Source organism: Phaenicophaeus curvirostris, chromosome 11, assembly GCF_032191515.1.
Source record: "Phaenicophaeus curvirostris isolate KB17595 chromosome 11, BPBGC_Pcur_1.0, whole genome shotgun sequence".
NCBI classification, from domain to species: domain Eukaryota; kingdom Metazoa; phylum Chordata; class Aves; order Cuculiformes; family Cuculidae; genus Phaenicophaeus; species Phaenicophaeus curvirostris.
Window position 1 is genome coordinate 4,598,028 of NC_091402.1, and position 144,179 is coordinate 4,742,206.

A 144,179-nucleotide genomic window follows, 5' to 3' on the forward strand; every position below is an offset into this window, starting at 1 on the left:
TTGGGGTTCATAAAGTCATAGCAGGATGTCAGCTTTTTCAAAAGTCTAAAGGGCAAAAGAAATGACCAGGGCCGGAACGAGGAACCTGGCTTGGGTTTATCTATAGAAACCTGATTTTTTTCTTGCTTGCTGCTCACCTCCTTGCTGACCCCTGCCCCAGTGACATGTCCTGGCCTCTGAGAGCTCCTTCTAGTTTTATCTTCCTATTTCATCGTAATTGATCATAATATTAACAAATCTGTTGCTTCGTGCAACCTAACTAGTACTCACCTTGCAGTTTTTTTCCTTAGTTTGGCCTTCCACTGCTCACAGTCTCCTATAAAGGCTGTGAACTTTTTCATACAAAAATTTCCCATCAAATTTTGTGCCTTTCACCAAGCCCACTCTGTGTTCAGGTGATGCTTAGCCTTATTTTCACCTTCTCTGCTGCTACTGCCCAATGTCACGCTCTGTCCTACCTCTCCATGCACAAGACTCCACTATGGGAATACAATTGCGTGCACCATTTCAAGTCTTTTCATGGAATGAACTGAGCTACATTCATGAGGCCAATCAGCTGAAAAAACATGGAAACACAAATGCAATTTATTCTGGCATTGTCTGCCTTGGATTTTATACAAGAGCACCAGAGGCTGGGAAGCTGCAATGGCTTTTCCCCAGAGTGTTTCTCACCACTGTGCAACATTCATCATAGGGCCTGCTTGGGTCACAAGCAAGGCTAGGCCTGAGATGCAAATAATAAACACTACAGCAGAAGCAAACCAATGCTCAGTGGTATGAAATGGATAAAGGAAAAAACTTTGTCCTTGGAAGTTTCCCTTGTGTCTGTCCCATCACCGTCAGTGCTGCTGAAGGGTGTGATCGCATTTTGAGCTGATGCACCAACACCATGACAGGTAATCATAGTCCTCTCCACTTGTAGGACTTTTAAGCCTCTCATCCCCATCCCTCAGGAGGCCACTGTGTCCTGGTCTCCTTTGCAAGGTCTTGTCCTGTTGCAGAGGCTGAGTCAGGACAGCACAAAGTCTTTGGTGCTGTGTTGCTTTGTGTCTAGTGTGGAAAAGCATCTTTTGTCATCACCCTCATTTATCTGTTCCTCTGTGCGTTTGTAGAATTGTGCTGGGCTTCGGAAACTAGAGTGCCTGCAGTCCTTGATGACTTGCTTCAAGGGTTTTAATTGCATTTAATCTCAATGGTCTAATTAAAATTTGGAGGCTTTATTTGAGGACAATTAATAGATAAATTAGTTAAATTAACTGCAGTTTGTTGTGTACAGATAAACCCTCGGCACGGCAGAACGGCAGCCAGCACATTCTCTGACGACAAGTATTTCCAACCTGATCTGTGTTCTGGAGTGCCCGAAGCCCTCGGGCTTGGTGGCCAATGTTGCAAGATGTGGACCTGCAAGTGTCCTGCTGGCCTTCTACCATCATCATCAGTCGCATAACCTCATTTATTGCAAAATGAAATAACTCTTCAAAAGCTGAATGGGAATCTGGTGTGAAACACATAACTGACCTGCACAGGGGCAACTGCCAGGTGCTCAAATGGTCTGTTCAAGGTAAGTTTGACAATTTTAAGCTTCTTCTAAGTACAGGATAAACCTCAGGAAGATTCAGAAAGCAGGATGACACTGCCTTGAAGGACACCAAATAACATCTCTATTTTTCCCTGTAAATAAACTGCCTTGGGAGCCCACATTACCATTTCACTAGTGACCTGCTTTGGATTTATCACCACAAAAAATCAACATGCACTGAATCGTCTATAATCCTTCCTCAGACGGAGGGCATTGAATGAGCTGGGTTGGTTTTTTTTTTCTTTGTTGAGATGAAATGTAATTACTTTATGGAGTTTGCATGGTGTGTTAAATTCTGTCCGTATTAAAGTGTGACAAGAGCTACAGAACTGTGCCAGTTGCTGGAGATTTATGGAATAAAAGGTATACTTTCACACTTCACTGCATTTTATTTTGAAGGGGGATGTTGACGTGCTTTTCAGATGCTTTAGATCTATTTATTTAGCCTTTATTCTTGGTTAAGACAAGGGATTTGATGAGAAAGAAGCTGGAGTTGTCTTCCTGACTTTCCAAAAGAGGTGCCCAAGAGAGTGTGAAGCCCCACGCTGGAGCCCTGGCCCCAGCATCCCTTACAGTGAAAAAGGACTGACAGTTCAAGAGTTAAGTCTCAGAGCGTGGAAAGTCTTTCTTCTGCCTGCAATATCACAGTAGTTTATGTTTTCCCAATAGGTTTTGCTGTACACAAGAGTATCATAGAATAGTTTGGGCTGGGAGGGACCTTAAAGATCATCCAGTTCCACCCCCTGCCATGGGCAGGGACACCTCCCACTGGCTCAGGCTGCCCAAGGCCCATCCAACCTGGCCTTGGGTACCTCCAGGGTTGTCCCCGAGTGCTGGATGCCACCATCTGTCTCCCCAGGCCCTGACCTTCCTGCTCATGGCAATGAGGTGTTCCCACTCTCTCGCACCACACAAGACTGAAACTTTCCCAATGAGCTTGTGGGGTGCTGGTAGGACTAAGGGGTTTCTGTCTGCTTGACTGCGGGCTATTATGTTCATCAACCCCTCACAGAGAGGGTAAGCTCCCTGGCTGTTTTTCCCATGGAAGCGGTGATGGTCTGCAACACCCAAACTGCTCTTTCAAAAGGAACTTAGAGAATTTCCATGGAGATGCAGTAGCAGGCGGTACGCTGCCCATGGGAGGGAATTGGCATCAGGTGCTTATCCAGAGCCACTGTGGTCAATAAACCACGAATTAAGCAGGATTTACATGATAGTCTGTGAGAGCTGCTTGAGAGCTGTTAGAGTAGGCTCAGTAATTCAGTTACAAAATATGCCAATACATGTGCTTGACAAAAGACTGTAACTGCTTTAAAATATGGCTGTGGGCTATTGCACAAAGGAGTAACAGTAACTTAACTATTCCTGGGCTTTGGATGTGCTGGACTTTATCATGTGTTACAGTGACTTATCCAAGGCATAAAACACAATTGTCAAAAAAACCACTGAAGGACAATTCAGAAGGTAAAAGCAGAGCCATTTGTTCTGAACAGTAACATCCATCAGTGCAGCAGAAGAGAAATATCAGGGCTGCACATGGAGAGGGATTGTTTGGCAAACTAAACTCTTCATTGGATAAAAAACCCCACAGAATAATAATTATCCATTAGCTTTGAAATAACCTCCAAATTAATAGCTGTTTTCCTAGCATCACGATGTGGCACATTTTTCCAAGGAAAACAAATCTGTCGCTAAGTGCCTTTGTGCATCTCGTACTTTTTTTATGTTCATGATTCGGTCAATAAAACCTTGTTGCAGACAGATAGAAAAAGAGATGCTTTAGAAGAATAACAGGTTTTAATTCAGTCAGGGCTTCCTGTTGATACTACACTGCAATGGAAAGAGAGCCCTGAGACTGAATTAGTGCCTGAAGATTTTGTGCATGACCCTTTGTTGTTAAGGGGCTTTGCCAGTTCATATTTTTGTGCTTTATAAGGTGTCACATAGTTGTACATTTTAATCTCGTGGCACTGAGTGTGCAGCTGAGAGGCTGCAGAGCTGGAGGGATCAGAGGACTGGCAAGGGAAAGCACTGTTCAGGATTGAGCACAGTTATCCTTGTTTCACTTGGCCGCTCCGGATGCACCAGAGCTGTTTGTGCAGGAGCCTGCGGGTGCCTGGGTTGCACACAGCTGGGGCCTGGGCCAGCAGAGCCCGAGAGGCGGGACGGTGTGTCCCAGCGAGCGAGGCTGGGGCAGCAGCTAACTGGGGCCCCCAGCCCTGCCAGGGTTAAGTGCAGCTTTCCTGCCATGAGCAATGGCAACATCGCCACAGCTCAGCACCGCCAGGACTCTGCCTGGAGTTCAGTGCTACAACTCCAGCTATAAATTTGGCTATGAATGTCTTTTTCCCATTTAAACAATGTGTCATTAACTTCTAACAGTGGTAAAGTGCTCCCATGATTACGTTCAAGGCGATCAGCACATAAAGCAATATCAATCCTCGCGTCTTACTGGTAGGAGATATAAATACCTCCTGTCTGTGTGAGGGTGGCTTGCAGGTGGCTCTGGAGGAGAAGCTGTAGCAGGAGACGGAGTGTTGGACTGATGTGAGCTGACAGGCTCCTCTCAGGTGTCTTAGTACTTGGCTTGTGTCATCTTTGCTCATGAGCTGGAAGTTCTACTGGAAGCAGAAGACATCAGTAAAAGATGAGTTCTTTGAGTACCTTACAGACCGATCAGACATTTCCTTCTATTGGCATGTAAAGATTTACAGATCAAATTAAATAAGGTATAATGCACTGCAAGAGATTAGGGCACTGTAATACATCACCAGGCCAGGTTGTAATGTATTCAAGGCTTGGCTGGAGGGGCCTCGGACAGCCTGATCTAGTGGGAGGTGTCCCTGCCCCGTGCAGGGATGTGTGTGCACAGACGACATGTCTGTATTTTATCACACTTAACACTTCATTACTTTTTCTGAGCAGGAACCTACCCTCTTGGTTCACCCTTCATCATTCACGACCAAGTGGAGCAAATTAATGCACAAGTGTGAGTGCAGCAGCAGTCTGGCCCTGCTGGCATCAAGCACTGTAGGACTCTAATGGTGTAGGGAGGAAGACCAAGCCAGGCACAGGGCAGCTTTCCCTGCTCCCAGGGATTTAGAGTTGCAAATCAGAGAATGAGGCTGAAAACTGAGCTGGCATGGAGCAAAGGGCTGAATGGTACCTGGAAAAGTAGCACTGAGCAGGCGAGTGGTTCCAAATCTCTTTTTCTTCCTGCTATGCCGTGATCTGCACACCTCTGAACACAAGGCACTTGCTTCAGCACCAAGGGTGATTTTTGTCGCAGTCAGTCTGAGCCTGGCTGGACCCCAGAAGATCTGGGGTTGTATTTGGGTAAAGATGCTTGGGCCACAAAGGCCACAGCAGTGCCCAGGCTGTGGGCTGCACCAGGATTAGGGATGTATGAGCATGCATGGAGGCTCTCCAGTTACTAGAAAGGAAAAAAGAGGAAATACAAAATCTGGATCATCTTCTGGTACTGTCATGAATGTCACGTGGCTCACCCAGGCATTAGGGCTAATTTGGAACTGGCAGTTTCTGAAAGCCTTTTTGTCTTTCTTGGGAAAACAGCAGCTAGTTTAATTTGGGCCTAACGTGGATTTGTGGGAAATGCCATACAGGTATCTGCCAGGCTCTCAAGCCAGAATCCACCTTACCAAGGTTGGAAAGACAGAATGTAGTGCCACCCAGCACAACGAACCTACTGGCACCATGGGATCCTTCCCCAGAAACCCCTCCCAAGCCCTGGTTAGAAAACAGAACTCTAATGAAAACTAAACTCTTGCACAGGACACTTCCTGAGCTTTAGAAATTATCTAGAAAGTTACTCAGCACAATAATAAAATATCCAGAGCTTCGATATTTTGCACATCAGGTGGTAAAGCAGTAGCTGTGAATAGATTGCTTGTATGAAGATTTTTGCCTTGAGTGCAGCAGTAGGAGATGGCCTAATAAATATGCAGTCTTCTAAAATGACACTTGTAATTTCCATGACCTAAGGTTTTTTGGTCTCCCACACAGATAAAATGCACAATCATCCAATAATAAACTTTTTAACAGACAACCCCCTAAGCAGCTTAACGTGAACACTGTTTGAAGTACGCTAGCAATACCAATGTAGTAGGAGCCTGCCTGGGTTTATGAGAGGTTATGAGAGGTATTGCACTGTGGCTGTAGCTGGTCAGCACCGAGGATCTGTCACTGATGTAGCCCTGTCTTTTCTCTGGCAGCAGCCAGGGGAGGATATCTGTGAGGAACAGGATGAGAACACACTGTCAGTCCCCAGGAGCACTCCAGCCACACTGCAAAAGCAAAACTGCTTTTCATTTAATGTCTTTTGATAGCATTTTTTCTCTGTTGTTTTGCAACCACGTACCTTTCAAACCTGTCTGCTCTTCGAAACTCTTGCTAAAACAACATGATAACAAAGGAAAAAGCCTGAGATCTGGTGAAGAGGCTGTGCCTGCAGGGGTAGATTACCGACCACTCTGGCTTCAGCTCCTCTGAAGACACACCAGAGCATTGTGCCCAATGGCCGGGAGCTAACACCAGGTGTTCAGGCATCGCCATCTCCTTTTCTCTTCCAGCCATGAGGGCACTTTAGGGCTGGAAGGTGTAAAGACATCAGCACAGGGGCTGCACAAGCAGAGGAATGTAGCTGGGCCACATCTGGACATAACAAGAAAAAACACCTTTATCACCAGCAAAAAAGAGGTGGAACTGCTGAGTGGCTGTACTCACCTGGGACACCTGGTGTCCGCATTGGCCTTGAGCTCTAATAACATCCCTCAGCTCTCCAGCACCCCCAGACCAGGTTCACTCTCTTCTCCCAGGCAGACTGAACGGCACATACTTGGAAAGGGACTAAAACCAACACAAGGTTGTTGATTCACTGATGATTTACCACAGGAACCTTCATCATAATTCCTACTGTGTAGCTGAACATCCACAGATTATTTTTCCTCTTGAAAACTGCGAAGCTTGGTAACAGAATTTCTTTTACAGTGCTTTTAGAGAGGAGCAAAAATCCTGCTCAGGTCTTTGGATTGCGGGCTGCCGCACATGACCCTGCGGGAGCTCACAACCCTTTCTGTGGTTTCACCCAGGGCTTTTGCATTTACACTCGTTGTAATGCCTGCAGCAGAATCCCAAAACATCACAGTCAGAATTGCCTGTGCAGCTGCTAACAAGTCAAACACCGAATAAGAAAAAATGACACTATGCAGTCCCATGCCAAGCTTTCAGTTTATCAGGGAACTGAATTTCACATAGGTTTTTTTTAAGGTGCCAGATAAGGATGCCAAGTTACTATAGCAACCATGAGAAAAGTGGTGATTATCAGCAATACCACATAGAAAAGACAGATTGTCTTTTCATTTTATATCTAGCCCATCGCTTAAAAAAAATAAGTCCTTTTCTAAAATAAAGAAATAGCATGGAAAAATAACATGAATATGAAACACGTTTTGCAAAACTATTTTCAAGGGTTTTTCAGCCTCGGCAACCTTGCCATGTGACCCAAAGTTTAGAGGATGTGCCCCTACACAGAATGTTTTATTGCTGGAGGGCAGGTGGATATTAATGTCTGATTCTTCATGTTGTCTTACCTAGTAACCACAGCAGCAGAGGGCAAAGGTCAATATTGATGTCCTATTGTAAGCTCCTCAGGACAGAGGGTGTTCTTTGTCTGGCATAACGAGGCTCAGCACTTGGTACAAGTGCTAGGACTGCAAGATTACAGATTGCAAAGCCCACACAGCTGCCGGGCAGGGTCCATGGTGGCATTCACGTGTGCCAGGTTGTTGGTGAGCAGCTCAGCGCTGCAGCAGTCTGTGGGCATCTGAAGGCTGAAACCTGGTTATTTGGTTGGGCTTTGGAGAAAACCTTGGCAGACGGACCTAAGGCAAAAAGAATGAGAGAAATGGGGAGAATCATTCCAGTGACAAAGAAACACGCTGATGTGGGTGGTGTACAGCAGAGCAACCTACTCCTCTGGGCTGTGGCTAGAAAGTGGTTTAAAGGTTTTTTCTTCCTCCTAAACTATATGAAAGCTGTTTGACTGCAAGGCTTGTTTTTAGCAGCTGGGAACAGTACCTGAAAGGGGCTACAAGAAAGCTGGAGAGGGACTGTTCATACAGGCTTGTAGTGGTAGAACTAGGTGGTATAAACTGGAGAGGGGCAGATTTAGACTAGGCATAAGGAGGGATTTCTTCACCATGAGAGTGGTGAGGGATTGGCCCAGGTTGCCCAGGGAAGCTGTGGCTGCCCCATCCCTGGAGCTGTTCAAGGCCGGGTTGGATGGGCCTTGAAGCAGCCTGATCCAGTGCGAGGTGTCCCTGCCCACGGCAGGGGGGTGGAACTGGATGATAAGGTCCCTTCCAACCCAAACCATTCTATGTTTCTATGATTCCATGACACATCGCACATGTGTAAGGAACACAGAAAGGTCTGAGAGACCAACAGATGGATTTATGATCTGCTGACTGCAGCAGCTCTACCAAGCAAACTTCAATTCCTCTATGTTCAATGCACGTCTAGGAAGCATTAATGAAGCCCTACTGAAATTTACAGCATTTCAGAACTTCTGTTCTCAAAAATCCTAACTGCCACCAGGTCTGTAGAAATAAATCCCTGCAGACGGTTTCATTAACCTGGAACTTTATGCCCAGGCACAGGTCTTTTCACCTGCTGGACAGCATGCTCCAGTGAGAACTGCGATTCTCACAGACTAAAACATTGCACATGACTGTTAGGAACAAACCTCTGTGTTCTTCATCACTTGCCGCAAATGCTGGCTTTGACAAATTGGCTGAAGAAAAAGCATGCTTTAGTTCTAGGTTCATGGGATGATGATGAAGAAAAAAGCATCATGATCAGAACTTACAGTCCTTGTAGCCAAGTCTTTTGCACTGCTCAGCTCACAGGTGTTGTTCACAGCATTACGGCAATCAGTCCCCATAGATGTTGAAAACACAAAGCTGCTAAACAGAGAACAAAGGGCAAGGATCCAAACTGCTGATTTTGAAAAGCAGGACTTACCTATACAAAACTACTGTGCTAATGGCAGAAGAGAGTGTGTCTGGACTTGCCTACAGACCTGTCTGGAACAAAACTCACCCCAAACCTAGTGCCACTACCCACCTGCCTCCTTATTTCATTAAAGGTGGGGATCAGGGCGTGGAGTCTCCAAGGACTCCTTGTTGCGCAACCTTCAGAGTTTACTCCTCTGAGACAAGTGGCTATGAAAGGAAAATTAACAACACATTTTAGATAGCCCTTGCCACAGACAAGAGGAGAATGGTCCTGAGCACTAAATGATGGTTCGAAGAAAGTGGTTAGATATGCACAAGCTAGTATCTGATTTTTGAAGGTCAAAATTATGATTTCATTGACTTTTTAAAACTCATTATGGCATTAGCAAGAGCAGGTACAAATCTTTCTGGGAGAAACAGGAGTACGTAAATCATCTCAACACACTATCTGTCTTCCTGTGGGTTTCAGTGCTGCTCTTACTTGACTCAAATTGTGGTATGTTTGTACCTGCCATAGAAGCCAAATATACAATCTGATCTAATGCCAAATGACTATTAACAACTGCATTTTCAATTGCTTGTAGGATATTCATTAACTGGGATCCATAATTACGTATAACATACAGACATATTTTAAATCAATTGCCAGTGAGCTTACTAAGCTCACTTTATGACATTCAACTACATTATTCTTAAAAATTCACTGAGTAATCAGCTTGCAAATAATTACAGCGGAATAGCACTGGATATAATCAAGTACAAACTTAGAACAAGAATCTCCACAAATGCCTATAGATCACTTGCCACGTGGTTTTGACATTCCCTTCAACTGTCTCCAGAAAATCGTTATATTAATTGAACTGGTGGACTCTAAAGCTGTTCCACTAACACAAGTCCATTACAACATAACTATGAGGACTTCTTGTTTCACAGGCAACCCCCACCCCATGACTTTTCTTCGCTATCAGGCAGAGGATTTTTTAATGATTTATTTACCCTTTGAGCAAGCGTCCTGTTGACTGGAGGGGTTCCGAGCGGCGAGCTGCGCCGCGTGGTATCACAGAATCTCCTTCATTCTGGAGCTGGAAATGTTGGGCACTGCTTGGAGCCAATTAGCAGCCATGGCAATGCAGAAACATCAGGATCAGGTTAACTCATTTTCAGAGCAGACAAAGCTTGAAATGTCTCCATGCACAGTATCTCATTCATCTCATATAATGATCTCATTTTCAAAGGCTATGTACAGTCTGGTTTATATCTATAGACTTTCTCCATGGTCCATAGGGATATCTTACATACCACAGGAAAAAAAAAATGCACAGTGATGCAGGCAATTTAAATCTTTAAGCTGGAACTTTAGGACCCATGCAAAAAGGCTGTGATTTTTGAGTGCTGAAGCTATCACTTACATTACACAGGACTGAAAAGCAGTAAAGTAAGCGATAGCTCATACTCTCAGAGCCTGCCGTACCTCCCCTGTTGTGGTCCAGATTCACAACCTGCCCATGCACACACTTTGCAGTGCGCTGCACCATACACACCGCACCACCTTACAGCTTTAACACCATCCTGTTACTACAATATGCAACAGCAGAGAACTTCTTGAAGATAAGGAAAAGACTGCTTTCTCTGATGACTAAAGGGAATGAATGAGCTTATGAAATGGAGGCCTTCAAACAACACTGTATATTTGGCGTTCGAAGAATAAGATAGCTCAGAACCAACTAAAAATACACAGTAAACAATGAATTCGGTTTTATTTGACTAAAACCATAATTTACAGCTAAACACCACAAACCTTCTTGATGCAACTTCACTTGTTTTCATGTAGAACCTTTGAATATTGGAAAAATATTAGACGAACAAAGAAATGTCTTAGTCACAAAGAACTTTCATGTTGTGTGATTTTTCCACTGCATTCCAACTTAATATAAAACTATAAAAATAAGACACTATTTACAAAATACATTCATTTGTTTGAAAGTCAAAAGTTTAACTGAACTTTTAAGTTACCTGGTAAACTATAATTATACAGCTCAGTCACACATTACAAACAGTTAAAAAATAAACCTACTCTGAACAGAAAACGATATCCTCTCATGATGTGACTATGCCAATTCATAGTACTTTCCAGAATTTGGATCAAAGTAACAGTTCAGACATGGATCATACAAAAGAGTTAAAACTTCCTCATCTGCTTCAGCACTGAGGTCATCTTCACCTGTGTCAAGAGGGAAAAGTAAGAATAAATCACTCTTATTCACTTAGACAATAACATGGAAATACCTTTCTGTCAGAGGTGACAGAATGTGTCTCTTTAAAGTCTATAACCCTTTGACTTCTGACTTGTTATCTTCAAATAACAGCAATTCACATTTTTATTCTATTTCTGATGAACTGAGTTTAGTTGAGCTGAAATGATGTCAGTTAGAGTTTGCTTAATGACTGGACTTTATAAAGTCCAGTGGAGCAGTTCACCAGAAGTACCCTCACTGACAGTGGAGCAAAGTATCCCTAAGTGGTATTTTCTCAATGATCTTCTTAAACAGTAATGTTTTAGTACAAAGAAAGACAGTCAGTGTGTACTTAAGGCCTGTAAGAATTAAAAAAATTTGAATGTCTGGTATCCAGTGTTACCTAAATGTTCAGTACAGCTTAATCTTACAAAAGGGCATTCAATATCAGAGAGGAAATAAGATTCTTCAAACAATAAAAATTTTAAATTTAGGTTGTCTAAAGTAATTTACAATGCAAGAATGTTTCATGTAATAGAAATGAATCCTCAGTTTAAAATACACACATAAAACCTTACAGACTTTTACAGATGCTTTATATACTGTAGCTCCTTTTTTAAACCTTTCATAGAAGCTAAATCTAAGTTACATGACCTATAGCTTTTTGATAGGAAATAATCCACAAACGCAATCTGTATCTTGAATTTCATCATAAATGTTCATCTCATTCTCAGACTGCTAAAACAAAGCCAATGTTTTGTATGCCCCTAACACTTCATAATAAGTAATGGCCTGTTTTGCTAACAACAGCAGTTTCACAATTCTCAGAATCTATTTACAGCCAGGATCACAGAACAATATATAGGTTACATTATCTAGAGACCAGAAAGTAGGCTGGTGCATTTAATGCATACAGAAGTGTGCGCTTTATCGTCTGGGAAGAGATTTCATTTCTGTTTCCTCAGCAACACTAACAAATGCCATCAGAAAGAAACCGCCTCTTATTGTCACCAAAGGTAAAAAGGTAAAGCTAAGTTGTTGCTCTCTTTGCTGTGGGTACTTCATCAGGCCTGGTAAACTAAGCGCGGTTAACTGAGATATTTTACTTGGATAGGTCTTGAGAAAAATTATACCGTGCAGAAAGGAGGCACAGAATTGAACGTCTTTTTCTACACTTGAGATTGCAGTAAACAAGCAAATGGTCTTCATGCCTCATTCCCTCACACAGTTTTACATTCTTACTTGAAACTGTGTTGTTATTCCTACTGAATTCTTCCCTTCATTATTTTGCTTTTACCTGCCTCTTTTAAAAAATGTTTCTCATTTCTAAGTTTAAATCTCCTTCCCTCTCTGCCTTGGAATTGGCCTCTAAATACACTCCCTGGTTTGATTTACGAACAGGAAATTCTTCATACTCTTCAGGGTGTACCTCTTTCCCTGTATGCCTTGAAGACAAGGCATGTCAGATTGCATCCAGGACTAGCTGGATTTGTACCTCTACAGCAATTAATTCCCTGCATGTATTTTCATGGGAACAAGAAGAGAACTTAGTTTTCTAAATGTAACTTGTTTTTAAAGTTAGACTTGTTTCTTTTAGCATCTCACAACATGCCCAAATGCATTTTAGGGCATTCGTAGGTCTTGTGACAGACTTCTGGTGACAGCATGGTGTATTCAGGTTTGAACAGATTAAAACAAAACATCTAAAACCTCACTTCTGTTCTGCTTCCTACAAAGAAGTGCTAATTAAACTAAGTGACATTCTTCCACAAGACTCAAGCAACGGGTATCAGTTGTGTCAGAAGGCATCTTTCTACTTTCAAATATAGTGTGTGCAGCCTGACCGCATGTAGGAATCCAGCATCCATGACCACATCAACTGATAAACAAGTCCCTTCCAAAGAAAATTTTCATGGCTGTTTGTGTTCCCACCATCCATGCTTTTGGGGTTGAAGTTGCTCAGGATTGCATGAAAAAAATCTCTTGGCAGCTTAATTTGAATATCACGGTGAAAGCAAAAATCAAAGTGTTTGTTCTTAGATTGCTATAAAATTAAACAGCTGTCAGTAGAAGGGATGCTGAAGAGAACACTTAATATTTCCTACGATATGACTCTTGAATACTGAACTACAGTGCTCACACCTCTGTCATTAGGTCCTGCAGGGCTACCTCATGACTATCAACAACTGTAACCGATGGCAGAAGAGTGTTGAGTGCTGTGCTTCCTAGGCCACTATATTAAGACAAGTAACAAGATACAATGAAGGAAAAGTTCCAGAGACTTTATGACTCTGCCTTTGTCACTTACTGTGGAAAATTTCTTGTATGATTTGTTGTGTCAGAATAAATAAAATTGTCTTTAAATCAGAAATATCAATATCTAATAAAAAATCTATAGCAATTTGTAAAATTTATGAGACTAAATTTTCCTCCTGATTGTCTTGGGAAACCTACTGAATAGAAGACTACTTTTCACTACATCTCCCTGTTTAATTACGTACCATGGGTGGTGCAAACTTTAAGAAATGAACTACAGAGTAAAATGCTTTCTTAGAAATGAATTACCTTTTTCCCCAAAAAGTTTTGTCCCAACCTAAAGAGTTTTACTAATTATCAGAACTAAAAAATAAATACAGTAATTCTATTTTTTCTTAAGGATACTTTCAGATAAAATTAATATCTTGGATACATTACAACTCACTGCAGATTTTCAGTACTGATAATATCCTTTTGTTATCATCTGGTATCTGGAATACTGGAAAACTGTACACATACACAAAATAATCCTGTGACACTTCAGTTGCTTCCCGATATGAAAAATAAAAAATATCCTACTAGGAAATGAGTTAAGAAAATTGAGTAGGGCAGCGGAATTTTCTGGAATTGAGTATTCAGTCTGTTGATCAGAACTGGCATTTAATTGCCCCATAATAACCCTGTTCTTTCATCACACAAGTAACTAACCTCAACTTAAGTGGTTAAGAAAAACAAAATTTTTTCTCAAGTGCAAGAGATGCATCGCCTATCTAGCACCTCTTTCAAAAATGATACTTCAAGCCATCTAGTTGTCATGGTCCATGAAGATGGTTTTAAACCAAGATATCTAGGAAAACACCCAGATTCCAGCGTTTGATGGGTACAATCTGATCTGACAGACATGCAGCACACGGCACTGCATTTTCAAACACCACCGTATTATGTCCCAAGAGCTCTTTTTAATGAAGACAGGCTGAGAGAGTTGGGGTTGTTCAGCCTGGAGAAGAGAAGGCTCCCAGGAGACCTTAGAGCAACCTTCCAGTACCTGAAGGGGCTACAAGAAAGCTGGGGAGGGACTGGTTACAAAGGCTAGGAGTGATAGGACGAGCAGCAATGGGGATAAACTGGAGAGGGGCAGACTTAGACTAGACATAAGGAGGAATTTCTTTGCCATGAGAGGGGTGAGGCCCTGGCCCAGGTTGTCCAGGGAAGCTGTGGCTGCCCCATCCCTGGAGGTGTTCAAGGCCAGGTTGGATGAGCCTTGGGCAGCCTGATCCCGTGGGAGGTGTCCCTGCCCATGGCAGGGGTGGGACTGGATGATCTTTAAGGCCCCTTCTGACCCAAACTATTCTATGATTGTATGATTTTACATGAGCAAAACCATGACAGTTTTCTCTCAATATAGTGCAAGGACATTCTTTTCCAAGGACTGTAAACAATCAGAAAGAGAGGGTTGGTGTTGCCTGAAGATGCTGTGCATTGTACAGGTACCCCCCTCCTCAGATTGCCAGCCAGGCCTCCCATCCCACACCTGCTAAGATTGCTCTGCTGCTCTAATAGGGATGGGTTTCTAGTAGTTCAGAAAAACTCCAAACAGTCCTGTTTGTGGAAGGAAGGATATGGAATGGATTTGTTATTCCCTCTTACTTTCTTCAGCTTGGGGAAATGAGGCTGGATTAATTCAACACCACAGCAAGTTTTCTGCAGTATTTGGAGACAGAAAAGTTTCTGTATGACATTATCAAATTACAAACATCGTAGATATATACAAGTCAGAATTTAATTTGATTGAAAAAGGCAAAAAAATAAAAAGCTAAAACCAGAAAGAGCTATGGTGTATAGAGGTTTTCTGTTCTCCACATGTGCAGTCATGGATTCATGAGGTGCAACATTTCAGCATAAAGGAAAATGACTTTAGGAACAAGTCACAAAACATTTTGGACATTCTAGTGTGAATAACAGAAGTAACCAAACAAATTACCATGAATATTTCTTTTTAAAAGCTTTTTAAAGATAATAATCCGTTATTTTTAAAATTTACAGAAATTTACTGCAGCAAGCCCTAGATTTCATAATACAAACATAAACCAATTCTCAGACACCTATCACAAATTTATACCCAACATGCCTTTTAACTCAAGGATTACTGTTGAATTCTCTCTTCTGCTTACTTAGAACCCTTAACAAAACATATCATTTGATTCTTCCAAGCAAGGCCCCTTCCTGACAGGAAAATTCTGTTTTGCTGTCATAAACCATTACAAATATACATCTATGAAAACATTCCCAATTTGAGAGGCATAATCTATTTTTGACAGTAAATCACTGAGACACTTTGATCCCTCGGGCAGCCACAATACGCAGGTCAGATTTATGAGATTTCACATTGAATTCCCCAGACCTGAAGAAAAATGTAGATATCTACTGTGTTTCCTACGGAAACCAATAAGGAAAAGGGGCATTTTGAAGAAAATGAGCTATTTGTTTTATTCTTTTGTGGCTGACTTTCCAGTTTCAGCTAAGTTCTTTGCCATTCTCTAAGCAAATACCATTAATAAGCAAAACTCTGTAACACTTCAGGTGGTGACAACAGGCTTTACTCAGGAAATCATGCTGAGATTTCACTTAAGGCTAAATCTGAAATTTTTCTTCATAAGAGAAGCATCATTTACATATGCATAATTGTATTTCTGAATAACAACGTTTAGTCTTCGCGTTCTTTCTCTCATAGATTTGCCATCCCCACTAGCATAATTCCTTATTTTAAACAAATAAGATTCATTTTTAATGAGTTAATCCATATCCAGCTAGAACACGAAGAAATTGCAACTACATAAGTTATTCTTCTATCAGTGTCAATTAATATTGCATGGAAAACCATGCTAGCTCGAGCTGAGAATGATAAATACAAGAACTAGGAACCAAAATGTAGTAGTATAGAAAACTACGATAAGGCAGCACCAGCATTACAGAAACAGCATTTAGAAATGTCTTTCTACCCAGGTCCTTTTCATTGTCTTTATAAATTCCTACCTGGAATACTCTGATTTGTTGAAGATTCAGCGCAGTCTTCCAGTTGTCGGCTTCCAGGAATAATGGGGGGACTGAACATGTTCAACAAGTCCCTGAAAAACACAAATCAAAATATCATTCACAACAGCAAAATTTGTGCTCCTATTTGTTCTAATTCTTTCAATTATTAAAAAAGAAATTAAAGGAAATTGGATGTTGTTGAGTGTTATGAAATAAAATGGCCAGCGTGTCCAGGGAGGTGATTCTACACCTGTACTTGGCGCTGCTGAGACTGCACCTCAAATCCTGGGTTCAGTTCTGGGCCCCTCACCACAAGAAGGATGTTGAGGCTCTGGAGTGAGTTCAGAGAAGAGCAACGAAGCTGGTGAGGGGGCTGGACAACAGGCCTTATGAGGAGCGGCTGAGGGAGCTGGGGGTGTTTAGCCTGGAGAAGAGGAGGCTGAGGGGAGACCTCATTGATCTCTACAACTACCTGAAAGGAGGTTGTGGAGAGGAGGGTGCTGGCCTCTTCTTGCAAGTGACAGGATGGGAGAAGAGGGAATGGCCTCAAGCTGCACCAGGGGAGGCTCAGATTGGACATTAGGAAAAAGACTTTTCACAGAAAGGGTCATTGGGCACTGGAACAGGCTGCCCAGGGAGGTGGTGGAGTCCCCATCCTTAGAGGTATTTAAAAGACAGTTAGACCAGGCCCTTAAGGATATGGTTTAGAGGCAGATAGGTATGGTTGGAGTCAATGATCTCGAAGGTCTTTTCCAACCTAGTGATTCTATGAAAATTAAGCTCGGTTTTATTATGACAAAAATAAACTTAACAGGTAATACTGTTATAAAAAGCTGCTGTTGGTCTCTTAGCAGAAGATGTACATGAGGTGTGATCCACAATCCACAGAGCTATACCTTGAAAGCCCACAGGACTCATGAGTCTTTTTCTGAGAAATAAAAGACTGGGGGATGAACAACCCGTGTTTGATCAGAGACTGTGGGGGTCAGTTTGACTAAAAGTCCTTGCCCTCTCTAAGGAAAATGGCTTATGGACAACCACAAGAGCTGTGCTTGACTTTGCACTGTGGGGAGCCTGCTGCAAGATAGGAATGGTTGGACTCGATGATCCAGTGGGTCTTTTCCAACCTGGTGATTCTATGATTCTATGATAAGTGGTGTACTGTTCACACCGGAGGGCTGGGGAGCGAAAGCTGAGCGTAGAGATGAGATGGATGCCACTAACAGTGTAATACCAACTCTGCAGTCATGAGCTGTGGGACAGCTGATTTGTGTTAAGTAGCTTAATCTTTCCCACTTCATTTTCCTTTAACATTTTCAGTAAAAGGACAGAATTACTGATCGGAGCGAAAAACAACCATACTAACATTTTTCTAGTGTTTTTAAGAAGACAACATTGGATTGAGTCAGGATCTTACTGTTGACAGAACTGTTGATATTGAAAAAATAGCTTTGTTATGTAAATATTATATAAACAATTGCAATATTTTTTTATTCCTATAAAATATTGTATGTTAGAAATAAAAATTTTGTTATTAAGCACAGCATGATCTTAGCTACTGGCAAGTCTAAACAGAGGACTCTTACCACAGCTGCCACCTATCTTGCTTCTTCACCTATTGAATTCAACAGGCAAGTTTTGCCTCTCCCGACCAATCCTCTGTGACAGCTTTTAAAAATTATTTTCAACTTATCAGACATACACGTGAAATTCAGTGTGCATTTCACATACACCACTTTATGATACACTGTCTCCGATTGCTACACAGAAGGGGAAACAGAGCAGTTGTTTTTATTGTTACTGCTATTGCTTTTTATTGTACACTGAGCTGCAGATTTTCTCACTGAAAAAGTCACTCATTATACTATTAATCAGAGAGACAGCCCTGGAAGGACACAGCTAAGTCACAAAGTTAAGACATTGCTGGTGCAGGTAGCCACATCTTGTAATTCGTTTCATATATGAAACCAACTTCTGCACACTGTGCATGGGTGACGTGTCCTTAAGCTCACATCTCTCCTCTTCAGCAGTAAAGGGCTGTAAAACCATTAACTAGACTAAATAATTTCAAATTAACACTTGAACATAGAATTCAGGGGACCTCAGTAAGCCATATCATTTTGAAAGAACCAGATCCATCCTTTTGACCAACTTATTTCACTGCAAGGCAAGGGGAATGGAAGGGAAAGAGCATCTTTGAATTCCCTTATGTTTGCTTCATCCTGATGAGAACAGCGCAGCTCAACAGAGTAAATTAAACTTGATTTGGGGTTGATTCTAGCTATGTTTGACCATAGCCGTTCCACAGCTGGCAAAAACCATTACGCATGCAAACTTGTGCTAGAGGCCAGGGAGATTCATTAGAGCTGTAGAGCTAACGTCAACATCCATGGCTTTCTCTAGAAGGGATGGATTTTCCCAAGGCCTGACAGATTTCTTTCCATTGCCAGACTGTAATTGTCTCAACTCAATTGTCCAACACTAAGTAAACAAGTAATGTACTTCTATTTTCTGAAAAGCCTTGATGATCTCATGTAAGATTTGCTTCTGACAGAGAAATCTGGCAAGGCTCACTCATGTGCTATAATTGCTAAAACATGCCAATTACTTTTTTTTTTTCTTAGCTTTCCTGCATCTTCTGGACTTGTTATTTGATTCCACATCATCTTCTGTTGGCATGGACGCACAATCTGGGGTGAATCAGGGGACAATCACATATCCGTTTGCAGTCAAAATGGAAAAAACCCTAATTTTCTGCCTCAGGAAACAGAACTGCTGGTGTAGAAATCCAGCAAGTAGTATAGCAGATTTAAAGGGAGAGATATTGAATTTTCCATCATTTCAATATGTAAAAAACATACTCAAACATTTTTTTTCACAACATCATATTATTTTCACATATTAGGCCAACTTCACAACCAATCCTTCTCCTCTTCTGCTGTTCGGCTAATACCACTGAGGACTGGTAGAACTAATCCACACAGCAATATGCTTGCCTAGACATCTCATTATTAGCTCTGTGTATTTGAATTCCCTGAATACAGTCAAAGCCTCTTTGTTTACCCTAAAGCTTTAGAAGTTTTTAGAAGTTTTAAATGAATGCTATGATATCCAGTGTCATGGTAGAACACATTTTCCACTTCTGCCACTTGCATGTGTGGCTTGTGCTCCCTTGGACTCAGATAACATAAGCCTAACACTAGAATCTGACCATGCTCATAGGATATGGTCAGACAGCAGGAGGCATTATCGCTGACCTGATTCTCTACAACTGCACTGAAATGCAACATCAGCAAAGGCAACCTCTTGGAGATTTTAGAGAAGGCAAGGAAGAACTATTAGTGCTATTCAACATCTCTGCTTCCCAAGCTTCCCTTTCTTCCAGATTCACTAGGGCTTTTTTAAAAGATAGTGATGTTTGAGATCCAGAGAAAAACTAGAGAATTATCTCAGTCATACAAACAAATGTAGTTAGAAAAGTCAAGAAGCTTTAGACTAGAATCATAGAATAATTTGCGTCAGAAGGGACCTTAAAGATCATCCAGTCCCACCCCTGCCATGGGCAGGGACACCTCCCACGGGATCAGGCTGCCCAAGGCCCATCCAACCTGGCCTTGAACACCTCCAGGGATGGGGCAGCCACAGCTTCCCTGGGCAACCTGGGCCAGGGCATCACCACCCTCATGGTGAAGAAGTTCCTCCTTATTTGATAGGAATGGTTGGACTTGATGATTCGGTGGGTCTCTTCCAACGTGGTTATTCTATGATTCTATGATTATGTCTAGTCTAAATCTGCCCCTCTCCAGTTTATACCCATTGCCCCTAATCCTGTCACTGCAGGGCTTTTTAAACAGCCCCTCTCCAGCTTTCCTGCAACTCCCTTCATACGTGCGGTCCTACAGGTCTGAACAAAAACCAGAAAAGTTTAGATACATGTTTTTCATATAAAATATGTATCAGAGAATGTCAACAGGAAATAGGTGGGACCCGTTGATCAGAGAGGATGTTAGTAAGAAGGAAATCAAGCTAATAAGGCAATTACCTCCAATGGAAAAGAAAGAGATAATTCATTTAGAGGACATCAAGTGAGCAAGGCAATTGAGTGTCATTAAAACAGTATGTCTGTTAAATTAATAGCTCTTATTACTCAGGGTATTTATGAATTTTAGTTTTAAGTCTGATCTCTGGAAGGCCTTCCTGAAAGATAAAGTATGAGAAATCAGAAATGAGATGACTTGTGAGCAGCAGGATGATTTTGTCCTTCATTTACTTGAGTCAATTCTCATGTAAAGGAATTGTTCAGATTCATCTTTATATTTATTTTGATGCATCTGGTTCAGTATATGAATTACTGTTTTCTCTAAGAGGCTCAAGTCTAAGATTTAGGAATTTCGATGATTCTAAAGGGAGGTAGAGTTTTTACTTAAGACATAGGGGACAGAGATGTGTTGGCAAACTTAATATTTCCAATTAAGACAGTCTAGATTCAGTGCATGTTTTCTCCTCTCTGTGTCCAAGAAAAACAGCTTTGCTATTCAAACCGCTCCCACCAAGACAAGTAAACAAAATGGTACAATACTAGGCATTCATTGTTGACTTAATATTACTCTTAAGGCGGGAACAATTTACACATTCTATGTTAAAAAGTCATTTACCACCTCCACAAATTAACAATGTCTAAATCAGCTTTCCCTAAAATCTCAAATAAAAATTTTTTAAAAAATTGGCCAAATTGCAGTAGAGTAAATGCTCGCAGTTGATTGATAACTTTCTGAAAAGTGGGTTTACAGTGGTAATTCCAATAGATGCTGGAGGCCAACAGTCAAGACAGACTTTTCTACAATGAGACCTGCAGTTGCTTTTAGGAAGGAAGGAAAACGTGTCTGTCTGTAAGAGCGAGAAGTATGAGTTAAGTTAAAAAAAGAGAAATCCTGAAAATTTGTAGATCTTGGCTTGCACCCTTAGCAAGTTTGCGGATGACACTAAGCTGGGTGGAAGTGTTGATCTGCTGGAGGGTCGGGAGGCTCTGCAAAGGGATCTGAACAGGCTGGACCGCTGGGCTGAGACCAATGGGATGAGGTTTAACAAGGCCAAATGCCGGGTCCTGCACTTAGGGCTCAACAACCCTATGCAGTGCTACAGACTAGGAGAAGTCTGTCTAGAAAGCTGCCTGGAGGAGAAGGACCTGGGGGTGTTGGTTGACAGCCGACTGAACATGAGCCAGCAGTGTGCCCAGGTGGCCAAGAAGGCCAATGGCATCTTGGCTTGTATCAGAAACGGCGTGACCAGCAGGTCCAGGGAGGTTATTCTCCCTCTGGACTCAGCACTGGTGAGACCGCTCCTCGAATCCTGTGTTCAGTTCTGGGCCCTTCACCACAGGAAGGATGTTGAGTCTCTGGAACGAGTCCAGAGAAGAGCAATGAAGCTGGTGAAGGGGCTGGAGAACAGGTCTTACGAGGAGCGGCTGAGAGAGCTGGGGGTGTTTAGCCTGGAGAAGAGGAGGCTGAGGGGAGACCTCATTGCTCTCTATAACTACCTGAAAGGAGGTTGTAGAGAGGAGGGTGATGGCCTCTTCTCCCAAGTGACAGGGGACAGGATGAGAGGGAATGGCCTCAAGCTACACCAGGGGAGATTTACACTGGACATTAGGAAAAAATTCTTCACAGAAAGGGTCATTGGGCACTGGAACAGGCTGCCCAGGGAGGTGGTTGATTCACCTTTCCTGGAGGTGTTTAAGGCACGGGTGGACGAGGTGCTAAGGGACATGGTTTAGTGTTTGATAGGAATGGTTGGACTCAATGATCCGGTGGGTCTCTTCCAACCTGGTTATTCTATGATTCTAAAACTACAGCCCAGCATGGAGACAACTGGCAACACTCCGAGAAACACAGTGTGGCCTCTCTTCCCATTTATTGTGGTTTTATTCTGACTAACTGAAGAATACTTTTCTGGGGAAGTTTAAGAAGCCGGTTTATCTCCTAAAACCAGAAAGCTAATCACAGGTTTTGATTAAAGACACTTTTATGCTATCAATGCCTCCAGCTGTAATCAATACAACCAACATGCAATGATCTAGAGCTTACCTGACAGCGATACAGAATGCTAAGTAATGTCTTCTGACATTGAGAGTTGTATTGTATGAAGGCTCAGAATAGCTTCCATGCACATTTAAAGTATTATGCACCTTTAATGCTTGCACTAAAATTCTTCATTACTCTGAAAGCTATTCTCCATACTCAAAATATTATATAATCTTGAAATATTATAGTTTTTTTCTTAAAAAATACTTGCAGAAAATAGTTGTCGTCTACTGAAATACCACATGCCAGCTGAACTGTGAAGGAAAGCAAAAGCATCTTTTGGACTTAGAAACATTGTTTTCAGATCTGCGACAGTATGTTAAATTTTGCAGAAACCTATTTTTTACCTATCAGTAAAATCGACTGAGAAAATGAGCAATGCTTTACTAAGCGCCACTTATCAATGATAATGTATCAAAATTATTGCAATCAACAGAAATCTGAAGAATTAGAGGGTTCCGATTTAAATCTTAATGCCTTTGATGCTTTAACTTTTTATAGATATTTTTGCATTGTAGTCTACCCTAATGGCTAGAAGGGAAAATGGCAAATCACTTAGCATAAAGATTCCTAACGTTGCTGTGAATTGTGATAGCATACTCTATCACATTTCTCTTGGACCGGATTTAATTTGTATTACTTCAATCAATGGGATCATTTAATCTGCATTACTAACAAAATTTAAATGCTTTAAAGTTTTAATACGGTTTTGTTCGAAAATCTATACAGGAATTAACAGGAATATTCAAATTATTTAGTCAGCCTGGCATTAACTGAAAAATGCAAGGCAAGGGCTACATTATATCAAATTAGGGAATGAAAAAACATCAGTTTTGTGTCATTCAGAACACCTCAAACTGACAGCCTATTAAGCATCTGAAGAGTACAATCAATGAAGAATACACAAGATGACATTTAACTGAACAAACTACTTAGTAAATCTTTATGAATACAAAAGGAGAACTGTCCTCTTGTCTGAGTGATAATAAGAGGAGCACATTTGCTGAACTATTTTTTACAACAGATAATTTGGTCAACGCATGCCAATGTATGAATTAAGAGTATAAAAACATTTTAAGGAAGAAAAGGACCAATTCTTGGTATCTCATGCAAATATCAACTAAAACCTCAGCATGTACTCCTGTTGTATTAGTAATATTTAACACCACATGAAGCGAATTCTGCTCCAAATGCTCAGAGTAAATAATTAATACCTTACCATGATTGACTGAATGCGAAGTGCCAGCTCCTATCAAAAGGATGGTTCACTATAGCCTCAATATCCAATTCAGCTCAGATGAAGACCTGTTTTTTTCACTTGTTTGGATTTTTAATTATACCTATTTAAGTAAGGTTGTTAGAGACTCAGTTCTTAGATAAATCAATAAAAAGTCGCCTAGCTCTGTAACACCCCTCACCTATTCCCTGCCACATCTTTTTTGGAGCATGCATTACTTGTTAGGCTCCTCTAAACTAGCAGATCTGAATTTTTAATTATTTACTTAATTGTGTAACTTCATTACCTTAAATCAAATTAGTCCTACACACTCATTTGTTTTCTGATCTGTAATAAACTAACGATGTATGCACAATAGGAGGGTTTTTTTTTAATATAACTATTTCCATAGAAAGAAACCCTTCAAGAATAGTTTCAGTAGTGAAGCAGGGACTTATGAAGGCTATTAACAATAAGATGTGTTTGTGTTGTGTACAAAAGGCAATCATACTTGAAAACATGCTGAAATCAAATTTCAGGCCCTGCCACTGTATACATCTGTAATAATTAAGTCATCTTAGCATTAAATCGTCCATTATTGTATCTAAAATGCTTCAAACAATTTCAATTTTTGCACATTCTTCAAGTTCTTAGGTAAACATGCCATAAACCAAGAAAGATTCAATATTAATTTATACATCAATAACTGTTCGGTGCTACTCAGCTCCAGGTGGGAAAACCAGTGTCTTTATAATGGAAAATTGAGTACGCATGCTGATACACTACCAAAAGAATTTAGAGTGTACTTATACAAACAAATCAAAGACCTTTGAATGCACATTTTAATAAAAATCTTGAAAAGATTAAAAAAAAAGATATATATACATGCACACATGACTCTGCATGAATTGAAAGCTCTGTTCTAAAAAAGAAATACCCTAAGTATTTACGGGCAATCTGGCAATACACCAATGATGAAAAAAAATGCAAGCCATGAGCTACGTTGTATTATTCTCCTGGAGTGTTACTGTAGTTTCAAAATATCATTAAATCAGCACAAACCAACACTTATCATTTCCTGCACATTTTTCACAGTGAGCTGCATTCTGACTATGAGTAATCTGTTAATCTGTTCTTTGCCTCACAATCCGTCAAAGTGACAGTTTCATTCCGTCCCTAATACATAATATCTTCATTGACTGGAACTTTCTTTTTATGCCAGCACTAAGATCCAGAAAATCCCAAACATATTTACAGAATGCCTTTCTCCTTCCTCCAAACCACTTCAGCAAGTCCAGCCCTGTCAAATACATCACACGGAGGCAGAGGAACTTCTTTAGAAATGGAATTATTTAACTTTCAATCAATTAGTAACTAAAAAAAAGAGGTCATAAAAAGTACAAGTGCAACTGCGGATGGAAGACTTGAATCCGCTCCTCTTAAAGCCTTAAATCTGTAAATAAAGTGGGTCATGGGTGTTAAAGAATAACAAAGGAAACAAGACACACAGATAGCGTGAGGTGCTATTACAAATGTGTATAGTATAAACAAACTGATTGGTATCAGCTGACAGTTTGACCTGTTAATGCTACCCTGTTTTTCTTTCATTATCAAAGTTGAAATGATAAATTTGTGCAGGTTATTAAAAACATATGGAATCACTTCCATCAGTCTAAAAATACAAATGACCTGAGTTTCATAGAATCATAGAACCACCAGGTTGGAAGAGACCCATCGGATCATCGAGTCCAACCATTCCTGTCAATTACTCAACCATGTTCCTCAGAACCTCGTCCACCCCTCCCCCTTAAACACCTCCAGGGAAGGCGACTCAACCCCCTCCCTGGGCAGTCTGTTCCAGTGCCCAATGACCCTTTCTGTGAAATATTTTTTCCTTATGTCCAGCCTAAACCTCCCCCGGCGGAGCTTGAGGCCATTCCCTCTCATCCTGTCCCCTGTCACTTGGGAGAAGAGCCCAGCTCCCTCCTCTCCACAACCTCCTTTTAGGCAGTTGTAGAGAGCAGTGAGGTCTCCCCTCAGCCTCCTCTTCTCCAGGCTAATTTGGAGGTTTAAAAGCTTAGTAATTTATATATTGTGCTATTTGCTCAATGTTTTGCAGTTAACTACAAGGAACTTCTATCACTGCTTCTGTTAAATAACAGTAACATTGGAATTTACTTCAAGAATAAACCTCGTTACCACATTGGTTTGGCGGCTAGATTGGAGTCTTGATATTCACAAGCAATAAAAACAACACTGGTAGAGAAACCCAGTGTTTTACCTAATTTAAGTAAAATACTAGCTCTTTCTTCTTTCCTGGGTTCGATTCATTTATCAGAAGATCAGCTGTATACACTGGAAGTAATCAATTTGCAAAGGTAAGTTAAAATTCCTTCATATTACTCTAACCTTAAGCAAGTAAATTCTAATAATTACTGAAAGATACTCATTGATCAGTAACTGACCAGAGAAATGGATTTCCACATTTAACGAAGTATCCATTAAATAGGAAATACTTCCTTTTGTACATATTTTTAACAATTAAATAAACTGTTCCTTTTAAAGATTATATTTTAACATTCCACCAGTTCAGGAAACACCCGAATCCAGTATCTAACAAGTCTTGTTGCAGTTAAAGAAGTTTCTTTTCTCCATAGCCAGCCACCAACAGCATTTTACTGTTCTGTGCATCCTGGACGTAGGCTGCATCCCATTTAACTTTTAATGGATGACAGGGCGCCAGAGGGCTTTCCAAAATCAATGCAGAGACATGATTCTACAGAACACTAAAATTATCAAACCTGCTAGAGGTGATGCTGTTAAATGTTCCTAGTCTGTGAAAATCACCTTTCTTTTTCAGAAAAAAATATAACATACATGTATGCAAGGCGACTCCTACTGTTCAGTATATTAATGCATGAAAATGCATGCTGGAAACCTAACCCTTAGCACAAAGTGAGAAGCATGCTACCTCCGTTTAGTTCTTAAAAACCATCTAATTTGTCAACAACAAACGTAGAATAACAGAAAGGAATCAAACCCAACGTTCTTGCACAAATGATACAGGAAAATCAGGGAAGGGAGGTGCAGGCATTTGTGCCCTTGGGAAAAGAGAGATTTTCTCTATAGGAGAAAGTTGTATATATATGGGATGCCAGTCAAGGAGCCTGATTTGCTCACATTTAAATAAGCTTCGAGTTCGGAGGGAGGATGGAGAAATAATGTATTTCCACAGATGAGGGAAACATTTTTATCCATTTCTTGATTAAGTATCTGAACTACTATGGATGCATATCACTACAAAAATAAAAAAATGCCATTGTTTGGTAAGTTCTCCTTTTTTATCTAAAGCTAAAACCTACAACTTCTGTCTGAACAGCTTGTAGTTATTGTCCTCAAACACATTAATTTGCAAGTTAATGGAACATTTCTTTCGTGATGATAAATCTCAAATCTATAACATTTATCACAATTGGAGAACTATTTTACCAAAAAAAAGGAAGAAAATGTTATCAGTTTTGGGAGGTATGGGTTTTTTTGGATTGTAAAGCAGAGAAGAACGATGATACCCTGACCAGTCTGCTGTAGCTCATGCAGTGACGGTGAGAAGGCAGCTTGCTGTAGTCAGCCCACATGAAACGAGGTCAGTGACAAACAACCATTTGTCAAAGACCTCTAGCCCTTATCAGTCAGTGACAGATGCAAGGAACTTTATGTCACATCCACAAGTGGCAAAGCTAAAGAGGATGTAAACCACAGTACACTTTTTATAGGTGATACTTTTGATTAAACATAAATCTGGAAGGGCTAGATAGGAACCTGATAAAACGACATCTCACTGCTTCTTCAGATTACTTCTGGAATTTCAGGGCTGACAACCTAGATCATCAGCTACAGATGGACTCTCAGTATCAGTAAGGAGGCTTAGGACTCCTGTCCTGTTCTCCCACTGGGTCATGATCATCTGTCAGGGGTTGTGGAGCGAACTCTGACACGCGGGGCTGCGTGGGCAGGTACCGTATCTACTGATACGGAACACACCAGCACATTGCAGCCTGGTGAGCGTGCACTGCCAGTGGTGCAGAGGTGACAGAGAGAGAGCAAACAAGTGAGCATGGCTCTCTTTCTTCATGGCAATTCTGTGCAGGTAACCCTGACCAAGCTCACAGCAAAGGCACAGACAATACTTCAAATGCTCATTTTCTTTGGCTAATTAACTAGTGAACTTCTGCAGGTTTCAACCATGCTTGGAAAAGCTGTCAGCCCCACATATATAGGGTAGTTTGGGAAGGCTGTTGATTTTTGAGTTGTTAACATATGAAACCCACCAGTCACTAATAGGGACAATAAATTAAACTTCAGTTTAAGTTATTGCCATTTGTGAATGAAAACCAGCTCTATCACCCATTCTTTAGATCAAGACCACTGATCAATAGCCTTTGTCCTAAAATGATGCCCACAGTTTACATGCAGTTCTTATATTCTTGGCTATAGTCCAAGTCAGGCAAACATTTACCATCATTAAATCTGTGCCCACAATTACTTTTAACATGTTGAGTTAAATATTTAGGTAAAACCTAAAAAAAAACTTGGTTGTGAACATTTTGTATAGAATTACTTCAGTAAAATATACTTCTTGTGACAGTATAAACAATGAAATGCTGCAATATTTGTGTCCTACTTTAGGACAGTTCCTGGGTAACAGCTTTTGAACTTCAGAGGATCAAACTTTAGTTGGTAGCTTGGGAAAAGTTGAGCAGGATGCCAATAGAGGATTTGGTGAGGTGATGCTTATAAAGACAGGATTCAACTAATAAAAAAAACCTCTCTCAAAGACAGAAAAATGAGCTTTTATCAGACACAGATTTTCTGAAGAGCATCAGTAGAAATTCAAAATATCTATTTCTAAAACTAGGCTCAAGTGCTCTTTTTCAGAGAGCAGCTCTACGTTTTGCAGTTCAGTATGGCTGAGGTTCCTCTAGAATGTTTACTTTTGTACAGCGTTTCCTTTAATGAAACTTCCAAACCTCCTATGAAACACAAATATTTTGGAGGACAAACGCTTACTAAGTAGTTGCAGGGCAGACAGCAATTTCAAGTCCCTGCACGACAGGAAGAAGTAACACAGTTCCAGCTTCCTATTTGGAGGGAAGAGGGCAATTCTGGAGTCAGCTAGGACTGCACAGCACATCAGTCAGTGGGAACTGCTTAGCTAAGGCTTGAAACACTGCACAACATCTTGGTTATGTGGCTCTGTAGCCTCTGCAGTCAGCCTGTCTCCTTTCATTACCCAGTTCTACGCCTTGCAAAGCAGCCTGATGTGGAGGTGATTTGTATTGCAGTAGCAACATTCTTGGCAGACTTATGACCTTTACCCAGTGGAACCAATGGAAAATGAGTCTACCTGTGTCTTTTTATTGACTGCATTCCATTATCTTCACAGGTGCTTTCTCTCCTGGTTCATTCTTTTATCTTTCTATGGGCAAAAGGCACATTTACTGGACAATAGCTTCCACCTTGCTCTCTTAATTTCCCAGATAATACCACTACTACACTTAAAGTTACTTGAGACCTGTCAGATTCTTTATTGTTCTTTACAACAAACTATTTGTTGTTTCAGTAAGTGCATCACGTAACCGTCTTCATGCCATGGCATTTATACCCACTCATCTTCACAGGATATATGAATTTTTCAAACAGCCAGTGTGTTTCCCTACATCATTATAGTAGCCTTCAAAAGATTTAGACATTTTCCAGTTGCTCATTCATTACTTTTTTAAAATTGGCTTTAAATACAGTTTAGGAACTCAGTTATAGAATTATCATTAATTTTATCTCACTCACATTTAGGTATACGCCCTCTGTGAAAAACATTACAGAGTTTTCCATTATAAATGAAAGGTAATGATGTGAATAACGGTATTCAAGTCACATCATCTCCAGTTTTCACACCACGACGCAAACTGACCTCGTAATTTTGTCACTTTCTGTATTTACAGCCCAATAATGCTTTTCTGGCAGTTCACAAGGGCTACTGAAGTCATGAGGCACTTGCAAATCAGGTATTTTACGAATACTCTGTCTGCATTTCTCAAAAATTACTTCTAGAAAAAGTGTGCGTACTGTGTGAACTGGATTAAAATAGCCTAAGAACTAAGTTGAATTTTATATTGCTTTAAATTTTATTATACAGAAATACAAGATTTTGTTGTTGATCATATTAACTTGATTTGATAAAACACTTTATTTTTACAGATAATGGTGTTTATGCTGTTTTTTGGTACATAAAATGTACCGAATACCAAATTGTTTAGTACATGCATAAAAATAACAAACCATGACTCAAGCAATGTACGGGCAAAAAGAAAAACAATCTAGCATGCACTAAAATATAGGCAATTCTTCTGCCATCAGAATGATGAAATCCATTCTCAAATAAAGAGTCCGTGATGTGTCAGTCACAAGGTACCTCATATCTTACTTACTCTGTGGGCTACAATCAAGTGTCTCCATCCACTTCATGCAGTATAATGATTCATACGGACAGAGACAGCTCCTTTGATAACCATCACCCAAGGCTGAGAGGTTTTTCTAGACCAACATGAACACTTTGGTCTACACACGAAAAGGAACAGGAATCCAGGACTGTACCTGAACTCCAGTCATATACTATGTGCACTAGGAAATGTATGACTGCATGACGTAGTAACTAATGCATCTGGACAAACTTGCACAAGTTTCACAGTGTTCACTTCATAAAATGTAACAAGAAGGTAATAAAAATGTGGATGGTCAATGAGACGTGACTGAGAACATCTGTGTGAGAAGAAATACAACACATTTCAGACTGTTGACAGAAGATCAAGAAGTTGTATCTGAAATGTTCTCTCCTCCTACCCCTCCCAACATACATATGTTGTCCAGTTAAAACCTGGACAAGCAAAATCCACATTAGTTCCAGCAAGACAAATCAAAGGACTGTTTTTCAAAATAAATACACCTCATGCTCAGATTGTTAAATTGAGAAAGCGACACTGGGCTTTCACAGGTACAAGGCAGTTCTGAAATGGACAATTATTCTTGATTGCCTCAATTTGATTATTTCTCCCTAGCCACACCTTCCCCTTGCCTTCAAATCCCCATCTCAACTTATATTAAAGTCATACGGATTTTGTTGCTGATTGCAAACAAAACAGATCAAACTAAAAACTTGACAGCCAAATGTTTTGGATGGGATCTCTCTAGACTATCCTGCAGTGTTGTAATACCCTCTCTTGACGGGGCTATCTATTGAAAAAACCTGTATAAATAAATAATTTGAAATCTTTGGTAAAAACTGGATTCCCCGATACTTCCAGCTACCTACAGAATCCTACCTCCAAGCACTCAATGCAAAGAGGGAAAAAGAAATGTATGTCGGGTGAGGAAGGTCTGCTGAATTACGCTTCAAAGCAGGTGGAGGTGCAAGGCCTGTGTCAGCTACTTCAAATACACAGTGGTACATCCAACCTGGGCAGGATTCAGTTCTGGGACAACACAGACATACTGCAGACAGTGACTAAGACAAGCAACAGTAAAGCCCTCTGAGAGGAGGTTGCAATTGAAAAGAGATTTAAGATTAAATCAAAGAATGACACACCTAATATTCAGAATGCTCTAACTGAATCCTTACTGCTTGGGCTATAAATGGAATCTTACCGTGGGTTGGAATGAGAAAGCGGGCTCATTTCTTTCTGATAGTGATACTCCTGACTGATGGGCTGCAGAAAACAAAAAGAATAAAATAGTGAGAAAATAACTTTGCAAATATTCTTTCAGAATGTTTAGAAGTATGTAAGAGATCTTTTATGAGCACATACATTTGCAGCTTCTGATATTAGAATTCTGCAGTCTTTTTTCTTATCTGTGAAATTTAATAGGGATATTCAGATTCCAACTGTGCAAAAATAAAACTTAACAGATGATTCTTGTCTGGGTGGAATTACATACGAATTAAGGAGCCAACCACATGGTCATTTCCCTGTGTAGGGAGTGAGTCAGGAAACAAAGAAGGAAGGGTGGCAAAGTCTTGCCTGATAAAAAGGTCTGGACTGTACGTGTACAGGAAATACAGGGCAGGGATTCTTAGCCAGATCCATGTGGAATCATTCATTCTTCAGACTAGGCGATGATGAGCCAGAGCTAGTAAGGCTGGCAAGACAAGGTTCCTCCCTCCTCAGAAGCACTATTAACAGCAATCTTAGCAGTCCCAAATGAAGTTTCCTGAAGCACATCTGCTTCTCGGTGGCACTACCGATATGAAACCTGGATTAAGCTGTTCCTGAATAGTTAATGGTAGACTGAATGAATATTCATACAAAATACAGTCCTCTTACACGGTCTTCAAATCGTATCTACCCATTGTAAGGATATGCCCCAAAGGTTTCAAACTACATTTGGTTTATGGTAGTAAACCCAGTTATTTGTAAGAAAGTACAATATTTATAAGTTGGTATAAAAGTTCAAGAATTTTAGAATTCAGAAATATATTTTCTCTCAGTAGGTGAGCTTCCAGAAGAGACTGCCCCCTTGCCATTATCACACAGCTCAAAAGTAGTTCTAAAAAGTCACTGAAGCAAATGCAGAAGTGAAAATACAAGCACGTGTTAACAATATTTGTACAATTTAGTTCATGAAATGCTAACAACAAATACTAAGCATTATGAAAACATTTGCTTTTTTACAGAAATTAATATACAAATTAGTATGTTCTTGTGGTTTCAGGAAGCAGAGAGGGACGATGTACAATATACGTTCAGGATAAATGCCATCCTAATTACTGCCAAGTATGAATCACTGCCTGGTGCTGGATAGTGTGATTCCCAAATGATGGCCAGTGGAAGACTGAGAATCAGACAGAAAAGAATTAGTCAGTCTATGAACCAGAATATCTGTCTAAATAATTTTTAGTCTCATTTCATAGTAAAGAATAGTCCGCCTCATCTTGCAATTTGACTTGATGTGAAGAGATCCCTCCAGGGGCTGTCAAACCGAGCTCTCTGCTGGAATAATTCTGGGTTTAAACATCACATCTCTTGTCTGTCAGACTTCAGTTCTGCCAGACCATTTCTGTGCCAAGTGGCTTTCTTTTCTGAATCATTACAAAGGAGGCCAGAAGACCTTCCACAAATTAGGTATGAACTTGGGAGCCCCCTTTCACATATTTTGCAGATCAAGGTCTATGTGACTGAATTTATATTTAGGAAGTCGCTTGGAGAACAAGCAATCATTCCTCTTTGTGAGTATTCTGTACTCAAAAGACAGGTCTTAGTGGTGAGCGTGTGTTGGAGTCTGCTGATGGAGCATCATATCACTGCAGGCTTCTAGGATACATCAAGGACCAATCCAGGAGAACCTTCCCTCTGCTTTGCATTTCTGACTGAGCATCAGGGACCACATGCAAGAAGATATCCTGAATTCTCTTATATATGATCTTACGCCAGAATCTGTGTGTTGCATCTGAAGTGGTGTCTGACATGTGGAAACAGCTATCCAAGAACAGGCCAATTCCCTGACAGAGCAGGAAGGTCTTACTTGGATCTTCAGAACACAGCAAGGCATTTAAGCAGAAATATTTTGAAAGCTCTGCATGGGCATAAACTTTACATTATACTCTGTGATATACAGAACTGTGTCTTTCATATTTTTGCAAAGCTAACATGGAATTTCACAGACCTTAAGATTTAAGAAAACATTTAGGTAAGACGCAGTCAAGTCTTTTAAAATATTTAGTTCCACAGACATGTATTATTGATTTGGAACTGTGCCCCACACGCATTACAAGGGTCATAGTTTTCTTTGAAGTAAATTCATTTTAAAATAGAAGTTTTTTCATATTTATAACTGATAGCTATGCTGAGTAATGTGTAATATTCAAAGCTATTTTATTCCTTTTCAGCTGTCGAAGTTTACAGCAGCTGCTAAACAACTTACATTTCAATGATTCCTTCTGACAGCATATATTCAGTTCTTGGTAAACTACCATAGGTTATAAAATACAGTTTTAGTATATCTGTTTCATAGTTGTTTAAGTACATCTGTTCTAACTGCAGCTGAGTGATATGATTGATCTATGTGCCTTTGCATTCAGCTGGGTTTCTGAGTTTCATTAGTGTCAGTAACATGAGAATTTTCAATGAATCTGGTAACCAGATTAAAAATGGCAAGTGATGGAAAAGATAAACTCACTAAAAATGTGGTTTATACATAAAACATTGCTATGATACATAAGTTCACTATCTAACATGATTGTATCCTGCCCTGCCTTGCAAAACATCTTAAGTATTTCAAAACGGAAGACAGACAAAAAGCTACCTTCTGGTGGTGCTGTTGCCATAGATTCTACTAAGGAACAAAATTGTATAAAATGAAAAGAAATTTGGAATAAAAATACTCCTTGCTTATCTTTAAAGAACATAAGAGAAAGCAATAGATCCTACTGATTTAAATAATCAGAAAGATACAACCTGGAAACACATGTAAGCATTAAAGTTTATTCATGACAAGAATTTCAAACTGTCCCTAGTTTCTCAAAGTACAATATAAGGATTATTTCCATTTTTCTGCACTGCTAAAATCATTTGCCTATGCAACTGGAAGATGGCTACAGATATATACAACCTTTTCTGCAGTTGGTACATCTGATTTTGGAAGGAATTTACAAATTCTCTTGACTCAACTCAAATGACAGCAGTACTAAAGATCAGTGACAAAAACAAGTTTGCTTTTATTCTACGCATATATTTTTACGTAATATATATATAATAAATTAATATATATACAAGGAACGCTTAATGTTAAAACCTGGAAGCTAAAGAAATTATGACTTTATTCCAATTAGATCTTACACCAAAATCTTGCACAGCAGAAAGAACAACCTTCAAACATGTTCTAATCGCTCCAATTAGGCTGCATTTTGATGTCTCAGTTATCTGACTACCAATGCATGCTGTAACACATGTACTGCACACGTGAAAGCCATGTACTGGGAACACTGAGAACAGCTATATGACATTATCTGACAGATGTACAGATTTGAGAGCTAGAAGACTTAGATCAACTCATGACCATATGTATATAACAGGCTATTAAAATGCAGATCACCAATAAAAAACACTGAACAACACCAAGTCTAAAACCAAAGAAACCATCAGTGGGTCCCTCTGTATATAGAAGGTCTGAAACTAAAAATCCAAGACTAACACTATAGCTTGGGAACCAAGTGTGGGAGGGGAGAGACAGAGAGGTCCATAGAACATGTTCTAACCTGTTACAGTGAGACAAGGCTCAGCTCAATCACTTCACTCAGTATGAGCAGATGCGTGTTCAAATAGAGATATCTCCTCACCCTCGGTCAGAAAACGTCAGTGTGCCAGAGTGAATGGCGAGTTAACATCAAGACAACACACCAACCTGTGAAGCTTTGTCTGTGGACCAGTTTTTAGTACATAACTACCACTTCCCAAAGATCCAGTCAGTACTCAAAGGATCCTGGGTTTTGTCAGTAGAAGATGTGAAAGCAAAATCAGCAGAGATTCTCACCAGCCTTTCAGAAAATGACTTGCAGAATTGCCTTGAACGTTGGCAGCATTGCATGCAGCTGTGTGTCAGCTCAGAGGGGAATGGTTTTGGAGGTAATCCTAGTTGATTTTCTTAATTTCTTAAAAAGAGTTATAGCCACTGTCTCAGTTTTTTTTTTTGTGTCAGACCTCATACTTTACTCAGAGATCATTCCCTACTCACTGCTTTTGGTATTTGTCAGTTATCCAGTTCTAAAGTCATTCTAAGGTATGCTTTACAAATATTGTAAGCTCCTCATTTTAAGAGCATTGTAATTATTTGTTTTAGCATGTTACATTTTAGCAATTTCCTTATCAATTTTAACTTCATTGAGAAAGTTAGATTTCTTTTGAACTGGACATATTTCTATAAAATGTTCTGACTTTCATTAACTGTATCACCACCCTTGGAATCTCTCTTAACTGAAACCCACATCAGGTTTTTCGCTCTTTTCACAGTGATATCAGACTAACCGGCCTACATTAACATTTACAATTCAGCTACCCATTTGAATGCTGCCACAGTATTGCTACTCTCAGCATCTTCTGAAAAGGTGTAAGCATACAAAAATATACACCAGCGTACCAAAAATGCCTCCAATTACTCTTCTAAAAGATTCTGCATTAAAGAACGTGGGATGATTAAATAATCACCTTCCCTAATAAATACTGTTTATAACCTTCTTAGATACTAAAGATCCAGAAAATGAGTTATCACTTTCACATGACTACTCTGCTTTTATCCAGATACTGTAACAGAACCACATCAAGTTGTGTTAAACACACAAGCCCACACTCCAAAAACACGCACCACACCTATGGATAGCTGGTGCTATGGCAGCTATCTCAGAAAGGAAAACAGAATCAATAGATACAGAGGACTAAGTAACATTCTGCAGGAGAGAGAGTCTCTGTGTATGAAGCCAAAGACAGGGAAGACCCTGGAAGCTGAATTTCAGTGGTTTTTATTGCAGCAAAGGATTAAGTGGTTAATCATTACCTGAGAAAGATTAGGTTTGCTTTCTAAATTATCTCTTCCTGAAACCAAGGTTTCTATTAAATCTTAAAACCTCAATGTCCACCTTGCAAAACACAGAGGAGAAATCTGATAAGGCTGTAAATGCAAGATATCAACACTTTGAAACACTTCTCAAAGACAAATACGTCACCTTTTACACTTGATTTACAGAGAGAAAAATGGCTGCAAAGGCCTGTTATAAAAAACTGGTATATCAAATTATAATTCAAATGACCAGCCTCTTATATCTAAACACTTTTTTAGACTGACGCTATTCGTGTGAAGCTACAGAAGCTGATCAAGGCAGTAAGACCAAAGAACAGTCTTTGCCACCACATTGTGCTTCACTGAAGACTGGAGCAGTACATTGTACTTTAAATGTTCATTTTGGTTTAGTCATGTAATTTGTATTAATCAAACCTGAAATGTCTAAATATTCTTATAAATTTCCTTATAATTAAACTATTAAAAAATGAAACTGCTTTTATCTTTTGTATAATTCTGTTGCACTTGTCCCATCTTGCAGATTTACACCACGTTTGAGCCTATTTACTGAGGAAATGCATTGGGAATATTATGAAATGGAATGTGTAACATTGACATATCTCAAATACTTCAAACACTAATATTTCTCTAGTATCCTACAAAGTATTACTCTCTAAACCAAGTATTCAGTCTTCTAAGGTCGGATCTGTCTCTGAGAGCTGTGTTGTATGCTTGACCTAAGACGCATTCATTATTATTGTTTTACCTATAATAAAATAAGAACTATGTCGCTGATGAATAAATAACATATATGCTGTCTAGTTCTACAGCAGCTCTGGCAAGTGCCTTTATATGGTTGCTGAAATGCTATTCTGTGATTTCATACATTCAATGCTCCTCAGTGGACTGTAACAAATGCTCCTCGGCTGCTTAGAACAGTATTCCGTTGCATAGTCGAGCTGCATGTGATTCTGTACCACTTTGCACCAGGACAAATAATGATACGAGGTGTAAAATACAGAAGGATCACACTAAGTGCTCAGAGCTCCTGCAGCTTCTTGTCGCTGCTCTCCTGTTTCTTCCTGTAGCCTTTAAACAGCTAGCTTTTCAGTAATGAGACTTTATCACTGAAGAAGCAATTACCTTCCATTACTCTACTGTAATGCAGTTGCTGACTGGTCTATTTGGGTTTCATTCATTTTGGAACTATTTTTAAGTACTATATCACACACCTGCAGGCTGTCAGCCACTATTGTGACAAGCTGTACAGTCTATGTAATTATTCAGAATTCTAGGAAGGACTATATATAATAGAGTTGCTTTTTGTCCATGGTGCCACTGCAGAACCTGCTGGAAGTGCACGTGTTTTGGTTGCATGTTTTACTCAACAGGTTCTAAAAAGCATATGGTAATGATACCTTAAAATTTCAAAGCTACTAGAAGAAATTTTAATATTAAGACTTCCAAGTCTCAAAATTGATAAAAACTACATAGAGAAAATACTGTGGGTTTAGACTTACTGGTGGAAAACAAGAGTTCCAAGTTGCTGTGTCCTCGCTGTTTGTACTTATGCTAACATTGCAGTTGTCTAGCTGTGATGCGCTCAGCCCGTGTGAAAGCCCAGTATCCTGCAATTCTTCATTTTGCTGTCTCTTCATGCTAGCCAGGATCTGTAGTTCAGATGAACTCAGTCTATTTGACTGGCAATTTTTCCAGCCATAGTCCTGTGAAATAAAATGGAAAAGTCAACAATATAGACAGGATCATGGGCCAGAATATACGAATTAAACAGGTAACTCTGAGAATCTCTTGGAGAATCTTCAAGAACTATAATAGTGAATAAAAATGTTTACTAGAAAGGATTAGTTAGCAGATTTCTGTTCAGCTACGAAGATCAACCATTTTTAGACATAATTACAGGAAGGAAGAAGAACACAAACAGTGTTATGGACTGCAGTTTGGATCCAAGGTGTTTGGTGAAGTTGCTGTTCCACTGCAATTAAGAAAAGAAGAGCTGGTTTTCAGAAGTTCAAAAAATCCATCAACTATAATTGCTTAAGATTAAGGCAAACATCAAAATAAACCCAGTCACACAGTTATCATAGTATCATAAACATCATCAACACAACATCTAGTAATTCATCAAGCACAGTATAAAATTCCTCTGGAAAGCTACATGTCAGCACTAAATTTTAAAAGTTATTTTGTTAACTTGCTGGCATAGACATTTTAAACCAAACATCAAGCTCATTGGTTGAATTGCTAACGTAACTCTAATTGTTTTGTCAAAGTTGATTCACATGCTAAAAGATAAAAGCATATATGAATTACTTGGCAGTTTGTACTTACGCCTCAGGCAAAACCTCATGGTAAGATGTTAAGTTCACTCAGCCTGTTGTGGCATCATCATCGTCTAAGGAACTCCTTAAAGAAAACCTTTCCCTTTTTTAAAGGGAAAGATAGATTGCTGTTCCAAAGAGGAACAGGTCTAAGACTTAAGGCCTCTAGTTTTGGTTCTGAATGGAATTACAAAGCATTATCTACGTTTCCTGTGTGGATTACGGTCATGAACTGGTCATACCTGTGACACAGTAAAGCTTGAACTGCAGCTTTACCTTTCTAAGAGAAATGGTACAGCAAGGTTCATTACCTTCAGGCTACGACATCATACAAACATGATATTTGCTTTTAAACACTCATGAATAGACGGAAGCGATTAATAAAATATTATATAGGTCCAATAATTCAGCTCTGAGGTATGACATATACAGCCCACAAAGGATGTTAAAATAAGGAAATAAATGTCCGAAGTATAAGGAAATTGTGTAAAAAGACACATATATATCCTAGATTTTCATGTATATTGGTTAGTATTTAACCTGCAAACTGCCTGCGTTCACTACAAAGATTACATGACAACACTGCTGAAAAAGGAGGTTGTTTTCAGTGACAGTACTTTTTTCACATTTAGGGAATTCTATATACCTTATTAAACCTGGGAATTGGAAAAGCATTATTGTCTGTCTGACCCCCTTTCCTGACAGCTTTTTTTGTCCCCAGGATCACAGCAAAGCAGATAATGAAGGACACATTACTTATTTCTTCTCCAGAAGTTTATATGGGACCATGTTCATATATTCATTCACAGTGCTGAACTCCTGGTGTAGACTGTGCAATACAATGCACACTGGAAGGGAATTTTGCATCAAAGGCAGAAGGAGAAATTCCTCCTTTTAAATAACACGTGTAATGGCATCATTCAATGAATGGTGCCTTGATTTCAGCTTGAGCTCTAGAATATTTCACTGCATATTTGGAAGAATAGTTCTAGAACAAAACCACGTAGCATATTTTTATTAATTTATGGGTGCCATAATAAAACCAACAGTTATTACCTCAGTAGTATGCAAAATAATACATCCTACTTTAATTCTAGTTAAGAAATTAAGTGCCATTCTGTAAAGATCGCTGCTGAACAGTGTGTTTGTGGCAGTTGCAACTCTCTCAAATTTTTGGTGTTTCATGCTGACTACTATGATACTAGATTTCACTTAAAGCCATCTATTTCAAACAATCAGTCAAAAAGAAAATTAGCACTGAAATAACAAAGTAAACCACCTTTCATGGGATATGTGCCTCCAAGCTGACAATCAGCAGGTAAATAAATCACATAAAACAGGATTTATGACTGAAGGGTGCTCACACAGGAATGGTTGCACCTGCAGCTATGCAAATCTTTGAAAAAGACAACTGCAAAGCCTATTGCAAACATTTTTATTGTTTTACTATGTATCTCAAATTCTTAGGTTAAATGTCTTTGCAAAGTTTTTTTCCAATGGAATCCCCTCAAGCACACATTGGCACAGATAAAATGTAGCCTGCCATTTTGTACAACGTGTAAGAAGATGACAGGAGCTATTAGCATAGCTGCTCCTTTTTACCTCCGGCTTTTGAGGTCCAAGCTTTGTCCCCTAATAGTGTGATTCTTACTGCCATTGCTAATCCTAAAATAATACATGATTTTGATCTAGACCCATCCTGAATGTATGTTATTAGCTCATTTACTATTAGTTATTTGTTCCCTTCATACAAAGGTTGCTATGTTATGTCTGGAAAGCCTGCTTTGCTCTGATGTATTAGTATTATATCAGATCTACAGCTGCTATAACTTTTACTGATCTTACTGAGGATGCTGATTTCCAGTTAATTTTCCTATGCAGAAGCCTTCTGCACTTATGTGATTATAAGAGAAGCTCCAAGTTATCTGTCTTACCTCACATAATAAATGACTGGCATGCAGTCAATAATACGAAAGCGTGAACTAGTGCTGTGCAGAATAAAAGCACCAAGCACAGGAAGAATGTTTTTCTCATTCTCTTTTTAATAAAGGCAGAATATATCCCAACCCTGCTTGTCTTTTCCTTTACATCTATGAAGAAAAGACACACAAATTTATTCAATATTTACAAAACAATTCCAAAAACTTGTTGTTTCTTTTCCCCCAGCTTACTTCATGTTATCCTTCTGTTTTCTTCTCTTGTACTAGTCTCACTCTAAAAATGCCACACTCGGAAGAGAGAACAGACGTCACAACAATTTTCCATGTTAAACACCCTGTACAACACACTCCTTGTAATACAGAAGAAATAGTGGGGTCTATTTATTGCATAGCTTCAGATGACTACTCCAAAAAAGCCTTTTCACAAATTTCATGTTGTCTTAGCTGATTTTCAAAGAGAGAATTTTAAAATCGAATGTGAGATTAAGTTCACTTTGTAATTCAGGAGAAACTTTTGATGTAAGAAGTATTTCCGCAATACTCATAAATCTGTCTAAAATTAATATTTCATTAAGTAATTAAAAGCTTATCTTGCCTTTCTGCATATCCTCCCCTTGCAATAAAGCGCTTTTATTAAGTGCTTAAAACTTTGGCTAGATTGACAAAACCTGCTGTGTAAAGGATTTTTTTCATATGTGATATTTGTATTCTTCTAGGTTCAAATGATTTATTCAGAATTGTTTGAATGTAGTTATACATATGGAAAATTTTAATTACCAGCTATCTACATGCTTGCAATATTACCCAGAGGGCTGTACTTCTTTAATTAAAAATATTTGATCTTAATAATAGAGAACTCTATTAAAACATGACAAAAATATTGCAAGAAACCAGGTCCTTAAAGTGTATTAAGCAGTTTGCAAATCGATTGCAGGAAGAGTTGGTTAAGCACTTTTTTTTCTTTACTAGTCCTTGGAGTCCTCCGTAAATTTTCACTCTGTTACTCTTTCATACAAAACTATCCTTTCACACACAATTCTTAAGACAGTTTCAAAACGGAAATATAATAATTACATGCTAACAGCCAGCAAACAAACTCCTGTGTTGTCTCACTGTCCTTACCAATATTATACATCAGCACTTCCTGACACTTGTAGGGACCCCGAATACCTGCAAAACCACTCCTGCAGATATAAAAAACCCTTTATATATGTATGTGGTCAGAAGGCAGCGAAAATCAAAGAGCTTATTATATTAATTTTAAAATTATTCGAAATATTTTTCATAAAAAATTGTAAATGCATATATATTTGACTTTTTTCTGTAAGTGCAAGGTGAACATACGAGCTCAAATCAAGTATAGTCTGACAAAATCTGCCAGATACTTGCAATGTATATTTTGTAACTCCCAAGTTTCTCTACAGTAGTAAAAGGATTTATTGCTTGTAAGTATTTTTGCAACGACAATGACCTTTACCTGCTGGAGGTGACCCTGTCTGAGCAGAGGCGTTGGACTGGATGATCTCCAGAGGTCCCTTCCAAGCCCGACATTTCTGTGATTCTGTGATTTTCAGCTACAAGTGCAGCATAGTAATAACACCTTGCTGTCTAATTTAGTCATTAACTATTTAACGAGCAGATGAAAAATAATACCTCTTTTCTTTCATCCTTTAAAACAAAATAGCACAAAAAATGTAAACCATATCTAACACTTAAAAAAGTTAATTGCAGTCCACCTAGGCAGTCTATATCTACTTAGGTTCTGCAGGACAAAGTTGATCACTGCATTAAATACTGATAACAACTTACAGGAAAGAAATCAACATATTATTCCATTTGTTATAGACAAATAGATTACAGTTATGATTAGTAATAAATATTGTTGAATTTTATGTGGAAGAGCTTCCAAAACCGAAAGAACCAGTAAACAAGGGTGGAATACTAATAATCACAAAAATGTGAATAGTTACTGGAAAGTAGAAAAAACGTATTCCTATAGATAAATCTAGGAGGGAACGGGAATGTAAAACGTAAACAAAGTTCTTTATACCCCTACAGACAGATACACGGGTATTACACACCTACAAAACAGAGATTCAGATTATCAGTATCAACCAGGGTTTCTGTATCAGTAAAAATTACAGAAACAATTCCTTCTTCCCAAACACAAAAGAATATATGCACTGCATTCTTGCACACTTTCTACATCACTGGTAGCAATTCTGATGTCTATTCCAGGTAACAAATACACAGAACACATGCTGCTAGCACAGCATTGTAGGATTTTCTCTGCTTTTAGGTTTTTTTTTTCTTTTTATCATCTTTGAGACTAATATGTTTCAACACTGCTTCTGATTTTCACCTGCATTATTGTATTTCATTCCCCTTACTTCTCCCCTCATCTGCTTCCTCCCAAAGGAAACCAGCCTCCACACCAGTCTCCATGGAAAAGGATGGTCTGCTTTTATCAGAAAAAAGTGCAAGGCCTTTATCCAAGCTAGTAAGCTCCTTGCAGAATACAGGATGAGATTTCTAGAACCCTCAATGAGAGAGATAGGACTGTGATATGCATGAAACCCAGTCCCTGCACCAGTACTGAGAGAGACTCATATCACCAAAAAGGAAGAAGTTTGGCCTGTTTTACTCTCAGTGACGCTCAGGAATACATCTAATCTACTTGTAACATATTTAGAGAATAGGTCATACATTAAAAGATACAGATCTGCAGTAATTCTAAGCCCTTGAAGAACTCTATCCAAACCCGTGGAGCAGTAGTATACTTTCGTATTTGTGATTTACAGAATAAACTTGATTTTTAAGTCCCAGTTCCTGATTCAAAGCACACCACTACAAGCTCAAAAGATAAGAATTAGTTATTAAGAAATACGTAAGAAAATAACTAGATTCAGACAAACTTGTTACTTGAATTACTGCATGTTGCCCACAGAAACATCTGAGAAAAAAAAACTAGGAATAAAAACGACCCTTTGGTGACTACAACAATTCCTTTACAAGCCTGGCAATGCAGTCTATGACACAGCTTTACTGCTTGCCCTCAATCACAGAATTTATTATTTTTCAGGGCTGCCACAGAGAGACTATGACTTAGATCAACGCACTTTCCATAGCAACTCATTAATATATCAGTTCAAAGTCTGTCAATTTTTATTTGTAATCTTTCAACCCCAAACTCCCTTCTAACTCACATAGTTCCAAACTGTGAGTTGCTCAATGACACCCATTTTTATCTACAAACTTCTGTGATTTCTGGTTTATTTGAAGTACTGTCCCACGTGCCACAAAACACTACAAAACTGAATTTCAACAGGCTGAGCCCAGTGAGTACTGTTGTGATGAAACCAGAATATATCTGGGTGAAAGACAGTATTTCTCATTTCATGTAAATGGGTGTATCTAATACAGCTTCTCTACACAATCTAGTAATTTAATTGCAAAGTAAAAATCACTTACAGAAGTCTGTGTTGTCAGGCATGGATCTTCTCTTGAGTTCTTCAGAGACATTTTCCTGATGGATTTTTTCAATTGACTAGAAACTCCTTCAGAGATTTCATTTTGTTCAGTTCCATTTGGAATTACTTTAAAGAATTCAGATTTACTTCCAGTTGGAGAAAGTGAAAGGGGAGGCTTTAAGCTTTTCTGAGAGCTCGCAGAATCTGCTTTTCTCACAGTGGGATTCTGTGGTTTCAATAAGATGGTTTCTTTGGGGTTATGTTCGCTGTGTCCCTTATTCTTCCAGCATTCATTTCTCCATGACATCCTCTTTAATGGGATGTCTTTAAAAACTGCTGAATCAGATGTTTCTTGCCTGCTGTGGTTGGTCTCAAAGTCCTCAGTACCCTGGCTGAATTCATTGTTGTCATCCTATATTTAGGAAACAAAGCAAGAGCAATTCCCTCTCATCATCACACAATAGAGTTTTATATAACCTTCAGATTTCAAAATGGCTATTTAATTTCTACTGCCTAATTCTAAATTTGCAAGGATTCTGAAAACCAGCTGCTTCTCCTGGCAAGTACATCAAGTATACCATAAACACATTCTCGCATCTCAAGTAGGGAAAAGCAGAAAGGAGAGGGAGACAAGATTACACTTCGCAAAATGTCAGCCCAAATACAGAATGCTGGCCATCTCCCCAAACCTCTGTGTTACACAGTAATCATAATTTCAGTAACATTTATTACAAACGTACAACCAAAAGTACGCCAGAAGTCCACACCAATGATGTTTTTCCACTGAATTCTTAACATTCCACATTTTCACATCTTCAGATTAAACACAGAAGAAATAACTCCTGCTGAGATCACTTTGCTCACCTCTGGTAATGTCAATGAATATCACATGCAGTTCCATTTGAACGTTATTTAGGAATTCTGGAGGTTAGTTAACTTTATTGGAGTATGCAGTACTTTATTGGATTTGCACTGGAGTACACAGAATGAAACGCACGTTCAAGAAAGTAATCCCTCAATTTTATTAATGATACAAGTTTTGGAAGTTTACAGTTTTATTCTCTCACTTAGTAATTTCCTTGAATCACAAATCAGCATTTCCCTCTTTTTTGTGTGTTTTTATTAATCTTAAAATCTGTGCTGAACCCCATACTAAGTGAGGTTAACTTAATATGGATGATTATGAAAGAAAATACTGTATTTTTCCCCATAGATTAGAGATAAATGGATAACTTTGATTTACCTGAAGCTTAAATCCCTCCCACTTTTCCATGTCTATTCAGCCATACATATTTGGGTTCTACAGCCTGAAATGCTGCCAGAAACATCAATACAGTTTGCTTGATCAACTTGAGTGCAGCATATGTAAACTAAAGATGAGAATTATTTTCCTGAGAAATGAGCATTGGTACTGTTGTATGGTTTTCCTTGAAACAACATGCAGATGAGCAGTTCTGGATACATAAAACTGTGTATTCTTGCTGGGCTGTAATTTTAAGAAGATCATTCCAATCACTCTAGAGGGCCACCTACCAGGAGCAGATGGGATATAGTCCCTTTGTGTGCTGAGCTTTATTGCTGAGCTAGCAGAGTGAAATTGTCTATCAGGCTTTGGAGGGTTCCATTTCCTTATTTAATCTTATTCCTTTCACTTTGAATTGTGTAAGGACGGGAAAATATTCTTTTTCTTCATTGAAGGCTTCATCGATGAACTTGTCTGTTCCACTTAAAAGTGCATTTTTGACAGCAGCGGATGATGCGGTCACCCCTGCCACAGTCACACAACTCTTGTCATCAGGAGTTCTTGGTTTCACTCTGGGTTTCACAAAATCTGTTCATGCTGCCATGACAACTTTAATTACGCAAAGTCTGAGGCAGAAATTTGAGCTGAAAGCATGGACATTCGTATAACTGCAAAATAAGTCACTTGATGGTCAACAGTCCCAAGAGAAGAAGAAAATTTTATCCTTCACTGGTTATTTGACTCTGATAATTGAATAACAGTATTGAACTATTTCAGTGATGAATTAGTAACCATAAATATCTACTGTTTTCAGTTTTCAGGTTGAACCATTTCCTTCCCAAAAGACAAAAGTTACATAAAGCATGTGATTCTAGCACAACTATTGTGCACATCTTTTGGCTATCAGTATAAGCAATATAAAGACAGCCAATGTTCACTAACTTGAAATTTATTCTGATGCATAATCTGTCCATTATATTTTACAATTCGTAAATATTTTTTGTAGATAATACTAATTTTCTAATAAAAGTGTAACATGCTCCTTTGTGGCATCCTGTAGACTAGGATGAAGCTGGTGTTTAGCCTCTTCAATTTTAATTCTTTTATTTATGATACAGTAGCATAAAAATCCCAATGAAAGTTTTTAGAAGTTTTGGACTTTCTACCAGTCTGGAATATTTAAACTACAAAGACATGCAAAATATATTTTTTTTTCCCTTTTAATTACCACAAAGTTTTACTTATATCTCCCAGGAGAAAGGCAATGCCCACGTGCAATTATTTAAATGGCAGGTTGAGATATAGTTCAAGAATGTGCACACATCCACGTGTTACACACAAATGTAATGTATTTGATTTTCAAAGAAACCTGCAGCACAATGATAATGAGAAACAAAAATAGTGTGAAAAGCTGTAACAATAAAGCTTATTTCAGCATGCTAAGATTAAGGTACTTTTTAAAAAGCACTGCAAGATTCAGAATAACTTAGTCAAACAAATATTTTGTCATATAAGTGAAGTAAACTGGGAAACACGTTATGGTTGGGCTAAAGAACTTTGAAAATATTGCAAAGTCATCTTAAACTGTGCTGAGCACATCAAGTCAAATGTTCAGCTCTCACAGCTGATATCAGGGCCCTCTTTTCTGTATTTTCAGTGCTTGAAATAAAACTGTTTTCTAGTTTACTTTCGTAATGTAAAGTAAAACAATCTGAATATTAAACGTGTACACAGACTATCAGTATAAAGCTGACTGCAAGAAGCAACAATGTATCTGCACAAGGCAGAGGATGAACATGGGCAAAATATGACTGCTAAGTAATTTGTTGGTTCAGTGATTTCTTTCAGATGAAAGAAAGGCTTAACTATGAATTACTAATGTAGTAGTAAGGCTGAGAAAAAAACCCTCTTCATAATTTCTTAGCATGCCATAGATTTGTTTCATGTAATTATCCTCTAGGTTTGTGAGTCTAGCACATCTCCAGGTGCAGTGCCGCTACTATATAATGCAGCTTACCTTCAACGATAATGAATGAAACAAAGGCCATTCCCTGGCACACCTCTGGCACAGAGTCAGAGAAGCTTTTAGTTTATATAGTACCTTAAATCTTTTTCAAGAAGAAATGGATCTTCTATCAGTCTCTCTTGCACCACCCTTCAAGAATGGCCACTAATATTGCACAGCAGCACTCTTCTGGGGCTGTAAAAACAGTATTTCGCTACTGATTTCTTTTTGTGCGCTTGGCACTGGTCTCTGGGGTAGGAGGATGGCAAGGGAGATTACCTATATTCTTCAGTAAAGCCTTACGTGCCAGCTAGGTGCAATGACTAAATTAGCTTTCTGGATTAATTTATATAAATTTGTTTGTTTTATCAGCTTATCAGTGAAGTACACCATATGCCCTGTGTTTTGAAAGACACTATGTTCTCATTCACTTATCACAGCACGGCCTCTATTGTTTGGTACCTTTTCAGAGATTTTCATTTGCCATTTTTACATTGCTTTGAAGATGCGAAAGACTTTGATCCCACCCCAAAATGCAGTCAAATTGGAAACTACTGAAACTGAGTAAAAGACAGTGTTGGAAAGCTTCCATGATTCTTAAGTTATGGAGATATTTTCTTAACCTAGCTTCTACAGTAACCTCTCTGGCTTTTCATAAGCAGAGTGGACAACTAAATGCTTTGAAATCCAACATTTCTATATCTTCAGAATACTATCCCTTATAGTCTATATCCCTTATATATCCCAGGCTATATCCCAGGCTATTGGCCTGACTACAAGAGATTTCGTTCTGAAATTCTGGAGCTTTGTTTGAAATAACTAAGTCATATGGGTTTAAGTTAAAACATAACACATTACCCCGGGTAATGGGACACACCACCCCCCCCCCGCCAACCAGAGGAAAAGCTCTGTCTTATAATTAGTATCAGCAATTTCTTTCTCAGAAATACAGAGTACAAAACAGCATTTCTGTTCCATTTAGTTCATCTTGCTATTATGTAACTCAGTTGCATTTTATTTCTCAGCTGTGAGCAACAGATCAGAATGCTAAGAAACATATTTTATAACTAAGAGTTAAATACACTATAATGCTCATAAAGGTAGAAACTTTTAGCAGGTACTCTAGTGACAATGCTGCAATTCAGTGTGCTGACAACTGGGTGATTTTCTATATCATACCAGCTGATATATTAGTTAAAAAATATTTTCTTTCATTAATTTTATTGCTGAAGTTTTCCACAATGTTAAAGAATTAAAGTTGGTGAAGCTGACATAGCTGAGACAGGGTATAAAGCAGAAATGCCAATCATCAAGGGGCAAAGACAAATCTAGTTGCAGGTACATAGGGAGATCATGATTTCTCTTTTTCTAGCTTGAAGACAGAATCTTACCCTAGGATTTTTAAGATGAAAACTACTTTATCAAAAACTACTTGTACAAAGTGGCCTACCTCTTCACTGCTGTCAGTTCCTCGAAAGGCATCTTCAGTTTGGGTTTCCCCATGTACTCTGTTACTGTCTTGCTTCAAATCCAAAGGGAAAATGCAAGATTCTGGTGACATATTTGGAGACTTCCCATGAGGAGCTGACCGAGGTCTTGAAGAAAATATGAAAATCTCTTTATCATTCTCTTGGTGATTACCGGTTTCACTGCTGTGATGTTCAACAGAGGCATTCTGTGGTGAGGTTAAATTACAGCAGGCTGAATCTCCAGCAGCCACCAACTGCTCACCCCTATCCAGCAGAATATTCTCAGTGAAACTTTCTGGAAACTCCCATTCATCTGAAATGTACAATATTTATTTTAATGTCAAATGTGTCAATTGTATTTTACCCCCATCACACACACTTTCCCTGGAAGGTGTACAGCAAAAAAGTTTCTCTAACACAGAAACATTCTACTTATCAGATTTGCACAGTTGAAAGAGTGACAAAGATGTGACAAAAAAAAGATCAGGCTGCTTTCTAAGTGAGGCAAGGTTAATCAAAACATTTCCAGGTCACAGCTCAAAAATCCACAGGCTAGGATATATGACATGCAAGCCCACAACTTGCAAATCTGAAACTACCTAGCTGTTAACACTTCAAACTGTTCAACTGAATTTCATTTTAGGAAAACAATTTTATTAAATTTGGCTATTAATATTTTTCCATAGACATTTTTTTTTGTGGCTGACATTTAAAAAACCCCACACATAGCTGGTGGGAGGTTCATAATATTACAAGCTGCTGCTTCTTTATTGCTAAAATTCTGCACTTTCTTTTATGTCCAGAACTTACGGTTTAAATCTCAATTTCAAACTACAGCTCTGATGAAAAATAGCATGACGTGAAAAATGTATAAGGAGACCTGTTTCAGCAGGTTCCCCTGAATATAAGCAGTACTAATCTGCCAATTTTAAAACAAACTATAAACTACAGAAATGGATTTAAAGATTGAGTGCACCAGATAAACATGAAAAGGCCATTTTTATAACTCATATTTTACCATTTGGAATGATAATATGGGAAAATAAGCCAATTTGATTGATTAAAACCAATCTCAAAGAGCATCTGAGAAAAGTAGAATTGCTCATGTATACAATACTCCTGTATCTTCATTAAAGATAGTGTGGTGTGGATTATTCACTAGATCTTGAAACCTTCTGGCTCTACAAAACAAAGTTACCACCAACTGCATTTAAAAAGCCCAATAAAAAAAATACTAAAAACAACCATAAAGTCATACTGCAACAATAAAATGTCTGCCATCACCTCACTTTCTGCATTTTTCAAACCAAAAAGCATCTTCAAAACTTAGCCCACTAAGAAAATGTTTAGATTTTTTTGCCATTTCTCTTATCTCAGCTCTTTGTGATCTCACCAGTCTGGCACCCGCCCTTCTACAGTTTAATCTGGACTCATTTTATTAGGTTTCAATAGCAGCGGCTTGACTAAGACCAAGATGTATAACACATACTTCTTCAGTACTCAGGAGGCCTTTTCCCTCACTATGAAATTAGATTTGACATGTATCACGCTGTCTTTGCAGTTTTCCAATACACAGTAATAGCTCAGATCACTGTAATGAGCCTCTGTGGTATAGTTATATATTTAGTGTACATCCTACTTTGAGAATCTACTAATTTTTAAGCACAAAGGACTGTGAGTGAGTAGACAAGGTTAGCTTCATTTTTCTTATGGCCTACTGACTTTGTAACAACCAATGTCCCTAGCCATTGTCTCACCTGTTCTGTTCTCACTCCAGAATGACTTCTAATGCAGTTGTTGCTGTTTAATTTACAGATATCATTACAGATAACATTTTATAATGAATTCTGAAGCAAGAAGAGGTGTTAAACCACTTGGGTTTTGTTATTTTAAGTAAATTTTGAATTAAATATCAAAACAGAATAAAGAAAGAAGACATCTTACACCAGCTACAGAGTTCAGGAGCTTCTGTAACCTGTAGTCAGTGCAGCATTTTGTTACTAGTCCACAAGTGAAAGACATGGGGTGTTTTGGAACAAACCAAATCCCGTTATCTCTCCACCACAACCTATACTGGAATTTCTTTTTAACTCAGCATTTCCACGTCAATTGTAACAAACAACTTGGAGCATCTTCTCAGCAAAATATGCAAATTACTATGTAATCACAACACTGCAGCAAACACAATAAATGCAAGAACAATCACCTAAAGATCTAATTAATTCTCCAACACAGTCAGACTTATGCTAAAGCTTCTAATTGCAGCCTAACATTTTAATGAAGGTTTCAGCATTGTAAAAATAAGATTGGCAAACCATAAACAATGCTCAATCTTTTTATTTATTCCCTTCCTTAAAACCAATTTTCCTTGACACAGGTATGCACACCTGCTGCAGAAGACATGCTGAGTTGCGATCTACAATATATCTAACTTATATTATTAGAAACAGCAGTGACTAAGCTCTAAGGCAATAAAAATAGTCACTTATGAGAGCTCCCCTCCCCTTGTGAAATTTAAACTAATATTTACTCAAGCTAAGTGCAGTCCCTGTCCCAAGATCGTCACAGGACCTAGGCCCACAGGGCTCAAGAATAGTAAATGCCTGCTGATAAGAGCAGTCCGTGACAGATTCTTATTGATACACCTTGTTTTGACCACAGTATAAATGGGGAGCCAGAAACCACATAAGCCAGCACTTGCTTGGGGAACGTGGTGTTGTGCCTATGACTTGTCCTAGGGGTTGTACATCAAAACTTTGTCAGAAGTGCCGAGATTGCACTCTTGGCTGATCCATCACCACTGAACCAAGCTTGTGGTTGTTCACTATGGAGCAAGATGAGTTTTTGGGAGTTTCCCAACTACAACATCAGTCCTGATGTTTATGGGCTTACAATCCTGACAGTGCACATGAATAGTGGCTACAACAAAAGTTACCACAGACACCACTTCTTTGCTTTTATTAAAAAGGTATTTGTTTTTAAATTATGAAAGAAAATGTGAAATCGTTTGGTAAGGAATAGGTAGAAGTATTTTTGTACTCTCATCTGGTAATGTCAGTGTACACTTCACTTGCTTTTGTAAATGATTTGTACATGATTTTATGCAGATGTATAAGTTCCATGGTGTAATTGTATTTAAAAATAAAATGAGCTTCTCAACTTTTCCTCTGTGAACTTCTCCTCAAAGAATGCCTGTCATTCCCTGGTCAACTTTGTCCCACTTTGGAAGAAGTTCAGAACAGAGCATAGAACAGGACTTTGAAGAGGACTTGAGGAAGAGGTTGCTTACAGAATAAGGAAACCATTAAGTCACCTACCTATGATTAGACATCATCTTATACTGAAAAAAAACTTAAACCGGCAAACTGAGCTAGCAGCACTGGCAAGCAAAATATGGGAAAAAAAAAAAAGTTGGGAGAATTGTAACTTACAAACTCACATGGTACCTTTTTCTCCCTGTACACACATGTATATTGATTATATTGAAACAGTTCTTCTCAAAAACACAAACCGTAAAATAGCAGTGTTTATACATAGCTTTCTTCCTCAGTTCTCTGCTTGTGAGTTTACAGCAGAGCTTTTAGACACTCCAATCTACCGCCCTAGGTCTCTGTCGTTCTGTATGACTTATATCGACATAAGTGCTGACTCATTTTTCTGAAATTCTAGCATTAGATAGGGACCCCGGTGCTCTAGACAGAGCAAGAAAGACAATGATTCCTGCCTCAGAATCCTCAAAATTCAGGTAAATGGGAAGTAATTTAAAAATTCCCCAGAAGGCTCTACTTGCCTGAGCATCTTGCATCTTTTTCAGGCAAATTATGAAACCCATAATAGCAGTTGGGGATTACTAGCACTGTCATAGCATATCACAGAATCACTAGGTTGGAAAAGACCTCTTAGATCATCAAGTCCAACCATTCCTATCAAACACTAAACCATGCCCCTTAGCACCTCATCCACCGGTGCCTTAAACACCTCCAGGAAAGGTGACTCGACCACCTCCCTGGGCAGCCTGTTCAGTGCCCAATGACCCATTCCGTATAAAATTTTTTCCTGATGTCAAGCCTGAACCTCCCCTGACAGAGCTTGAGGCCATTCCCTCTCGTCCTGTTCCCTGTCACTTGGGAGAAAAGGCCAGCTCCCTCCTCTCCACAACCTCCTTTCAGGTAGTTATAGAGAGCAATGAGGTCTCCCCTCAGCCTCCTCTTCTCCAGGCTAAACACCCCCAGCTCTCCCCAGTTCCTTATGAGGAACAGCCGTTCCTCGTAAGACCTGTTCTCCAGCCCCTTCACCAGCTTCATTGCTCTTCTCTGGAATCGCTCCAGGGCCTCAACATCCTTCTTGTGGTGAGGGGCTCAGAACCGAACACAGGATTCGAGGAGCGGTCTCACCAGTGCCGAGTACAGAGGGAGAATAACCTCCCTGGACCTGCTGGTCACGCTGTTTCTGATACAAGCCAAGATGCCATTGGGCCTTCTTGGCCACCTGGGCCACTGCTGGCTCATGTTCAATTGCTGCCAACCAACACCCCCATGCCCATCTCCTCCAGGCAGCTTTCCAGCCAGACTTCTCCTAGTCTGTAGCTGCCCAGGGTTGTTGTGCCCCAAGTGCAGGACCTGGCACTTGGCCTTGTTAAACCTCGTGCCACTGGTCTCACCCCAGCGGTCCAGCCTGTTCAAATTCCTTTGAAGAGCCTCCCTACCCTCCAGCAGATCAACACTTCCTCCCAGCTTAAAAAAGATAAGACATAAGAGGTTCTAAACACCCTAAAGAGTAAACAAAATAGAAGAAAACTCACAATGTGAAGTAAAATTTCTTGGGTCAGTTTTTGGTAGATTTCAGTAGTCTTCCTGTATTACAAGCCGTTGCTTTTGCATTTTAACAGAAATTAACTCCTTCAGAGACAAGGGATTTTTTTTTTTTTCCCATAAGACTGTACTTTCCAGACACATGAAAAGCAAGTTGATTGACACTGTATGATAAAAAATACTGACACCTTTGGGCAGACAGGTGTGAAAGGGGAAAAAACCCCATAAGCCAAGATGTTTTGATGTGAAAATTCTGCACCGAACTTCAAAAACAACTCCCAAACCCCTGATTTATATAGGTACCTTAATTAACATCCTAAACTTTTATCTAGAACAAGTAAAATTTCTTATTCATTTGATGTTTGGATACTTTAGCATTAAATTTAATAGGGATTTAAAGAATAAATTATTTTTAGTTCTTTCCCTTTAATCATAAGAGCATGGAATTTTTCTTTTTTTATTCATTTAGTGCTCTGGTTCTCTGCTTAATCCTGGAAATCTTTATCAATGCTCAAAGCAATTCTGTGGCAGGGTGATCGATGTCCATAATCCCCTCCAACACAGACATTTCTATTTTATGAGAATTGCTTCTGGGTCCTTTGAAATTTAAAATATAGTCCCCCACCCCGCACAACCAAGGGGTAAAATAACATGAAATGCGCACTGTACCACCAGTTATGTTCCTTTCGGCTGTATATTCTAGGGACAATCTCATATGACTGTTCTTTCCTGCTGTTGGCCCTTGTGGGGAGGCAAGCTGAAAATCTCTTCTTCCACTCTCAGAGGTTTTCTGATTCTGAACTGTAGAGTCTGAAACACAAGTCCGAAGCTTATGAAATGCCTGTGAACACTCATATTGTGTGCTCTTCTGACTTGAGGCACGGAAAAACAGCAGACTGAGCACTTTCCTGGGATAGGAACACCTTCCAAACAGCATGGGACTCTTGTAGGGCAACAGGAGTATGACAGCCATAAGAAAGTAAAAATTTCACAGAATCACCAGGTTGGAAGAGACCCACCGGATCATCGAGTCCAACCATTCCTATCAAACACTAAACCATATCCCTCAGCACCTCGTCCACCCGTGCCTTAAACACCTCCAGGGAAGGTGAATCAACCACCTCCCTGGGCAGCCTGTTCCACTCCCCAGTGACCCTTTCTGTAAAGAATTTTTTCCTAACGTCCAGCCTAAATCTCCCCTGGCGGAGCTTGAAGCCATTCCCTCTTGTCCTGTCCCCTGTCACTTGGAAGAAGAGGCCAGCACCCTCCTCTCTACAACGTCCTTTCAGGTAGTTGTAGAGAGCAATGAGGTCACCCCTCAGCCTCCTCTTCTCCAGGCTAAACAACCAGAGCTCTCTTAGCCGCTCCTCGTAAGACCTGTTCTCGAGCCCCTTCACGAGCTTTGTTGCTCTTCTCTGGACTCGCTCCAGAGCCTCAACATCCTTCTTGTGGTGAGGGGCTCAGAACTGAACACAGGATTCGAGGAGCGGTCTCACCAGTGCCGAGTACAGAGGGAGAATAACCTCCCTGGACCTGCTGGTCACACCGTTTCTGATACAAGCCAAGATGCCATTGGCCTTCTTGGCCACCTGGGCACACTGCTGGCTCATATTCAGTCGGTTGTCAACCAACACACCCAGGTCCCTCTCCTCCTCGCAGCTTTCTAGACAGACTTCTCCTAGCCTGTAGCACTGCACAGGGTTGTTGTGCCCCAAGTGCAGGACCCGGCATTTGGCCTTGTTAAACCTCCTGCCGTTGGACTCTGCCCAGCGGTCCAGCCTGTTCAGATCCCTTTGCAGAGCCTCCCTACCCTCCAGCAGATCGACACTTCCACCCAGCTTAGTGTCGTCCGCAAACTTGCTAAGGGTGCACTCGATGCCTTCATCCAGGTCATTGATGAAGACATTGAACAAGGCTGGACCCAGCACTGAGCCCTGGGGAACCCCACTTGTCACTGGCCTCCAGCTGGATTTCACACCATTTCCCACCACTCTCTGGGCCCGGCCATCCAACAAGTTTTCCACCCAGGAGAGTGTGCGCCTGTCCAGGCCAGAGGCTGACAGTTTCTCAAGCAGAATGTTGTGAGAAACTGTGTCAAAGGCTTTACTGAAGTCCAGGAAGACCACATCCACAGCCTTTCCCTCATCCAGCAGCTGAGTCACTTTGTCATAGAAGGCGATCAGGTTAGTCTGGCAAGACCTGCCTTTTGTGAACCCATGTTGACTAGAAACACTAGGTATGGAAGAAGAGCAAACCACAGAAGTTACAAAACCGAGGCTTTCAAGTCTTTAAAATAACCAAGAACTATGCAGCAGCCCAGTTACACACACAGCATGAGGGAAAGTGGAATATGTGCACAACTTGTGGCTACTGCCAGCAGGTGGTGAAACGACGTTGAAACGCTGCTGAGACAATGAGCATATAGGTCATAGAGGAAAATAAGACGTGATTTAATAGAAATGTCCTGAACAACTAATAAGGTAGATAAAGGATTCAAAAGACAGAACTGTTTTGCATTCTGAAGTCAGAATCATGGAAAAACATTGGCAGTTTGTGAACTCTTCACATATTCTTTGCTTTATGCTCTTACCATTCTGATATGTATCTTTAGTTGTTTGGTGAGCATTTCTTTTGTCTCCTTGATGTAAAAAATCATTCCACGGCGAGAACGATAGCTCTAATCTCTCAATGTCTTGTACGGATTTTGTTCCCTCTCCTGAGCTTCGGCAAGATCTATTAGTTTTGCTACCATGAGTCTTTGTTACCTTGGAAGACACTATTTTCTTAATGAAAAAAAAAAAAACTTAACAGATTTCAAAATACTCAAAGGTAAGCACACATTCTGAATTAAGCTGATTTCTTTAATAGATGTTCCCCATTTTTTTTGTAAAATTTTTTTCAGGAAACTTTATGGTAGATACAGTTCTGTGTGGTATCGTCAATCTTTACAGTCTACAAAGTTCATCCAATGAGTGAAAAGAAAACAAGACAAAGAAAACAAAACAATGAAATTCCCTATCTGGAGAAAAAGACAGCAAAGCTTGTGGCTATTCTACACCTCAGAAGGAGTTCTTTCTTCTTTCAAGAAAGGAATCTTATTTTATGTCTTAGCATTCAATTGATTTCCTGCAGAAGAGTCTGCTTCCTTCGGCTGGATCCATTATTCACAGTGTTAAACTGGGAATTATAGCCATAGAATCATACAATCACAGAATAGTTTGGGTTAGAAGGGACCTTAAAGCCCATCCAGATCCACCCCACCCTGCCATGGGCAGGGACACCTCCCACGGGATCAGGCTGCCCAAGGCCCATCCAACCTGGCCTTGAACACCTCCAGGGATGGGGCAGCCACAGCTTCCCTGGGCAACCTGGGCCAGGGCCTCACCACTCTCATCATGAAGAAATTCCTCCTTATGTCTAGTCTAAATCTGCCCCTCTCCAGTTTATACCCACTGCCCTTCGTCCCATCACTACAAGCCTTTGTAAACAGCCCCTCCCCAGTTTTCTTGTACCCCTTCAGGTACTGGATGGTTGCTATAAGGTCTCCTTCTCAGCCTTCTCTCCTACAGGCTGAACAACCCCAACTCTCTCAGCCTGTCCTCATATAGAAGGTGCTCCAGCCCTTGGTTCGTCCTCGTAGCCTCCTCTGGACCTGTTCCAACAGCTCCACCTCCTTCCTTTGTTAAGGATTCTACGACTGGACCCAATACTCCAGATGAGGTCTCACAAGAGAGGAATAGAGGGGCAGAATCCTCTCCCTCACCATGCTGGCCACGCTTCTTTTGATGCAGCCCAGGATACAGTTGGCCTTCTGGGCGGCAAGCGCACATTGCTGGCTCATCTTTCCCAATCAGATTCCCAAAACCTGCATATTGTTTGCTGGTGGAGCAACATAAATTGTTTTCCCTGCACTATCGTAGGGTTGACTACTGTCGACAGAGTGCATCAAGATACAGAGTTCCTGCCCGGCATCATAGCTCTCATCATAAGGAAAATTATTTACATAAATATATACAAAATTACCAGGAGTCCAGAAGAAAAAAAAAAAAAAATCAGAAAAACAAGAATGGTAGGAAATTGTAGAGTAATTTTAGTAGGAAAAGACCTCTGTAGGCCTAATGGCAAAGTCAGATCAGCATGGCAACACCTCACTTTATTGTCACACCCAGCCAGAGCTTCCCTGCAATCTGAGCTGGCTGCCTCTTGTCCTTTCACTGTGCGCCTCCTGGATTAAACTGGGTTTATTTTCTTTACAACCCTGCATTGGTCGAAAAAAGCAACTAGATTCTGCCTTGGCCTCCTCTTGTGTGCACTGAGTAAACCCACATCATGTGCTGTAGCCACTTGAGTGCTGACTGGCCTCCCCTGGACAGGACGTGTCTCCCACCCTGGGAGCCCACGGCTGAGCACAGCGCTCCAGAGCCAGCCTCACGCCAGTTCTGAAAGCTGCTTCATCGGACTCCACTGCCTGCTAGTATCTGTCCCTGCAGAAATGCAGCAATTTTGTTGTGATCTAAGCCTTCTTACCTCTCCAGAAACCCTTCTGCTGACTCTCCTGTTTGAAGATGGAGGCGGCCCAAGGATCTTGGATCCAAATGCAATGTGTGATACATCCTGAGTTTTACTGCTGGGTATCCTGCCTTGTCCTCTATTGACCAAGCTGCCTAAGTTAAGCAAAAAAATAATAGTTTTAAACAAAGTACTGACAAAGAATAAATGTAATCCTTTCTTCAAGTCAGCTGAAATGAAAGAATTATGAATATTAAACTTGTAAAAATAACGATGTTGCTTTATAGCACAGCCCCTAGAAATACACAAGAATAGCAAATGCACATTCTATAAAAGTGTATCAACATACAAGCTAGAAACTTCTGGTCTATTATATAGGCATATTTCTAACCTTGTTGCTTCAAAGATTTATTTTTAAAGGGGCTATTTATAAACAACAAAAAAATTAGATTGCATTATTTCTTTAAAACTCCAATGAAAAGCTAACTTCTGACAGGAAGAAAAAACAACTCTGATTAATAAATAACAGAATAAATAAATAATAACACAAGAAACCTGAGGCAAGAGTGTCAAGGTATCACTCAAAGCTCAGAGGAGAACTATTTACGCCTAGCTTGCTTTATGAAATTACTGAATCTCCTGTTTTACCAGGGCTGAGCCGCAATATTGCAAACATACTTTATTCCTGTTAAAATGCTCTACTTCTTTCATTACTTATTTTTACTGTTTAAAACATTGATATATTTTTATAAGTCTTTTCAAGCACAGAAAACACCAACCAGCCTGCAAGACAAATAAAAAGTAAACATAGAATGCAGGTGAATAATCTAAAAAAACTTAAAAGGGAAGGACTTCGAAATGGTTACGAATTCACTTTATCAGCAGGGTTGCAGGATCGCACATAAAATCTATTTTCTTGTTTTTTTAGTTCAAGATTGCCTGTGAATTTTCTTTTCCAGAGCTGATAAAAAATGTATCTTCACATTAATTTATAGTTAAAATTTACAATGTCTGAAGATTTCTTTCTTGCTACAACTTCAGTGTGAATTTGCTATCTCACTTTAGAGATCCGACACTTTCATAAAGCAATAAATAGAAAAAAAATGTTTTATTGAGTCTCCTAAGCATTTTTTATGGAATTATTTAATCTTAATTGAAGACTAGCTTTATTTCCCATGTCATCAAGGAAATAAAAAAAAAATCATACATTAGTCACCAAATATCATAATTTACTGTATTAATAAGCACAAAAGAAGCCACTTTCTGCCATTACCTTCTCCCCTTTTTCCACTGTGACATTTGGTGGCTGCTAACAGCTGCCATTTCACAGGATGAGATGACCTGTCTTGGTTTAACATCAATTTCTTTAATTTGCTGACTACCTTGAGATGTTGTTAGCTCCAATTATAAAAGCTGATTTGCATGAAAACCTCTCTTTATGACAACATTCATTGACTGCAATTAATTACCTACATCTACACATAACAGCATGTTGTTGGCATAATGAAACAGTACGTGTAATTAAAAGTGGATAATACTAAAAATAATTTGGGCTTTTGATTATCAAACAAACAAAAAGTTTAGCAGAGAAAAAGAACATTTTCCAATTAAAATGCACTTAAACATACCAAAGCCTCCATTTTCAAGAAGGCTAACTGCCAAATTTGAAAAACATGTCTGGAAAAACACATCCTATGTTCCTAAGATGGGACTAAAAACAAAGGATAAACGTTAAACTGAAGGTACGTTTCATCCAGGTCAGGGATGTTACCATTAATTATTTTTCTATGTAAACCTCAGGGCTACACATCTTTGTAGCGTGGATGGTAAAACCTGAGTCTTGTTTTACACAAACATTCATTTTTCTGTTTAGATGTATCATTCACACTGTTGTACACATCTAAGTTCTATAGTATTTTGACGACCCAGCCAAGAAGTATTGATTTTTGAATATAGTCACTGAGAAACTTTATTTCAGTCTCCTCTGTTATTTCAAAAGCAAACTAATAATCAAACTTCACAACAGAACCTTGGCTTGAGTACTTGTAGGGCAATAATACTTGAGAAATATTATTTGCCCTTTAATATGGGAAAAAATATAAAAAATGTTTTTATATAAAAAATGGTACTTGCATATAAAAAAACCTGAATGTAATTGAAGTAAATAAATGTATGAAGGGTCTTACTCTAAGTGAAAATTTACCCTCCATCCCATTCATTTCAGCTGCTGTAGGACAGAAACTGCCATTACTCAGGAGCTCTATCAAGAGAGATTAAAAAATTAAAAACTTGAAAAAGCACCAGCACGGTAGTTTCACATGGATGATAAAAATCTTTGGTTTTTTCATATTCTGGAGGAAGCAGAAGAAAAGATTATAAAGTACTTACTTAAACCTTTCATATTATCAAGGTTTTCCTCAAAGAAATACTTCTTTCAAAGTCTGTTTTCTTTAGAAATTCATAAGATGCTACACCTTAAACTGTATTCTTGGCTATTAAAAGTCTTGTCACAGTATTAAATATCACCAGTAGCTATCTTTCCCTGTAATTTATCTTATTCCTTTGGCCAATACTTTGCCCGTGTATTACCAGAGCATATTAACAGAAATGGTGGAAATGATTATTCACTGAAATCAAACACTGAAGATGAGAATCTTCAAGACTGAGAAAGTACTAAAACCAGTGGAATAAAAATGCATCTTCCTTACCTTCAGCACCACTTCTAACACCTCCTACGCTGGTGAAGATGTATTGGAAATGGATTCTTTATCTAATTTGCTTGTTCAGACCCACTTCTAAGCTACTTCAGACGTACTTCTTTCTCAAAAGATGTTCTGCTACCCAGTTTAGCATGATGAATCAATGGATCATAAAAGGTGGCACAAAGTAAGGGAAAAATGAAAAACCTTTGGAAGACACTGCAGTTCTTCTACAGGCCAAATAAAAGACTAAGTTGTATATTATATGGAAATCAATAATAACATATAAAAAGAGTAGAGGACAGAGGTTACCTACAAACGGGGATTTCACCTGTATTTTTCTGATGTCTAGCAGTAAGAAGTTTATGTCTGTCTCAAGTTTAATATGAAAACAATAATCAATTCAACATTTTAAAAAGGAATTAATTATCAGTTCTCCACAAAGGACATGAATCACAGCACAAAACATTCTCATTTTAAAATCCATTCTAACCCTTCTTTTTTAAGAAGAGCTGGCACATATTCTGAGATATTTATTGTTGCAAATGGATTTACAGAACAACTTTTTTTTGTTTATGTAAGTACATACAAGTTATTTGCAAGTGGATTTACATGAACAGCAATATCCTGGGAGTGGGGAAATGAAATTTTTGGGATATGTGTGGAATTCTAATTAATGAAATGTACAATTAATGAAAAATAAGGGTTTTTTTAAACACTGATTTATTTCCTAATTGGAAATGTAGCCAATGACTTCAAAACTCAATAACTGACTAAAAAAAAAAAGACTTTGTTTAAACAGTAGCTGATAAATTTATTTCATTCTTTACAAAGTTACCTGAAATTGCATTTTTAAGACACCTACTGTTTATGAAAGATTTTTCAACCACAGGATTCAATTAATTAACGCAAAATCTCTGTCTCTTATTCTACTACTGCTGTTTAATGACAATCTTGCATTACAAGATTGTTTTAATGTTTTACTCATCACTTTCAATCAAAACATTCTCGGCTGTAAAGACATTTCCCTTAGTGAAATTTTGCTCTTGACTTTACTACAGGTGGAACACAGTGCAGTTTAAAGCAAAATGGCAGCTTCAGTAAGAAGCAGGCAGTTGTCTGACCCAAGCCTACTTAAGCAATTTGACGAATTCAAGTCTTGCCCTTTGCTTCTACAGTTCAGTCTCTACTGATTCTTGGCTTACAAATCTCAGGCAGGCAGACATGTCAATTCAAATACAAACCCACAGTAAGTGCTATTCCAGCACAGGCCAGTAATCTGTTGAACATCCAGTTCCAAACAATGGCCAAAGCTGAACGTTTCAGAAATGGCACAAGATCATTCCAGTAGGGATTTATGAAATAATCTGCCTCCAACAAAGCTCTTAAAGTAAGGCTGTAAAAACCTGGAAGCATAAGATTAATTTTTCCCTTCACACTTTTACTGGTGCTAATTACGATGATGTGGACATTGCTCTTACCCACTTAATGACCAGCTGGTTTTGGAATCATGCAAACTTTTTTACTTCACCAGCTTACTGTAGCAGTAGATTCTAAATTTTAATCATAGCCTGTGTAACATTGTATTTTCTTTAATCAGTTTTTAATTATCAACTGTACGATCACATCAAATGTCTTGAGTTTGTGCCATGAGATAGGAAAGCAGCTTTTATTGAACATTCCTTGCATCATTAGTTACTTTTTGAACTGCCTTAAGCCAATTTTTGATCTTCTCAGAATATCTTCACGCTAGAATTTTCATTCATAATGCTTCTCTCTGAATCACTTCTGTCTGTAAAATATTTTCTGGGACTATTTGATAATGTATAAATTATTTCAGATAATAACACAAAACTGGTTTATTTAAAGGCCTGATACCTTTTCCATTTCATATGAATTTTAACTTCCTGCTACCCACTACCTTAGTTTTTGTTTAGTTGGTTTTTTTTAACATAGATACATATTAATCTGACAATTCTACTGAGCTATCTATGGTGATGATAGCCTTCATTCCTTCAGTCATTTAATTCTGACTTTAAAGCTTTAATGTAGTTAACATTTCTTCCCAACGTACAATCCTTTGCATTTATCGAAGCTAGATATGGCATGGTATTATGTCACACATTTACCTATTACAGTGGTCCCCAGCTCAGAATTTTTCACAAGGGCCACAAGAAAAAAGCAGTAAACTGAAATTTTGTTTACCAAAATAGGACGTTTTCTGCATGCTACCTGCTCTGCAGTTTTTTTCATGAAAAAGTTCATGAAGGGCTGCCCATCTTCCAAGTTTAAAACTCTGAAGACCCACTCTGCTAGCCTAGTAACTGTAGCACGTGAAAACTTTAGTCCCACATTACTCCCTTCTCTTTTGAGATTATTCATAACTATAATAAACAATACAGAGCCTAGAATGAAAAACTTCTAAGGCTTCCTGCTGTCAGCCTTCAGCTACAACAAAAATTTAATGTCTGATCCTCTGTTTGCTTTCTGCCTTCTAGTTTTTATCCAAGTCAACAGTTTCTATCCTGACTGCCTAGCTTCTTTGATAAATCTCTCCTATGCAATGCAGTCAAAGTCTAAATTATGCGTTTTATTATCTTCTAGGATACAGAAATATTTAAATAAATCTACAACACCAATAAGACAAGATTAACTTTTCCAGAGAAAACACTGAGGAGACTACGTGGGGTCATATTGCTAGGAGAGTTTCATTAGTGGAAAGATACTTTAAAGGAAGTGTAACTGAACGGCTACACTTCTATGTACATTCAGAAGACATACCTCAAATATTGTTATTATAATCCCACGCTTGACCTAGAACTGTTCAGGCTGAGTCTCTAGAAGAGTCACACGTCCATGTACTCATGTCATTAGAGCTGTGCAAGAGTTGTCACTGCAGCTCTTACATGTGCTTTACCAAAAAAATTCACTATTTGCACGCAGACGGTAAAGAACATCTTCACACTATTTTAATAAACAGAATACCTGGTTCTTGCACTGTTAATGGATCCCTTCTGCATTTTATTTCTGCCTTGCGAATATCAGTCAGGTTCAGCACTTGTGTAACTTGTGGCACGTCTGTATTTAGCTGGCAGGTTCGAGGAATAATATCGGTGGACTTACATGGCATAGATGGAACACCACACATAGCTAGAATCAAAAAACATGGGCTTTACTTCTCTCAGATGACACAATAGAACTAAATTTGACTTACACTATTTGTATAGTATAGATATATTCTAGTTCATACATTTACAACCATTTAATAGATTATGGTAATTTGAAAAAAATTGCTGCAATTGTTCACTTTTAAGACAATGGGGGTGTAAACTTGAAGATGATATTGCTTATTTTTTTAGTCAAAGAAATCTGAATACATTTAAACTAAGAAATACCCTGGAACAGCCACAGTAAATTAGCTCCTTTGATTTGGCAAGTGAACACACAAAACAATCACAAAATACATTCATTTTTATTAGAATGCAGCTTTAATTCTAATACTGATACATTGATTTTTAGACAAGCTGAACATCTGAAAATGGTATTGATAACTGTTGGACTGAAGCAGTAAATAAAGAAGTCCCATATATGCATATAAAGAATTGAGATCCTGATAGAAAAAATCAACTGTCCCATGTTATTTTTCAGTAGTGGACATGCTTATTTAACTAAATTAAGCACTAGTAAACATTTTTTCACCAAGCAAGTACATTACTTACCACTTTAAGACAATACTTAGTGACAAAATACTCCTATATAACCTCAGAATTACTATGGAAAACAGAAACTAGGGATATATCAAGCTTTTACGTCTCAATATCATGGGGCAGAGAAGACCAATTCTTTCCCTTTCTATCTCAATGATCTTGCATAGAAATATATTCTTAGTAGATGTGGCTTCTTCTTGCTATCATTTTATGAATGCCAAACACTGTACATGATCTGCTAATACAGAATAACACACATAGTGCACTTGAAATCACTACTTCTACCACCAAGGAAGTCTGCTTAAACAAAGAACTTAACCCTCATTAGAAGTTGCAATGTCATTGCATTCAGTGGAGCTCAATCATCTGAGAGGAAATAAGCTTTATCAAATTATGATTGTTAATTTGTTAACTAATAATAACAAAAAACCTGCTATTGTTTTTCTGTAATTGGGTATGGGATTTTTTTAATGCAGCCAAGCCTTGAGCAGTAACATAAATTTAAGACTTACCTAGATAAGAAAGTTTGTAAACACAGAGAAAATATTAATGCCCATGAGCTGTGTAATAATCATAGAATTGATAATCCAATAATTAAAAGTGCAGTATTTTACCACACATACAGTTTCTTAAAGCTGCCTACTAATTATGTTAGCTACATTTTGGAATTCTGGAATTAATTTATAACATTCATGCACTTTTCAGAAGCTTTAGAATGGAAGAGAGAAAACAATGCATTAACAGAACTAAATTAAATTAAAGCCAGGGTGGCCTCTAACTGCAGAGTTTTATTTTGAAAATTCAACAGATGCTCTCTGTAATCATTTTTTGAATTACTATGTTTTTCCAACATCACCAACAAAAAAAAAAATAAGTAATCACAATTGGTTTAAGTTTCCCAAACAGCAGATACATTTTGTTACACTTGAAATACTTTCAAATTGCCAATCTGATGATTAAGGAGCTTTTGATTCTATAATATTAACAGTTATGACTAAGACTAAATAGTAATTATAACAGACCATCTTCCTCAGGTGTATCTTGAGGCTTGGATTTTAAAGTGAAGATCTTTCTCAATTTACAGCTAGCTGAAATAATAATTCCATCCAAAGACTGGAAGACAGCTCCTCTGAATATTTCACTGGTGAATCCTACCAAGTCAATACACATATTGCACCACTAGAAAAGAGAAACAATACTCTGTAATAAAATCCAAACAATAATCATTGCAGGAGAGTATTTGTGTACAGTTCCTATAAATGAAGTCCCTGTGGAGTATTAGATTCTTATAGGCTGTGACTCAGAACACAGGACATTTCGATACTACAGAAACCTATTGCTGTATTTGCAGTTACAATTATTTATACAAACAAACTGGTACATGCCAGCCCAGGTGAGCTCTGTTAGCTGGCATATTCACAATAAGTTCTGCAGTTATCTCCAAGTATCTACCTGGTGAGAAAGTATGTTTATTGAAGGTTTTCTGGGGGAAGAAACTGTTATTCAATATTACTTTGCAAGTTACAGTTACAGCAGCTTAAGGACTCCTAAAGCTATAGGCTGGAGATTCTTTGACGATTTCTTTCCGAGACTCATAAAAAAAGACTCTCCAAAGCTTTCACCTCTCCCACAATGAAAACTATCAGGCAAATTTCTAGTATGGACAATACTCCAGTGTATCAAAAAAATCTTAAAAGTACTCATTGTTTATAATAAGCGTTATCCATTCCTGTTAACATATTTCCAGAAGACAAATCAGATAATGACAAGTGTCTAGGTTGCTAAGATCCTACTTAAATATGTTTTAATTCTCAGTAGATGATTATTCCATTTGTTTCAGGAAGCACCATTAGAAGACACCTGGAGGTGTTCAAAGCCAGGTTGGATGGGCCTTGGGCAGCCTGATCTAGTGGGATGTCCCTGCAGGGGGGTTGGAACTAGGCGATCTTTAAGGTCCTTTCCAACCCAAGGTATTATATGAAAATCAACATGAATGTGCTACGCTCACCCGCACTATTCTACTAGCTCTTTAATTCTCTCAGTTTCAAGGTTTTTTTCCATTTAATTCAACACTTCCATATTATTGTTTTTATAATACACATACCAGCAGTTACAGGTAGCTGTGTTGCACATGGACCATATTACAATTCCATTATCATCCAAGGAAAAAAGACTTTTCATGTCACAACCAGAAGAACTAACAAAGCATGTTTTCTTGTGGCTTTTTATTTTCCATTTATAGCCTTTGATGTTTAAAAACCACATACACTTACAGCTGTGATGCTCAATCAGAATCAAATTTTAGGAAGAAAGGAATACTTGTTTTAAAGACACCAAGCAATAGAATGGAGTATGTAATATTAACTTATAACTGCTATTTCTATTACTGAAGTTGAAAAATAGCACCTTTGTAAGTATACAATATAAAAATGTAAACTACCTTCTACTGATAGAAAAAACAACATATTATATCCTTATTCACAACCAATTATACTGATAATAATGACCATTTTGTGTATACAAAAAGTTAAACTATTAGAGCCATGAAAAAGATCTAAGAAGATATATATTCAGATATACTGAGAAATACAGACCTACTCTTTAAAGTCGGGCAAACATTAAGGTTATTAAAATATTTTGTCACAATAACTGATCAAGACATTTAGACAGATCTCTGATTAATTTTTTATTATCTATATTAAAATACATAACTGAAGTTTGCATCCTGATTGAATTTAACTTGTACATTAATGCGCACTTTCATCCTGAAACATTTGTGCTAGCCTGACACCAAGACTGACTAACAGAAATTATACTGTAGAAAATTTCCTTTCAGTGGATCTTGAATTAACACTAACTTCAGGGGCATGATCTGATTCTTATTCATTTGAAAAAAATCCAATCAGTTCTTCCCACAAAGCAGAAAACTCCTGAAAGCTACAATTATCGTAGTTGCCTTCATCTTAAAAAAAAAGTCATAACTTCAGAGGTTTTCACAAAATATTCTCTCATGTCTATTCTTAAATCCACAGCTGCTTAGTACACTAAGTGTTATCTAGTTCTCTTGGTGCACAGTTATTTTTTTAAAATACTTGAAATCTAACTATCCCCATTACTCAATTTTCTAAAGCAGTATTTAATACCCGAGTCATTACAAGGTTATATGGTAACCATCAGGTTTTGTATGCTGACAGCAATTGCCCTATGTTGGGCGTGGAAGAGGGGAACAGGGAGAAGATGACAGCTATTGTTTTATTTTCATCAGTTTGACATATACACTGCTTTATATGTACAAGAATCTGGAAGAATCTGACCCCTGAAATTAGCCATCGACTATAGTCTACCTGCAGCTTCAGAGAATGTAATAAAAGGTGACTACAGGAAAAGGCATATACGAACAGGAACAATATAACAAAATGTACCAGGTACACAGAGAAATTCACAGAGGTTGAACAGACAGCAGAAGTGAGAGACAAACACATCACAGACAGCATTAATCTTGGAAAATGGGAACAAACTCCTAATGGTAGAAGAAGGATAGAAGAGTAGCAGTGTGAAGTGGTTCTGATACCATCCAGCAGAGGGGACATACACATCTTGTATCAGCAGGAACTGAATTATAAACCAAATAAGTGATTTCAACAGGTCTATAAGCTTACATAAACCTTTCTGACAAAAGAGTGTTCAATCACAATTCCAGGAATATTCCCAAGGTACCTACTATTTCGCGCTTGAATGTAAACAGGGGAATTTTTGCGTGCAGAGGGGTTACAGACAACTCCTTGTGGACTGTTGATAAATACAATCTTCTTTTAATATTTCCTATATCCGTTACCCTATAAAAGAACAAGCAGGAAAGAAAGGAACAAATCTTTGTCAACACAATAATCCAGTATCTTTGGGCAATCACGAAAAACTATTTATATGCAGAACCTTTATGTCAGTGATAGCAAACATGGAATTTAAGAATTACTCTTTTTTGTGAGATGAGTAATGAGATTTCTCTCTCAAATTCAAACTTGGTGGCTATACTCCTGCATATACTTTACACACTAATTTTATTTCAACAGTCTACACTCTTCGCTAGTTTTCTATAACCCTTCAAACTATGAAAGAATTCAATTTGTATGAACCAAGAACGCAGTAGCCGTTAATAATCACACTTGTTTCTGCCTCTTAAGCTTGTGTTATCCTGGGACACGGTGTCACCTACTAACTAGAAAGACATTATTTGCTCTCGTTTCCTAAAAATGCCCCTGTCTTTTTACATAGACTCGTTGTTGGCTTAAAGACAGACAGAAGACATTGCCTGTTTTACTTCCTGAACACATATTTTCAAATGTGAATAATAATACAGAAGTTTATTGCTCACTATTCAGGTCAACACACAAGGACACCAAAGGACACTGAATTTGAATGTTTCTAATAGATTCAGATCACAGCCATGATCACAAAGATTAGCTTCCTTTAAGCTGATAAAGAGGGTCATTTTTATGTTCTGTTTCCTTCAAGTCTTGTAAGCAGCTGTTTGGGTTTTGGCCGGGATAGAGCTGAATTTCTTCACAGTCACTTGCATGGAGTTGTGTTTTAGAACCAGTGTTGGTAACACGAGGGGGTTTCAGTTACTGCTGGACAGCGTTTGCACAGCATCAAGCCCATTTCTGCTACTCCCCAACCATTAACGAGGCTGGGGCTGCACATAGAGCTGGAAGGGGACACAGCAGGGACAGCTGATCCTAGCTGACCAAAGCAATATTCCATAACATATGGCATCATGCTAAGCAATCTAAAGCTGGGGGGAGAAGAAGGACAAGCGGGATGTCTGAAGTTATGGTGTTTGCCTTCCCAAGTAACCCTTATATGTGACAGAGGCCTACCTTCCTGGGGTGGCTGAACACCTGCCTCTGATGGGAAGCAGCAGATGCCTTATTTAGCTTAGTGGTTTTTGCTTTACCTACTAAACTGTCTTCATCTCAACCTACAAGCTCCTGCACTTTTACCCTTATGATTCTCTCCCCCATCCCACTGTGGGGTGGGGAAAGAGCATGGCTGCATGTGGCTTAGCTGCCTGCTGGGGTTAAACCACAACAGCAGCACAACTCTGATACCTCCCAGCAGTCTGGAGAACAGATATTATTTCAAGGCTGCAATCTGCACAGTCTTTATGGTGGGGAATAATGATTAATTTACCTATTGTTTTTAAACAAGCCTGTTTCTAACAGACATGTATTACTCTAGTAATAAGCAGCCTCTTTGAGAAGATGACAACTGCAATAAGCAACTTTCTATGACTACTTATTGTTATAAAGAATAATGACTCATAATCATTTTATTTAAATGCTGGGGTTAACTTCAAAAATTTTAAGATGACCTTGTTTTGCTTTTTAATTACTGAAAACACATCTTTAGCAGTAAGGATTACTGTAGCTTAAAGAATGAAATCTCACCCCAAATTTGCAGATAAAGACCCTGAAATGTTCTTAGGTTTCCTTAGGCCAACTTAGAAGGACATTAACTCTGGAGCAAGGTATGTACATCTGCTGTCTTGTTTTCCATGGCCATTAAGATGACCACACAAAGTGAAAGTCCATCAGCTTTCCAGAACTTGGTGATTCTTTCCTCTCCCTCTTATCCCTTATCCCTCTCAGATAATCTGATCTTTAATCTATTCAACCTTGTAACACAGGAAGGCAAATCAAAAAGTGGAAAAGTCTACTACCTGCTTCATCTTTAAAGACTAGAAGTTCATCTCATAAATCACATCTACTTCAAAGCCAGAAATTGCACTCCTGTGCTGGAGGAAGAACATTACATCCTCATCACTGCTATCTTTTGACACAGCAAATTTCAGTATCAGTTGCATACATATGTATGGACGGGTGAAGAATATCATCAAGTTCTTGAAAAGTGATTTCATCAGAAACCCTCAAAGTGCCTGACAACGCTGGCATTCCGGGTTTAATCTTACTTTTGACAAAAATTAAGCAATACGTGATACAATTCACTTAAGATCACCAGCAAGGCAGCCACAGAGCTAATCCTGTGCCCCAGATCAAGGCTTAGTTCCATCCATCACTTTGCTTCTCATATATCCTTTAATGAAAAGCCTAGGGATGAATCTAAACCTTGATGTTCACAAGCACTGATACAGTGAGGCATCAAAGAACCTCAAATAATGGGAGTAGTGGTTGCTTGAAACTCTCCTACATCTCCTGGTTATGTGTAGAGCTGAACAACTGTGCTGAGGAACCAGGTAGCTGCAGTAGCATGAGTATTGAAACACAAATAAAAATACTACTCCAGCTCAAATTCAAACTGCGAATTCTCACCAGTGCAGTTTTAAATGATGCTATGACAGCAGCTAGAGCCTAGACTTAAGTCATGCGTATCTCCAAAAACTTAAGTGAACTTCATCATATCAGTTCAAAATGTTACAATTTTATTATTTATTTTATACAAATATTTTTAACTTTCTCCCTCCTGAAAAATATTAGGTACCTTAGCAATAAAAGGGCCATTAGTAAATGTACAGCTCAATAACATTCCAAATTGGAATACTAAACACAATTCACTTAGAAAAAAATACACATATTTATATCAGACTCTGTCACATAAGTCTAAAATAATTTGGGTTTTTTGTGATGGTATGTATGCCATGAAGTCTCAAACCTTATATATAGAGTTATAACCACACTTAAAGAAATTTATATTTGAGTAAGTAAATATAAAACAATAAAACTATTTATATTATGCAGGGAAAAATAGGTGAAACACTTGAACATATAATACTGGAACAGATGGTCTTAAAATTCTGTAAAATAGTTTACTTCCTGAAAGAAGATAGATAAGTATTTGAGAGCTTGCGTATCTTTTGGATTTTCAGTTACACTGCCTCTTGGAAAATAAAAATAAAGCAAGGGTCTACTGAAACCCTTATCTAAAATAATACAGACAAGTGGAATTAGACTATTAGAACTCTCAGTTATAAAATTACTCAAGAGTACTTGTGGTGAAATTCAATTTTTTCTTAATCTGTTATCAAAAAGCCTGACCCATGTTAAATGTACAAAGGCAAGAAACACCTGCAGCACACATCCTCATTTTCAAAGATGTATTAAATAAATCTATATAGAAGTTAATGCATTTTTATTATGTCTGCACTTGAGTATTTATATCAAAGGGTCAGATGTGATAGAAAAGTAATGTTGAGAAAAATGAGGTAGTCAACAGGAAAAAAAATCAACCCCATTTATAACAATATTCCCATGATCAGCAGGTGCATAACTCCCAGCTCTGGTCATTAACTGCATTCATTTCACACTTAACATCTACATTTGCCAACCATTTCAAAGTAAAATTACCTTCCAATTCAATTTTCAACTCTATTTTATATCTTCAACTTTGACTATTCTCCACACAATGGTAACTGTGGGGAGATTGCAAGCAAATAGCAGCAACTACCCAAGAGAACAGAATCTTCTCCGATTACTTATTCACTTTGCTTCTGTATGCAGAATAATTTATAACCATTTATTAATGTTCAATTCAAGGCTTAAAATGAACTTAGAAACAATGATGCTGTACTGTTGAACGGATACTTCATTTATCAGGCTCACTTGTTCTTAAAATGAAAGTGGTTTTCATAAATAACTTAAACTTCAAGTTTAACAAACATGAAGGCATTTGCTTAGCATTGATGTTGCTAAGCAAAGAGCAACTCTATACAATCTAATGCTAATGGAAATCTTTTGTATCCTGCTCAAAATCCAGACAAAAACCTTAGGTAAAGATTAACAATTAGTATATGAGTATATTAGTACTTAACAATTTTAGTGTCATTTTCCTCATAGGAGGTATGTGCCTCAGACACGTCAGAAAGTTCACCTGTTTTAAAGACAGAAAAACGAAGGAACAGCAATGGCCAACTGACTTGCCAGGCTTACAGATAAGTCTCTGTATTCAGCAGGAGTCCGTACTTTGCATATGTTTTATTTTAAGCACTACTTGTAAATTGGTCTTATTATTGCCCCGGCTGCCTAATCATCTGAAATCCAGAGCACTGCATTCTACACTCATAAAACCACTTAGTTATGTTGAAAAATGAATCAAATCTCTACAAAATAAGAGACCAGGAAGACTGATATGTCACCTAGACCTAGAGAATAAGTTTTGAAGAACCAGCTTTGGTTCTATACACTGGAATTTTCTGTTGATGTTTTTTTTGGAGAGAATTAAAGAAAAAACACACAAAAGACTCCTTAATGAGAATCCAGAGGCAGTAATAGAGGTGGCAGGTGCAAAAAGAGAATCATCAAATCTGTTTGCTAGAATAGAAAAGCTTTCCAAATATGAGCAGTTATGAAGAACTGGTGATTCCTGAGCTCCCCTTAGAAGATACTGACTTATTTGCAATCAATTTTCTGACTGACAGTATGACCTACTATTTTCACTGATCAAGAATCATTTGTGAAAATATTATTACCCATAGAATTTCACATGTTTCAAAAATCTTTCTGGAAGTGGTCATTAAACATTGGTAACATTCTAGAAACTTCCATCAATATTTTACTATCATTGGTTTTGAAATGATCTCATCTTTCTCTTATTTTCAAATATTTAATAAATTCTATTTTTAGGCACTGTGGTGTGTTCCTGAGGCATGGCTGACTGTGCCAAATTGTTTAGAAAACCATAATTCTAGAAAACATGCTTTAATTTGTTTAGTATGAAGTAAACCAATGAGCATTAATATGTGCAAAGTTTAGTGACTACTTTTTTCAAGAATCTAAACAAATTACACTTATAATGCAGTTATTTATGCCCACAACTAATTCTGTTCGCTCTTTTTTAATTGGCTGCTATGCATTCCACTTAGTTTTTCTTTCCACAAATTCATCTATTCTACAGAGACAATCTGTCCTTTCAGGTTTACAAAGACAAAGGAAAGGTTATGTTTACACCTACTATATGTAACAGCCATATTTCTCACATTTAAACCATTTATTCTAATTACTAAGAATTGTTAATAAGTCTGCCCTTTAAAAAGGCTAATCTAAGTTTTCTTGCTAACAATGGATCATGCATTTACTTTATTTGGCATATGAAAATCCTGACTAACAAACCCTATCAGCCAAACAAACAGGATCCAGTTTCCTCCACATAACTTAAATTTACGCACTAACCAAAATATACATAAAAGGCAGTCGCTCTGAAGTCCCAGAAAACAGTAATTTATTCTGTAATATCACCAGGACACCACCTAAGTAATGAGATTTACTCTATTTACTTAATAGCATAACATACAATAGGTCAAAATAGACTCACCATCTAGCAAGTTAAAACTTAACGAAACCAAATGTTTCTCCCACCAGTTCGAACAGATCCAAGATTGACTTAAACAATGATAAAGTGATATTGGTTAAAATAATTACTTTCAAGGCATTTTGAAACTTATGCAGAAATATTACAACACAAAGATAGTGTTTCACACCTGCTTCACAAAAAACCTCAATGAGCAGGCCTCAGGCTACTAAACACCAGAACCTCAAATAATCTCTCTGGGTAAACCTGTTCAATAAAGTTTACCTCCAGTCTCTATCTAAAATTTTCAGATAGCGTCACAAGTACCTAATAGAACTAGCATCTATGGCCTGCTTCTAATTTTAAAAGTTTAGTCTAAGTTTTACAAGACTAACCAAGATTCCTGCTGTTATTGCTCTGTATCTGAAAACATGCTGGCTCTGTAGATTAACATGAATAACTTATCATATCTCTGTCAACAAAGTTAAAATGATGACTAATTATGATAGCGTGTAATTCACATCAACTTAAGCTATGATGGTGCCTATGAATAAATTAGCTATGCATGTAAAATCTAGTATGTTCTGGTAATTAAAGTTTGACAGCAATAAACATTTACAGAAACAACTGTTTGAAAGAAAAGAAATACAGTACAACAACCTATGTTCTGCAGTGTTGCTCACAAGTCTTACAATAAAATTTCTTATCAACAAAGACAACTTTAGAAATGTGGACCTTTTAAACCCTATTCCCTGCAGATTCTTCTATACATAAATAGCTAAACTCTAACAGCAAACTTCTTAGACCTTACCAGGTAAGTTCCAGAGTTTGAAGCTCCATGGAGTTCCCATTTATTCAATAAATCAAGATAATCTGTGTTATAAACCCACTGAGTTTCCCTGCTTCATTGAAAACATCACTACGCACAGAGTGAGAATAAGCTACAACTGTGTTTCAGGCAATGCCAATTCTGAGATGTCATTACAAAGAGTTAGTAAAATGCCAGATTTTCAAAAGCTAATGCCTACCAACTGTGTTTGATTATTCCCAAGCTTTCTGAAATTCTTTTCTCTAGCAAAAAAAAAAAAAAAAGGTGAACAAAAAACAACCATCTCTCTTAGTTCTGATGAATCTAACAAGAAAAAAAACCCAAAATCAATTGGATTTGAAATAAAAAGTCCTAACTTTAAATTACAGACCAAGTCCTGTACACAGGGAGCAATAATCCAAAATGCCAGCACAGTCTAGGGGCTGACTGGCTGGAAGGCAGCTGTGCACAGAATTACCTGTGGGCCCTGGTAGATGAGTTGACTGTGAGCCAGTAAAGCACCTTTCCAGCAAAGAAGGCCAAGAGCATTCTGAGCTGCAGTAGGAAGAACATTGCCAATAGGCCCAGGGAGGAGATCCTTTCTTTCTACTCAGCCTTGGTAAGACCACAGCCAGAGTGCTGGGTCCAATGCTCAGCTCTGCGACAAGAGACATATGGGCATACTGGTGCAAGCCCAGAGCAGGATAATGAAGATGAAGAGACCACAGTATCAGATTTAGGAGGAGAAGTTGAGGGACCTGGGATTGTTTAGCCTCGAGAAGATTCAAGGAGGGATCTCACTAACGTGTATAAATACCCGGTGGCAGGGAGTAAAGAAGACTAAGCTAGACTCTCCCCACCAGTATCTAAAGAATGGACAAGAGGTAATGTGCACAAATTGAAATGCAAGAGCTTTTGTTTAAACATACAAAAAAACGAAGATTTAAACAAGTAGTTTGAAGCACCATGAAGCTGGCCATCGAGATAGGTAGCAGGATTTAAGAGCTGCAGCAGTGGATCAGTAAGTACTATACCTGCTTGTGCCACTGACCTTGCTGGGCTACTTTACATGTTAGTTTAGACACGTTTTGTTGTTACTATCTTCTGTTCTGTCCAGATGACCAAACTGCAAAACTGGTCACTATTTAGGGATAGGATAATGCATCAAATATAAAATCTGTGCTATCAACACACACTAGCCTGCATTTCAATTAAAATGTACTTGATCAGCAACCAGATTTTAAAATTTACTATAATTCCTACTTTTCTCACTTTGTATATTTGAAAGTATCATAGAACAATGACTTAGTAAAATCTATAATATATTTTCAAAACAAATTGATAAATATTACTCCCATGACTTATATGAGAGAACTGGAGGAAAAAAGGCCGAGCAACCTACAGGAACTCCAACAAGATAACCAGAAATAGAGCTTCTGATTGTTGGTTGTATCTCAGACCTCTCTACTTTGTTTTTTTGGAGTACAACTTAAGGTCTATTTTCTCATATCAACAGCTTACTCATTTGCTGTAAATCTTAGTATAAAATGATGTACTACTTTCACGATACTTAAATCAAAAATAATGTATCAGAAAGTCAAACAATGACTTGCACCACAGGAGTTTAAGAAGAATGAATGTTCACGTGCTTGTCAAAACACCAAGCAGAAGTGCTAGCACCTGCACGTGTCCATATACTGGAAATTAATCAAAGATTGCCAACACAAGCCAGATACTATTTTCTTTTACACAAGTATTTTTTTGAACATAGTTACCTTTGGTTTTTCAGAAAGACAACAAAATCTAAAGACTGAAGATTTAACAGCTGGTTACTACATTTACAACAGACAGCTATACTCAGCATTACTAACAGCTTTGCTACTATTTGCTTCAATAAGGCTGCACGAATTACATGTTCGCTACCATAGCTGTGATTATTATGCTTCATCAATTTTTTCAAGCACAATCTGTTTTATCTATTGTTAAGGCAGATCAATACACTAGAGTATGGCCACAGCAACAATCAATCATGCCACCAAAAAAAGTAACAAAAATTCTACTTAAATTTCTTCCAAAAATCCCCACAAACCAGCCAATTTAAACATCTGTTTGCACATCCAGTATTTATGACAGGAATCTTGCATTACTGGTTGACTATAGCACATTAGAAGGTTTAGCCCAGCAGTGACGGGTGGCCTTGAAATTCTTGTTTGTTGATCAGGTCAATCACTGAACAGAACGCAAAAAAGAGGAGAAGGCTCAAACTAAATTCATATTTCCACCACCATGGAGAATGGGAGAGGAAGAAACGTACCATGAAACATCATGCACAGCTACTACAAAACTTGCCAAAGTGTTTTTTACAAAAAGCAATTTTGATAGCTTTATATGCTCTCAATTCTCACTTGAAGCTACTCAAAGATTCAGTAGCCAGCAGTAACGTTACCTAAGAAACCATCTTGAACATGAAACTGCAGGACGCAATGGCACAATCAATATTCTGACCACAAAGAAGCAAGAGATTTTTTTCAAAACTGAAATGAAAAGAACTGAACGGCAAACACATGAAGCAAGAAGGCCTTTTCTCCATTTACTGGATTTTCATGAGTCTGCTAAGGCAAAGTACTCTGTATTTTGCAAGCTTCGAAGGAGTTTATAGGTACATAAGAACTTAAAGTCGATTTCTAATACAAAAGTTAGCATGCCATTTATTTTTAAAGAAGTTCTATTAACTCCTGTATACAGTTGCACTAAGTGAGGAACAAATGAGATTGTAATTTTTAGGTATGTGCACCTTTATCTCCAGTTACTTTGAATGTATTGAAGAACTGGGGTAATTATCAGAGTAAGCATGATTTTATTATAACATAAGTAATTAGGCAATTAAACAGTTACACTGAATTAAACATATAGTCTTTTGTAAAAGGGTAGGAAAATGTATTGAGAGTACTTCATCCACATAAATACTGAAATCAGTGCACATAAAGATTCAGGATTTGTATCAGGCACTAATTTAGAATAAAGAAAGTTGACAAAAGAATGAAAGTGAAAAAACCCTATAACTATTTAAATATAGTAAATTTATATATATAGTGTTGTGATGTGCGTAAGTGTAGTGCGTAAGCGTAGTGTTGTGTTGTGCGTAAGCGTGATATGTAAGCGTTGCGCGTAAGCGTGATATGTAAGCATTATACAGTGTTATATATATATACAGTGTTATATATATATACAGTGTTATATATATATACAGTGTTATATATATATACAGTGTTATATATATATACAGTGTTATATATATATACAGTGTTATATATATATACAGTGTTATATGTTTACATCAACTCTATACATAGCAAATACAAACCACATTTAAATTTATATAAGTATATTAGACAACTATAGAAGTAACTATATCTGGTTATAAAAAGGACAAAGTACTGGTGGAAACTGAAGTAGTGAGAAAAGATAAAGAAGACAAAGTCACAAAATGGGCTGGAAAGAAAAAAGGCAAACAACACTGGCAGAGGGGGGAGGAAATTAAGAGTGCATTCAGTCATCAAAAAAAGCAACTGATGAAACAATAAAATGAGTAGAAGCAGAGAAGCAGCTCTTGTTAAGAAGTATTGATAGGAGGCAGGTACCCAAAAGAACCAAACTCAGTATGACACTGCAGAAAATCCCAATTCCTGTCACTATGTCTCTGCCACCTGTCCATAGAATACATCAATTGGCTTTGCACAGGCACTGTTTCTGTTTACTGCATGACATATCCTGGTTTTGTCCCTTTTAGTACACACTTTTAGAAGTAATGCAGCAATTAAAACCATAGGACCAGAAAGTGTAACCACAACTACCCTCAGGAATTTCAGAGAACAAAAGTCATTGGGATTTGACCCACAAAACAACTCTTTATATTGCAGGGGGATAAAAAATAAACAGCAGCTTTAAAGTCATGTACACTTATGTTAAAGATCCCTTAAAAGCTAAGAAAAAAAAAATATTCCAAACATGGTTAGAAAAAGAACTGCCTTGAAAGGAAAACATAACAGAATGTGTAAAGGCTGTGGTAGGAAGAAAAATGAAAGAGAAAAGGAAATTGCTTGAAAATCTGTCTTTTTTTTAGCCTATTCAACAATTTCCAGCTTTTCTGCCAACAATTTCCCACTTGAAATTAGGGAAAAGTTCTATTTTCTGCACCAAGATGTTGACACAAAGTCAAAGCCGTCTCTAAAACAAGCATTATGAGCCCAAAATTCTCTACCAAATTTCCATGCTCTCTGGAGAATCAAAAATATTCTTTGCTGAAGATCTGTTAATTTATCCTTTCAAGATTTTCTCAATGTTCAGATTCTAAAATCATGCTAGAAATTAAGCATGAAGGAATGAAGTTAGTAGCATGATGTAGGTTATAAATGCCCATTAACTCACAAACCACAGCAACTAAAATATAACATGAAAATATAGTAAACATGCCTCAACTGACATTAGTTTATTCTAACGCCCTAATAATTCTTTTGTTAATCCAAATCACAGGCATTCTACTGGCTACAAAGGTGAGTGGTTTGTCCTGGTTATGAACAGCTGGTGCCTCTAGCAGGGAAACGCTGTCCAAGGACTCGAGAACTGCCCGAGTTTAAAACTATCACTCCATATTGAACTAAAGAAAAAAGTTCGTTTCAGCTGTTCCTTTCTTTCCTCACAGCATGGAGATAATACTGGCTGTGCATCCATTGGTTGTTCTAGCTTTTCACCATCTGTTTGGTTGGTTTCTTCTCCCCCAGTTATTAGAATACTTATTTCTTTTTGCCCTGAACCAAAAGCTCTGGAATAGTTAATTATAAATCTCTTAAGAACTTTCAGGAGACATTCATGAGCCAGTATTTTCATGTTTGACAACTTCACGTCTCATTTCTTCACATTATTCACTATCTTCATTCACCATTTTTAGACTTCCAATTTCAAAGTAATGTCAGTATTTAAAACATCCAAAAAATAATGATTTCACTAGCTTAATTACTTTGTATTGACTTGATAAGTCATCATGCTTTAATGGAAAATCTGCCACCACAATTAATGCCTGCAATCAGGCATTCACTTTCCATTAAGTATTAAAGGAAATTTTATGCATCTCACAGTAACTCAGTGGAGAAGTCATGTCCCAATGGCACAAAAATCTGAAGTGTCAGGAATTGCTGGATCAGTCTCACTAGAAAGAGAAAAACAGATTAAGTACATATGCTGTGTGCATGCAGATGCACATTTGAACATCCAGCATTTCACTTTGCACCATACAACTATGGTCCTGCAACAGTTATTTCCCAAGGTTCACACAACACATGAACATGTGAAAAACCTGAAGAAAACCAATTCAAACTGCAATAAAAAGTGTTGCTTTAAAAGTTGCATCTGTGGCTTCAGTGGAATTCTCATGAAAACAAAAGGAACCCTTTGTTTCATTTACAATTCTAAATTGTGTTCCAAGAGCATGCAGACACCACATATCCCATAGGAATTATGAAATAAAGTAATACTTACCTATTAAATTGCCCTACAGTCACATGAAACTTGTGCTCATGTTTGTGACAATGCACACCCTATTAAACACCCTTCAAAAAACCGTGGGGTAAAAAAGCAATCCAGATAACAAGGCTTAGTGAAGGCTTCTAATGTTTAGAAAAAGAGCAAAAGAGCTTAACTTGGGGAACAAACATAGGAAATCTATCAGGATTCAGGCAGCTCCCTATCAAGGGAAAACTGATAGTACGAAGTTGTCTGAATTGAATCATACATGTTTTCTTAGTTATTTCATCAGGGGGAGTATGGGCTGCTCTTCACTGACTTAACAAGACTCAACAGCAACATTAGCTCCCCTTCTATGAGCATCAAGTCAGAATTTCTTTTTCATGCATCAAATGACACTTTAAAATTTCAAACTGTATTTGTATATACAACATTTTTTATTTTGGGAGAGTGTTCAAAGATTGCAGTACAAACAGGAGACTGCATACTTTACATAAGTGAGCTACTAGAGGTACATACACCTCAAGAAACGAAGAGACAGAGACCAGGGGAGACCAAATGGTGACAGGTGGAAATTTAACTGCAGTATTGCAGCACTAGATAAGTAAACTTTAAACTAAACTATTCTTAACAGTGATAACCTACAGCACTAGTTCTCAGTTTTCATTTTCACAGAACCATAGAATGGTTTGGGTTGGAAGAGACCCTTAAAGGCCATCAATAATCCAACCGCCCTACAGGGAGCAGGGACATCTTCAACCAGGCCAGGTTGCTTAGAGCCCCATCCAACCTGACCCTGAATGTTTCCAGGGATGGGGCATTCTCTACCTCTCTGGGCAACCTAGGCCAGTGTCTCACCACCCTTGTTGTACAATTGCCAATAAAGAAATTAAAGAAAGGTATATTAGATTACTATTTATTACATGGATGATAATAGTAAATTTCTTGCATAAAAGCTAGATTAATCTTCAAGACCTTAGTGCACGACTGGACTGTACAACTGCTTATTTTTTGTGTTTGTTTGGAAAAAGCATTTTGTAATTACATTCCCTTCATAAGTATATTCCCATTTCATTTGACTAAAATCACCCTCTCAATTTTTCTTCAAAAGCAAGCAGTTACTTCTAAATCAGTCTGATTAATTTCTACAAGCCTTAAAAGATATTTTTATTCTGTAGTGGAGTTTAAGACATAAATGATAATGATTGCTGTATGCCCCAAGAAACAGACTGCTTTGATTCTGGTTTATTCTGGTGCAAGTAATAGACTTGGGAAACACTCCATACTACCCAAAGACTGATGACAGAAATGCAGCTGAAATTTGCGTATAACTTCTTCGTGTTGCTAGTGCTTATTTAACACTTAGAAGTAAAAATACTTTAAAAAGTAAAATGAGATACGGGACAGGGACCTATTTCACACCCTCTAAGTGCTGAATGAAGCCAGAAGTCTGTAGCGGGGTCAGGTACAGGAGGCAACCAAGCAGCACTAGGACAACAGCTATCAGCAAAGATCTTTCCATGCCTTTTACTTATCTGTAACTGACCTGCTAAAAAGTTAATCAGACCCACTTTGCTAATGCTGAAATACACCCAAAGTAAGGGGAACAACTTAAGTTTTACATTACAATATAAGACTGATTTAATAATCAGAACAGCATCAGAGACATTTAATTCTTTGATACTTACAAGTTTGTCTACTTCCCCTTGGTAGCTGCATTTTGTTGATTTGACTGCTTCCTTTAAGTACAAAAACAAAGCCTTTCACTTCTTTATCATATTCCTACAAAACCAAACCATAAACAAACATAAGCATCCTGATAAAATAATTCTCTTCACAACCAGTCATGTAAAAAATGAATAAAGCTTTTTTTTTTAATTACAAATGGCAGACAGCACTGCAAGGATGGTAGTAGTTCAAACAGGATGGTAATATAATCCATAGAAATATGCCCTTTATTTGCATGCTTTATGAAGAATACTGACAAACAGGACTCACAATCTAGTGGGCCCAAGTCAATTCATTAGTTATCAGGATAGTCAAATTACTTTCTAAGTATTTTAGTATAAAATTATGCTGCAACCAACCTCATCTGCAAGCAGGCACAAAGCACTAACTGAAGTAGTCATTTAGTCTGTCATAATGACAGAACTTCAAGTGACAATTCCACTGTCAGGTCAAAGCCCTGATTACCTTCTAATTTTAAGCTTCATTCACATTTTCGTTTTATATTTTAGGCTTCATAAGTTTCTTTTAAAACTTACTTTACATATAGCTGATGGACTGCCAAAAATCTTCCATTTTTCTACTGGGTTCTTGCCTTGAGCACTGAACACTTCAACAAATGGGCCACCCTACGATAAAATGGTTTAAGGATGCATCATCCAACCAAATGTTCAGCACTAAATCATCAATGGTCAAGATGAGAACATAACAATCCCTCCCCACACCAGGCTGTTACCACAGTCAGTATTAGTGATCACTGAGCCAGCAGAACATTAACAGCTTCTAGGACACTGTAATATAGCAACCCATATAGTTAATACATAGCTTTACTAGAGGACCAAAATGTAAGATTGAAGGAAAACATGGGATATTTTAAATAATTTATAATAGCAGTCTCTAAAAAGCAAAATTACTGTAAAAAAATCTAAATATGCAGATTAGTAACTTATATTCGGATATGTTTTATTTGTACAACTCACCAAACAAAGGAAGTTTTAAAATATATTGCTAAAAATATAAAACCTATTGCAGTTCAGATGTTTTGTCTGATTTCCTATGGAAATAAAGTCTACACAATCTGTCTGCATATGTGAATATGTCTGGCTGTGTATTCGTATGTATGTCAAAGACATTTCCCAGCAGATTTTCTACTGGTTACGATTTCCAGTCTGATTTAATCAAACAATCTGGGAAGCTCAGAATATCTTTTCTGGGCCAACTTAAGTGGTCTCGTAGTAGACCTGATCTTACCATTATCACGATGAAAAGGTAAGGGCTGTACTCCTCTGCAACCTTCACGAGGCATCAGAGAACTAATACTGGAAAAAGATTAGGATCATCCCTGCCAGGTGAAACCACCTTACACAGAGCATGTGTCCTATTACCCATCAAAGAATTTACCCACAGGCTCTTGGGGAGGCAGGCTTTATCACCTCTGCTTCAGGAAATAATTGCTTCAGTATTTTTCACATTTGATGTCACAATAAATGTGACCTCTTTATGCTCAGCTGCCCAAACAATTGTACATGTCAGCATGAGCAAGAGGGGTGAACAGGCTTGGCAACAAATGTTCTTCAAAGTATGGTTTCAGAGAACATCAGTGCTGCACCATCTATTAACTAGGCATTTTCCTCACCCACCCACACCTGGCAGCTTCTAGTCCCATGGCTAACCCCAGCAGATAAGCTTACAAAGTTCTAAAGAGATTCATGATGGTATCCCATAAACAGCACTCGTAAAGTATTTTATGAATTTATAATTTGAAAGCTACCTGACATATTTAAGGACTACATGATCAAGCCCTTAGTAGTTAAGAATCTGTTTTAAGTTTTCAAGTTGTATGTGCGTGCAGCAAACCTTGGCAAACGTGGCTTTTTCTCCCATATTTACAAATATATTCCTTGAGTAGGCCCTGATTTAATGTTGAACTAAAACTGAACAGGACACAGACAACTACCAGACATGACATGAGAAAATGCCGAACAAATACTGATGTGAAAGGCTGGCAAAAGTCACTTAGTGCCATGAAGGATGGTTGGATCTCACAGGCAACCAAGGGGGAGGTAATCAAGAAAAACTTAAAATTCCACCATCAACTGGAAGGGAGCACAGGACATCTTTTCAAGGAAAACAATCCTGCAAAGCCAACAGCACCTGCGCAACAGTATCAGAAATACCATATAAAGCTGAAATAGCCCAGGTAACAGCATTGGAAATACCACAACAGATGTACCACATCTGGGACCAGTGGGGAAAAAGTAAGTAGGGGTGGGTTGCTCTCTTGGGAGGTAAGTGGTGTAGAGAAAAGGAGTCAAAGCATGGTGAAACAGCGCCAGGAAACTGTAAAAGGGACAATAAAGTTTGCTAATGCTGTGATCAGTGTTGTCACGGCCCTGTGCTGGACCAAGACAAGAAACCAAACCCCATTTTCTGACTACACCTTAAGAGCTGGGCCCACATCCACAACCAGGTGGGAGCACATGGCATGTCTTCCTTAGCCCACTGGGGAAGGTACATGTGACTGAAGTCCACTGTAAACACCGTGTTGGTGTCCCTTACAGACCTGACAGCATCAGCAGCTACCCACTATTTAAAAACATTCCTACAAGTATAATGAATAATGGAATAATGAATAATGGAATAATTGCAGAACATCTCTGCATCTGGACATTTTCCTCCCAGAATAAGCCATTCTAACCAAGTTCTCAGAGGTGAAATGAAAAAAGGGTAAAACATAAAACCATTTCTGCTTTACCTGATACTCATTTTTGAACATTTTCCAGCTTTCACAGGCACAAAATAATGTCAGCTTCTCAATCAGTAAATACACAGATGATGCTGAAAAAAACCAGACAAATAAAAAACCTTACACGGGATTTAACATGAAAAATAATATAGGGAAACCCCAACCATATTTTAAAAGTTATGAATACTATTATGAAATACTTCTCATGAGCACAGAATGCATATAAACTGCATCAGAGCGCTGCCACAAAGAAATAAAAATAAAAAAAATAGTAATATTGACATTGTCCTGGAAAATGGTCTCTTCATGCATCAAGTACTTCAGTGCTGCCTTTTCTTATATTCCATGTAAGACTAGCAATTCTATCTCAGCCCTTGTTTTTTAACAGTGAAGGCATTATTGTGCTTAAAAATGCCTGAAAACCATCTTTTATACGTGTTGTTTTACTATTCTTTGTGATCCAGCACTCACTGGAAAACATTAGACTCCATTAAAGAGGAGCTTAACATTTAATATAGAAAAGCAGAAACATATGGAACTGCTGCAACAGCAACCACTCCATCTAGAGATTTGGCAGAGACTTCCGAGTGAGACAAATGATCTTCTTTCACATTCAGCATTCTTCTTTGAGGACGAGTAGCACAAACCTCAAACCAAGCACTTCAGTTACCTGAGGGCTGCTAAAGCCACTGTGAATAAAGAGATGTCTGCAGCTGTAGAGTCAGAAGAGTAGAAAGTGAAGGGACTGGTACTGAAGGCCTCCCACATACCTCTTTGATCACACTCAGCATCTGCAACCTCACCTGGAGTCAACAGAAAGTGAAGGGACCCTGAAGGTGGTTGTCAGTCTCCTCATACAGGTAGGACCATTCACGAGAGACCACTCGCACCTTCACCGTGGCAAATGGCAGTGCTGCTTAACTCACAAAGGAATCCTCGCACAAGGCTGTCTCTCTCATTTATTTGACATACTTTATATTCATTGCTTCAGTTCAGCCACAGACCACTAAAGAATACAATAATTTTTAACTACTGGAATTTTTTGGAGCCTGAAACGATTTTCTTCACAGTTAAAAAAGTATACGCAGATGAGAGGAATAGCTTCTTATAAAAAAGCCAGCTCTCAAAACAAGAGTGACAAAAAGTTTAAAAACATTAAGTTTAAAAAGTTTAAACACACAGGAGAAACATCAGTTTGTTTCTCATAAAAGCAAAAAACATTACCAGTGACACAGCAATACAGTGGTGCTCATATATTGCTTACCTGTAACTTCCCAAATTCCACTAAGTTACTAAAAACGAAGACTAGAAATTACTTCCGCTATTATGATTGGCAGCTACTGAAAACACTAAGTGAACGACTATTTATCACGTAATTACTGAGATAATATTAGGACATGCTTTTGTTACATATAAGGTATATAAGGTGTATATATAAGGTATATATACATATAAGGTATATAAGATCTTTAGTTATGGTAACCTATGTTTAAGAACAAAAGTGTATCGTCTGGAAAATTCATGGTTGCAATATTTTTCCTCTTCTCATCTTTACTCCTCCTGACTTCTCCAGAGGAAATTCCCAAAATCAAGAGTGCTCAAAATCCAGAGAGACTATTTTAGAAAAACCAACAACATCTTGAAATACAAGTCTGAGACTTCTTGCATATTTGTCAAATAAACAGGCATTTTATGACATCTTTATAGAATGTCACAAAATAGCAGTTCCCCCATTTTTAAATCACAGATAAAATTTGTACTTTTATTGCCCTGAACTATTTAGTTTAGCATATCTTTCCAATGGGAAATACAGGCTTAAATCAACAGTTGATGACACACCACCAAGAACGTAATTTATAAAGTTAAATGACTATGAAAATATATTTATTTTTGGCAAAACAGATTCCCATCAGGATTCACCTTACAAGGTCATGATTTGTGCACTGACTTAGATCATCAGTTTCAGTGTTCCCTGCAATGAAAATAAAGCAGCAGCAAAGGCCCAAAGGGTCCTCAATTCCTTCAATTCACACAAAAAGTTAGGACCATGATGTGCAGATATTATTTATCTGGACTTGTGCAAGGCCTACGATGCTGTCCCTCAAAGAACCATTCTCTCCAAGTTGGAGAGACATAGAGTTGATAGGTGGACGGTCTGTTGAATAAGCAATTGCTTGGAAGGCCTCATCCAGACAGCAGTGGTCAAGAGCTCAATGACTGGGTCAAGACTGGTGACACGGTGTCCCTCAGGGGTCTGTACTGAGACCAGCACTGTTCGACATTGTCACCAGCAGTAACTTGCTGTGTTTACTCGACAATCCTATTCCAAAGTCACAACTGTCAGGCAAAACAGGTGCCCAGGTGCAGCTAGGCTCAGTGATCTCAAGGGTTTTCTCCAACCCAGAGATTCTATGAAAATTAGGTCAATTTGCACCAACTACTAATCTGCACGGACAACTGACACAAATAAAAAATGCGACAGCCACAACTTTTCAAACATAGCCACAACCTATGCCAGTACCTCACCACCCACATCATGAACGAATTCCTCCTTATGTTTAGTCTAAATCTCCCCCCTCCAGTTTATATCCGTTGATCCTTGCCCTATCACTTTAAGCCTTTGTAGCCCCTTCAGGCATTGGAAAGCCCCTGTAATGTCTCCTCAGAGGCTTCTCTTCTCCAGACTGAGCAACCCCAACTCTCTCAGCTTGTCTTTATATGGGAGGCGGTTCAACCCTCTGATCAGCTTTACAGCGTTTTCTGGACCCATTCCAACAGCTCCATCTCTTTCTTATGCTAAGGATTCCAGAACTGGAGACAAAACCCCAGATGAGGCCTCAAAAGAGGAATAGAGGGGCAAACTCCCATCCCTTGCCCTGCTAGCCATAGCTCTTTTGATGCCGTCCAAGATACAAGTGGGTGTCTAGGGCTGTGAGTGCACCTTACTAGCTCCAGTTGAGCTTCCTGTCAATCAGAAAGGAAAGTTTTTCTCAGCAGCAAGAAAGCTTACCATCTCTTCCAGGTGCTTTCATCTCAAACTAACCAACACTTAAACAGAGCTTTTTGTCAGGGAATGGAGGCCTGGACCTCAGCACCTAGGGGCAGAAGGGCCCCACGCACCGATCTGGGCTCATAACACTACCTTGCATACTCCCAACACACAAATTACCCTCACAATCAGGCAGAAAAGCCACGACCCCAGCGCACCGAGACTTCTCAGCAGCACTACGCCCTTCCCGAAGCGCTTGAGTCAGGACTGGTCGGCGCGGGGCCACTTATAATGGCGGCGCGCGGGGAGGGGCCAGCCTCGCCCTCCCGGCGCGCGGCGCTGCCTGCGGGGAGGAGGGGATAGGGGCCTGACCAGGGGGCGTGGCCTGTGCGAGGGCGTGGGCGGGGCTAGGGGTGTGGGCGGGGGGCCGGGCCATAAACGCAGAGGGGGCGAGGCCAAGGAGGCTGAAAGAGGGCCGGGAGCGTGGCCAAGGGTCGGGGGCGTGGCCAGGGCCCGGGCGTGGTCACGTAGCGAGACACGGGTGGGCGTGACCAAGGGCGAGGCCCGTGGCGCGGCAAGTGGGGCAATCCCGGCAGTCTAAGCGCGGCAGGCGGGGCCGTGGCAATGGGGCAGGGAGGTACTGGGGGCGGGGCCACGGCGGGGCGTGGCCAGTAGTGGGCGAGGCCACGGAGCGGGATGTGGAGAGGGCGGGGGCGTTGGGGGCGTGGCCAGCAAGGGGCGTGGCCAATCGGGGCGCGGGGTGTGTGGGCGGGAAATGGCGGCGGCGCCTCATGGTATAAATGCGGGAGCTCAGCCTGTTGTGTTTGTCGTTTGCTTTTTAAGGTTTTTGGTGCGTAGTGGGATTCCAGAAGAGCGCTGGGAGCCGAATCAGTTGTATGGATGCCCGTGTTTTTTAGGGGACTCGAGTTCTGTGAACTGGAATGGTGATTTCTAAAGCTATTCTGAGGTGTTAAAACAAGATTAATGACTCAGTAACGACTGTGACTCTGGTCTTGTCAGCCGGAGTCGCTAAGATTGCCTGCTTAGAGATGACCAAGCTTTACTGTCTCTGAGTGGGGTTCCTTTATCTCCCTGGATATGCAATGAGGTATTAATTAGCTTATTCTCTATTAATGATCCCCGCTAATTCTGATACAATATGTGGAATATTTCAAAGTGGAATATTGTTTTGAGCTGGACCACAGTTAAGTTTTGTCTAAGCAGTTGTGGTTTTTGAAAGTTAGAATCTTCCTCTGATAATGTGATTTTTTTTCTGTGAACGTGTGTTTTCCTTAAAATGGTGATTTTCAGGCACTCCTTTCTTTGAAAATGGTAGTTTGGGGAATGATTTGTGCTAAACGGTTTTTTTTTTATTCTGCAATTATCTCTGGAGTCCTTCCTAATCTGAAAGGGAAGGTCAAGCAGAGAGTTGCAGCCAGCTCAAAAGTAGCAAGAGTTTGACTGTTGTGAGGTTTCATAATATTAAAATTAGACCTTGGAAAGCAAGAGAATATGCATAAGATTCCTGGGAAAATTTATACCTGTGCATCTATGTGGGAAATACATCCTGTAACAGCCTTTGTCTTGGGGCACATGATTGATGGGAGATCACTCCTGTGTGTTCCCCAGGCCTGATGAATGGTCCTTGTTTTCTAAAACTTCAAAATAATTCTTAGAGTTTTATTTGCTGACATTTTTGGTATCAGTTTAACAACCCTGTTCAAAAATAAACATGTCTTGATAGCTTCGAAAACCTCTGGGAAGAAGTCCCTGGGGAACTAGTTTGATCCTGGTGTTTATAAGGAGATACTGGTTGAGGAAGAGCTTCCCTTGAACTTTCACCTTTTGTGCGTGCAGCATGCTTCATGAAACTTTGTAGCCTTTTCACAAGAAAATAATTGAATACTCTTAATTCTCAAATACGTCTAAGGTTTTCCACAAAGAACAGTTAAGAGCCTTGTAACCCATCACAGTGTGATGAAATATATGAACAAGCAGTGCTGAGCTGTCAACAGCGCTTGGCTCACCTTCCTTGCCTTTGCTCCTGAAAGGTACTGTCCTGCATTTGCCAAGGAAGGGAATGAGTTAAACTAGTTATAAGATTTCTTTAGCTTTCTCTTTTTACCTTGGAGCTTGCACAGAAATCACATCCAGTGTAGTTTTATCTAATACTGGGTTACACTGATCAGTATTTTGGGGTACCAGAGATAAGAAAATGCTGATGCTGAAACTGAGCTACAGGTTATTAAACAAAAACCAGCTAAGAGAACGAGGACAAAAGAGAGATTAAATCCTGTTGGGGAGTTCGGTAGCCAACTGAAACTACATAGTTCATTAGATACGCTTTAACCTTAAGTCGTCTTTAAATTTGTGATGTGTAGCACTATGTAAAAAGCCTCAATCCTTTGTGACAGGAGTTAAGCTAAGGCCTGAGGAATGAAGAAATGCCAGTTGGAAACTGAGATCAGGCTCAGGAGCTGAAGATGGTAAAGGTAGGTAAAGCATCCAGCTGTGACTATTGCTTATGGAAGCAGATACCTGCCTGCTTAGGGCAGAACTGGGCTGTCCACGTCTGCTTTTCCAGCTGCTGGGGAAAACTGTGTTTAGACATACTGTGAAGGGAATTTTTTTTCCTCTGTTTCTTCTAGCTTTGCAGAAAAAACTTTTCATTTGTTGTAGACACTATGACTCGAAAGTTGTGGGTAATGCAAGACTAGCAAGGAACCTTTTGTCATTAAATTTGGCCCATCTATAGCCAGAGCCCATTGTACTTCCAAGGTGTGGTTTGGAATTATGTTAACCTGGGAAACACTGCAAAAGTAATGATCAAACAATTAAGGTGTTTTTTAGACAGACTTTTTTGAAGTTGTGTTTGTAGATCAGCTGCTGTTGGTACCTGAGCTGCTGCATTATGTATTTTTCTTTGGCTAAACACTTCAGGCAGCTCAGCAGTATAGATCTACTAAAGCCCTAGAAAGGTATGATGAGTGGTCAGCGAGTGCTTGTATAATAGTTTTGGGAGAACTCATACATGTCTATCTTCTGATATGTTCTGAACTTAACTCCTTACATGTTACAACATATTTCAGTAGTGCGATTTTTACTGTATATTGGACTAGGAAATTAGAACATCCAGACATTCCTCCTTCTTCTAAATGCCCTAAGGATGAGATGTGGTTTGTTATCCTGCTTTAAATTAAAATACCAAGACGTTTTTAGTGTCATGCTGGGAACCAAATAGGACCCCTATAGACATAGCTTGGGTTTGTATCCATAAGAATAGTGCTGTAATTTCCTTCATCCACTCCTGACTTTGCCTTATTGCATATCATTGCTCGCACTTGGAGCTGCCTGACAGTTGATAGATTGCAAGTGGCCTCCCTTCCTTCTTAAAGCTCCATTTTGGCTCTAATGGCCATTTGCCAGTCTGTTCTGTATTGTATAGGTTTGAATTGGTTTGATTTATGCCTGTCAGTTCATGTAGTCTGGAAATACCTTAAATATCTTGTCTTTCTAGTTCATACTGTATTTCATAAAATACCATGTTATGAGAGCTCTATAAATTGTAACTACTAGGTAAGCTGTGAAAGAAGACACATAGACAGCCTCTGTAATTTTCTGTAGATCCTCCTTGCCATTTTTGACTTCCAGGGAGAGGTGATATGATGTACCTTGCTGCCAGCTTTGCCTTTGCTTGGTAGCAGCTGCCACAGAGCTGAGGTGCATTTGCCCCAGTGCTAGGCTGATCTTAGTTTCCTTTGAGTGTTCCCCTCAGCTAGTCATGTTCCTGGGAATGTTTGCCAGGGTTATGTCATGTAGGGTAATTTAACTGCGTGGTCACCATTTTATACCATTTGTGTATATATTTGTGTATATATTTGTGTATATATTTGTGTATATATTTGTGTATATATTTGTGTATTGGATACCATTTGTGTATCACTGAAAACTGTCTAGCAGAATGCTTCCTTCTTCAACCATGCACTTGAACTCTGGATTTTGTCTCATCTTTATTTGTACGTTGGTCTTCTGATAAAAATGCTGTTCAAATAAATAATGTAGTGGAATTCATTAGTTATCCTGATGGTCTCTATTTGAACTTCTAGAACAGAATAATTTCTCTTGAGAGATCCATATATGTAATCTCTCCGTAAGCTTAAGGCTTTTGTTTCAGAAGGCTGGAGTAACACCTTTAATTCAGAAAACACAGCAATTTGGAGAAGGTAGTTCTTGGGTAAATATATTAAACCTGAGAATCTGTTCACAATCTATCTTCCTAAGCCCCGCTTCATCAACACAGGTTCTGTAGAACCCTTATTTGAGGATTGTGGATAGTTATGAAAAAAGATAGTTGAGCCAATTTCTGTGGTGTGTACTTCCAAGATTAGACTTCCATTGAGCTTCTTCTCACTGCTATGCAGTCTTGTTACTTAAGCTTGGAAGGAGACTCCCATGAAGGGCCATGGTCAAGGGGACTGTTATGAGGCTGGATGCAGCTGCAGCGCGGATGGGAAAGCTGTGGAGACATTCCCTTCTGTCATTTCCTTACAGCACATTGGAAAGTCCCGAGATGAAAGCAAAGATGTTAGTATCCTGCTACCACTACTTGAATTCTGTTCATGAAGTGTACAAAAAAAAAAAATCATATTCTTTCTGTGAAATCAGTGCACTGCAGCACTCCAGAAAGCACCGTGCTCAGACAGGGATTCTTGAAACTGGAAAACTGGCTACTTTTGTCTTGTCAGGCTTTATGGCAAACCACCCCAGTCATCAGTGGGACAAATTTCAGTTCAGGGCTTTTAAGCCCTGAAAATTCTAAAGACATGTTTATTGAGAATGCCTAGTTAGCCAGTATTCTTGGATGCAGAAAGACAAGCAGCACAGAGCAGAAAATAATATTAATTTGTTTCTCTTTTTTGTTTTGTTTGGCTTAATATGGGGTGACTGGTATCTGTGTACAGGTAAAATAAATGTGATAACGTGTAAAAAGGCAGTACATTTTTTTAACTGAGAGATCCATCTGCTTTACGCAGTGTGTGTGCTAATGGCCTTCATTCCTTCAGAGCAGTTCATTAAACTACATAATAACAATGAAGGGTACAGAAGAAGTGAAAACCTGCCATAGTTTGCCATAGTATTGAAGCAATCTATGCTTACATTTGGCATGTTATATTAAAGTTGAAAAAGTTCTCTTTGCACTTGGCTACTGTGCTTTATAGTAGTTATAGTTTTAAGACACTCCAAACTATGCTGATCTATCAGTGGTTTTGTTTCAGCTTTATTGTGTAGAAAAAGATTTTGTCTAATATCCTTTATAGTTTGTTCACGCCTCTCTGATTCAGGTAATTTTTGAAAAGGATTAAAGTAATACAGCCTCTAGATGACCGGTGGGATCTTTAAATGGCACAGCCGCTCTTCTCTGTCCAGTAAAGCCATTAAATGATAAACTATTGATTTTTATAATACAATTAAGTTGTCAATGATTTCTTAGGAAATCATTTTACATTTTCTGTATTATGCACTCAGCACACTAGCTGTTGTAAATTGGACTATGGTGTTCTCAGCCTGATGTGAAACCATCTCTGCACTAGTCTCGGTAATGCAGCGGATTTCACTTCTAAATGAACTGATGGTCCTTATCAACTTGATTGTGACATATATGTATACAGTAATTTTTTTAACCGCTAATTTGTTTTCATTGGTATGTTCTTAAAGCAGATAATTTATCATACCTAAAAACTTTTAGTGTCTTGGATAGAGAAGAATAAAAATTGCAGTATTACAAGCAGCCTCATGATTGGCGGCTAAAATGCATGGCTGGCTGGATTCAGAGAGGAGTCTCTTATCTTTTCTTTATACAGACTGTACAATGAAGGAGAATGCCATGGAGTGCTTGCTTTGAAGTGGCATGAAGTATTAGAAGGCAAGGTAATAGTTGCAATGGGTCAAAATGGTCTCTTCTATTCTGACATTTCTTGTGTTCTTTTGTGCTGAGACAGGATAAACAGAGCCTTTATTTGTTCTGATTACTAGTGGGTTGTTTTGCTTTCTTTCCGCTTTTTATTTTATTTTTACTGACAAGATAGAAAAAGAAGTCAATAAATAGTTTGATGTTGTTTGTCCAACTTGTCAGATTTTTGGTTTGTGTTTTGGTACTGATTTTTTCATTTATTTATTGTTCACGTTGATAGGATTTAAGGTGTCTCACAGGATGCACTGCATATAAATGCCTCTGTTGTGATATCTCTTAAATTAATCTTTTAAAATGAATGTTGAGTTTTGCAGAAATACAAGTACTTTCAAATAAAAGTCTTTGCACATTTGGAATACAGCTAAAACTACAACCCAAATACATACTTTGAGAAACAAAGAACATCTGCAGTTTTCAGTTATTTCCTTTGGGCTGGGGCACTGGATTCCATACAGCAGTCTCCATTTGGGCTGAATGAAATGGTTCTGTAAATAAAAGTCTTCACAAAGATTTTATGCAGGGCCTCAAGTTCCTCTCGTCTAACAACCTCAATTCCTCTCTCTTGTGACTTCCTTAAAGTAACACCCAACTTGTCTTTGCTTTTTCTTCTGCAATATTTTCCCATCCTACCTCTCTTGTCTCTTATCCTGAATCTGAGCCAGTTTCTGCTTTCCTAACTCTTCTTCACCCAGCACAGGACCCTTTGAGATGTCCCAAGTGCTCTGTGTGCTTTTTCTGCTCAGCTGTGCTGACTGGACAGCCAGTGAGTGCGTTAGCCTGTTTCCTGTCAAAGGAAAAGAACAGTGGCTTAATTCCTCCTGTGTTTACTAACGGCAGCATTAATAACATCTGTTCTCAGCCATCTGGTGATTTTCATAAAACCTGTGGGAACTTAATATTGTAGGATATACCATATAAAATAAGCCTAAAAAGTATCACAAAATTTGAGAGGAAGATTTTCAGTACTTACCAAGAGCACTTGACCTGATGTCTTACATTTCTGTCTAATAGAGTATATTCTGGAAGTTGGCTGACAGTGGCTTTTTGTTTGTTGACCTGGAATAAAAATCAATATTTACTGTGTTATGACTGAGTAGTTGGTTATCCCAAACCCCAACATGTGTAAGATTAAAGTTTGTGTTCCCCTTTCAGATACAATCAATCAGCTCTATTTTCTGTTGTAAGTGGAGTGGAAAGGACAGAGGCCATGTCTTAGATAATTTCTTAGAAGATTTGTTTTAAACAAGATAAAACAAATGTTTCTATACATTTCAAAGAGGGAGCTGACAACTCTTGTCATGAAAGCATGAACAAGACCAAACCTACTAAAATGAATGTGACGTGCCTTTTGTAAGTCTATGTGCTTGGTTGTAGAGACTTTATGTTAGGCAGTGTAACTGCTCCCTTCCAAAGCATGAATTCTGTATGACTAACTGGTTCCTCTTGGAAAAAAGCAGGATATCATGAATTACTCTAAGTTTAATTTTAAATTAGTGAACTAAGTGCTGCAGTTTACCTCTGAAGGAGCAGCCCCTCTCACTGAGGACAGTTTATGGAGAGGTACATTTATTTATTTATTGCCAGTAAGCACTGCTAAGGTGAAAGTATGTCATGCTTCTGTGTGCACTGATGATATGAGCTTTCACAGAGTTTTAGCAGAACTCTGCTAATATAGTTTGTATGTTTTCATCATTAGGTGTTACGAATAAAGTGAAATGCATGGTAGCTGTATACAAATAGGCTTTAGGGATTTGCTAAAATAGGAAATGTTTTTCATTCTCTTCAGCTTCTGTTGTGTTACCCCTGGCTTGTATAGAAACTTGGGATACAGACCAGAGCGATTGTAGAGACAGTGTCTTCTTGGCTTAGGAGGCTGTGCCTCATAGTAGAAGAATTAGAGATGCCAATGGCTGTGTACAATAATACTAAATTTCATTATCACCTCCTTCCTCGGTATTTCCAAATTCTTCCTAAGAAGATCTATCCCAAAGAAACAACTGTACCTAGGACAAATCGAACCAGCATAGTTCAGGTAACTGTTCCCAGGAGTTCTGTACACCAGGGACATCTTGATGATGTGAAACTGTTTATTGCCTCAGTTCTTCATGAATATCATTATAAACCCGGGAAAAGAGATCACACTTTTATTTTTCCCTTCCCTGACTGAACATTTTGTTCATTTTAGAGCTTATTGCCAAAGATGTAATTTTCTGACAACTACAGAATATGCTGCACCTTGATACAATGTGAGTCTAAAGACAGAGAAGATGTCCTGGGTAGCTACTGAGATAAATAGAATTACTTGAGTCCAAGTGATGATGGAATTTAGTTTAGCTCAGCAATGGCAAAACTTGGCACTAACATCACATTTGCCACTAATAGAGGTTTGGATTGTAAGCAATCAAGGTGAACCAGGCTGGATAAAAAATGTAGCACCTGGCATTTTTGCAAACAGTCTTTCAGCAACTTGTCTTTTTGGCCACTGCTGAGCGCTGATTTGATGGAATACATTGAAGATAAATCCATGGGGGCATCTTTGATAAGATAACTCACTTTCTATATAACAAAATGCAATTGGACTCCTCTAGCTGGACTGTAGTTGTGTATGTGATTTGGCATCTCTTAGGGAAATTAGAGATACTGCTCATCAGAAAGAAAGTTGCAACGTGAGTAAAAAATGATGTGAAGCTCTAAGAACTACAGAAAACACTGGAACATTTTAGTTGAAGGGGTAATGTTACAGTACAAGTTTTAAGGACTGGTCTTCTGACTAATCTTTTTTGGTATTTTTGCTAGTATTATTCTCTCAAAGAAGGAGATTTGTGTGCATAAAAAAAGCAGGTGACCAAGCTCTGAACGGGAGCGGTCTGTCAGACAGGAAGAATTGGATGAACTTAGGGCCTGGAGCAGTAGAAATCAAATGAAATTCACTGCTATGTGGTACAAGGTTGTGCATTTGGAGACTAATAAATTGCAAGCTCGTGTATGGGAAATGATTGAGGAAGCAAAAGAAGTGCTGAAGCTAAAGAGTAGTATTGGCAAAAGGACAAATGAGTATAAAGCAGTCATGAGTGCAATTAAGTTTGCAAAGTAGGGCATTTTCAGTTGTCAATGAAGTGAAATTCTGGAACAGCCTTTCTGTGAAAGATGCAGGGGCAAAAATAATTCCATGCCTTTGAAGACAAAACTGTGTAAAGGGTTTATTGTGACATGATGGCTTGAATGAGGAGCAGACCTGACTCCAAGCGGTTCTGTTATCTTTTTTCTTAAGAGTGAGGTTGTATGTCAGTTCAATCTCTTGCATGTTTTTCTCTTCATTTCTTAGAATTAAGGCCCCAAGGCCTGATCAACACCTGATCTTGGATAGATATAAAAAATTGGGAATGTATTAAACCATATATGAATCTTCTTATTAAAGATATTAAAGGTGCCTGGTAAACTTTTACCTAAAGTTATAAAGTCCTGCTTATTCCTTAAACCTTACCTGTATCTTCTAGCTACCTACCTTACAGGCCGTATCACCTTACACAGTGCTAATTCTTTATTTAAATGAGTAAAAGCAACTATAAACAACTTCCTTTGCAAAGACATCCCACCACATGCAGAGAAAAGTTTGTGGGACATCTGTTTGCGCTGAGGAGTAGTTAGGTATTTGAGAGTAATTGATTAATACATTTGCAGTGTTCCTTGTAGTGTGTACCACCACTGCAAAATGATTGAAAATTGCTTTGCATCTGTCAACGCCAGTGTGCCAATGTGCAGGGATCCCAGTGGGGAGAATAAGTCAAGCCAGCACAAAATGCTGTGTTGCTGTTGTGTCCTTTTAAAACATTCTTTTTAACTTTCAGTGCCACACAAAGACCCAAGCTCCCAGTTTGTGGTTGCATGTGAAGGTGGCATCAAGGCTGTCTTTTATGTCACAAGTACCCTAAAACCATCCAGCTTCCTTTGCAGCTCCTGGTGGAAGCTCCCCTCTCATGATTTGTCTGCTGGTGGCCACAGAGGTTGTGCAGGCAGCCAGGGACTGCGGCACGTTCAGGGCACATGGGGAATGGCCCATTTCCCTGGCAAGGAAGGCTACTCCCTGGTGCACAGCTAAGATGCTTTAGGGCTGCTTGAAGCCATTAGAATAGCGGATGGCAGCTAGCTACAGAGCGAGGTTAGGTTCAATTGACATAAGATCTTTTCTAAATAAAGCTTTAGGTGATGGAGAGGAGGATGAAGCCTCTGTCTCCTGTGGCTTCTGTGCAAGATGCTGCAAATTGTGTCACCATTTTTCCCTAAGGATGAGTGGGAATGCTCTGAAGGTCAGTCAACAAAGTCAATTGGCTCTCAGGATGTAGTTTGAATGCTTATGTGGGGCCATTGACACTGAGCTGAAATGTGAAAGTGGTCTCTGTAAAGAGGTACGAAACCAAGAGTCGTGTTGCCCTGGCTTTTCCTGCTCCTCCTGCTGTGATCTCTGTACTCTGGCACTCCATCTCTGCCACATGAAAGGAATTTTCTTTCCTCTGTGAGTCTTTTCTGAGTCTATGGCTGTGATATCCACTACAGCAGACACCAAACACCTATGACACACTCTTGCTTAAATCCACTCAGTTCCTTCTCTGAGTAATTGTTTTACAGATAATCAAGGTATTTAGCTTTGCATTGTTTAAATTATTGACAATTAAGTTAATTCACAAATTCATGTGACTTTTTTGCCTCTGTGGTGCATGTTGAACATCCCAGAGCTTCAGTCACCCTTACATCAAGACTGTGCATCGGCCTGTAAGAAAGCAGTCTTTCAGAGTGCTTTTTAAAATACAATGTTGCACATTTTAGCTTGTCCAGATTCAGCCTGAGCGAGGTGATTCTGCTCCTCTATTCCTCTCTTGTGAGACCTCATCTGCAGTATTGTGTCTGATTCTGGAATCCTCAAGGATACAGAACTGTTGGGACGGGTCCAGAGGAGAGGTACAAAGATGATCAGAGGGCTGGAGCCCCTCCTGTAAGAGGACAGGCTGAGAGAGTTGGAGTTGTTCAGCCTGGAGAAGAGAAGCTTCCAAGGAGAACTTATAGTGTCCTTCCAGTACCTGAAGGGGCTACAAGAAAGCTGAGGAGGGACTGGTTACAAAGGCTAGGAGTGATCAGATGAGGGGCAGTAGGTATAAATTGGAGAGGGGCAGATTTAGACTAGACATAAGGAGGAATTTCTTCACAATGAGAGGGTTAAGGCCCTGGCCCAGGTTGCCCAGGGAAGCTGTGGCTGCCCCATCCCTGGAGGTGTTCAAGGCCAGGTTGGATGGGGCTTGGGCAGCCTGATCCTGTGGGAGGTGTCCCTGCCCATGGCAGGAGGTGGGGCTGGATGGGCTTTAAGGTTCCTTCCAACCCAGACTATTCTATGATTCTGTATTGTGTCTCACTGGCTCCTGATTTGCTCACTGTAGATTTCCCAAGTTCTGCTCTCAGCAACACTCAAAAGCTACATCATTATTTCCATATATGCCCCTACTACTCTCCAAGAGACGGTGCCATAATTATATTCATGGCATATAGCTGTTTTCCTAGAGTCTGTAGCAGATTATTTGTTTCATATATATATATGTATATAATAATTATTTTCTTGGCTTTGCTCAAAAAAAATTATCTTGTTTCTAAGTATTAACTCCATTTTGAAATGTTATGTTGCAGTGGTAACAGGGAGATGTAGTGAAAAATATTTACTTTTGTAAAAAGAACTGTATTGCGGCTTTGTTGGATTGTTGACATCACTTGTTTTCCAGATATATGGAATCCGATGAGTTGCAGATGTGTCAGTTTTCCTGGCTGCTACATCTGGCTAGGTATCAGTTCATGAATTTTACATTTAATGTAGTGGTGATGTATTAATTTCACACTAGAATCTGTAAAGATATTATATTTACAGATAAAGCGTAATTTCTTACACTTCCAGAAATGAACATTAATTCTTTTCACCTCAGCAGGAATCTGAAAGGACTTGTTGCATTTCATAAGAAGAAATATAAATCTAGCCCCTGTGTGGAATATGAAGTCCATTAAAGTTTTACAATTTTCATCATGATTTTATATTAATATAGAACTTTGAAATGTGAGGTAATTCTCCACAGAATATGGGACGTATATACTTAAAGAAACCCTGTTTCAGAGTCCTCCACTACTTCATAGCATCCCATAACTGTAAAATATCCTGATATTTTACCATTTGTCTCAATTTGAGAAAGAACTGTAATTCGTCTTGTTTGGGGAGAAATTTGATGAGAGGGAGGCATTTACAGAGGTTCATTATTAGCATTTTACTACATCACATGAAGGTTTTTCCCTTTTCATAAACTATGAGCTCTGAGGTAACCAGAGTCATATACGCATCAAATAGCGTAACGTTGACAGCACTTGACACATTTCTGACTCTTCAGTTGTTCCTTATAAGCCATAAGTCATATAATGTGAGTGCTGGTCAAATGGTTTCCCCAATGTTCTGCATCATTAAATCCTAGAGAATTTGCTTTCCTCTCTTAGGCAGTGCTCTCCAGTGTAAGAAGTAGCACTGAGCTGCGACTGTTGAGCTGGTATGACTAATCAACTATTAACAATATTGATTTGAAATTACTTTGGTAAGTAGAAGCTTTGAGCTTGCTTTTTATTTATTTTAGGGACATAAAATTCCCATTGTGTGCATTCTGAACAGCTCCCAGAAGTCTCTGAATCCTCACTTTAATCATAAATGATAAAATATAATTAATTTCAGTACAAATTGAAGCCATCTGAATGTTCAGAATGTATACATTTGTTTGCTGTTTATCACTTTCCAGTTGGAATAATCTAGTTAGGGATCAGAACAGTAGCAATACTTTTCGATTTAAATGATCAGTGACCCTTTGTGAATACCCAGTACAGGATCTCTGAAGTGGACAAGTTGCAACAAGTTGCATACAAAAGAGTGGGGATTTTTTTTCTGGTAATTTGGGTTAGTTTGACATAGGGAAGAGTTCATGCTCGTGGCTGGTTGTGATGCTTCATTGTAGAAAGCATCCATCATACCTTGGCTACAGCTGGAAGCGTGTGCTTTTTTTGAATGGTACACTAAGCCTATTAGACCTTTATATTTTTCTTTGGCTAATTTAACCAGCAAATTTCATCATCAAATATACATTTCAGTAATACCTCTTAGAAAACCTTACTTCCCTATCTCTTGTTGACACATTTATAAGTACATAAAGACCTTTCAGTAAGTCTGAACCTTTTCAGGGAAATGGAATTGACTTAATGTGACTGTTTTAGAAGCACAGAGAGAGAGAGCACTGCGTGTTAATGAGTTCATTGCTTCAAAAATAATTAAGCTGTCAGATGAATGTTTTCTACTCTTCTAATCAAATGCTACCTTTTTTTTGCTGAGAAGTATTTGTCCGTAATATAAAGATAGCTGTTGTTTTGTATGGTGCTTGACAAGGAAACCCTCTTTCTTATCACATACTTGTGGTATATCACTTATTTGATATTTGTACTTGCCTTTTAGTTTAAAGAAAACATTCTTCTTAATCTTTCTCTCTCAGTGAAAGCACTAAGATAAAGGGCTGTTTGAGCTCTACTTCTTGCAAAGATGCTGCAGTTTATACAGAAATCCATTTCAAATATGTAACTGTTTTTTTGGCTCTGTTACTTTTGGTACAATAGTGTGTTTTTCCATGCCAGTAAATCTGTCCCTAGAGATTTCCAGAAGCACTAGTGGTGATTTTATAGTTAGGATGTGCACTTGAGATTAAATGAAGAATCCAGCCTTTACCTTGTACAGAAAATGCAATAAATCTTTGAGTGTGGTAATTTATCTGAAACCCCATTAATATAAATCCATTATTATTTCAGGAATTAGCATGAAATGAAAATGGATTTTGAATAAAATTTAATGCCTAGTTTTAGACAGAACAAACATTTGAACTTCTCAAGCTGTATAATCTTAGTGAGTTCATGGAAGGTGAGTATTGCTGAAAAGGAACTCACCAGTCTTTGAAGTGAAGTAGGTCTTAAATACTGGACGTAACAAATGCTTCTGATCACATTTTGATGTTTCTAATGACACAGAGATAGTCATCTGCTGGAGGTCTCTGTCACAGCGGTAAAAACGTACACTGTTCTCTATCAGAAAAAGCAGTGGCTGAGTGGAGACACACAGGTATTTAGGTAGGTTAAGGAAATTAAATGTACTTCTGTTATTGAGAATTTTTATTTTCACTTGGAGGGATTTAACAATATGATATTTTGTAAACCATTCTCCACATATGTATTTAATCATGTGGTAATAATAACTTACGTAAAATAAGCCAAAAAGAAAGTAAATTTTGTTTATGTCAACCAATCATATTTAGTCATATACTTATGAAACAACTGTGACTTACGTCAGGTTTAATATTCAAAGGTATTTTGTGCAGCTCTAATGCTCACTGGCTTTAATTATTCTATCACTACGCTCTGTAAAATAAATGGTAGGGTTGTCATTTAGGTTGTATTAATAATACTAATTGTACTAGCACACATACATACGTTAAAATGATCCATGAGTTCATGTTGGGATGAGTAAGTTTTTGTTGGATTAAATTAAAAAGGGCTCGAGAATTAATTTCAGTGGAGTCAGGTCATGGCACTGGTCATCATAAAGCTGCTTAAGAAAACTAATTCCTGGGTGCTGCGTGAGTGAAGTACTGAGCAGCTTCAAGGGGAATGATCCTGGAAAGCTCCCTGAAGATCTAGGGTACTTGGAGGAGATAAGCCCTGTGAAAGTGTAATGCTTCTGATGGTGGACAAAGCATTGCTCCCATTTTAGATTGATGAATTATGTGGCTGCAGTTCCCCCAGCTCAGAAGTGCCATTGCCATCATCACATGCTGTTTTCTGTGGACCTTTCATTCTTTCATGCTTAAAACACTATCCTTTTTGGTGGTTCTTGCCTGGATACATCTTGACTTTGATACATGACAGCTGTTTTATGAAGCTAAAAATCTGGCTCCAGAAATCTTTTATTCTAGTGGCTTGGCTTACCAGCCTGTTTTTCCTCCTGTTTAAGAAGATTTTTTTCCCTTTGAGGAGTAGAGGAGAATCTGAAATAACTGGCAGTGTTGCCAGCTGTGTATCATGGTAATGTTGATCATGTATGTCTGCACCAGTCTTCCCTGGCATCAGTTTGGTTTGGTCACCATGTTCTCATGGCTGTTCATTGGCACTGAGCCAAACGTGATCTTTTTGCAATTACTAAAACGAAGAATGCAAGTGTACTTTATAATTCTAGATCCAGTCTTGCTCTGTGACTGTCAATGGGAAATTTTCTGCTGAAAGGATTCTAGATGATTGTATATGAAACATTTCCTGTACTCTGGAAGTGTCGAGCTCTAATGGGAAGAGTTTTTGTAAATCCTTGGGGGCTATCTATTAATTTGATTTTGTGCCATGTAATACATATTTTTATCACACATAGTCCGAAGAAGTGTGATGATGTTGAGAAGTCTTCCAAAACACACCTCCCACCACTTTCATGTAGCTCTACTAGGACTTTGTAGTGGGTTGTATTTTGGCTTTTTTACTGGAAATGTTTTTACCTGTAATATAAAAATCTCAAAGTGAACACACAAATTAATCAGATTCTGTAATCTATTCATGTGCAGCTACTAAATTCAGTGAAGGCTCTGTATTCTGTAGCATTCAGTCCTACCTTAGATATCAGCAATTCCAGAATGTTTTGTTGTCTTAAGTTATTCTCTTTGCAGGGTGTATTCACCATTCTCACTCTTTCTTGCTGTCACCAAAGCATGCACACCCACAGTCCCATATTTGAGAACAGTAGCTGACATAAAATATACAATGAATTGTGTTTCTATTAGTTGATGGTTTTGTGGATTGGGTTGTCTGCAGTGATTTCCCAAATAACTTTATGATTTGTCTCCTAAAACGCTGCTTTTTGACCAATCCAACATAGAATCTCCTTTTTTCTTAGATATCTGGTGACTTGTAGATTGCTTTATGAGCCATTTTCCTGGCTGCTCCATTGCCTCTCAGCTGATACTCGGGTTGTTCCAGCCCTTTTGTTCTGAAAGATGGAAAGCTGAACCGAGTACAAGCAGGTTAGCAGGAAGTCATAATGCATTGCACCAAGAGCAGGGCAATTCTCATAGCAAAATGTATATTTTGCTTGTTGGATAACTGGCACACAACTGTAGAGTTGTGGGAGTCTACCTGACCCTAGCTCCTCTAGAGCTTTTTTCAGAGTAGCCACATGTGGTTACAGGTAACTGGGACATATGCTTTGTTGCTGTCTAAATTCAGACTTAGCTCTACAATCATGATGCTAAAAAAAAATAGGCATTTTACATTCAGATTCTGGATGTCAATTCTATGATCCAGTGTGGGGAATCTGAGGCAAAGATCAATAGGAGTTTTGACTTTTGTTTATTATTGCTCTTACAGGAGAAAATGATTTATTTAGATGTCATAAGCTCAAATTCTGCATCCACAGATAATTTACCCATGTCTTTAGAGATGAAAAATGGAAGCAAACTACATGTCCTCTTTGCTCTACTAGAAATAGAGGAAATAAAATTACAAAATAGCACTCAGTAGCAGCAGCAGAGAAATTATTAATAACTGGTTAGGCAGAGAGCAGGGGTGTGATTGGATGGCAAAGATTTCAAATTTGGTTCTCAGGCTCCAGGGTTAATATTAATTCATTAGGGTTGCATATTTTTACTGAAATTTGGGAGTTCTGACACTGCTGAAGGTTTAAAGAGATCTTTACTCATTCCTACTGTAATTTTAATATTCTTTTGTTAATTGAATTGCTAAATGCAATGGTATAAATTCCTCATGACACCTGTTCTGCAGAAACTGAAATTAAAATTAACATTAGCAAAGTGTTAGTCAGTTCAATTCTTATTGAAGTGCCAGCCATAGAAATTGGGATGGAGGAGCATGTGGTAAGAGGGTATGGAGCTGAAACTAAAGGCCAGTAACACAAGATGACATTCTTAGCTGCAGTGGAAGCAGGCGGCTCTGGCTAAAGGCCAACAAAAGAGGGTGAAGTTCTGTGCTGCAGAGGCCAAGCCAGGGAGCAGGGAGTCCACCTGTCCCTGACCTCAGGGATGTTCCAGCCCACAGCTGCTGGCACTCCCACAGGCTAAGAACACCCAGCTGCATGGACACTTTTCATGTATTCCTCTAGTCACAATGCAGAGACACAAGTCTTTCTACATTTTCTCTAATTTAGTGACTGGAGTGGCCTTCTAGGGAACTTTCCATGCCTGCTGGTAGCTATAATCAGAGATATTGCAGCGGGATAGGCTGCGCCCAATTCAGACTTCTAGTGGTGTTTTTTTCATAGTAATAATTTTGTACTTATTAATGACAATCTATAGAGATGCAACTACTTGTTAATATTGCGGTACTTAACACCTGGTACCCCTTGAACGCTAAGTGCTTTCAAAGGAGACTGAACATTTTCTTTCACTGTTTACTAGTGGGCCAAATGGAGCAAAGAAAGGTTAAAAACATGCATTGTAAGGCTATGGGTTTGTTTAGAAAATGTTTTCAGATCTATTCTCCCTGCTTGGTCTTAAGCATTTAGGAGAATGTAATGTTTCCTGTGAGCAGGAGGTATTAAACCCAAGTGCATTCTTAAGTCAGCAGCCCTTGCCTGTCACTGTGGTGCCTCTGTAGATCCTGCTTGACTCACTGTGAGCTGCACACAGAAGCAGGAGAAGGGTTTATCTAGTTTCAGTAAAAGTTACAGCTTGTTTTATGGCATAAATAAGAACTGTACAGTTTCATTACCTGCACATCATGGTTCGGAGCCTGTAATGTCATACATATGGGCATTTGTTTAGTTATAAGTTATAATCATGGCCTTCAGCTATCTTAGTAGAGGGAACATCCTGTATATCTTTGTTTAGAAGGCACTGCTTCAATTGCATTTAATTGCCTTCCTCTGCAGCCTTGTCTAAAGGTGTGTGTGATAAAGGTGCAAATATTGTACTAAACAAAAGCAGTGAATGAATGAAGTCCAAATCTATTACAAACTGCTGTAAGTAGGCAGCTACTAAATTGAGATGGCTACTAATCAAGGCTATTTCTGTGAATAGCATTGTAGTTTTTAAATCAGTTATGCTTACCCCAAATCTGACTGTGCCACTTTATTTATGAGTCAGTTCTAATTTCAAGTGGTCATGGACCATAATAAATACTTCAGCAACATGTCCCTCTTTCTTTATGCCAGTGCAAGAAAGAAGTCAGAAAGAAAATCAAGTGCGGAAAGGGAGAGGTGGCTCTAGGCCATATTTGCACTGTTTTTTATTGAGAAAGCTCAATACTTGCAATGAGTCAGAGAGATTTCAAGAGTGCTGGCTTGAATTCAGGATTCCTGTAACTTCCGTGAGATTTTCCAGTGGTAAAAAATACAGTAAGTGGTGCACCTCAGTCTTTTCCTCTGTGTCTCTAGCAAGTCCTTAGCCATCATCTATTGCTAGAACTTGGAAGAGAGCTAGGACAGGGGGAGGCAATAGTTCTGTTATTTCCTTTGCTAGCCAACAGAAGTTTCTTGCAAAGAAAACGTGTCTCAGAGGCCTGTGAGTCACCACAGTGGTGTAAAAGATGCAGGCTACCTTCCAGAGCTGTAAGATGTGTATGTTTGTTGCCACACAGCTATACCTAAGCTAACTGGAGTGAGAATGTGCTGTGAAATTGCGGTGGGTAAGGATGCTGGGCAAAATAGTCTGAGCATGGCAATGACAAGTCAGTTCCTGTCAGACCTAGGATGCAAATTTACAGTATCTTCAGGTACTCAGTTTGCCCACGACAGGAGTAATTTGTGACCTATTTGACACAAATCTACAAAATCCAAGCGTATGTACTCCTGTGTCTCATAGATAAACTTGTTCACATTCTCTCCCCTACCTGCTATAAACCTGTTTAAACCTTCACAACTCATAAGCGTAAGTGCTCTCTCATTGCAACAGAAAATGCTTGCCCTCCATTTATATCAATGTGTAGTTGAGACTAGTGAATATTGATTGGTGGGTCAAAGCTTTTGTGCACACAAACTTGCCTTCTTAATAGACTTCTATTATACAGTTTACTACCCAGTTCTTACAAAAGCAAAATACATACAAAACATGTACAAGATAACTAAACAGGAGGTAATATTTCTTGTTCCCAGCCAATGTACCATTAATAAATCTCTCATTTTTATGGCAGAGATACACAAACTTTGACTGTTTTCATTATTAACTTAATTGCTTTTCACTTACAGGTACATGGACGTTTCCTGATGGAGGCTAATGCACATTTCCTTAACAAGCAGAATAACCAGGAAGGATTGAGAAATGATGGAATAGCCAATGCAAAGTGAAATGTGAAACCAAGGTAATGCAGAAGAAGGACAAACCTTAAAAGATCCAGAATTCTGGTTCAATATCCTTTGGGCCAGGGTGAGCTGCTTGCAGATGTGTATAGGGGCTAGCACAGCACAGCTCAGTTTGAATGTAGCCTGTTACCAGGGTGGCAGGATTTAATTGTGATGGGCAGCAATGACAACAAAATAATAACAATAACAATGACAGAAGCAATTACAACTACGATGACAACAACAATAATAGTAATACACACTAGGAAATTTTAAAAATCTAGTAAGCTATGTGAGTGGTCAAGCCCAACTGTCTGTTGCCTTGGACCTTACAAATTCTTCTATGAAGTCTGGTAGAATCTGTGGTATGTATGGGTGGGACTGCACAAAATCAATCTGAGAGTCATCTGGAGCCCATGAGCTTGAAATGATTTTGTAGGAATGCTATAAAATTAAGATTTGCTGTAGGAATTCCTTCTCTGACTTCTCTTGAATATACCATGGCAATGGCTCTATGGTGACATTGTAGCCATGGTGAGAACAATTGAAGACTTGGCAAGCAATGTTAAGTATCAAAAAATACATTTGAAGAAGGATACCAAATTCAAAACTGTCCAGTAAGAAGTGTAGTTTGAATTTTGGGTTGGTCCTTATCTTAAAGGCTGATTTCAATTATTTGTTGTTGAATGTCTCTTCTGCTACCTGTTTTTCATATAGAATCGCTGCCTTTATTTTCTAGACTTTGAGTATCGTTAAATACTCTTTCTCACATTGATGGTGGATACAGACATATTAGATTAATGACGCTGACTAGCGTAGATGATACCTAAATTAATGGATAGTTTTCTATTTGACTCGGTAGGCTGATGTGTGCAATCTGTGTTGTTGGAGTGCTAGATGTAAATGTCAGAATCCTTGTTTCTCCCATTGGTGAATGCAGTTCTAGGGCAGATGAACAGGTCAGCAGGCGGGAACTGTGGTCTCTGATAAGGTCATCACGATTGCAATGAAAAGCATCTGTGGATATAGGACAATTGCCAATTGGTTTTAGTAATGAAATTCCTACTCCCACAGAACTCAAAATCATTTGAGAAGATACCCATTCCATACCTGCTGTAGGTGCAATTTTTAGAGTTGGTAATGTCATTATGTATGAATACCTCATCCCAGCTGTGCTTCTTAACTTAGATTATAAACTGCTGTCGTCTAAAATTTGAATGTACGAAGACTCACAAGTGCAGCCACATAAGGACCAGATTTTAAGAGACAATGCTCCTTACTAAGTAAATTTGCATATATGTTTTCTAAATTTTGAAAGAACAGTAACTGACTCTGTGGCCCAATCTGACAGTTGCTTAGAACTGAAAAGGCAGATGTGTGTTCACAGCTTTAGTTAGTTAATGGAATTGACAGAGACAAAGGAATAGAACTGAGAATGCATCCCTCCATTAATTCCTGTTTCTTGGTTTTGGTGTTTGTTAGCTAAATTATAGGTTTCACAAATCAACTTTTTTTTTCCTTCTTTAAATCAAGTTTATAATTCATTAAAAGAAAATAAATTACAGATACACAGATTATGTAGTATGTCTGAGAAATTCCTTCGGTGGTCTGGGAGGAATAAGGGCTTGCTGCTGAGGATGCACTGTGGAATTGTGGGAGTTTATCAACTCCAGATATGCTGACTGGAGGAAAAACACCTGGGTTTTCAAATCAGTTTCTTGCACTGTGTCTACATGTAATACTATATACTCTTAAAGTTCTAATCTAAAGCACATCTTTAACAATATCAGGGCAATTTGTAAGCTTTTTCAAAACATTTCTTTGCCTAACAAGTCTCGTTATTTAAGACATTCTAGTTTTGATATTGTCTTTTATTTTACACCTTATTTCTGTCCGAGGCCATGTCCTTTCAATTCAGACATCTTATGCTTTTCCTCATATTGCAACTCCATTGGTACTTATTTGCAATTAAGATCTTGAGGGGATTAGCTAGTAAGTGGCATTTGCACAGGCATTCCTTTTGTATGTATTTGCTGCACCTTCTTAGGAAAACGTGCTTCCTCTTTCCATGCTAAATATGATCTGTAAAACAGGTAGTAAGGCAATCACATCTGGAGAGTGTGCCTGACCTTAGTAATATCTTCATCATGCTTTTGTGAGCATAGAATCAACATATTGCTAAGAAATCATTTAGTTTTATCACTATGTTCAGAAAAGTATCTGAATATTCTTTTAGCTAGAGTAGAATTTCTCCAGCTAATACATTTAGCTCTAAAACATGATGATTTACAATGTGTTAGGCAAAAGAGTTTTTTACACCCTCAGTCTAGTGGTAAACTTGATCTGGATTCAGTGGACTTTCAGTACTGGCACAGTTCAAAACTCTCACAAGAAAAGTGAACAGTTAAGTATGCATATGCTTAGATCTGCATATGGGAATGGTAGAAAAGAGGGTTGCTGTGTGTCAGGGACAGAGCATCAGTTCTCCATCAGATAAAAGTTGTGCTAACCCAAGAAGTTAAACAAATTTACAGCAGTTCAAAAGCAAATCTGACATTTGTGATAAGATTTAGATTAGTTTGATCCAGGTCTGCTATGTAAAATAATACAAATCAGATAGGGCCTAAATAGTATAATACATCCTTGCTTAACCTTGCTTGTCACAGGGAGAAGACGAGACCCATATTCTGCTGTGTAGTACACTTGATTGCTAGAGTTGTCTTAAAGCTGATTGAAACTTTCTAGTCAAAGAAGCGCAGCTGATCTCTCCATTTTAGATTGATTAAAATTTGAACACTTCTTCATTTGCTGAGCAGCAAAATGCGTGTAAAATGTTTTGTGGTTTCCTTGGAGCTACACTGCAGTCCAGAACTTTCCTCTTTCAGATGGAAGGACAAATGGATGGGGAAGATCTGGGAGAGAGATACTGGCTAGTGAAGGCCAGTGATGAGATTGCCTATAGCTATAGTGAGATTTCTCTTCTTCCATCTCTAGATGATTTATCTAACTTTGAAAAATAGCAGAGTGATACCTGCATCCCAAATCTCACAAAACAAAAAACAAACAAAAGTGCAATAATTTATTCAGACCCTAGCAGCTCACACTGTTTCAGGCAATGATGTATTTTACCATCTTGCATTGTTGCCATTGTGTTGCTGATTTGGCTATAACTGGTAGCTCAACCAAGCCTCCTCAAAAAGCGAGTCCAACATATTTCTGCTGGTGGTTGTGCTTTTGCTAAACAAATACTGAAAGTGTTGGGCCCTTATGCCTTGGCAATCTGTGATCAGCACACTTTTTCTCCTGGTTATGATCGGCATTGTCATGTTCTGTCTTGGTCCATAAACCCCCTTGAGCCCTTCATAAAACAAGCACATATGGTGCTTGTCAGCTTTGCCTGCCATTCATCAGCCTTGGCTTTCCACCACTGACCTTTCATCTGACATAACTGATTTGGACTTTGTGGTGAATCTTCCTGGAAGCCAGCTTGTCTGTAATTGAATCTGGGTGAGCCAGCGCAATCTGACAAGTGCTCTGAGCAGAAGCCGAATTGCATTATGATAACCATTCATTCTGTTTTGGTGTTCCCCACACAGAAAGTCAACAGTTTGCTTGCAATCCAACACGTCCTGTATGGCCTATCATACCTTCTGGAGATGGTTTCCGCAGGAGAGAGAGCAGTAATTGGCTCATACACAGCTTTCCACATTTGGCCTTTCTGTTCTGATTTTCCACATTAACCTCAATAGCTGCTTGGCTGCTGTGGTACAACATCTAGGAGGCTCTTTGTGGAGTAGTTCTGTACTGTGCAGTTGACCATCTGTCACTCAGAAGAGCATATTGATTCAAACCCTTCCAGTGCTCAGTGGTGTACCTGTCAGTCTCTCATACGCAAAACTATAGATGCTTCCAAGAGAATATGAACTTAGTTCTTGAGACATGGCTCTGGTGATTTTTAATTTCATGCCTGATCACAGAGTAAAATACAAACTGTTTCGGCTAAAAATCAGTTTTACTATGTCTGCTCTCCATGTGAGGTCAGAAATTGTTGTTCCATCTCGTGTGCATTTACATCTCTCAGACCAAGAAGGTTAGAATTGGGGAATATATAGGTGTATACACATGGATTTAGGTTTGATTTAGGAAAGCACACATGCACGTTAGCAGAGAACTGGGAAAATCAAGATTATGAGATCCTAGAGGGTTTAGACAATGTTCTTCTGCCCTGATACAAATTTCTTTCTAGCCAATATTACTGTGCCTACTCAATCATCTTATAAAATATGTGATATTTTTCTTTCCCCTGGGTAGGTCTCTGTTCTCTTCCCTCTTTGGCAGAACTGGTGCATTAACGTTTCCCATAGCTGCATTGGGTAGTCATGGATTCAGGAGCTGGATGTGCTGGATGGATCCTTGTGTTGCTGCTGCAGGCTATTCATTTTCGTCAGACCCCTTGTTCTGCAAAGCTAGCTCCGCAAGATGGTTGGTCCCCAGCCAAGCCCCACAGGTAGGTCACAGCTGTTCCCCTTAGGCAGCTGAGCTTCCCTCGTTGATGCTCTGCTGGGTCCACAGTCAGTCACTTCCCGGCTCCCAGTGCTGCGCTCCATTCTGGGACGATGGCCTTGGTGATGGAGTGCTTTTTGGGTATTTGCAAGTAGCAACAAACATCAGATAGTAGTTAAAAGTACTTGATTTTGCTGTCATTGAGGAATAACTGTGGTAACTTTTTGCTACAGTGACTTTGTAGGGTGACATACATTTCTGAGCACCTCATCCCTTCTCTTCTAGGGATTATTTGTGGAGTCCAACACAGGACCACTGAGTCATTAAAAAATCATTGTATTCTGGTTTTGCGTCAGCAGCTCCTTTCAAGCTGCACACATTCAAGCTTGTCACTCTAACTTCTAGTGCTATTACTGATTGCTCCCTGTACCGTTCTTCCCTGCAGTTTGTGATTCATTCTTTAGTTACAGAGAAGATTGTATTAAAGGCTGGTTTTCTTGCTGAGGAGTTTTTATTAAAGGTTGTTTTTCTTGTCCCTTCTAAAGGAAAGTATTTCCAAAGACAGAATTGTTGCCTTCCCAAGAACTGCATTGGCACATATGAATTGTCTATTGCGGAACTGATGGATGAGCTGTCATCGGGGTGCAAACCTGTGACTGTTAGAACAAAGACTGGCAAATCCAAATGGGAAATAAAGTGCAAATTTTTCAACAGCAAGGGAAATTAATAATTGAAACAACTCACCTATGGACCTAGTCAGGAACAGATGTCTTCCAAAAAGATGTGCCCCAGTTCAACAAGAAGTTATTAAGCCCCATACAGGAATCAACTGGAGAAATTATCTGGGCTGCATTTGGCTGAAATCCAGAGCAGAAGATCCACTGGTATCTGGTGGATCAGTAAAGCAAACCCAAACTGCCTTGGAAGGAACAGCAAACAGCTTTCCTCTGCAAGATCAGACATCAAAGCAGGGAAACATAGCATTTGACAAGCGTGCCATATATGGTAATTAAATTGCTTCTATGCTCATTTACAGCTTTCCTCCTCTGAACTGCATTTTTCATCCTATATTTCCCCCCTTTTTTTTCTCTGCTCTTTTAGCCCTTTCTGCTCCAAAGCATTTGAATTTTTGCTGAACTTTCAAACCACACAAAGAGTTTGTTTACTGTTAATCACCAGCATACACTGTAGTATTCCACTGCATGACAGTTTTAGAGTAGGTGCCCCAAAATTGCAATATAAGGAGGGAGTGGATGAGTTTTAGGATTAAAACTGTTTCAAAATGTCTCAGAAAAAGAAATTATAGCAACGAGTCACAGTGGCCTAACTCACTCACTAGTGGCAGCCAAGGTTCTCAGGTAGTATGGCCTCATTTACATATTGTTGGGTCTGTGCTAATAAGGCCCAGAGCATTAGGGCTTATTTACTAGAGGTAGTTGGTATGTGAACAGAACTGTAGCGATTGCTCTCAGATGCATCATCTTTAGCTGCCAAAATCTGGGATGAGCTTTTTTTAAAGTATAATGTTTATCTGACTTTTTGGGGCATATGGAAGCACTGTCCCAGTGATGAGAGCATGTGATATGCTGTGCACATGCTCTTTGAAAGTGTAAAGGATGTGCAGCAAATCAACGTGATTAAGTTGCTGCCTTCCCATATGTGTGATACCCAGCAGGCGTGTACTGCAGACATGTGTGGGAGTACCCGACTGGAAGGATCATAGCCCTTATCTAGACCGGGGAATGGCTTAATTTTCTTGTGTGAACTTACCCACAAACTTGAGGATCTCTGCAGAACATACTGCTATAAGCTTTACACATTTTCAGCGTATGTTTTTTCTTGTTTATTTGTGTCCATTCTTCTGTTATCGCATGTAATCAGCTAGGCTGCAAGCTTTTCACGTTGGGTACTGTCTTTCTGTTTGTCTTTCTAGAGTCTAGTATCAAGGACTTGTAATGCCTGACTGTGACTTTCAAGTGTTATGATGATAATTTTAATAACGACTGAGTCACTTTGACGGTGATCAGCTGTGCCAGGTTATTGGTGGTTGATACCAGGTTAACTATATTTGCATCCTGAATCTTTCAAACAGCAAGCTGCAGCACAATGACTTGAAATTTCCCCATCTGGAAGTATTTTCTTAGCATATGATGTTTTGTTTAATTGAATGTGAGCAGCAAACTGATTTTTTTGATTGTTAAACCAGTAGAAAATCTGACTGATTGTCTATCTCATTCGAGTTTTTATATGATATTGGGTAACACAGTTAGTTCCTCTTTAGCTGTTATATCACAACTGTGAAGAATTTCAGAGAAACTATTTCTACACCTTCATTTTTATTATATACGGTATCTTCTGGAGGAGAAATTCATACCCTATGAACTCTGAAAGTATTACTGACAGTGTTCTCTTTACTTCGTCATACACATTTCACCTGCACAATTCCATCTGATCTTCAGTAAAAAAAAACGAAGCCATGTTATAATACAACTGTAAGGAGTAGTTTAACTAATAGTTTATTAAGTGTGGCTTTGTGGGTTGATGTTTTTGGAAAGTAAGGTTATTGGTTGATCTCTGATTCTTGTAGGATTTCCCTCTGGTCAGTTGTCTCATTGTTAAACACAAGTTTGCCTGCCAACATTAAAGTCTAAGTTGCATTGTTCCTCAGGGCTAAGTTCTCTTTCCATAAGACCTGAGAGTAACTGGTAATATTAGGAGGCTCTATCCAGCTCCTAGTGCACTCCTGCCTGGAAAAAAAAAATCTATAATGGAAATGTCAGCACTTACCAGCTCTCCACAAGATCTGGCTGAACCAGAGTCCTGTAACTTGGAAAACGGCCTGCACCCGGAGACCAGGGGGCCAGAAGAGTTTGTCTCCACCATCTGTTTCCAATATTTTTATCTGACTCTGGTGTTACCTACCCTTCATGTTGCCAAATGAAAAAAATGCATAAAATAACTGGATTGTATATTAAGACTCTTGAGAAAGTCGCTTACTCACCTCCTTCTATTCAAGTGAACTTAGCTGTGAAAAACTGGGTAAGAAGCAGGGCCTTGCTGAAAGCAAGATGTAACATCTGAGCAGGGTGCTCTTGGATAAACAGAAATTACTGAGTAAATAACAAAATATGAAGAAATAAGATCCAAACTGTAGTGTGGAAATTGTGGACTGTAGAATGATTGCTTTTATAAATACTCTTAAACGTGTATTTGATTTCTGAGTTTCACTATAAATTGTAATGAAATGCCTCTAAGTTCAGATGTGAATAGGGCCAAATCTTGCAGTTGCTATTTGGGCAGACAAAAAACATCTGAAAAAACAATCTTCCAACTGAAAATAACTGCATCTTGACTTAGTAAAAATAGCAGGATTTGGTCTGCGTATCATGGTGTTCTGCTATCCATTTATTGTGCTAAGCATTTGCTATAACCTTTTGGATGTTCCTTGTCATTCATGCTTGATATAAACTAAACTACACATAAACCAGTGGATTTAAAATATCTCATGCATTCTGCCTGTATTTATCCTGGTGGCATGGAGTGATCTGCTGATTTAATTCTTATTGAGATGAATATAAGCTCTTAGTAGACCAAGGCTGAGTGAATATGTTGAATCTTGAGGCCCCTATCAATTACCCATTTCCCTGTGGCAGCATCTAGAATGTCTGGAAAATAAGAAGTATCAGAGGTGATTAGAAGAAGCCTCCTTGGATGCAAAAAACACCCAAAAAGCTGAATATAAATTTTGGATTCCCTCTTCCTGGTGTTTTACTAAGTCTGACTTTTGTTTTTCGCAGTTACAGAGACACAAGAGAAAGCAGGGCGTTTTATGGTTTTCCACTAAGCCCATGTGCTAATCAAAGGCCTGCTAAGATCTGACACTTCAGTGCATCCTGCTTTGGCTGCACTATGGGGTTACAAACACATAGCAGCCTTGTTAGATAGGAGCTGAGCGCCTTTATTTCTGGTGGAATCAACTTTGCAAGCGGGGCTGAGGATGAAGCTGAGGAAGCCATCACTTCTCGGTAAGCAACTTCAGAAGAGAGAGACAGAAAAGGAGGAGCCGTCACTTTCGATGAAATTTTAGAGGCAATGCTTTTACGCTTCCCAGGGAATCGGTTAAGTGGCTTTATGCTATTTCCTCTCTCAGGTGTCTGACCCAGTGGTAGAAAGGGCTTTCTTAATAACGAAAGATATTGTTTCCACTGTGTACCCTCCAATGACCATGGTGATTGATGCCATTAGGGAGCAGAGGGGCACAAAGTAACATATGAATGATAGTGTACTCCTTGTCTTGTTTCAGTCATTTCGCTCATTTTTTTCCCCATCAACTTCTTCCCTTCTAGTCTTCTGTGTGTGTACAGTATGCACAGACTTCCTCCCTCACACCCACTTTTTCTTCCCTCTTGGTGGAGCCATTCTGCTAATAATTCAATTAGGGAATACTGTAGGAACAAAGGGTGAAATCTGCCTAATCTGCTGAGCCTATTAAACTCTAAATGTCCCATTTCATTAAATCTGTATGACTGTGCTGGAAAAGTAAGGGACTGTTCCTTTCCTGAGGGACTTGCTCACCTCCTACTGGAGGACAGGCATATACTGGGCAATTTCTGTTACTAGTGGGGATTACAGTTTGCAAAGGCACACGGGGGTAAACTAATTTGGACTGAGAGTTTTGAGTTTTGTTTGTGAGAATTTGTGTGCTTTGTTAACAGTATTGGGTAATTATATGTAATTATTTGGGCAATTCACCAATTCTTTCATGCTAGAGCTAGTGCCAGGTCCCTTTTATTTTGTGATCTCATGAAACTTTGCAGATTTTTCATGACTTGTAATTTTAAATTCATATAGGTCTACTGTTATCTTGCGAAGACCACAGCATTTTAACAAGGCAAGTGTCTTGGCTGTGGTCACTTGGCAAAATTTGGAACAGAACTTGTCTTCTGATTTTCAGCATGATGCTGCATCCATCACCGCCTCTGAAAGACCAGTGAGCTGGATAGAAGAGATCTGAATTCGTGCTTCTTAGGCCTGTACCTCAGCACACCTTCCCCCAAGCTAGTGGGAATTTTGATAAACAGCCAAATAATTATTTTCTGCTTTTATGCAGGAAAAAAATCAGTATTTACTTTATGCAATATAAGTTACACTTATACACAGTGCTTTCATTAGAAGTATTTACATTTTGAAAGTGATTGCTTGTTCAGTTTTCAGAGTGTGATTTATAAATGCAGCTAAGCTGCCATTTTATCTGGCTGAACTATGCTAATAGAAGCAGTCATGTGCTGTACATCTCTTCTCCATCTCTTCCTACCTATAAATTATTCAGAAGTATTATAGCTAAAACTGTGACTAGATGATTTTATTTCTGACTTCTGAAATGCTAGAAAGGATTTGGTTTGGAGTGAAGGGGATGACATCCTTGTGAGACACTGGGAAATTAGGAAACAATTGTGACTGCCAGGCTTGCTCCTGGAGAAAATAGAAAGATGGTTAAAAAATATCTCTTTTAGTTAAAAATATTAAAATACTTAATATGAAATATTTAAGCCTACACAGTTCATTCAGTAGAGCTTCCTATCAAATATAACAATAAGCATGTCAAAGTTTATGGAGATATTTGCTAAGATAACTCTATCTCAACTCCCTTACCTGAGCTGAGGTTAATTTGACTTTGCAGGAGAAATTTAACATCTTACAATAATCCAACAATTTAAGACTTTTCACCTGAAAACATTTGATTTAATCTTCTATAACACAAGCCATCATGTAATTCATGATTTCTCTTGCATACAAATCATGGGAAACCACTTTTGAAATTCAGGTGGGTTCACAGGCTGTATCACTTAACACCTTGAACTACTTTCTAGGCACACACAGGCAAGGGTCTGAGATTAAACTCCCTTTATCAACCTAAGGCTCTCAGTTGTTTAGCAGCTTGGAAAGGGGGTGGAAGTGTTTATGTCACGCGGTGAAATGTGAAGTGTTTGTGGTTGGGCTGCTTTGTGCAAGCTCTCACCTTCATTCCAGGGCAATGTGAGGTTAAGGTAGGTTTAGCCTTTTATTTGTGTTTTCTTCTAAACAGCCTGTAACAAACTTTACCAGCCCTTCTTTTCTGTATGAGCTGACTTGTGCACCTGGGAGCCACTGCACAGTGCTTAAGTTCTGAGGCTTTTTACCCGCTGGGGGAGTGCAGCTTGTGGGGATGTGGACCATTTTACCTTGGTTCAGCTGCGTGGTCTGGAGAGCAAAACCTGTAATTTTTTAGTTTAGCAATCCTGAGGAAGCATGCTGACTGCAGACTGCTTGTGTCATTCTTGTTGTGTCCCTGAGGCACAAGCTTTGACAATATGTACTTGTGTGATCTATGGGGATGTGGTCACTGGTGTTATTCCCAGTTCCTACTCTCAATACTGTGTATCTAATGTTTATCTTGAAAATGTTAAAAATCTGGAAATTCAGCTCTGGGTGCTAGCAATTCTGCCTGGAAGGCACAGAGTGCAATATAAATATGGCTTACTAGTAATTTAGCTGGTATTAAACTGGTAATATAAACTTAAGAGTAACCCATTGCAGTCTTGGGATACGTGCTATATATTTAATTTGCATATAGTTTTGGTTTGCCATGTAGTTTTGATTTAGTTAGTGGTTTTTTTCAGATATATGGCTGGTTCATAGGCTGTTCTTTCACCAAAGCTTAGTTTTCTCTGCCTGGTGGTAGCATTAATGACACCAAGCTACTGGGGTTGCCTGACTGGCAAGCTAAGAAGGTAAGGTGTGTGATACTACGCTGTTACATGTAGTGACACCTAAATATATCTCTTTGGGCCAGAGTCCTGTTGTGGTCTAAAATGGAAAGGAACTAGTTTGAAAAGTAAAATGAGTTTGAATGATGCTGAGTTGGCATTTGTCAAGACAGCAAAGAGCAGCCCATGAACTTTAGGAAGAGTATTTGATAAAATCTCATAGCTCAAGTTGATGGTCTGTGGTACTGTAAAATGATTATCCTAACAAGTGATGGTCCTGGTCATAGAATCTATACTTGGGTTCAGTGCCCTCTGAGCTTCAGAGATGCTTCATTTCCAGATGAGTCCGTGTTTTTCTGACAACGTGAGGCACTTGCAGAATCATGCAGGTGTGTGAATTTCAAGTTCTTTGTATTCTTTCTGTTCAAAGTCTGGATGCCTTGTAATCCAAATCTTGAAGTGATTGCCTTGCTGCATCTTTGTATGCTCTTACACTGAACCAAAGTGCTGAAAATGTGCTGCTTCCAGCAAATAAACAAGACAAGTTTTTATAAAGTTGTATCTGCAGGAAGTTTCTTCGTGGTTTGTTTTATTGGGTTTTTTTTTTGTTTAGTTCAAAGAAAGAAATTAATCCCATGGTGACATATAATTTGTCCTCTTTAGCAGGAAACACAATTTGTATAGGCTCAAAAGCTATTTGTTATTCTAACATACCCTCTGAAAATTTTAGCCACCGTTGATTGTGCATTGTTGACTTGACAGCAGAAGTAACCATAACTTAGACTTAATGAATGCTTTCATGCAGTATGCACAGTCCTCCAAGAGTCCTTAGTTTGTACTATTTAATGCTGTGCTGAACAGTTGAGTTTGATAAAGGCTGAAACAGTCAGAATTAGGCTTTCATTTGAATTTTAGTTTATAAAGGGAGAAGGCAGATGGTATTGTTTTACAGAGAGAATAGCCCAGCATGTCCTGCCTTACTAGAAGTCTCTTTGAACCCATCTGATACTGGTCTCTGAGTTTTCTCTGCAGGTTTCCTTAGCTTACACACTGCCCTCAAATTGCACATTTTTGTTTCCTGTTGGAATAACACACAAGCATGGAAATCAGCCATGTACGCTGAAGGTCACTGAAATCTTGGTGATGAAAAATTCATTCCCAAATAGGCGGCTTCTGTATAGCATTGGCATTCTTCTTGGTTCCAGACTTAACTTTACAAATGGGTGAGTTCAAAAGACAAATGCTAACTCAAAGCAGTAGGCATGTCTTTGCAAATATGGCCATAGAATCATGGATTAGTTTGGGTTGGAAGGGACCTTAAAGATCATCCATTTCCAACACCCTGCGATGGGCAGGGACACCTCCCACGGGATCAGGCTGCCCAAGGCCCATCCAGCCTGGCCTTGAACACCTCCGGGGATGGGGCAGCCACAGCTTCCCCGGGCAACCTGAGCCAGTGTGTCACCGTTTTCATGGTGAAGAAATTCCTCCTTATGTCTAGTCTAAATCTGCCCCTCTCCAGTTTATACCCATTGCCCCTAGTACTATCACTACAAGCCTTTGTGAACAGTCCCTCCCCAGCTTTCTTGTTGGCCTTGTTTAGTATCCAGGAACAAATTTTATTTAAGTTGTTCCCACTGTGGGTTTATAACTTGTTTCTACAGTTCATGCAGAGTTCCTCCTAGTTCTAGTTATTCTTCCTTGAAAATTAATAAGCATGACGTTGAGTAGAACAGAACAATCCAATAATTCCAATAAGTCTAGAAAGAAACTTCCCTGGGAAAACTAACAAAGGCACAAACCATCTCCAAATCAAAAAGTATGCTTGGCCTGTATTAAAAAAAAAAAAGTGTTGAAATATGTGTAACAGTGCCACCTGCTGAATCCCATCCTAACACCTTCTCAAAGGCTAAGTGCATGCATCTTAATGAAATAGAGCTGGTCTTCATTAAAGCACAGGCATACATGCAGGCTATTTCTCATGTAGAACACAGGGTACAACATGGTTTAAAATACTAAATTAAATATTCATGTTTGGAGCATAAGATTGACTTGATCCCTTGGAAATCATATAAAAAATATTGTCTGCAGTTAAATAGGCCTGATGTATTTTCCATGGCTATTAGCACTCATATGTGAAAAAATAAATTTGAATTGTGCTTCTAGTAGTGAGTAACTTGTTTAGAAGGTGCTGAAGTTCTAAAGTTGCAAACAAAGCGGGATTCCCTGCCGAACTTCTGAATTCAGAAGAATTTATTTCTACCAAGAACACTGTCAAATAAGTCTAAAATGACTGAGACATGCAGTCATTTTGTGGAACTGCATTCAGCAATTTGATACAGGAGCCTGCATGCTGCCTAAAAATACTTAATGTTTTTTGAAGCTGTTATGGGCTGTACCCTGCCTGCCTTATTATTTATTTCTGCCCTGTTCATTTTACTGGTCTGTTGGTGCAGAGCAGTGCCTTTGAGTCTCTGCAGCCAAACTGGGCTCCCACTCTGAAGGACCCTTCTTGTGTGATGGCAGATACTGGTGAAGCAGGAGATGTTGATTTGAGTGAGCTCCATGCCGTGACCTGGGTGGTCGGTGCAGTCCTGCACAGCTTCATGTTATCAAGGTGCTTTCTGCATGCTGTCACATGTGGAAAGACCTTTCTTTTGTGTTTAAATCTTATGTGTTTTTACCCGTTTTCTACCAGTGTTATCCCAAGGGGGCTGGCTTGCTTGATTTCAAGTGACCATTCTCTGCTACACATGGTGTTTTGCAGATGGTGACATCAGTGTCCACTCTAGCTGCAAGCATAGCTCTGACATCTTTGGGAATGAAATCCAATCTGTAAAGCTGTAACATACTGTGTGTTTGACATCAGTTGGCACAGAATTTTATGCCACAGAGGGCTTGCTATGAAGCTGTCTTTATTAGGGGAGTAGAAGAGAACAGAATGAGGCAGATAGGACTTGTGTCATAGGTCCATTAGTGAAATGCGGGATGCATACCTCACCTTTTCCACACCCCTATATCCCACTGTAGAATAAAAATAAGCTCTCGGTGCGTGGCAAAGACTGCTTTGTTTGTTTAGAAAACGGAATCTGTTTCTTTTTGGTACCAAAGTCAGAAAAGCTGGTCCTTAATTGTCTAATTCCGGTGTGTGTTTCTTCTGGCTGCCCCTTGGCACAGAGATTAGGGCTGTGACTGCACAGAGAGATGTATTCTTGTGTTTCCATTTCCACTGTGAGCTCTGTGGTGTTGGCCTCAGTGTTTCTAAGCAAGGGAAAAGGGATGTTGACAGGCATGCAAATGAAGCTGGACACATGCTTAACAAAAAGCGACAGGAAAGTAAAGCCAATGACTTTGTTCCATCAAAAGATACAAATTTCCCATCCTCCAGCATAACATTCAAAGTGCCAGCATTCTCTGAGCTGTTTTCACAGAGGATGTTCTCTAATGGTCAATTTGTTTAAAGGGAAAAAGGATGCCATTGCAAATGCAGCAAATCTAGCAATTCTGCAGCATAAAATTCTAGCAGATATCCTGCTGCTGGAGTCAGGCTCTTGAAAGAACAGCCGTTCGTACTGGCTCTGGATGGCAGCAGTGGCACAGAACAGGGAACCTATTTCTTCCATCAATGAGTGCAGGCAGAGATGGAAGTACTCTTGTGTTTTGGCACCTATGCTCAATAACTGTGTGCTGAAATATCTGATAAAAGCTTCAGAGGCATTTTAAGAACCCTGTACCATGAAAAAGATACTGTTGGCTTCAGCTTGGGCTCAGCTTGAAGCCCTAGATGAACACAAAGGATTTTTGTATCATTATTATGACAAAGATGATCACTAGAATCTCTGTATTAACAACTGCAAAGAAGCAAAAAGCTTCTGTGCATTTAATAGTTGCATTAGCATGTTAAACTACTTTCTAAACTAAGACCCATTCCAGTGAGTTCTTCAGGCAATCCTCTCACCTACGCATCTCAAAAGGAGCTCTGGAGTCTGTACTGAGCAGTAACGATGTTAATCAATCTGCTGGCACTGGTACAGGGATCATCGCTTATCTAAACAATAGATATGCTGTTTCTATGCCTTATTTTTCATTACAAAACAGTCATTCTGGCTTGGACTGAGTAATAGATCAGCATAGCATCTTCTAGATTTAATTGTAAGGAGAATAATTGCTTAAGGAAGGGCTGAGGGCATTGTACTGCTGTGTGAGAGACCTGGTTGATTTCTTGCCTAGTAGTTCCCTGGGAAAATAAGACAGGCTAGGGTTTTCGGAGAGAAGGAAGGGTCCTCTAATTCTGTTCTGATTGTGACGACTACAGGGATGCCAGGGCTTGGGCAAAGCAGAACTGAGAGGAGAGAGAAAGAACAATTTCATCTGCACTTTCCCATTAAGGAGATTCCCAGAACCTGCCTGCTGAACAAGAGACCACAGATCTGTTGTTAACCCTTAGCAGCTTCTGCCTGTTTGCTATGAGCGAGGATGAGGAATGGAGGGAGCAGATCCCTAGGCAGGGGAAACAGAGTGCTGAGAAGACTGAAGGTGAAGCCTGGGGAACAGTCAAACAAAGGGTGAAGCCCAAGTGCTCTTGTTTCTGATACCGATAAAACCAGAGCCCGGGAATAAAGGTGAGCTCTGATGTTTATTAAGAGATCCCTGACCTGAGGTAGTAGAGCTAAAGAAACTGTTTACCATGATAAAGCCTGCCCTCACCCAGTAAGAAAAGCAGGCATTTCATGCATTTCTGTTGCTTGGCAATCTCCACTGGGAGCAGGGAGAGAAAGCCACTCCTGTGTGCTGCATCTGAAATGTGAATGAACAGCTGGAATCCACTGTAATCTTTCAGTAGTGCTGGTGTGAGCCCAAAGGCCCAGGGCTCAGAGGCGGGGTAAAACCCGTTAAAAAAAGATATTCAGATCTCTTTTCTAGGCACACTTTTCTTGAACACTTATGGAAGAAGCAAATGCTGTTCTTCTCAGAATAAAAAGTTGAAAATCTTCATTTGCTGCTGCTGAACAGCTCCTTCTTCTGACTCTGCTAAATCTATTAGGTGTTGGGTCTTAAATCTGCCCTGTCTACTGAGGAGAAAAATTCCATGTTCTACAGAGAAGGACTTATTTCTTTCATTGATTTACTTTAAAGAGTGATGAGGGAGAGACTTGCAACAGAGTTGAGGTGTGAAAAATAGCCTTGGACAGGATGCAGGTGGTGTCATTTAGGTAGCTTCTCTTAATACAGGTAGTGAGCAAAGAGGGATGAGGTGACAAAGGAGAAAGATGCAATGGAGGGGACCATGAGGTTAGGAGTTAAGAGTTTTCTAACCTCACCATTTGTTGAACTATTTGACCTCTGGATTCACCTTGAGCGCTTTGTCAGAAAGCTGGTATCAAGTTTGGAACTTGACAATATTTTATGCACTTGTGGGTATACTTGGTGAAAATGGAACTTACGGAGGCAAAGATTATTTGCAAATCCATCAGCTTTCATGGGGAAAGTTAAGTAAAATTTTACATGTTTGTAAATAAATTATAATTAGCAAAATATATTTTTTAAGCAAATTACCAAGAAAATAGGTGGAAAATTGCTATTACCAATGCGTGGAGAGAATTTGCTTTTGACACCATAGAGGAATCTCTGCTCATCTGGATTTTGTTTGCATTCATTGCATGACAGTCAGGAACAAGAGGTCACAGTTGAGCCTGTGACCCCTTGGGATAGACTACTGGGAGTGTGTGTACTGGGAGATTATTCCTTCCTGGAGGAACTCCCAATAAAGCCAGCAAGAGATGGGGGAAGGAAGGGCACTGGCTGGGGATGTGGCTGGCCCTGGGTTGCAGAGCTGATGCGTTTTAGGGTTAGGAAGAACTGCATGTTCTCTATTTTAAAGGTTGTTGGCTCATCCCTCTGTGTATAAGGCCGATCTGCTTTATGCTCTCGTGTTGATTTCCATCATCCTACATTCACTTCTGCTCTCCTAGCTAAGTGGAAACCCTTCTCTGTAGCTTTTAGTTCTCTGGACCCACCTTGTCTACTCTCTTCCTGGGGCTTCCCAGGTCTCCTTATATTTTGCTTCATCAGCCTCTGCTGTGCATTTATAAGCTGTGCACCCAATTCAGGAAAGCACTTGGAGGGCCAATTGCCTTATGAACTGACCCGGATCTCAGCCAGATGCTTGTGGGAACTCTGCTGAAGTTGGAGGCTCTTAAGTGCACACACTGCATAGGTCTGGTGGGCAGGGCTGCATTTTTGGTTACATCTAACTGGAAGAAGGGTAGCTTTGTTCCTTGTTCTTGGATCGCTGTTTAGCTCAAATATTTGGGGCAAATTGCAGATAGGCTCCTGTGCCCATCAATAACAAGGGAGGGAAAAAAAAAAGTGTGGCTAGCAGGTTGAGGGAGGGGATTCTCCCCCTCTGTTCCTCTCTTGTGAGACCTCATCTGGAGTATTGTGTCCAGTTCTGGAATCCCCAATATAAGAAGGAGATGGAGCTGTTGGAACAAGTCCAGAGGGAAAGGTACAAAGCTGATCAGAGGGCTGGAGCACCTCCAGTACGAGGACAGGCTGAGAGAGTTGGGGTTGTTCAGCCTGGAGAAGAGAAGGTTCCGAGGAGACCTTACAGCGACCTTCCAGTACCTGAACGGGCTACAGGAAAGATGGGGAGGGACTGTTTACAAAGGCTTGGTGCGATAGGATGAGGGGCAATGGGTATAAACAGGAGAGGGACAGATTTAGACTAGACATAAGGAGGAATTTCTTCACCATGAGAGTGGTGAGACCCTGGCCCAGGTTGCCCAGGGAAGCTGTGGCTGCCCCATCCCTGGAGGTGTTCAAGGCCAGGCTGGATGGGTCTGTGAGTGGGAGGTGTCCCTGCCCATGACAAGGAGGGGTGTGGAACTGGATGGGCTTTGAGGTCCCTTCCAACCCAAACTATTCTATGATGCTATGAATTAATGCTGCCTTTCCCCTGTTCTTGTTGTTCTTGATTATTAACTGTTCTGGTGCAGGGGCTGGTCCTTTTTGCCAGTGCGTATCCGAAGTGAAGGGCACAGAGGTGTTGAACAGGCAAGGCAAACGCTTCAGAGGAACACCTAGGCCTGTTGTCACTGCTTTGGGGTAGGGAATGGGTTTGACCCTGCAGCTTTTTCCTGCCCTTTATTATGTGGTTTTTAGGCTGGTTCTTCCAGGGCTGTCATAATACAAACTCTGGTAACTGTCCCTGTAGCTTGGGGCTGTAACTTATAGTGGGTTTGTTCTCTTATGTTGTCTAGCAGTATCAAGGATTTTCATTATTGTGTGAAAAGCTTTCTAAAGGCACCGGCAGTGCTGCCTGCGAGTTTTTGTTGGCTTTCCCTCATCGCTGGTGGTTTGTACTTGTTCTCTTTAGCAGCGATGAGGGTAATCCACAGTGGCCACGAGGATGTGCTGGTCATTCACCTTTCTGATCTTTTGTCAGCATACATCTGGTGAGAGCAGTAGGGTGAATGGAGGACACGAGGAGTCTTGCAGCAGGTTACTGTCAAAGGGGAGAGAGACCGTTGCTGAAGTCCTCCATCATAGTCGGTGTAAAAGGGAGAAAGAATAGCCCACCAAGAAACTGTCATCTTGGATGTCTGAGGCTCTGCAAAATTCTCATACTGAATTGATAAAATAGTAAATGAAAGGGAAGCAAAATTTTATTGAAATTAACATGAAGTCCCTTTAATCGTTGAGCTTAATCCTCAGTAGAAAAAGACTCCAAAATTCATTTAAAATCTCTGTACAACCATCCTTTCTGATGTGAAGCAAGGATCCAAGTAAATGAATGATTTGCTTAAAAAATTCTGACTAATCTGGGGAACATTAAAATTAATATAAATGTGTGATCTCCAGTTCTATCTGGTTTTGGATCCCATTTCAGTAAGTACATGTAATTTGGAATGGGACCTAAGCCATTTTGTGGGTAAGTAAGTGTACAGGGAATGCATTCCAGTATCTTTAATCGAAATGTAAAAGGGAGATCAGCTTTGTTGATCGCATAAGGTACAGAAATATTATTGTAGATGAACTGGAATAGAAACAAAATATACTGTAGAGTGAAAAATGCAGCAACTTTCTTTGAGGTTATGGAATCATTTAGGCAGCAGTTTTCATGGGGAAAAGGCATCAGGTTATAAGAGCTTCTGGTCATGCATTAGTGTTGTAACACTGATAAACTGTCATGTCTGAGGTTTCATCAATCATTGTGCTATGGATTCCAGGATTTGCTGGGATCACAGGCGTCATCTCCCTATGTTCATGGCTTTGTGGAGAAACATTTTCTGCTCTCTTCCTTCAAGCAAGAGGATTTTTGGACATTCCCTCTACCAAGGATTTTGAGGGGAGGCCATCTGAGCCATAACCCAAGTGCTATGTAGCTTTCAGAGTGCAATCTATTTTGCATTCTGCAGGAAAAAGCAAGTTAACTTCTCAATTTGGAGATGCCATGTTATTTCTTGCCGAGCCTCAAGTTTAATCTGCTATGCATACTTATTAAGATACTGGCATTATAGGGGTAAACGTGATTTGAGGGCACTGTATCATCTTAAGTGAATTCGGCACTAACAGATATCATTGCCTTTTTCGGAGGCATCTGTGCTTTCAGCCTGGTGATTTTAGTTAGACTGATATGTTTAGCCTTTGGAAAAAGCAAATGTGTGTCACAGGCAGCAAAGAAGGGTATGCCTCCTGCCTGTGCCTGCAGAACCCAGGAACACACAGTGCTTGAGGAAGAAAATTCTCTTTACCACATCCTACATATGACATTTCTGGTGCTTTAGAGCTGGAGGTAGAGGAATTTTAAGAACTCAAGTTCGTCTTCTCAGTTGAGAGGAAAAGAAATTCATTGTTAACTCCGGTAGGTGATCAGATAAGCCCTAGAAATAAAGAAGCTGATTACAGCCATTTTTCAAATGTTGAGCTGAGTACCGAGGAAAATAAAGAGCTTGCTCTTGCTTGCTGTCCTTTGTGGACAAACGGCCTGCTCAGGACTGCTCACAGATTTGCCCCTTCCATCTCCAGGCTGGGTAGTAGGTTCAGACCATGTTCTTTATGAAGACTTCTGGTGTTTTATGATGCCCAGCAATGATTGCCTTGCTTCAATGGATACTGGAGATACACTGGTCCTACCATGGCTTGTGCCTTCTACATGCCGCTTGCTCGCCTTCTGAGACTAGAACTGCTCCATTACCCAGGAACTTGTTATACTACACAGTTTTTCTGTAATTGAGGTTGTCTTGTGTATTACTCCCCTTTTGGAGGTAGATGAGAAGCACAGTAAATAAAGCAGGAAGAGCTGCTTTTGACAGAATTAACTCTTCTACTTTTTATATGCATTTCTTAAAAACTACCTGATGCTTCACTCACTAATATTTGTAGGGGAGGCTGCACGTTCCCCTGCAAGCTTGAGAACTACATATCTGCTAGCATGAGGGCTAGCAACAGCAATACTAAATGCTAGGCAATCTTGTGGCATTTGGGAAAGCCTGGAAGATTATGCTGGGGGCTCTAAGTGCTGAGATTGCTCAGAATCAGAGGAGCAGAGAGTATTTAAAATTGTTGTTGTTTCTTTGTCTACCAGGCTGCAAGCTGTGAACAGATTCCATTGAAGAATAGAAGTGATGGTGGTTACTGCAGACTTTTCAAGGAGATCACGTGGGTTGCGGTGAGTGAATATGCTGTACTCGGAAAAGCTGCTAGGCCAACAGTCTGGGAGTATAGTGTCCTTTCTTCTCAGCACAAACACAGAGCTATAGCGATGCCAGGTTCTCCATAGCATGTGACCAATTATGTTGCTGCTAAACCAAGCTACAGTAAAATCTGTGTCATGCTTAAATTGCTGTAACAAAAATGTGCAGTCAACTGTATCAGAAACCTTTGGTAGATCAATAAATAAGGCTCCATAAATGTGGCTGATACCCAGAGAAATCATAGTGTCATTCCCAATGCATGCAGCTACGCTGCGGTAGTTAGTCTGAGCGTGGTCCTGCATCCGGAATGAGCAGCAGTGTCTTAACTGGTGTATAAATCTGCTGTGCACACGTGGCTGTGTGGGTGACTCTTCAATGAAGAATGGCCAGGGTATATTTGAGCTTTTGTGCAGTTTTGTGAACTGCTCACTGTGTAGCTTCTACCTCATTCAAATTGAGGATGGCACATGTTCTTCCACGGCTGCTAAGACACAGAGTGTGAGTAGCTGTCACAAATGAAGGGCTCATATGCAGCAGCTCCCTCTGTTTGTGTTACAACACCAACTGCCCATGCCAGGCCAGCAGGATTTTCCCACTATTGTTTCTTTTCTGAAATGTTACTTTCTGCCCTGTAAGTTACTTATACTAAGACTTAAGATGGTTTTGACTGACTCTAATGTAGAGATTCAAGTTAAGTAATGTGTTGTGAACTCATAATCACTGGCAGTCAGGTGAAATTGTTTATCAGGTACATTTATAATCCTGTTTTCATGACATTTTTTCATTACTGGGTAACTTCTGAGGGTGGGAGAGTTTAGTGATTAATCATTCTTATGAAGAAATTAGAAGTGATGTGTACCAGTTGCAATTGTGACTTTGTACAATCATTTCAGAGTACAAGATGAAGATGGAGTTCTGCTGTACTGACAGCTGCAGATCTCCTATTGATTTTGTGACATTGGGGCTTTGCTGAAGGGATCTTGTCCAGTATTTTCTGTCCCTATGAACCTACAGCAGTGTGTTCTCTCCCTGTCTTCATGCCTGATTCACATTGCACAGGCATCAGTTGCAGCTGCAGTTACAGTGTTAATCTTTATCAGAGTCTGTGGACCTGTATACTCTCACCTATTACTTCTGTTGGCTTGAATGATACATGCCATTTACTGAGCTGCAGACTCCTGGAGCTCCCTGTCCTGACTTTTGTACCCTCTTTAGAGCGTGCAATGATGAGTTCTTGGTATTTGCATACCTGGTGTAAGCTACAGTGATCTGGGCATTGTAAAACAACAAGGGATGTAGGTAAGTTCTGCAGAATATAAATTTGACATGATGTAAATTATATACCATCTGGCTTCTTAATGCTGACACTTTCCACCTAATGAAATATACTCAAATCTGGAAAGACCAATATCTCACCTAGCATATTCTAGTCCCAGAACATGGGGCAAAGGGCAGCAGAGTCTGAAAATCAGCAGCTGCAGCCAAGCTTGTACATGTTATATTTAACCTTCAAATGAGTGGCAAGGACTCAGGTGTAAGGTGACAGAAAATGGGTGAATGGAAAATCCAGTAAATAGATTTAGTATATAAGTGGAAAATATTTGCATGGGTCATTTAACAATACAGTTACCTAAATTTGTCCTGGCCAGGGGCTTGCCACTGAAGCAATTAATTGAATGAGATGGGGACAGTAACATGGATCCTTGTTCTTAGCTAGGGCTGTGTGTGTACTTGTGACAAATAAATTTTTGGTGACTGGCAGGGACAGCAGTGAGAGGTGACATTCCCTTAGCCAGAGGCATGCTTTGGAGGCAATTAGTCAAATGAATTGGGCAAAGATACATGAGGACACCTGTCACAGATAGCACTGCAAATACACGTACAATTAATGATCTTGATGAAAGGAAGAAGAGATAATTTAAAGGCAAGCATTCTTTAAAGAGCTAGTAACTCTGAGTAGAAGATTTCTGCCTTGGCTACAAAGGGGTCCCAGCATTTTCAGGGCTCTGGTGCCTGTGTGTTTCCAGGTAGTGCACTGTATACACAAATGAAGAAGGAAGAGAAAATTTCAGTGTCCAAAAGTTCCCTCAGCTTGAAATCCCTTCACACAAACGATGTGCAGGCACATGTGCATGTAAGGTAGCTCATCTGCCAAATTTAATACAAAGGTAGCAGAAGTTCCCAAACACTGTGGATCGCTCTTATAAATATCTCTATGTTATCTAGACCTGATAGCAATCTAAGTCTGCAAATGGACTTTCCTGTATTGACAACAATTGTAATTTTAGAGCTTTCTAGGGCATGACACATTTTTGCAATCTAAATGAATACTGATCTGAGCATAGTCTTCTCCAAATTTATGCTGGATTGCGCCTTTGCATGGGAAGCATGCATTTCTAGTGACTATCTTGAGATTAAAAAAAAAATATTGTAGCAATAAATTTCTTTTCCACAGAGATACCAAGCTAATCAGCTGGTTTTTTTTCTGTTGTTGCCCCTTTCCTGCAGAAAGTAGCACTTACTGTTCCACCCTGAAACCACTTCTTCATCACAAGCATCTCCTTGAGTCACTGGCTTCCCCAAAAGACTTCCGATACCAACACTTAGCACTGTGGCTGATGATGTGTTAAGCCATGACTGCATGCTCTAATACAAGAGCATGCAGTCTAATACATCTTGGCTTGTATCAGAAACGGCGTGACCAGCAGGTCCAGGGAGGTTATTCTCCCTCTGTACTCGGCACTGGTGAGACTGCTCCTCGAATCCTGTGTTCAGTTCTGGGCCCCTCACCACAAGAAGGATGTTGAGGCTCTGGAGCGAGTCCAGAGAAGAGCAACGAAGCTGGTGAAGGGGCTGGAGAGCAGGTCTTACGAGGAGCGGCTGAGAGAGCTGGGGTTGTTTAGCCTGGAGAAGAGGAGGCTGAGGGGAGACCTCATTGCTCTCTACAACTACCTGAAAGGAGGTTGTAGAGGGGAGGGTGCTGGCCTCTTCTCCCAAGTGACAGGGGACAGGATGAGAGGGAATGGTCTCAAGCTCCACCAGGGGAGATTTAGGCTGGACATTAGGAAAAAATTTTTCACGGAAAGTGTCATTGGGCACTGGAACAGGCTGCCCAGGGAGGGGGTTGATTCACCCTCCCTGGAGGTGTTTAAGGCACAGGTGGATGAGGTGCTGAGGGACATGGTTTAGTGTGTGATAGGAATGGTTGGACTCGATGATCCGGTGGGTCTCTTCCAACCTGGTTATTCTATGATTCTATGAAGATCAGGGCTCTACTCTTAGAAGCTTCACCTGAAGAGGACAGGCCTCATACAGAACACTGACAGTCTTGATTAGTGGTATTTCTCTGCTTCTTTTTTTGTACAAGAGAACTAGTATTTCCCTCTCATAGTTTCTTTCTGCAGTGGATGCACCATAAGTTGCTTTTTTTTCTGTACTACCCATCAAGATGAGTTCTTTGGGAATGCTATCTTTAGATTTGTCTTCTCCTGCAGCAGCATGGTGGGTATTGCTGACTTCTGAGAGTATCCCTTATACAAACTTCTGCAGACTTCCTTAGTTGTTCATTTGTAGCTGGATTTTGTCAGAATTCAGCAGAGCTCCTTTCCCAAGTGTCCATACCTTACTGACTTGAGACAGACAGGAACTGGTACTTAGCCTTTATAGATCCAAGTTTAACATGTTGTCAATTTTCTTCCTCCAGACAAAGAAGCACTTTAAGATTTTTTTTTTTCCCCCCAGACTTGTCATGGCAACTTGCGAACTTTTAAGGTAAAGCTAAAAGATAATGTTAGCTTAAATGATTGGCAAACTGGTTGACAAGCACAATGGGAGATGACTTTAGTATGTACATTAACAGCTTGCTATTTCAGAGAACTCCTTTTAGTCGAATTGAGTGGCATTTTTGTTCTCTTTGCTGAGTTTCATTCCCACAGCAGGGAGAGTGCAAGAAAAGGAAGAGCAGGACCCTACAGACGACAGTCTGATCAGTTAATTTCAACAGCAACTTAAAAGAAATCTTTTCATCTCCTCATAATTCTCTGTCCATCACTTGCAGGGTCCCAAAGAAAGGAAGGGAGCACAAGAGCGTGGTGCCCTGAGGCCTCTACCACTCTCACCAGGTCAAACACATTATCTGCTCTATTGTTACTTCGGAACTGTGGCTATAGAGAAAAAGATGATGAGAAATCTGTTATTTTTTTTCTCCCCACCCTAAGTGAAACATAAAAGCAGAAGCAGAAAAGTCTTGAAGAGAAACAGGATGATAATACAGACATTTGTTTGCACAGTACAGAAACACTCTGTATTTAACATGTTCACAAGCATAGAAATGATTTCTGGGCTTCAGTTTCTGGGCTTCTGATTTCTGGGATTTCAGTCCTTCCATTAGTCTGCTGGAACCTGTAGATATGAGGTAGTTGCTTCAGCTGTGTCTGTGTTTTGAGTGTAAAAACAATTAATGCATTGCTGTCAAATGAACCTTCTATTTTTTTTTTAACCATGCTTTATTATTAATGTGCAAACAACAACAACAAAAAAGTCAGCTGGATGTGTGAATCATAAATTTACTCCAAAATAAAATCAGAGAATATATCTGCAAAAGTATGAACAAAGATTGGGAGATGACACTTTAAATGTGTAGAACTTAAGCAGTGTCACACAGCAAGGATGTGGGCTTGATGGCTTGATCTCTTTCTGCTGTAATTTCTATGTAAATCTTTGTATTGCATGTCTTGGGGTCTGCAGCTCTTAGAAGTTTCAGGTTTCAATGAGAGATGCAAATCAGGCCTGCAGTAGAACTTAGTGATGTCTGTTTGTGTCTATTACGTGACAATAAAGAGGGGGAAGGACTTTAAAAATAAATATATAAATTAATTTCTTCAAACACTGCCTCAGCTCCTCAGAGCCATGTCAAAGTCAGTAGACCAAACGGTGCCAAGGCTGAATTCTGTCATGTGAGTCTAATCTGGCTGGCTGTATTTCCATATTATTTCTTTTCCTCTTGGAAATAAGAACTCTGCGAAGAGGGTCTTCATGGTCAGACTTCTGTGGACACTCCTAGGCTGCCCTGATCAAGGGGAAGCAGTTAACGGGATGGAGCAGGCTTGTCTTGTCCAGAGAGGAGCTTGAAGAGAAGATTCAGATTGGGTCACTTCTCTGGTACATTTCTGGCCAGGCCTGTTCTGTTTGTCTTTCACTATGCAGGTGTTAATTAAATCAGTTTAATTCCATTCATTACATCTCTATTTGAATTGGTCCAATATACTCTAATAACACTCAACCCGCTAATTGTTTTCCAGTGAAAATAGAGATGGGTCAGTCTGAAACTATAGGACTTGTATTGATTACCTGGAAGCTAGATTGATGATCTTTGCTTAGTTCTTAATGAATTAATCTGCATTAGTGACGAGGAAAACTAGAAATAGTTTTGATTTTAGCATTGCTGAAGCTGGGCATGTGTCTTAAATTTTGCAAAGCAGCAACAGATAAATGAGAAGTCTGCAGCTCAGAAGAGTTCACCACAGGCTTCAGAATACTAATTTTGTTGTTCTTAATTTTGCTTTTGCGTAGAATTGAGGCTGAATGTACAAGCATGTTGTTTTTTCATCTATAGTCCAAAAATGACTCAATTTCACTTTTTCGTTAAAGAACGAATCAAAGCTGGAATTGGGATTCTCACACATAAGCCATATTTGAGTTTGCTGTAAATTGACATGACTGCTGGTTCACAATGGAGTGGGAGTTTTGTACCAGCTTAATATGCCCTGTTAGAAAATGACTTAAAACAGAGTTCTTGGAATACCTTTAGAACCATGAATAATCTCCCTAAAATTTGGAAACCCCCTAGTTCTACATTGCTGCTCTTTTCCATTAAAAAGCAATAATTCTTTTCAATTGGTGCATTTCTGCATCAGTAATTATAAGCAGTCATCTTAAAAGACTTTTCATAGGGTGTATGTGTATGTGCTTATACACACAGATGTATACCTGTGTGCCCAAACAGCTAGATTTTGAATTTAAGTTTTAGAAGCTTATTAAAGTGACAAGTGGTGTTGCCTACTGCTTTAAAGGAGCCCTGGGTTAAAAAGATATGATACTGGTTGTAAAACCATCATGTTACAAACATTAGTTAATGCTTCTGTCAGTCAGCTCTCTCTGGTGTGCAGTAGTCTCACATCAGAAAGCATTAATCTTATGCTGGCTGGTGCACAGAAATGCAGCATTGCTCTTCTGTTAAATCAAAGTGGTGCTCAGTCCTTTGCAGAAATGTGTTACAGCCGTGGCAGTAAGCAGCTCTGCCTTTCTGGCAGTTGGTGCACTGTAGCCTTCTTGTGCCAGCTTTTGATTTTTTTTACTAGTGTAAATAAATCTTGGGCTTTCAGCACTGGAAAATAGCACAGGACGTTCTAGTACTTGTCAGGATCAAAAAGCTGCTATAATAGTCCCCCAAAAGGGCTTGCGGGAGTCTAGCCGTATTAGAGTAAAAAGCAACAGTGAAAGCCACAATTCTGTGCTGAACGTCCAGTCCTGTTCTTGTTCCCTAGATTGCTCCTCTAGATCACTGCATCGAAAAGCTGGATCAGTCACAGTATTAACCAAAAGCGTTGGGGAAAGTGTTGGATAATTGTGAAGTTGTGGCAGATTCTGATCCATGGCTTTGCTGCAGCAAGATTCTTGGAACATCGATCTCCTAGTGCTTTAATCATCCCAGTTTGTGTATTTAGTGGAGACAATGTCTGTAGCAAACACCGCTGCAGTGATTTAAGGCTGATCCCTGCTCCCTTCCAGTAGGAGCAACATAGGTATCAAAACTCTGGTGCAGGTTCATGGCCATGAAACCTAAAGTGTCATAAATGTTTCTGGCAACGCAGAGGAACTCTGGAGGCATGGGATTAAGTCATGTCAGTTCTGTCAGCGCTGCTTTGTGGACTGGTAGGTACCGTTTCCTGCTGGCAGCTCTGAATCCCGTTCTTAAATCCTTCTCCCTGTGCAGGAAACATGAAGATCTGGCCATGGGTGCTTGTGGGGGAATTTAGGTCCCTTTCTAAATATAGTTCCAAGTCCTAACAAATTGTATGAGAGAAGGTTGAAGTGTACCAGGAGCAGACAAGATAATTTGAATGACTTGCATGTTGCAGAAAGTGATTCTAAAACCCCAGTGTGATTCCTTCTGGCTTTGACATGGTAGTGGAGGGGTTGCCACAGGTGCCAGGAATTCAATGGTGTCATAGCAAGGTGTGTATTTGGGAATTCAGACATTCGTCTTGCATCACAATAACAGCTTTGATATGCAGGCTTGTTACTTATATTCATCAGAGTCCTTCATACTCGTTGTATTTCATTCTTATTGTAGCTATGAGTTGAACATGGGACAAGGGACATAAACCTGGTTTCTGTCATCAGCTATGTGTCCTGTGCCCTGAATCCAGCTGCAAACCTCAAGCCCCTCTTGTTTCTGTGGGTTGCTCATTGGATCTTTCTGATCCTTCTCTAGGAAGAGGTGGCAGTTCTGCATGAAAGGTCAAGCTGTGTAAGTGTATCAATCTCTGGTGCACTCAAGGCAAACCCTCCTTACCAGAATTAAAGCTGGTGCTGTGCTCTGTGCCTTGCAATTGTAATGAATACCAGACAAAGGTAATTAACATTGCAATGTGCTGCTTAATAGGTAATTCAGAATATCAGTTCCTCTACATGCACCCTCCTTGGGGCCTTATAACTGGTTAAAACCAAAATAAACTTCCAATGACAGAATAAAATTCTAAGTAATTTTTGGATCTTATCCTACAGAGGTAAGATTCTTCATATTCCTGTTTTGAGCTTTGGTTTTACTAAAATTGGTTTATTTTATTCTGTGTAGTTGTGGATTGTTTTATGGACTGTTTTAAAAGAATAAAATTTGAAATTTTTTTTTTTGTGAAAGTAGGTTTTGACTGGAGACATTTTGCATTTGTGTTTCTTCCCTGCTGCATACTGGACAAGTTGTCTCTTTCCACTAGATCAGATGTGTCTGACAGAAAAGACAAACAGTATATACATGGAGAAAGGGAGGAAGAGCTGGCAGAACAGTGGGAAAGATGCCAGAAGCTGTGGACAGGCCACAGCTTTCAGCATGCTCTTGCACAGAACAAGGCTGAGCTGTGTGGTTCCATGTAGCAACCTGTGGGGCAGTCAGCCAAAGGATCACATAGGGAATTGCTCTTCACTGTCCTGCTCCACAGCCTCTGCAAGCTTGCAGCTCTGCTTCACTCTCCAGGAAAGCCTAATTCTTTGTATCTATTTGTATATGTCTTTGTACATCTGTGTACGCCTATACATATCTATATCTCCCCCTGTCTACATTTCCTCTTGCTGTTCTATCTCCTGTCTTCAAAGCCTTTTTGACTCTTTCTGCAGGAACCCCCTGAGGAGTCTTCCTTGCTTGCTCACGTGCAGTTGCATTTTGATGGTTGCTTCCATAGCTGCTAGCTGCCAAGCTCTTCTTGTTTGGATTTCAGTTTTTGCTCACCTTTGTTCTCTGGACTGTTTCCACTGTGGTGTCTTTAGCATGCTTGCTGTTAGGCTTTTATCTTCTTGAAATGTCAATCCCACCGTGTCACACATTTTCTATTTTGTCTTACAATTGTAAGGCACTTGGAGCTGGGGCTGATATTTATTCTGTTTACGTGGTACCTGGCACAAAGGGTTATTAACTTGATTAGCCTCTAAGCAACATTATGTTCTCTGTGATATTTAATGTTAAATCATCACCATGTAGAAGTCGTTGGCTTACCAGTTACATTTTTTTTTTATAAACCTATAGCTGCCTTTATGTCTGGTTTTCCAGGATTGATAAATGCTTCAGCCAACTATGAATGTATAGGCAGAAAGTAAACTTGGTTGCCTCATGCTGTTGAGCCATATTTATTAATTGGGCCCTGCACAAAGCTGGACTGCAACACAAGCCACTTCTTTCTCTTCTTTCTAAATGGAGCCCATCTATTACTAATCACTGACCTCAGTAGAACTGAGCTCATCTTCTTATCTATGAAATGAGCTGGCATTGCCATACTTATTAATCTTTAAATACTAGTGTTATATAATACCATATCAAAAGCATTCATGGAGTCAACTACCTTGGATTTCCAGCTTCAGTCCCAACAGCTTTTCATTGTTGTGCTCACAAAAGCTTTGCTGAGCATGACCTTCCCTTTAGAAATTCTCTTGGACAATTCACCATGCAGCCTGACCGAATAGTCTCCTATTCCTTGTCTTATCACAGAGTTTAGGATCTTCTCCCATGCTACTGCTCTGTAGTTTTCTAGTTTGGCCCTTAATTCATTTTAAAGCGTGGATGCCATGTAAGCTTTCCTCAAATACTTAGTGTTGTTGAAAAATAATTGCTATTTTCTAGGGTGATGTGAAAAGACAGTGCTGTTAACAGTACTGATACTATAAAGGCTTTTGGCTCTGCAGTGCTATGGATTTTTTATAGAGGAGCTCTTTTCACTGGGAATCCCACTCCATGCTGAGTTTACTGCAATTTAGTGTGAGACAAGAGCTGACAATTCTGTGAAATTCAGAGAGATTTCAGCTACTGCCAATTTTGAAGGAGAATATGCCAAAAGGGGGTTCAACAGAAATCCTCAAGCGTGTAATACTGTGTTTCCACAGTATATTTAATCTCTCCTCACTGTATAGTTCAGGTTACAGAATGTCCTCTGTGACTTCTCATGGACTGAAATCATCTTTGGCTGCTAGGATACTGTCCTCAGTTGCAAAAATCTGATGTGCTGCACCACTATAGGGGCACGTATTTTGTTCTTGTGCAGTTCTCCCTTCCTTCCTGCTGTTCAGGAGCATAAAGGAATGCAGTTTTTCTTCTCTACCAGTACTAATTCTTTCTCCTGAATAGCCTGTCTTTTTAAACCTACAGCCCTTCTCAAGGGCAGTCCTGCCCCTTGGAAGCCTCATTTATTGATGTTTCAGTGTTGGGACTTGGTTATCCTCTCCTTATGCTCTTCATACTTATATGAGATTTTTCTTTATATTGCGGGGGGGGGGGAACCACAAATAATCCGTATTGCCCTTGCATGCTTGGCCTAAACCTTGTTGCTTTAGCTCTCCTGGGTTCCTAGTGTCCCACTAGCTGAAGGTCATGGAAGAGTTGTACTTTAGGTCTTCTGGTACAGAAATGTGGAGCAGGACAATACTGGAAAAATACTTTCTTAAATTCCAACCAAGCGTTAAGGAGCTGTTTGTGCTTCCTTTCCCTGCTGTGTTCCCTTGATACTTGTCCTCTGAGAGGTAGGATTTATCACCTCATAGGCAGATGGGGCATTTGGCAGAAGCAGGATCCAGATGTAATGCTTTGGAAAGTTCCCAATAGGAGCATCTGGGCTTAGCGCTGGCTTGTTGCCTGAATTCTTTGTCAACTCCAAACAGCTGGCTGAGGAACTGCCTCTGGGGTTATCTCAGGAGTGGTTGCTACTGCTCTGGCTGTGAAATCTTATTCTCCTGACATACCTCTCCACTCAGGGGAAATGTACCCATACGTTTACATGCAGGAATCTTTTTGTAGTTTGAACTTCAACTGTACTGCATGAAATATGAGCATGTATCTTTTTGTACCCACAAGATGACTAATCTGGAACTGTGTGAGGAATAGGCTTGTATGTGTGTATGTTCATGTCAGTATGTTGCATATGAACACGGTTAATTGTTAGCAGCTCCTGTACTGCTATGACTGCTTTCACTTCAAGTCAGTGGATGTTTGCCAGCAGAATATTTGGCTAAATATCTCCCATTTCATGTAGCAGCAGAGCACTTTAGGTTTTGGGCATATGGCCTTCTGTCCTTTTTACTGAACACACAGCCTTGCACAGCTGAATCGTGTTGCCTTCATTATGTGAAACTTACTCCTGTGCACAGGCCGGATAAAGACTAATTTTTAAGGTTTGACTAGCTCCTATCTAGTGTCAATTCCTCTTTGCAGTGGACATAATCACTGTTGGATAGATTTCAGTGCAGGCAAAAGAAATGAAATGTATATTCAAACAGTGTTTTGTAACATTCACCGCAGCTGCCTATTTCATGAACAGAAAATAATCTGTCTTCTGTTTATGGTAAATCGTTGATGTAGAATATACTTCAAATACATACATTTCAAATCTGCATATATATTTCAACTATTTATTCCTCTGTGTGTGTATGTTGTGGTCTGTATTTCTCTATAATTAAGTGGTCATACTTCTGAGTTTTGGTGCTTCAGGTTACAAAAAAAATCGTCATTGAGATACGTTTTATGGCAATTTAAACAAAGAAGAGACGCAGATTTAGGCTGACTTCCCTTAGTGACTACTTATTAATGTGTAACTAGAAAAAGCATGGATTTTGATTGCATTGGCTTGAAGATGGAATTTTCTGGGGCAAGAAAAAAAATAATTGTACTATCAGAGTTTTGGAAGTTGGGAGTAACCCTTCACTGTAGGTATTTTTTAATTTCATACTGCCTAAGACTGGTCTAAGGATGGCAAGTATAGATGAACTTTGAAGAGGAGCTTGTCTTTGCCCAGTATATGTAAAAAAACCTCCCAGAAACCAGGTCTTTGTGAAAACAGTAAACAAGAATTTGGGTGGCTCTATCATAGAATCGTAGAATAGTTTGGGTTGGAAGGGACCTTAAAGATCATCCAGTTCCACCCCTGCCATGGGCAGGGACACCTCCCACGGGATCAGGCTGCCCAAGCCCCATCCAGCCTGGCCTTGAACACCTCCTGGGATGGGGCAGCCACAGCTTCCCTGGGCAACCTGAGCCAGTGTGTCACTGTTTTCATGGTGAAGAAATTCCTCCTTATGTCTAGTCTAAATCTGCCCCTCTCCAGTTTATACCCATTGCCCCTCATCCTGTCACACCAAGCCTTTGTAACCAGTCCCTCCTCAGCTTTCTTGTAGCCTGTTCAGGTACTGGAAGGTCTCTATAAGGTCTCCTTGGAGCCTTCTCTTTCTGTGGGAACACATCAGCATAGTTAACACGTAGCTCACTGACTACAGCCTGATGTACAGGATTGACACAAGTATCAGCCTCCATATAGAGAACAACCAGCTCTGCCTAAAGTCATGTGTGGGCCATACGTGACTTGGAGGGTGGTGAAATACGCTGGCTGCCCACCCTGTTTCAGGCCAGTTAAGCGAGAAGCTTTAGAATTTGTTCTCTTCCTGTGGGTAGTGTGAAAGGGTGCTGTTGAAGAACATCTGAATGTTGAATTTGATTCCTGAAGTGCATATCTTTGGGTGCATCCATGCTGCTTTTATATGTACATGGAAAACTAGAAAAATGGGGTAACTGCTTGGAGTGAGGAATGTTTGAAAATGGTAGGATGATTACCACTGATTTCTACAGAGCCTTTGACAGGTACTTTCATTAGTATCTCTACTGAAAGCTTTCTTGATTCAAGACTGGGTGTCTTAGAAGGTGAACCAGTGCAGCTGACTTCACCCTGCACTCACAAGCCTTGTTTTTCGTTGTCATACGTTGCTTATCCTGCCTTTAACATTTGTATAGTTCAATGCTTTTTGGTATGTTTCTCTGATTTCCTTAGATAGAAGGGAATCTTGCATATGAGAATGGGAAGCAGTTTAATTGCTTGAGGTCATCTCTGCTGAAGCACACGTCTCAGTGTTTTAGTGCATATGCTGGATAAGTGCTATCCCCAAAGATATCCCATCTTTGACATCGTAGGACTAAGCAGTCTGTAGAGTTGCTTGTAGTGCAGGTTCCCTGCCTTCATCTCCTTTTGACAGCTCAGCTGCTATCAGAGATTTTTCTCAATCAGGGGGCACACATCTGTTCTCCTCTCTCCTTTTAACATTGAAGATTCGGTTTTGACTAGTGCTCAGTTATCTGGGGGAGTTTGGTGCTTAAAGTCTGAGACACCAGACAGCGCCAGGAGTAGTACCTTCTGCATGACCTCTGCCAGTCAGGGCAGGTTAGCGATTGCTGCATTACGCACAGCAAGTGCAGATTCTCCTGTTGTGGCTTCTCTCTCTTCATAATTACCTAGATCCATCTCTTTCCATTACCTAGTATAAAAAATGCAGAGCACACGGAAAGGAAGGGTATCTGTACCATGTGGAGAAGAGATAATGGGGGAATTGTAAAGGAGGACAGCATTTTCGCTATTTTAGAATACTTTTCTTCAATTTATATATTCCTTTAGGTATAAAAACAGTACTTTTTTAATTTGAGAACTGTGGCAGGTTGTGGGGAATGAGAGAATGATATAAAAGCATTCTAATTCCAGTCATGTAGTCTGGGATCATTCTGCTGTCAAGCCTGTATGACATATTTGCACACACAGAACTGGTGTCCCTGAAGGGGTGGTTCTTGTACTAATAGACCTAAATCTGGTTGGTATGGCTTAGGACAGTTGCCGAGATTTAAGTCTTGCTGATGTGCTAATCACTAGTAACTTCCTAAAATCACCTGGTGGCTTGGACAATGTGTTAAGGAATGTTTTAAGATCAGTAGCCTTACATGCATATCCAAGTAGTCTTGTCTCGTTTGATACAAGGTCTAAAAAGCACAGAGCAGAAATCTCTTGCGTGCCTTTATAACCTACACTACTGTCTGCACTTGCTTGCATTCTCACTCTCTGTTGCAGGAAAGGTGATTTTTCTGGCAGGCTCTTGCGATGTTTTCTAGAGAAAGTCTTGGAAGCTATTAGCAAAGCCCTTGGCTTCTTAAGCTCAAACAGCAAGTCTGTTAGCAAGCGTGACAGCTGGGCCGCTATCCGATAGACCTGCAACTACTAAATATAAGCCAAAAAGCGTGATTTTCATATTATAATACCATTTAGTCTCTAACTTGCAATCTGCATTTTAAGAGCAGTTCTAGGTCACTGACCCGTTCTTAACATTTTGGAAGAACTACAGAATTCTGCACAAAACCCTCTTGAACAAGGGAAGATCTTTCTGTCTAGTTTCCTGAGTGCAGCGGGAATATCTGATTTCCCCCCCACCCCATTTTCTTAATACTTCTTTTAATAATGTCTGCTTTCTCTCATGGAGTGCAGTAGTGCATTTATAAGGAACTTTTTCCTTTAACAGCCATTGTGGTTTTGACAGTACTCTGAATAATAGAAATTCACTTTTCCAGTGCCCAAATGACAGGGCAAACTATTCCAGAAGTGATATATCTTCAAAATTGGATTTAGCAAATAAAAGTGTGGTGGACTTTAAATATAAATAAGACCCATCCCTTGGATCTTCTTTTAACTGCAGACCTTCAAAGAAATTATATTTTTACTTCCAGCAAATTACCTAGGAGAAAAAAATGACAAGAGTAATCTATTTTTTTCACAGCTGGTCGGTTGGCCAGAGTTTCTCATCAAGGAGTACATGCTGTTTGCTCCCCAGATGGACAGGCTGGATGAGTAACAAATCCACAGAGCCTAGGACACAAGGTAGAAATTACACTGCCTGTGCTTTTAATCTTGTACAGCTCTGCTCAATGGTAATTGCAGGTGGTCCCTATCCAAATGAGACTCTGTTGGGACAATAGCCTCTATCTTGTCAGAATGAGTCCCATTAAAACTTCTGCTGGAATTAGGCTGAAAACTTGGAATAATTATGGGAAACTTATTTTTAAAACTAAGTTGAAGCCATATAATGGTGACAATTAGACATTTAAGCAGTGTCAGCTGTAGCTGCAATTTTAGCTGCATCTGCTTGGTCCCTGTTTTGTCTGGCTGGGTCAGCTACACAAAGAGTTACTGAGCAAAAAGTGCATGGAGCTGTGACTATGATTGTCTGTGTCTCTTGTTCCGAGGCCTCTGCATAATGCTGGAGTGCAGTGCATGTTTGAATAGTGCCTGGCAAATTCCCTGAGGCTCGGACAAGAAATGTTGCCTGTACACTGCCACTCAGCTATTTGGGTCACATCTTGCTCAGCTCACTTTCCCTTTAATTGAAAGTATGTTTGCTGCTGTCCTCATTCTGCCCAGGGATAGTCCTACTTCATAAATCAAAAGGCAGGGAGATTTAGGAGCCTTTACAGTGAAGGTCTGATTGGAAAGTCTGAATTACAAAGTGATCCCAGATGTTCGCCCCAAAGCATTTCCTCAGGGACACCAGCCTCCCTCTCTCCTCCTACAGTCTGGATGTTGAAGGCCTGCATTTTTCCTCTTCCTCTGCCTTTGGGATGCTATACCTCAGCCAAAATGTCTCAAAGGTATGCTACAGTGCTAGTGGGCATATTTAGAGACGACATGTCTAATTTCTGAAGAAAGCATCAATGTAAAAATACTACTCTTTTATTCTGGTGTATTCCTGTAGAGTCCTAAATCATTATATTTCTAAACTAAGCATGTAAGCATCAGACTCCAAAATCGTTAGCGTGAGGCTTGGAGGGCTGCTGCTAGGGATGGTAACTGGCACATTCTGCTTCCTTCCATAATGTTCATGGGAGCTGTGGGACCCAGCCCAGTGACCATCTCCTCCGAGGACAGGGGCTGGGAGGTGCCTGACCTTTCAGCACAGCTCAGCTCAGCCCATTGAGTGCAGGAGCACTCTTTCTCTCTCCCTCTTTTAAAATCTCACACCTACATATCAGGCTGATGTGTAAACTCAGTCCTGACTGTGTGAGAAGGAGCTGTGGACATGGGCAGGGAAAAGTCAGATTAGGGCAAATGTAAGAACATTAGTTTAGTTTTTAGCTCTCCTGGTGAATGGTGATGTTTTGATGGCTCTCTGCTTTATCTCATGCCTGACAATCTCCTGGTATGGAATCCTGCTGGGATCATGCAATGTCCTTAAGACAGATGATTAGGACTGGCAGGAATCTGCACTACCTTTCTCCACATAAAAAGTAAAGCTGAATTTCTGCTGTGTGACATTACTTCAGGATCCCATGTCCACTCCTGTCCTCTTTGCTCGGTGTAGTAGTCTTTGGTAAGTGAGTGAGGTGAGGTGGATGCAGGCCTTTCTCTGTGTAAGTAACTCAACATCTATTTCAACAGACCAGTTAAGAAGTACTTAAGGCCCAGGCTGTGAGACTGCCATCTGTCTGGGAAGGTGGTGTTGCTAGTTCCACAGCAGATGTGTGTGTATGTGGGCTCATTTCATATAAGCCCTGTAGGCTGTTTTATCTTCAGCAACCTCCTCAGCCCCTTGATCAAAGGTAACTTAGATAAAGCAGTTGCGTCCTTGCTCAACTTCATGATCAATATTTAACTGCTTGGCTATAACAAAGATACCTTGCTAACCAGCACGCACAAAATAAATATGTTTGAGTGCAGATTTGTTGCTGTACCTAATGGTAATTTTTCTCCTCGATAAGAAAAAAACATAAGACTATATAAATGTCTGTATGAATGCAGGCAAAGTGTCTAAACCTGAACAAGCTGGAGGTAAAAAATATAGTGTAATTCTTGTGGAAATGAAAAAAAGTGAATGGTAGTGGGTTGTGAGGAGTCATTTGTTCATGGTTTTTGTGGTGTGTTTTTTGGTTTTACTGTAGAGCAAGAAATACAGTATTTCCTCAGTTCCAAGCCTAGAAGGATCTACTTGATCTTCTTTATAACACTGTCCAGGAA

At 39.4% G+C, this 144,179-nt stretch overlaps 1 protein-coding gene across 1 annotated transcript; it reads right to left on the reverse strand.

The window, feature by feature from the left end:
• Window positions 1–10,133: 10,133 nt before the first annotated feature.
• CFAP20DC (CFAP20 domain containing) lies at window positions 10,134–87,581 on the reverse strand. Its single transcript, XM_069865674.1, has 17 exons — window positions 87,499–87,581; window positions 84,333–84,415; window positions 82,117–82,206; window positions 81,541–81,634; window positions 79,466–79,538; window positions 67,946–68,060; window positions 65,247–65,403; window positions 63,503–63,667; window positions 57,837–57,973; window positions 55,900–56,092; window positions 53,979–54,119; window positions 48,480–48,811; window positions 43,783–44,193; window positions 37,553–37,756; window positions 31,131–31,192; window positions 16,137–16,228; window positions 10,134–10,834 (listed from the first exon to the last, which is right to left on the reverse strand). The coding sequence occupies exons 2-17, from the start codon at window positions 84,351–84,353 to the stop codon at window positions 10,722–10,724; spliced, it is 2,400 nt and encodes a 799-aa protein (XP_069721775.1). The 5' UTR covers window positions 84,354–84,415; window positions 87,499–87,581; the 3' UTR covers window positions 10,134–10,721.
• Window positions 87,582–144,179: the final 56,598 nt, after the last annotated feature.

Excerpts from the sequence above, each read along its gene's own strand:
- CFAP20DC (XM_069865674.1), bottom strand. The coding sequence starts at position 84,353 with ATGTTCAAAAATGAGTATCAG. Across the intron at positions 68,061-79,465 it reads GACTTCTCCACTGAGTTACT|GGTAACGGATATAGGAAATA; the intron begins GTGAGATGCATA and ends GTTCTTTTATAG. Across the intron at positions 16,229-31,130 it reads CTTTCTCATTCCAACCCACG|GGACTTGTTGAACATGTTCA; the intron begins GTAAGATTCCAT and ends TGTGTTTTTCAG.